Raw genomic sequence first — 140980 nt, forward strand, 5'->3', positions numbered from 1 at the left:
ATAACCTTATACCGGCAACATAATCACGAACATTATGGGATGGTAAGCCTTTAGTGAGCGACGCCGCAAGCATTAACTCGGTATTTATATGCTTGACCCTGATAGTTTGATCCTGAATTCTACCTTTCACAACATAATGTTTAATGTCGATATGGTTGGCATTACCACTCGACTCAGAAAAACTGCGTAAGTGGTTTTAAAATACTATCTACCGCTCTTAATTCGGATATAAAGTTCTTTAGCCATACAGTCTGCTTGGTAGTCTCATAACATGCTATAAACTCAGTTTGCATCATTGATGATGTCGTAAGTGTTTGTTTGGAGCTTTTCCATAAGATACCTCCTTCAGTGAGGGTGAGGATAAAACATATCATGAATTTCCTTAGTATCCACACACCTTGCAAACAAATTCTTAAACATGAGCATGTAGTACTTAGTGCCTTGTGAATATCAAAGGACTTTCTTAACGGATTTTCAGTGCTCCAATCCTAGATTTGACTGATATCTGCCAAGTATCCCGGTTAAGAAAACTAAAAATATGGCGTGTTCATAATGCTTATGACAGCTGAAGTATAAGGAACTGACTTCATATGATCAATTTCATAATGGTTCCTCGAACATCGCATATCAAAATGTCCCAAACTTATTACCCTTAACAGTAGGAGCAGGTGAGGCATAGCACTTATGCATATTGTATTTCTTCAGTACTCTGTTCATATATGCCTTTGGACCTATCTCGGTGAACATCAATACAAAGAATGTAAAAGCTTCATCGAGATCCTTCTTATGACTAAGATGGTGAATTCTCCTCTTCTAAACTTTATTTAAATGTAGTTGTCAATTTCCTTGTGATATGAACCAAAACGAAAAGAATCATTAGTTGAGTTTTATCATAACCAATGCATTCTCTTTGAGCCTTGCTTTGAAAGTTTTGATGTTTCTCTTAGAGTCACGTTTTGTTTTGTAGACCCATTTATAGCCTACTGTTTTGGTTCCGTTGGGAATTTATGCTAAATCCCATTCATCTTTATTTCTTAGAGACTTTAATTCAACATTCATGGCGTAAAGCCATTCAAGCGAATACTCTTTATATGAGTTGGGATATTGTGGGACTGTTGAGACTCATCGTTAGGTACTTCATTATGAATTTCAGACACCCCAATAACTCCCCTTCAATTTTATGCAGAGAAGTCTAAAGGGTGGAAAATCACTTCCTTAATGAGACACTCTATTTTTCCCTTCGAAACTTGACCTAAAAGATAATACCATAGTTTCAAATAAGTCTCATTATTCATATCACAAACATTTAGAGATATCAAGAATTTAAGCTTAATGATACAACTATTGTCTCCAAAATTACATTAATAACAATAATTGTCCAATGAAGAAACTAAAGTAAAATTCCTCCTGATGGAAGGAACATAAAAAAATTATTAATGTAGTTTCTTCTTAAAATTTATAATCCCCTTTGAATTTTTTCTTGCTAGGGCCGCCAACGTTATGCACATAATTATTATTTTTAGCCCTTGGCCTCTACTACTGTTGGACACACATCGCGATCAAGTCGCTCTTGGTCCACTTCTCTTTCTGAGTGTTGTAGTTGATTTTAAAAGAAGAAAACTCAAGAGGAAGATATGTTATAATAAAATAGATAAGAAAACCCTAAGATATCTTCATGTACATGCCCTTGAGCTTGGCATTCATGTCTGTTATCATCATAATATGCTCTCTAAAGCTGCATGACTCATCATACTTAGTGCTTTAAAGTCTTTGAATGAGCGTACTGGCATAAACTTTGGAGGTGCATTTGAATTGCTCCTCTACAGACGCCAAGTACGTTTTAGCAGTATCTGAGTAAGGGATTACCCCCTTATCGCAACTGAGATATAATTCTTCATAACCATCAGAGACAAATGGTTCGACCGCTCCACTTCTCAGCAATATCATCATAAGTTTTCTTAAGTTTATCGTAATTCTCCACACCAACAGTGAGAGCAGTGAGTGCGTTAATCCTTATTGCATAATCAAGGACCAGAACGCCAAGTACAACCGTTAATTTAGCTTTCCAAGCGAGAAAATTGTTTCCCGTGAGATGTTCTATGCTGTCAATTGTGACAGCAACAGAAGAAGCGTTAAGAGTAGAAGGGGAAAGATTGGGCTAGATTAGAACATTATCATGATGTAATATTTGCACGAAATTAATCCTACGTTGGTCTGATTAAAATCATGCAAAACTCACAAAAGTTTAATTCCAGTCCGTATCACCGTTGGACAGAGAACGGATTTTTTTTAAATAAATACATAAATGATACATAATTATAATCAATGTTAGTCATGAAGTAATTATGGACCTATATAAAATTAATCATAAAATTTAGCGCATGATTGCAAACAATGTTGGTCAGTATGCAACCACGGTAAAAAATAACACAAAATTCTCTAAATAAATTTTCCGTTGGTTCCAATTAATTCATAAATTTTAGTGCATAAAATGTCATAATTTTAGGCCATGTTAGTCAATTAAATAAATGCATAACAGAAAAACAATAAGTTCACTGGAAAAATCACTTTAGATTCAATTCTGGGCTATTTATATATCAAGAAATCCAATGCATAAAAGATAAAAGCGTTAGAAATCACTGAACATTCAATTTAAATAAGAAACCCAGTCTTTGGGCCCGAAAGGGGCTGCTCGGCACAACTCCATACCATGCGCGAGCCTGACCTCTAGTGCAGCACAGCAGCACGTATAGGCGCTAACCCGAACTCCTTAACCCGTGAACATGGCCTGAGAACGTGACCCAACTGCTTGCACACTTGCCCACTTATCGTGTCGGCCTGGCCAACAGGCCCGTTCTTCGCGCTGTCTTGTGTGAGATCTCGACCATTAATCCTCATCTGACGACTCCCGAGACGTTTCGCCAGAAAAAAACCATGCGGCGTTAAGGAACCCTAACCCATTTTCACGTCACCCCCTCTGAAAACAATGGTGAAAGAGAGAGAGAGAGAGGCGAGGTGCGGCAACGATGCAATGGAGCGTCGTGAGAAGGTAGCTGGCGGCACCATCGATTTAGAAGGGAGGGAGAAGAACGACGCTGCCGTAGATCCACCTGTCGACGCACGCATGAGGCGAAGCCATGCGTGTCCCTATCGGTGGATCTGCGATGGTGCCCATCGCACGCGGCAAAAAGGAATGCCACCCCCAACTAGGAACTGACGCACATGCATGAGGTGGCGACAACGTTATGGTGGCTCAAGAAGACCCAAAGGATCCGTGTGCAATAAGGGTCTTAGAAGATGAACACATCGGAGAGGAAGGTCTTGAAGCTTCGGTGGCCTCATCAATCGATAGAAAGAGCATATGGTCGCTTTCTTCTCATGCAATAGGGTTCGAGATTTCAACATTTAGGGGTGATTTGGGGCAAGATGTGGTCATCTAGGGTTTTGGGTTTGGGAATTTCCCATTGGGTAGTCTCAAGATTTGGCGTTAGGGTTTGAAAATTAGGGAGGGGGGGGGGGGGGGAGGGATTCGAGTAGAACCTTTTGGTTCTATCAAAATTTGATTGTTTCCTCTCCTTCTTGATCCTACCTGATCTTAATGATCCCCATCCGAGCCCCTAGCCACACAAACACTCATGATGCATAAGAACCATCCAATCCGAGCTTAATTCATAACAAATTGCCTCTGATCTGATACAAAAAGGACCCAAAACATCTTAAATCCACAAATAAAGTTGAATACATGTCTATTCTATCAATGTTAGGCACTGATTCCAAGTTAATTAGGGTTGATCTTGTTTAACCGAACCTAATTCACTCTAGTCTAATTCGAAACAATGCTAATGCATAAACAATTAGTACTTAATCATGCTTAATTGACAACAATAGTTCTAAACCTTAACTAATTTGGGTCTAATTAATGTGAGCCGAGGCTAATTGCCATAAAAATGAAACCAATTGGGCTAATGTCATTTAAATGGCATAAATAAAACCTTAATTGGATTTAAACATAACTGATTCAAGCATAAACACATGATTAGTGGGTCCAATCTGAGCTAGATCGACTTTGATACTAAATATTAGATCCTAAGGTTTATCTAGTTGACATGAAAACCTAGCTCATGTAGTTGAACACTCTACAATGTGAGCGTATGTGCATACCAGAGCCCATTGATGCCATGAGTGATGGATGAGGTGTTGTCGATGTGGATGAGTTGATGCATCCTCTCAGTACAGTGTCGACGTGATGTATATGCTCGTCGATGAAGGCAACTAGATGTAGATGTGTGGCAGTGGTGGCAATCTTCACCCCATCATCAGCACAATTAGGATCGGTTAGGGTTTAGAGTGAGGGAGAGGTTGTTGAAAATTTTGTGAGATTGATCCTTCTGCCGCCAGACCCCCTTATCAATTATATAATGTTGCACGATGAGATCGCAACTAATGTGGTGATTGCACCCTGATCAGAGCGTGTACACGAGGGATGTAGTCTCCCTAGGACTCGATCTCTAGTTGAGCTACGCGAGGAAAACCAAGATAAATTCCAACATTTAGACCTCTCAAAATGCCCAAGATATAATAAACAATGTAATGTGCCATCATTTTTTTTTACATGTCGAAAACAAAAAGGCCGAGCTGGAGAACAAACAAGCCGTCCCCTTGTACGAGCCGTCCGACGAGAAATCGAAGGCTCCACGTGGCCGAGCACTGGAGACCGTTCGTTTTCTGATCGGACGGCTGAGACATGCATTTGGGAAAATTTGGACGGACTCACGGACCCCAACAGAAACAAAATTTGGACGCTGCGGAGCTTTGAAATTTCGAACCAAACCAAGCCAGTGGCACTGTGGCAGAGAGAGAGTGTGTGTGAACGCAGCCAGTGAGAGAGAGGAGAGAGAGTGTGTGAGAACGCAGCCAGTGAGAGAGAGAGCTGTGCCAGTGCCGCGCTGCAGGAAGCGGCACCACTCGCTCTGGGCAGTGGGCACACGTCCTCCCGCCATTAAAACCGCGGCAGGGCCTCGCATTTATCGCGCCATTACTGCCCGCCCCCCTCTCCACGCAGGCCCACCACGACCACCACAGCAACAAGCCAAGATCCGCTCACCGCGCGCGGTGGTCTCACCGTCGGCGGCCGTGGGTCAGCGGCTGAGCCGGTCCGGCGAGAGCAGCGCCTCGGGGTCCCCGCACCGGAGCCGGCTCGACGCGGCGGTCGCGCGGCTCCGCCTCGCCGCGGCGAGGATGGACGGGGGCTCGGAGGCCAGCGACATGAAGAACCCGCTCCCGCCCCCGGGGCCGCGGCGGCGGGAGAAGGGGGACGACTTGGCCGCGGCGGAGCGGTACGAGCGGAAGGAGAAGACGCGGGCGGCGGCCGAGCCTCCCCCGCCACCGAACGGGGACGGCCACCGCTTGCTCCACAAGCTGCGGCTGCGGGAGGCTGCGCCGTCGGCGGCGGACACGCGGTAGCGCCAGGGAGGGGACGCCGTGGACGCGGCCTCGACGGCGAGGCTGCGCTCGAAGCCGAAGGAATAGGAGCGCTTGAGCAGGAAGTCCCGCGGGCTGAGCTGGTCCGGGCTGGCCGGCGCGATCTCCGGCAGGGCGCCGGCGCCGTCGGGAGGGGGCGGCGGGACAGGGTGGAAGAAGAGGAGGTCGTCGAGACTGGGGCGCACGCGTCGGGCGGCGCGGAGCGGGGACGCGACGGGCGGGGGGAGCGCGACGGCAGCACGGCAGAGCGGGCAGGACGCGTGCGCGCGGAGCCAGACGTCGATGCAGTCGGCGTGGAAGGCGTGCCCGCAGAGCGGCAGGGCGCGGAGCTCGTCGCCGTCGGCGAACTCCAGCAGGCACACGGCGCAATCCCGCGCCGCGCCCGAGCCGCGCGCCGCGGCGGCGGCGGCCAGGAACTGCGCCGACGGCAGCGACTTGATGGCCGCGTCGTCGAGGCCGTAGTAGGGCGAGAAGGTGTGGTAGTAGTTGTCGTACGTGGTGAACGACGCGAAGGAGTCGCCTCCGCCGGCGGAGGGGGAGCCTGGGATCATCAGCAGCCGCAGCCGCCGGCGCCGGCGCCACCGCCGCCGGGCCGCCCGGAACACGCGATTCACCAGCCGCGCGTACAGCACCACCATCAGCGCCGCCCCCACCACCGCAAGCATCGCGATGAGCGGTGGGCTCAGGCTCCCGCCTCCTCGCCTCCCATCAGCTACCGCCCTTACCACCGCCGCCGCAGACGGCTCCGGCGCTGGCGCAGGCCCCGGCGACGCGACCGCGCAGGGAGAAGGCGGCGAGCTGATGACGCCAGAAAGCGACGCGACGGACGGAGCAGGGGCCGGCGCCGGAGACGGGGACGGCGGCATGGTGTTCTCGGCGCTGCCTCTGTCTCTCCCCCCTGTCAACTGTCACTGCGGGTCAGTGCGCAGGAGCTGGAGGAGAGCACATGGTGCGGCGGCAATAGCAGCTGCTGCTAGTGAAAGTGAATCCGAGGCAACGGCGCGGCATGATGCCAAATTCATTTTCTCGGAGGGGCTGTTTGGTCAGGGGCGGAGGGATCTGGTTAAATTTTAGTCGTGTTATGATAATTTAGTTGATCAAAAAATTTCTATAGTGTTTATGATTAAATGTTAGGTGGCTGTTCACCAAATATTTTGACCGACCAAATTTTGGTTTGACTTCAAATCAAACGCTATTTTGATAATCAAAATTTGGCATTACTTTGATTAAACCTCTAGCCAAGTTTTAGGTAAAAAACAAACAGTCTCAGAATTCCTTTTCTAATCTGCTCGATTAGATCTCAGAATTCCTTTTCTTCATCACGCTTCCTAATCTGCTCGATTTCAGGCTTCGTGTGAACCTGGGCGAGTTTAGGGTCCGGGGGTTTTGCCATTAAAATTTTAGCCTATTTGATTATAATATCATCCAAGTCAATGATATATGTGATCATATGAGTCTATAACTGTGGATTAGAGTGATAAATAAGTGAAGTTGATTTTTAAAGATAGCAAATCATCAATTGGCCAAGAGGGGAAAAATTGGGGACCAGACTAGTAGTGGGCTTAGACCTGGTAGTGGACGAGAGCTAAAAATAGATTGATTAACGCTATGACGGATAGACCTAATGATGGAAACGTCGGCCGAGATACACACATAGAAGAAATTTGAAAGTAAACCTTTAGAGCATCTCCAACAACACATCCATATTTTACTATTTATATCTTTATATGGATTACTATCTATAAAGATTTTTCATCCATATTACTCTACCACTCCAACATCACATCCATATTTCATCCTCCATATTCTCTCTTTCATTTTTTTAATAGTATTCTATAACTAATAATATATTCGTAACGACTATATTTTTGTAACGACTATTTTTTCAACGGATATTTTTTTAACGGTTATTTTTTCAACGGCTATTTTTTCAATGGCTATATTTCTAACGGATATTTTTCCAACGGCTATATTTCTAACAGCTATTTATTCAATAGATATTTTTCTAACGGCTATTTTTTAACGGCTATATTTCCAACGGCTATCTCCCTCTCTTTGCATTTTATTCAGAAGAAAAGTGGATACTTTACATGCCATTGCAAATTCAGAATCATCAGGAGATGTCACTGGCTCACTACGAAGATGAGCTGTTCAAAATTAGAGACCAACCACAAGCATGGAAACTAAATACCACCCAAATGAGATCCTGGAACTACCAATGCAAACATAACAAATATGATAACCAAGATCAATGCTACAACGGACTCGGCAAACCACTCAATAAAAGCTATGAAGTACAGCGGTCTAAAATCCAGTACACCACCTTGGAATTGAGCCTCCACACCTCCACCTCCTTTTTTTAATCAGCCGCACAACTCTTTCCCCTTCTCTCTGTGAGCTCTCTTTCCCAGTTCTCTCTTCCTCACACAATACGCATCCACCTTTAATCCGCCCGCCGGAGCGGCCGTCAAACGGACGAACAGTGCTCCCTCACTTCCGCTTCTCCGTCGCTCAGGGGTGCAGCGCGGCTGCTACGGAGGAGCGGGTGCCGGCCGACCTGGACGATGCGGGAGCTGTCGCTGCTGGTGCGGGAGGCCGCGGCGGAGCAGCTGGAGGAGCGGCAGGCCGGCTGGGCCTACTCCTGCCCCGTGCTGGCCCTCGACCTTCTCTGAACCTCGTCTTCATCCTCGTTTCCGCCGTCGTGCTCGTGCTCAGCCTCAACGAGAGCCCCTCCATGCCGCTCCGCTTCTGGATCGCCGGGTATGCCCCCCAGTGCATCGTCCACATGGTCTGCGGGGAGATAGACGGGCGTCCGGATGGTGGCGGGAAGCGCGCGGCCGAGCGACGATTGGAGGATGGCGTGCGGGAAGAAACCCGCTAGATCTGGCGTGCGGGAGGGAGAGGATAGCGTGGCCGGCAAAATAGCGTGAGCAATAGCGTGTTTGTTGGAGCATGTTTTTTGCGCTGTGGACGCCATTTTGATGATAGAGGGCGCGATAGCGTCTCTTTTGAAGATGCTCTTAGAAAGTTTGACGGCACCGACTCTGGAACCGCAAACAAAAAAGGATCGCATGGAGTATGTCTAAAAAATAATAATCCACAAAACGCTAAATGATTTTACTTCGAATATTAGAAATTGCTTTATATTGGTCAAATTTGTCGTTGTTGCATGAACTCCGGGATCCATACTATCTACATCGATACTCCTCGGGCTTCCACGATTTTTCACTCTTTTCCCTCCACAAACAAGTTCATTTCATTTCGATGATTGTTGAGTCAAATGAATTGTTCATAAGTTAGGTTCATTTGTGAGAAGAAAAAAAAAAAGAATAGTACTTGCACGTGCATGTGGATTTGCCTTTTTGCTTCCCATTAAAACTCAACGAACTTTTAATTACTAAATATCTCGAGCCGGGACTAGCGAGAGAAAAAAAATCAAAACCATGAATTTTCAAACTAGAGATGGGGACTTTTAATTGACACTGAAAACTTCAAAAAACGTGAACTTTGTGGTTGGTAAAATATAACTTTTAATTGGTACTAAAGAACATTCAAAACATGAACTTTCAATTTTTAGAGAACAAACTTTCAAATCGAGAGTGGTGAAGAACGACGGAGGTTCCCGGAGTCAAAGAACAAGACCTAGTTTTTGTTGTTTTATAATTTCTTTATTTCTCAGAGACCACTATGTAATATGGAGATGTATTGCTTTCAAGTTTAATATAATCCAGCCCTCTTCGAAAAAATTATTTGTGGGACAAAAACACTTGCATGTGCATGTTTCTAGATAAATCTGTGCGTGCACATGGTTCTGAATTTTCTTACTCTGATTTTTTTTTTATAGTACGGATGACACGTGCTCACACCATCACATGTGCACACAATACTTACTTATATATGAGTGTATCTCCTACTAAACACTTATAAGACTACTCCCAATACTAAAGCATAGCACGGTTTCTTATGTTACCACATCACATTGATACAGCAGTAAACACATCTTATCAAGTGCATTGTTTCTATGGTTGGCACATCTAATAAATATGACTCCCTCATAATCTGTCTAGGAGATTATGATAGCATCTATGATGTCGTGGTATAATTATATCTTTCATAAGATACTGCTATCTCTTCTCTCTTCTTTAATTATTTAACACGTTAATAATAAATCATACATGATACCTCATTTATGTACATGATACCCTACACTAAGAATAGCCTAATATTACAGTTGAAAGCATTCACGCGTGTAATTTGTGGAGTAAGTTGTGGTTCAGAATTTTCTTACTCTGCAAGTAAGATCATCTCCAACAGCTACCTTAAATCTTCATCATCAAAATACTATTACAGCATCCCCTATCACTATTACAATATCCCCTATCCCTAACACTGTAGCAGTACTGTATCACTGAATAGAGGATCTGTTGGAGATAGATTTCTAGTGCTACAGTATACGCAAAACACTGTAGCACCAGAATTCTCAAATTTGGAGACTCCGTTGGAGATGACCTAATACATCTAACTTGTGGGTTTGTTTTCCCCACGGGCTATGAAAAAGGCCCAATTATTCCAGACGCCGAGAAAGGGGCCAGCGCGCAGGCAGCAGCGCTCCACCTCCTCGCCTTGGCCGCCGCGCCCTAGATCCTATTCAGAATCAGAACTCGAGTCAGGTCCATGGTTCACGTTACCGACCGGAGGTCGGTTACCGACCTCCGGCGGTAACCGAAAAACCGCGGTAACCGCGATTACCGGTCAAAAATTCAAAAAAATTCAGAGAAAATTCATTCAGCAAATTTTAAATTTTTGCGAAAAAATCATGTTTTTGCCCTCTCGGTAACCGAGCGGTTTGGGTCGGTTACTGAGCGGTTTGGGTCGGTTACCGAGCGATTTTCTCGCATTTTTGATTCGGTCGGTTACCGAGCGGTTTGGCTCGGTAACCGCTCGGTTTTCTCGATTTATCGAATTTCAGCGCAGTTCAACAAAAAACCTAAAAAAGGGTTCAATCTTGTAAAATCAATAACTAATTCATCCGAGCTTCAAATCAAGTGAAACAAATTTTGTTGGCTTCCTTGTAACATGATCTATATGATAAAAGTATTTATACTCATAAAAAAGTTCAAAATTTTCTGTGAGAAATTTTATTTGTTAAACCAAGGTAAATGCATAGTTTACTCTTTGCTAATCCAAAAATCATGAAACTAATTTTTTTAGTCTTCTTAGATGATCCTATATCTTTTAAAAATATATGAACTCATGAATTAGTTATTGTAACATGCATGATTGTGTAAATGTGTTGCGACTAGATTAATTCATAACTGACCCATCACACCTTAAAAATTAGTGAAACCACTTTCATTAGCTTATTTATATTATTATTTACGTAGAAAAAATAATAGTAGACATGAAAAAATTAATTACAGTGATGTTTCTTAACATATTCACTTTATGCTTGTGAACTTTGTAAAAATCATAGAGAATTTAATAAAACTCTAAATAAAGTGAAATCAATTTTAAAGGTTCTCTTAAAATACGTTTTATACAAGAAAAATATGTGTTTGCATGTTACACTTTTGCTTAACGTGAGTTAATAATTGAGCCGCACACTTCAATTTTTTTCATTTTTTTCAAACTTTCTCCCTATAGAATATGATGCAAACGATATTATTTTTGAAATTTTTTTCACAGAAGTTCTTAGAATTGTGTCTAGTTTTTTTTAAGATTTTTTTTGAATTTTTTTAAAGTTTTTTTATTTTTTCGAATTTTTTGAATTCAAATTTCGGTTACCGAGCGGTTTTTGAAATCGGACCGGATCGGAAAGGTCGGTAACCGCGATTTTTGAGCGGTTACCGACGGTTTTTTGAACCCTGGTCAGGTCAAGCCTATTCAGTATCCAGTCCTCCACAACCTGCATATTTTTGCCATTTTGCGACATGGACAATATAATCTGAGAGAAAGCCAGTTTCAGTAGTAGTAGTACTTTGGTAGTTTACTGATTACTGAACACTGAAAATGACTTTAGTTTTCGAATTGACGCAATTCTAGTTGTCAAATATGGACCATTGAGTTGTGTCTTGAACTCTTGATTACGTGGAACAATGGTGAAAACAAACAGTGAATATGGCTGCCCTGTCTCAAGAATCAAGACAGGCAACTGTTTCATGAGAAAATGGTTCAGTGAAAAGTATTTGAGGACAATATGCTTCGACAACGCCTAAAATATCTGACTGGGAAAGCACTTGACATCCTTGGTAGCTAAATTTCTGTTCCATTTTACGATTTGGTGCTGCCATATTCCTGTCACGCCAAGTCGCATATGTGTGCAAATTGCAATGTGCAGGGAATGGGAAGCCTTAGGGGACCAGGGATTTCAATTTTATTTTATAAATTTTTTCGTTTATCGGTGAAAAGACTGAAATTCATGAAATTTCGTCGAAATTTCGGTCATTTTTCGTTCTCTGCTCCGTGGGTTTCATATATCAGTGAAAGAAAGTTTCAGAATAAAGTATTTCGTTCACCACTGAAATTCGCAAAATTTCGCCGAAATTTCGGTGAAATTTTAATCCCTGAGGGGGACATTCTCAGCTTCATCTGCATCAGCCACTGCATATGCGATGCATCCTGTGATCTGACTCAACATGGAATCCGCACCGTTATATGCTGCACTGCACTCGTCAGAGTTTGGAGTCATGCATAACACTATTCTCCTTAATCTTGGTTCCTAACAAAAAGGTCTCTCAGGTTGGCCATTGGCCTCTTACTTTTGGGAAAGAACTGAGAATCAGGATAAAACAGACACATCAGTGCCCCCTAGGTAGCTATAACTCTGCTTTGTAATGTTCTTTATGCGATCTAATATCAGTCTCCCTGCATTATTACATAGCCTTACTCTTTTCCTGACTTTTTGACATACAAACAGATGAGGGCAATATTCCAATCCCAGAATCAATTCCTTGCTTAATCTTGATCGAGGAGCACCGTGAACAGTCTGATTGAAAGTTTATCGCGACATTCGATCCAGGTAAAGATCAGACGCTCGAACTCTTCATCAGAAATGACCAAAGCAAATCTGGCATAACAGCTTCATGTTTTTTAGACTGAAAAGTTCAGAATATCTTTATTTAGTTTCCACGCTTGAATACTGAACTGTTTTTTTCTCTCGAACACATAGGAGAGCTACATATCATTAGATTAAGGTTAGATGCGTGCCACACAAAAAAACTACGACCTCAAACAGAAAACTCAACCTAGCAGCAAACTCAACCCCTTCGTTCCCGCCTTTCCTCAGAAGCGGGCCTGTATGAAAATCTCGATGAAAAGCAGTGTTATCCTTAGGCTGACCACCATCAAAGACGCAGCGGTTGCGATGTTTCCAAATAGATCATGTCACCAGGATAACCAAAGAATTGAGCCCCTTGCGAGCACCCTTATGAGTTCCATGCTGCGTGTTTCGCCACCAATCTTAGAAACCGTATTCAAGGTCATGTGGCGCCAGAGTGTAATACCTAGTCCATGTAAAAGAATTTGTGCGAACTGAACTGTAATATCTAGTCCATGTAAAAGAATGCTACAAAATATATCAACATTAATCCTTGTGTGTTCTGACAACAGCATTATTTACTGGCATCAGAAATCAAAAACACACTTTTTGCACAATCCGTGACACTGACATGAAAAAAGCATAACTTCAGACATACCGAAGAATGTCGCCATTGAATTTCAACATGTCGATAATGTCACAATAATTTTAGACATTTGTTCCCATGCACCATAACCCTATATCCCTCGCTAATTCCTGCCTGCCTGCGCAAGCGATTCTCGCGGCACCCAAATCCCAGATAACAACAGTTTTCTTTTCAGTCTGTTGGGGACATTCCAATACTATTCTCTCATGTAATCTGGAATTTGTGCGCTCTTATCCTCTGCTCTCCCTCCATCATGACGACAAGAACAACAAGGAGATAACTGAAATCGAGAAATGGATGTTTCTGAACTGGTTAAAAGGGAAAGCTGTGTAGGATTAGCAGCTGGGTTAAGACAAGAACCGGAATAATTTGACGTTGGAGGGCAAAGAGGGAGGAACAAATGCCTGCACCAACAAAGAGTGAGATGCCTTGTGCTGTCCCAGTGACAAACCGTCGCTGCAGTTGGAAATTGTGGTTGCAGCCTGCAGCAAGTGAAGTGCGCTTGCACAACTACAAGTTCTAGGCATGTCTCGTCAGGCAGCCTTCTTTTCCTCAGACCAGCCTTGGTGTATGAACTTGTCGAGCAGATAGCATAGCACTGCTCTAATTTTTGCGACAACCACAATTTCTCCAAAATATGGGAAACATTGGGATTCCTCTACAATTCCTATCGATATAATCTGTTCCAAAAAGGATTTTTTTAGACCACAATCTCTTATGGTGCATAATATTTTCTCCCTTTAAACAGAAATATTGACCATCCATGATCATAGTGGGTTTGATACTTCCAATCCAAAAACTGCAAGAATCATAAACATCTAAAATCCAAAGAAAAAGTACTACTCCTAGAATATATTCCATTCCTACGACACCCTTCTTCTCCAAGCCTACAACCAAAGCCTCTCTCTCTCTCTCTCAAGAAGAGTAGAACATACACGGGTAATAGTACCAGCTCGGAGACATTCGATCGGGAGGGTGGCTGCCTCTGCCCGGCGGCGACGAGGTACGGCGAGGTGGTGCACTTCAGCCACCCGCAGCACCGGCTGCGGCTGGAGCACCTGGACACGCCGTTCCGGTGCGACGGCTGCCGCGAGGTGGGCATCGGCGCGCGCTTCCGCTGCCCCGTCCCGGGCTGCGACCACGACCTGCACCGCCAGTGCGCGCTCCCGCTCTCCCCGCCGCCGCCGCCGCTCCGCCACCCGTTCTACCCGAGCTGCACGTTCACCTTCCTCGCGCGTGCCCCCCGGCCCGCCCGGGTCGCGCTACTGCAACGCCTGCGGCCGCGGTGTGGCCGGCTACGTCTACCACTGCCGCTCCTGCGGCTTTGACCTGCACCCCTGCTGCGCCGCGCTCCCTCACGCGCTCGACGCCGGCAGCGGTGTCAAGCTGTACCTGCACCCCGACTCCAAGTCCAAGGCAGCGGGTGCGTGCCACCGCTGCGGACACCGCGGCCGCAGCTGGAGCTACCGGAGCCAGTGCAAGAGCTATAGCCTCCACGTGGCCTGCGTCATGGACATGCTCGTCGAGAGTTGGCACAGCGTCGGCCGCCACAAGGGTGTTGGCGGTGGCGGAGGAGGAAGCAACGTGAATGTGTACGACGGCGGGCTGTTGGTGGCGGGGAGCGGTGGGTACAGGGTGCCTGCGATCAGGGGCGCGGCGAAGAGCAGCCACGCGAGCAGGGGAGGGTCGTACTGGGGGAGGAGGAAAGGCAAGGTGAAGCGCTGCTGCGAGATCGCGAGGTTCGCGGCGCAGGTGGTCATCTCGGCGGTGCTCGGCGACCCCACCGCGCTCATCGCCGGCGTCATAGGCTCGCTCATAGCGCGGTGACATCTGTCGCCGGCGCCGGAGCAGGAGGGAGCCGAAAGCATGAAACGTGTAGGATTACTGTGTACGTGCGCTGCAATGCGTGCATGCACGGCCATGTCGATACTTCGTGTTGAATTACTGAACAGTAAAAATCAGTGATAACATGTTGGTCCAAGCCGTAGAATCATTTTATGGTAAGATATTTTGGTGAATCTCTGCTACTTAAAACACGAATGTCTTCCTGTGTCGTGTCCTTCTCGTCCTCCCGCAGTTTATAAGATTAATATTTAAGTGAATCCTTTTTATCAAACAAGAATATTTTCAGCTTGTCAAATTAATATTATAATAGATCCGGGTTACATTCAACTTTTGGACTTAGGGCGTGTTTGGATTCGGCCCTAGCTCGCCCCGCCAAACCATCGGCTCGTCAAATCTTGGATGAAGGATTCGACCGCTGTGGATTTGACCCCACATAAGTGCAAATTAACACCGGCGCGGGTGAGAAACCACGGGCGCACCAACGCGTGAGTGCCGAACCAAGGAGCAGCCCTCGCGAGCGTTGGCGTGCCAATTTTGGAAGGCGAGCGTCGGCTATGAACCAAACGAGCCCTTAATTCCAGGGTTACAAAATTTCTGTATATATTGCCAATCAAGTTTCAATTTTTATCTACTGATGATGTTCTTTTTTTAAAAAAAAAACTGCTGCTGGTGTTTAGTTTTTTGGAATTATATAGATGATGTGCAGTTTAACAGATGCCAACGTTGTTAATGGTTATATACGGTGGGATGGTCCCCTCACGACCTCTTTTCCTTCCCAACAATTTTCGCTGAGTGTTCTCGTGCTTTTTTATGTATATTATTCTTTGCCTCTATGGCATATTTATACTTCTATATAATTTATCAGTTGTGGTTAATCTAGAAGATCTCCACTATCCATCCGACTTGATCTAACCGTTCACGTGCAAAATTAGATCCCATTTTTATTCATGAAATACCATCCATCACCAATTATTTGCCTTTCATACTAAATGTCTCTTTCCATATACATTAGCTCCTACATAAGCTCGATCGGAAGAGCGTCTATGGTATGACGTTGCTACTCGTGGTGATATGCTCCATTGTGTCTGGTCTCTCCTTCTCGCACACACACACCAGCAATATAGCCTTGCTCTACTTCTTCTACTTCTGGTTCGGATTTGGCATCGGAGGTGACTACCCGTTGAGCACTATCATCATATCCGTGTACTCCAACAAGAAGACTCGTGGCGGGTTCATTGCCGCCATCTTCGCCATGCAAGGCTTCGACATCCTCGCCGGTGACATCATCACGCTCGTCATCTCCACAACGTTTTGTAAGGCATTCTCGGCGCCAGTGTGCCTGGTCAACACCGTGGCGTCCACTGTGCCGTAGGCCGACTACATGTGGTGCATCATCCTCATGCTTGGCGGGGCGTCAGCGATACTAATTGTCGCTGTATAGAATAAAGTTTCCCCTGCCAGGGGTTCGCATAAGGGAGTACTAGCTGACGGTAGATATTTTTTTAAAGATCGTGATCCTATCGTGCGACCAGGCAAGGCTCCTGCGACTAGCCCTCTGGTCGCAGAGGTAAGCCATGCGACCAGCCTCACTAGTCGTAGGGTAAATATTTCATCTTAACCTATCAAGTCACATTAAATACTATCAAACTCAAGTGTTTTCCTTCCCTATGCATCCCCTCCAGCGAATGAAGTCTTGACTGATGTAGATGGGTAGGATGGCATTACAGACAGGCGTGGTGCCGCACGATAGATGGGATGGCGTCGCAGGCGGGCATACGGCGTGGGGCGATGGGACAGGGCAGGCCGATCGATAAGTGTAGGGTCTGCATACCTACCCTAGCTATGGGTAATTGGTTTCGCCAGGGTTAGACTAGTCATATTATTGGCACGGTCTATATGTATATACATCACTCCTGCTATATAAGTGGAGGAGGATCGGGCTTGTAAGAAGAGAGGGACATATTTGTAAACAGTTTCATACTATCCATAAAAGAATATACAAGGCGTAGAGTTGTTATCCCACAGGAGGCCTGAACCTAGATAATCCTAGTATTCTTGAGTTCATACACACACCAAACACGTCGATCACGCACCCATCATCCGGTATACCCCTGAAGTATTTTCAAGGATTAACTCTCAACAATTGGCATGCCAGATAGAAGGACGCGTTTTCGCATTTTGGTAAGTGTTGAAAACTTGATTGGGCTACCCATGGCCGGATCCACGACAACCGCTGAGTCCTACTCCGAGGACCCCAGTCGCCATGAGGTGTTCGTCATGGGGTACGACCCAGATGAGCCCGGTGCGGTCTAAGCATGTGACACTGAATCGAAGTCTGAAGGCTCCAAGACTGTCGGAGGATTAACTCCAGTCGCAGGGATCCCGAGAGACCCCTTTTTAGAGATTCGGCCGGGGGGATGATCCTGAATACGTCCGTCGGAGAAATAAATGGGAATGAATGCAACGACCGGTGGGGGGGTGTTGACCTGGTGCAAGAGGAAGTAAATGCACTGGAATTTAGACAGGTTCGGGCCGCACGGGGGCGTAATACCCTACTCCTGTATGGATGCTATAACTGTCCTGAGGAAGTCCCTCAAGGATGTTGCTAGTTACAAGAATGTTGGTCTATCTAAGAGCTTGAGGCTCCTTGTTCATCGGCTGGGACTGGGCTCAGCCTTCCTCACAGTGTTCTCTTGCGCTGTGTTCTTGTCTATCCGTTACCTCTAACCGTCTTCTTCAGCGTTGCTCTTTTCACTTGGTCTCTGTTTTTCTATTCTTCGTCTCCTCCTCTCCGTTTGTGCCGCCGGCTGCTTTAAGTACCCGCCGGCCGCGACATGCCCCGAACGGAAGGAGGGGGCACGAGTTTCGAGACGCCATAAATGGAAAGGGCATCATCATTTCCTCTGGGCGAAGTGACCGGGGATGGAAAATGCGTCGCACGCCCTGTCATCCGTCACCATAAATGTCCTGGCAATGGGCGCTGTGGAGAGGGCCCACCGGGCAGTCGCAGAGCAACCCGGCGTGCCCACCCTGTCTTGTTCCCCTGCCACAGCAGCGCGGCAGACGGAACGCCTCGGTCCTTACGACGTTATCTCGAGACAAGCCGGATGGCACGGGACGGGACCCGTGCAATTAATAACCCCACGTCTCTCCGCCAAAACATGGCAGGAACTGACGCTGAGCGCGGCGGGAGCAGTTGGAGGCGACAGGCCATGCACGCTCATTAAATGCGGTCTCGGGCCTTTGACTGGTTGACACCTCATCGATGGGCCCATCGGGGGCCTTTCTGGGTCGTCGGGGTACCGAGTGCTCGGGGGTACTGTTCACATCCCCGAGAACTCTCTCCCGAGAATGCATTTTCTTGTCCTCGAGGTGCCGAGTACTCGGGGGTACTGTTCACCTCCCCGAGCACTCTCTCCCGAGAACTCTTGTACGGACCCTCGGGGAACCGAGTGCTCGGGGGCCGCCGCATGCAGCCCCGAGCATTCTCTCCCGAACGCTCTTGTACGGATCCTCAGGGAACCGAGTGCTCGGGGGCTGCCGCACGCAGCCCCGAGCACTCTATCCCGGAACTTAGCTCTCCTGATCGTCGGGGGACTAGGGTGCTCGGGGGTGACCGTACACCTCCCCGAGCACTTTCTTCCCGGTACTTGGATTCCGTGGATCATCGGGGGACTGGGGTACTCGGGGGCCACCGACTGTGGCCCCGAGCACCTTCTCCCGGGACTTGACCTTTTCTCATCCTACAGGAGAGACCTCGCGGGATGGCGCCATGTGGCGGATGGCTGGTCTGGCCTCGGGATTCGAAGACCCCCGGTTCCTGATACACTGACAGAGACTCAATGCGAAGTTTGCAAGGCTGACTATGTAGCAGGGGCAGTGGAAGCCCTCATGCTTCGGGTACTGTCAATGAGCCTCAGGCCTTACGTCCCTGGCACCAAACAGGGAGGTGCTCTGATACAGCCCCAATAATTACAACACCGTCCAGAGGAACTCCTACATACAATATAGTTTGTGGCGGTGCGTCACCTAGGCCGTCACACCATGTGGGCACTGGGGGCTCCCCTCCTCGTGATATACCGTCGCTTCGCGCATGGCAACTTGACTATGAGGCTATGACACTCGCACAAAATTTGCAGACGATATGAATTCTTCTTAGACATCGCTGGTAGCAGTACCGGAGGGTTCGCCAGTAGCCCCATGGCTATGCGACCTTGCCCTCCTGGTTCTGACCGCCCGACGCCAAACCGTGGCGGTAAACGTCACGTCCGTCACAAGGGCTGGTGAAGGTCGTGACCACCAAGACTCGCAGCAAACCCCGCGGCAGCAAAGATCCTGTGCTCCGTCCATGACAAGAAATGCCTAGAGACCCCCGTCGTGTCGAGACAGCCAACTCACCAACCTACGCGACTCTCTTCACCAACACAACTTTTGCGGCGTGATCCAGGGTCAAATGGTTGACCGAGAGCAGGGAGATCTTGCTCTGTGAGCTGAAAAATGGCAAGCAGCCCTGCCACTCACCTTCCCTTCATAGGGAGGCGTTAGATTCCTCCAACTCATCGCCCAGGCCACGAGACCACCGTCGTCTCTCACCCCGAGCATGTGCTGCCGCCCATCAGCGAGCGACCCCCTGTTACGGGATGGGGTGCAACGCCCTATCCTCCCAGCTTTGAGAGGTGCGCTGGTGAATGGGCCACATTTTTTTGGAGAGGAAACGGGCCACGAATTATGCCAGGAGACTAGAAGCCCTGCGGAGTTGCGGCTCACAATTTAAAAGCCCATGTTTGGTTCTTGCGGCAAGAAGTCCAGCTAAAATTTAGAGCATGTTTGTTTCGGTTAGAGGCGGTGAAAAATAACTTTTAAATTGTAAGAATTTGAATTATAAAAGCTGAATTGTATAATCTGCATAAGTAGATGGAAGGTAGATTGCTAGATTGTTACAATTTGGAGGCTGAATTGTATAATTTATCTGTTTGTTTCAGTTTGCAGATTGTGGATTGGGTCTTAGTCATGTTAAAATTGGAGTTATGTTAAATTTAGTCACATTAAGTAGAGTTTGGTTTGAGGTTAAAATTTTGGTCAGAAAAAATCGGGATAGCCATTTTAAACATTGAAATTTTATCTAACTTTACTATAGAAATTTTAACTTTTAACCAAATAAAATCTAAAATTTGTAGACGTGACTAAATTTTGACTTAAGTTTCTTGGAAACAGGAAACAACTCCTTGTTTTTTTTCCCTTTCCTCGTCGTCCACTCCCCATCGAAGCAGAGAGGGTGAGAGGAGGAGGTCGCGGCAGAGGGGAGGAATAAGCCATCGGGAAGACCACGCCTGCCGTCCCGACAACACCAGCCTGGGTTTTGCGCCGCACCACCGGCGTCTGCCATCGCCGGCCACTCAAAGAGAGTTGGCCCAATTTATAAGGGAAACTAGACCCAAAAACCTTATAACTGCATGGTTAATTTCATAGCTGTCGGTGACATGGGAACCAGGGGTCCCCGCGGCCAGGACAGCAGAATGCCACGTGGCGCCTTCCCTCGGGGACTATCTCCCCGAGGCCCGAGAAGACACAGTTCTGAGAGAGGGCACTCGGGGTCATGAATAGTGGTCTCCGAGTACTCGAGTTCCCCGAGGACCCGAGAAGACACAGTTCCGAGAGAAGGCGCTCGGGGCCATAAACAGTGGTCCCCGAGTACCCGAGTTCCCCGAGTACCCAAGAAGACACAGTTTCGGGAGAGTGCGCTCGGGGCCATGAACAGTTGTCCCCGAGTACCCGAGTTCCCCGAGGACCGAGAAGAGACGTATCCGGGAGAGGGCGCTCGGGGCTATGAACAGTGGTCCCCGAGCATCCAGAGTTCCCCGAGGACCTGAGAAGCCCCTTACCGGTGGACCCCACAAGGGCTCAGCGGTGAGGTGCTAATTGGTGAGAGGCCCGATGCTATATTTAAGAGGGAGCATGTCCTGTCACTTCCAACCACTCCCCCCATGCCTGTCGTCAGTCCCTACCACTGTCTGGCAGAAAGGTGTGGGGTCATTTAATGCGACGGGTCCCATCACGCGTCACCCTGCGTGGCTTGGGGATATCGTCGCTGGGCTCAAGGCATATCGCCTGCCGCCCTGTTGTGTCAGGCCTGCTCTGACCGGGCGGGCACACGGGGTTGCTCGGTGGCTGCCCGGTGGGCCCCCCTGCTGCACCCGCTAAAAGGTGGCATAATGGGCGACAGGACTGGCCGAGGGCGTATTTTCAACCCCCCGTAACGTCGAGCTGCAGCCCATGATGGTTGCTTTCCATTTATGGCTCATAGGGACTCGTGCCCTCCTTTCTGGGCACGCCAAGCCTCCCCCGACAGGATAAAAGGGGGGGTGCACCTCGGAGAAGAACGGGCTCAGACAAGTTAGACAAGTTCAACGGGTCACAAGGTACAAGCAACCAGCCGAAGAAAACAAGTTCAAAGAGATCGGCGCTTGAAGACCGAAGCTCTAGACTTAGACAAAAAAAACCTTGTAACGCAAGAGATCTAAAGAAAGGCATTTTCAGAGCATTAATAGCATACACACAGGAGTAGGGTATTACGCTCCGTACGGCCTGAACCTGTCTAAAATCCCTCGAGCTTTTACTCCCACTAGCAATCGATCATCCGTCCCACCTACATCTCATATACTCTCATTAATCCACGTACGAGGTAGATTCAGAATCATCCCTCGGCTGAATCTCAAAGGGGATCCCTCATGATCCCCGCTTGAGGAGTTCATCCTCCGACAATAGCAAACTTGCTAAAACCCCCCACCACAGGCGATGGAACAACTAAAAATAACACAACCCACACACCACTCAAAATACAGCTCAAAGAAGACGGAGTCCAAAGTAGGTTAACGTTGTTGAGCTAGCCACTCCAACGGCAAATAGCTCTGTCTTCCCGCAGAGAACCTCAACCACTACCTTGATGTCATCACGCCTGCGTCCACAGCCACTACTAGCACCACAAGAAAGGAGTCATGCCTCGTGTCATCATTGTCAAGCTCCTTCGAACCCCATTAATGCAGCGGCTCTGACTCCACCACAACACGATCCTCTTAGTGAGTCGGCTGTCCACCGAAACACAAAGCAAAAATTGAAAGAAGTAGCATCCCCGTTGACAAATCCAAAGCCTCTATCGAGGGGTGGTGTTGCGAAAGCCGTCGGTAACATCAGCAATGCTGTAACCAGACCAATGAGCACCATGGTTCAGAGATGGACCTCTAAGGCGATGCCTCCAAGGAGGACGTGACATGCAAAAACGTCACCGTCGCTCATCCGGAAGCCCGGACTGAGTTTTCACTCGAAGAGCCCACATAGGTGGAGGGAGAGAGAGTCGCCATGACAATACCTCCAGAGAGGAGAACAATGCCTTCTCTTTACAGATCCCCTCAAAGTAGGAAGTTGTATTGCAGTATGCTATTTTCGTATGCAAGACTATAATTATTGCTTGCTGATATTCTTCTTATTTTATGTTACAGGTTGTTTGCGAATACCCAAGTAGAGAGTTATATGCACATGGACTTGGTGAGTTCCAGTTTGACCAGTGCTTCTTCTTATTTTCCTTAAGACCTTAGTAAAGAATTACTATGCCGTGTTGGGTTGGAAATATATCAGCATAAATGCAAAAAAAGCCTGTCAGTCCTTTCTTTTATCTTATACAAACATAATACATATGCACTTCTGTTACTGACATATTCATCTGCATCTAGGGTGCGGAGTCTGAACTTGATAGCATCAAGAAATTGTCAAAGGAGTATGCTGAAGCCAAGGAATTGGCCTTTGCAGGTGCGTGTCTGTTGTTTGCTTTGCGTTACGTTTCCTGCTTATGTGTGTAAATTTTGGAACTTTGTTAACAACAACATTGTTTTGGCCCTACTGCTATTCTTTTTAGAAACCAAGTTAAAATATATTTAATTTACTTATGATGAGTAATTGATATTGTCATTTATTTGATTTGATGATCTTCGATTTTGTATGAGCTTTGATGTGATTTGAATTGATTTGTGATTTCATTTGAGCATATTGATTATGGATTAATTAGAATTGAAGTTGGAGATATGTGTTTGCTTGTCTCATAGTGTGCAGGTGATGGATGCAACTTGACGGTCAACGGCGGAATGATCGGGGTCAAGCGGAGTGCTTGGTACCAGACGATCAAGGAGGTCGGATGGAGTCAAAGGTGATCCTAGTTGAATACGTGGAGGTAAAGCAAAGCATTGAAGGCGGATGGAGATAGCATGTTGACAAAGTCAAGCGAAGAGAATGCCGGTGCAAGTGACAAAGCGAAGAGGATGCCGGTGGTCAAGATCTTATGACGGAGTACACGCGTCGACATCAAAACGCTTGCTTAAGGTGTAAGCAAGGAGGTGAGTCACGCTTTGAGAAGTGTGCATGCGGTTTTGCGGTTTGGTCTCAAAACTGTGGGAGGATTGGAGGAGTACGTGGCACCATCGCGAAGCTTGCGTCGAGGCGAAGCTAAGTCGTGAAGGCGTCATAGCCGTCCGATGAATCGAGAAGAAAATTGACCAAAATACACTCAGTAGTAGGTAGACGTGTACTGCAAGATATGGGTATTTTAGTGAAAAGCTAGGAAACTTAGGCGTCAAGTTTCCTAGACCTATAAATAGAGGGGTAGGGCTATGGTAGAGTTTGAAACCGCCATTTGAGCCCCATTGTACCACCCTTTTGAGAGCATTAGAGTTAGGGTTTTAAAGGAGAAAAGGATGAATGCTTAGCCTATGTTATAGGTGAGAGTTTTGAGAGATAAATATTTGTAATCCACTTAAAATAGGGCTGACCTCTTTGAGTAATGAAGATTATATTTTTTTGTATATGCTTGAATTATCCTTCTTCTAGTTTCCCTCTATTGGTTCCCTTACAAGTTTTTTTGGTTTTCGGTTTTGATTTTTGAATTGAATTTTCAGTACCTTATGAGATCATTATTCTTGTTGCTAGAAACATAAAAACTCACATACAAGTGTATGTTCATGGGTCTTGAGTACCCTTGTCTCTAGATCATCAACCTGGAGAGATTCTTTACCCGGTGATCTTTTCTTTGAACTGCAGTTTTTTATCTTTTTAAGGTTATTTTTCTTAATACTAGTGGCTTAAACACTCACATACTTATATATTTAAGCGGGTCTTAAGTCTCCTTGTCACTAGACTATCATTTTGGAGGATGACCTTGAGCGGTGTCTATCTTCTCTAGTTTCTATAAAAGTTATGAGTTTTTGAGCGCAAAAACAAATGGAATAATCTTGAATAGAACATACGGTTTATATTCCATCCGTGAAGTCATGTTGCCATAGAACTAGTCTTTGTCTCTCTGATTTTTTTTTTTCCGTTTGAGCGTTTTGAGTACATTAGGTGAGAAATAGTAAAAAACTATCTATTTTGAAAAAAAAATTATTAAAACATCTATTCATCATACTTTAGTCATCATTCTCGTTCTACACTTTTCACTTTCCCTTTCACCTGGACAGAGGCAAGCCAACCCATCGATGTTGTAGATGCCGAGCACGTCCTTCAGAATGACAAACTGTTGGGTAACAGAGTAGATGAAGTTGTCAAAGAATGGGATGCCCAGAAGGAAGTGTTCTATGAGAGAACAGGATTATCCCGTGGCAATGAGCTCGCGGTGATTGGAAATGATGAATCGGGAGCACTCCATCATGAAGACGACGGCTTTGATCAGATAACACAGCTGCTGCTAGAGTGAAGAACCCTTACATAGCCTGTAATCTCTTACAGTCGTATACCGGCGAACACATAGTATTGCGAGATGAAACCCTTCTTCGGCTTACTAGATTGTCCTAATTGTTTTGGTGGTCGACCCTTTCTGTGAAATTGGTGAGAACCGGTGTCGAGCAGGCTCGAGCTCGAACATGGATAGCGTGGGCGAGGTGCAGTGTCACGATCCTTATGGGAGAAGAGTCAGCAGGGGATCGGAGAGGAAGAAGAGATGGTGAGGTAGTTCGCCAGAGATCGGCAAAGTTCAGACAACGTAGAGGTTTACTGAATACATTTTTCTTACCTCTCACACACGCGTACTCCTCAAATACTCGCTCGCCTGGGCCCAAGTTAGGTGGCCCACTCTGTAGACAGGTAACGGCTATTGGACCTGGGCACCCGCGCACTCTTCCTGTGATGGCTCGGCCCGCCTCTTGGGTCTTCTTCTCCCGAGCGTGGACTGGTGTCGATGGCGACGGTCCCTCCTTCAGTTGGGAGACGTGAATCACCGGATGGATTTTACTGAATTCTGGCAATTTCAGTCTGTACACCACTTGCCCAATGCGTTCCACCACCTGTAATGGACCATAGTATCGAAAGGATAGTTTATGGTTAGCGCGATTAGAAATAGAAGACTGCACATAAGGCTGCAGTGGGAGGAACACCGAATCGCCTGGCTCAAATGATCGTTCTGATCCCTTCTTGTCAACCTGACTTTTCATCCTCTGGCGACCTCTCTCAAGATGTTGCCGCAGCAAATTGACTTTGAGCTGCCTTTCCTTGAGCCACTGAGCTAAATCTGGTGCAGTACCGTGAGTTGGATCTTGCAAACCAAAATGGCGTGGAGGGTGTCCATATAGAGCTTCAAAAGGTGAGCAATGCAAAGAGGAATGCCAAGCTGTGTTGTACCAAAATTCAGCCAATGTCAGCCAAGCAGACCATCGTTTTGGGCAAGTGTGCACAAAGCATCTCATGTATCCTTCGAGACATTGATTAACTTGCTCTGTTTGCCCATCGTTTGTGGATGATACGCTGAACTCATATAAAGCTTGATATCGGCCAATATGCTTGTTAATATCTGGTCTCTATCAGTGATCAATGCCTTAGGCATGCCATGTAGCCTAAAGATGTGATGCATGTACTGTTGAGCAACCTGCAAGGCTGTGAAAGGATGCTTCAAAGGCACAAAATGACCATACTTAGTAAATTTATCCACTACCACCATCACACAAGTGAAACCAGCTGAGCAGGGAAGCCCCTCTATGAAGTCCATTGACACCACTTGCCATGATTGCTCAGGCACAGGTGAAGGCTGCAAGAGCCCAGGATATCTGACATTTTCATGTTTGGCCTGCAAACAGACAGTGCAAGTCTCCACAAATCTTTTAACACGAATTTTCATACCTGGCCAAGCAAAAAGCTTTTTGATTCTGGTGTATGTGACTTGGAAACCTGAGTGCCCTCCAATGGCACTACAATGAAGTTCAGACATTATAGAATTCTGGATAGTTAGGTTGTTGCCAACCCAAATCCTGCCTTTGTATCTCACAAGTCCTTGGGCAAAGGTGAATGGTCCTTCTGAAGATCCCTCCACACAAATTCTGGATATGATGTCTTGAGTGAGTTTATCATGTTGATACCCAGCAGCAATATCCTGTAACCAGGTTGGCACTGCAGCTGACACGTCACAGCTTTCAGTGTAAGTGTTTTCAGGGCACCTAGATAAGTCATCAGAACCTTATTATGATGTCCTTGCTTATAGACCACTTTGAACTGGAGTCCTAGAAGCTTAGCCATTATCTTTCGCTGCCAAGGTGTTGCCAATCTCTGATCATGCAGGTGTATGAGGCTTCTCTGATCAGTACATATAACAAAATCAGCACCCTGTAAATATGGCCTCCAGTGCTCCACTGCCATTAAGAGAGCCAAGACTTCCTTCTCATAAGTAGACAAATTCTGGTTCCTGGGCCCAAGTGCCTTACCCAGAAAAACTAGAGGGTGTCCTTCTTGCATCAAGACCTTTATCAGATGCATCAGTCTCCACTGTGAAAGGTTTTGAGAAGTCCGGCAAGGCTAAAACAGGTGTTGAACTGAGTGCCTGCTTCAATTTCTGAAAAGCTTCTTCCTGAGCTTGAGACCATAAGAAGACGGTGTTTTTCTTTAGCAGCTCAGTTAGTGGCTTACTAATGATCCCAAAATTCCTCATAAACTTCCTATAATATCCAGCCAGCCCTAAAAAAACCCCTCACTTCCTTAACAGATTTTGGAACTGGCCATTTCATTACTGCTTGGACATTCTTATCATTAGTGCTCACTCCCTTGTCACTAATAGTACGACCCAAATATTTCAAGTGATTCCTGGCAAAAGAACATTTAGACCTCTTGAGCTTCAATTTGTTTTCAGACAATATCTGAAAGACCTTGCACAACAGTTGGATATATTCTTCCAAGGATTTGTTGTGCACCAAATATCATCTATAAACACTAGAACCCCTTCCCTGGGAAGTGGAGATAGGATCATGTTCATGATGCTTTGGAAAGTAGCTGGTGCTCCTGTCAGCCCATAAGGCATGACTTTGAACTCATAGTGCCCATGATGAGTTTTAAAGGCAGTTTTATGCTCATCTTTTGGACACATTCTGAATTGATGGTACCCAGCTCTCATATCCAAACTAGAAAACAATTTTGCTCCAGACAATTCATCCAAAAGTTCATCTATGATAGGCAAGGGAAATCTGTTTTTTACAGTAATTGCATTTAGTTTCCTGTAATCTACACAGAACTTCCATGTCTCATCTTTTTTCTGCACCAACAAAACTGAGAGGCAAATGGGCTGCAACTCAATTGGATAGTCCCTTGCTCCAACATATCAGATAATTGCTTCTCTATATCTGTTTTCTGGGCAGGACTGTACCTATATGGTCTAAGGTTGACTGGCCTAGCCCCTGGTACCAAAGGAATGGTGTGGTCATAAGGTCTTTGAGGTGGTAAACCTTGAGGCTCACTAAAAAGGTCCGCAAATTACTCCAAGAGATATACCATTGTCTGAGGCAGCTGTTCCCCTTATGATACAGTTTCTGCACTACGTAGATGTACCATCACTGGTAATAGCCTCCCTGCTCAATTCTCCAGCAGAAATGAGATGGCAAAGCTGATTATTGGCCTGAACCCCTTGTAATGTAACCCATGATCCCTTATACTCAAATGATAATAATCTGTGCCTCCAATGAATGGTCATGGGACTATTCTCTTCTAACCAGTCCATCCCTAAAACTACATCATAGCATCCCTAAATCTGAAGGTCGAAGAAAGAACCTTTAGATTAGTGCAGAAAGATACACCCTGTGCCCACCATTAACAGCCTACCATTTCCTTGTCACAATGCAAAACTCGGCCATCAGCTACTTTGACAGTAAAAGGGATCAGAGAATGACATGCACCTGACAAATGTTGGACAAATTGATCGCTCACAAAACTGTGTGAGCTTCCTGAATCGACGAGCATGACTATTTCTTTCTTCTGAATCATTCCCCGGAGCCTCATAGTCCTGGGTCCTTCAATTCCATCAATGGCTGCTGCAGAGATAGCCATCAGGTTATCTTCGCCTTCAATATCGAATTCCAGCGGGCGATGCAAAGTTACGGGGGCTCTAATCTCCTCCTCCTCCTTAAGACCATCAATAAATTGAGTGATAAAGAATTGTGGCTCCCATGATGCGTGATGTGTTAGCATGTTATGCATCAAAGTGTTAAACCTCTCGGCATACTGCTGCACGCTACCACCTGAAACTCACCCTTACCAAATTTATCTGACAGAGATTGAACAAACTTTCCCCACGGTAAGAATTGAATCTCGGGGTTGGTTTGCAACCACACTGATGGATGCAGCGTGGGCATTAAAGCTTACATCCTGTAAATAATGGATATTGTAGTTTTAGGAAAATGCAATACTTCTGCATTTGGGACTTATCTGCTTGAGCCACTCCCTATATGACAGTTAACCAGAATTGGTGCAGTTCATTACAGGCTTTGCAGTAATATAGTACGTTGAAATAATCCAGAGTAAATATAGCTGAACAATGGCTTAAAAAAATACGACCTGTAAATTTATACGGTATATAGTAAACTAATCGTTACATGAGACAGGAAAAGGGAAAAAATGTAGAAAACAAAACGTTCCATTGCCGGGATTTGAACCCGGGTCGCCTGGGTGAAAGCCAGGTATCCTAACCGGACTAGACGACAATGGATTTGTTGATGCTCTACGTACCTTTTTACAAATTGGTTCGCAAACTTAACAAGAACGCTATCAGATCGAATTTAAGAGTCGATTTTTTTCATAGAGTTCAACTTTCTGAATCAATTGAGACATCATGATACCCTTTATCTTTTCTTTTATTTTTTTTCTTAAGAAAAAAAGAGGGGAGAAAAATAATACTATCTGACACAGACACGAGTGTCAAAATCGACTCGAAGTCGGTATCTGATTCAGCAAAGAAAATTTAAACATAAGAAATACAACTCAAAATGATGTTTAAATCCGACTCAAATCTAGGAGGTCCAATTCTATAAAAAAATTAGATACAAGTGTTAGGTAACACCAAAGAAAAAGAAGCGCCACAGTGTTAAAAGAAGCCAAACGCCACGCTGCACACTCCCTGATACCGTGATACGCTCGCGCGCTTTCTCCAGATTATCCTAGATCCGAAGTTCCAAACTGCACTTGCTGGCCTCTCGTGCCTGCCAGTCACATTATCACACATCAAAGTAGTTTACGGTTCAGGACTTCTCATAAAACATTACCATGATGTTTCCCCAAACAAATCCTGTTTTTCTATCTCATTCCCAAGAAACCTTCACGGCGAATGATTGAGAAAGTAATGCCAGCGTGAAAGTAGTCCACGATTCAAGATTCTTCAATGGAATCCTTGACAAACCTCCATCCCGATCATCTGATTTATGATACGGTCCTCGATATGATGGACAGTACCAGATGGTCGTTCTTCATCCCTGTTCCCTGTGGCCAATTAACCTCCGACCCCGTCAGCTCCATTCTCTCTTATCCATCTCCTTAGAAAAGGGAACAATAGTTATATGTCTCAAAACCGATCAGGATAATACGTTTGAACTTAATAATATTTTGATTATATGTCTCAAAACTGATCAGGATATATGTCTCAAAACTGATCATAATGCTAAGAAAAGTTTGTAACAAATTTTCATTTAAGTAATTGAGATGAAAAATAAACTTTGTTATAAACTAATCTTATAAATATATGATAAAAAAGATGATTAACTTTTAATATAATTATTAAAGATGGATCAACTTTAAGATATATAATTAAATTCCTCATTAGAAAAAGATGGCATCCACATCTTTTGCTGGCTGCCTCTGCATTCCTTTTCATACCAGACTGGTTTTGGGGACTGAACAACCGTTCTGGTTGTTTATGCATCTCCCAAGAAAGATGTTTCTTCCATGACATCGGCATCCGTCCGACTTCCAAACAATTCCACACTCCTACCAGGCTTTAGGCTCGAACGCGCCAAAAGTTCTCGATTCCTCGTAGAATTGGCCGGTTTCTTTTCCGATTCCTCCATTCCAAATTTTCCGATTCCTCGTAGAATTGGCCGGTTTCTCTGTCCAGGGGTAACCTGAAGAAGTTACCGTCCGATTCATCGTAGAATTGGTCTTGTACAATCTTGGGCATCCTGCATCTATGATCCATGTGCAAGGGTGAAATCAAATTAGATCCGGATGAATATAGTTTATTTTGTATTTTATTTTATATTTTTTAAGTCAAAGTCAGGATATTATTAGTGTCGGATAATTATTTATTTATTATGTATTCTATCGAATATTTTTTTAAGTCGAAACAAATAGTTTCATAAGCTTTCAATTAATCGGATAAATGAAAATTTTTATATCATTTGCAATCTCACATAACACATTAAATATTATAGGGGTATAATCAAAGTGAGTATAGAGAAAATAATTGCCGAGATAGAAAAATAAGAACATTTAGTATTATCTGTCTACGGATATGTGATAATATATCATATTTTTAAATAATTATAATAGATTTTCTCATAACATCTAACATTCGAATATTTCGGACGGATACTAGTCATTATATATCATATCTTTTTTTTCTCGGATCTGAAATTGGATACGGATAGTATTAAATAGTGTCAAACACGAATAGCCGTCATCCTATATTTAGGGTATGTTTTGTTTGGCCGAGGTTTTTGACTTTTCGAGCTTTTGTCTTCTGACATTTTGCTATTGGTTTTTATAATAAATTTTTAGTTTTTTAACCATCAAAAATAAAAAAAAAATCCTAATTCCTCGAGAGTTAGCTTTTCAGTTTTATAAAAACTAACTTAAAACTAGATTATTTAGTTCGGCTTCTAATTTTTTGAAACAAAAACTAAAAAACCGAACCAAACGTACCGTTAGTTAGCAAGCCTTTGCATGGGCAGAAAATATCCATCCCCTTTTTACCAATATCCATGCGCAGTGCAGTGGAGTGAAGTGCAGTAAATTGGGCCAGCGTCCTTGCAGCTACTGCAGGCCAGGAAGGACGGCACCAACACCCACGCCTGCGTGTTCTCTTCTCGGTTAACCAACCAGGAAGGACCTCAAGGCATTGGATTCGGAGCAACAATATTCTATTACTCCATTGCGTCTACACTACTCTACTCCACTGCTATTACCTTGTGCCTACCAGAATGTACCCAGAGTGGTAGGCAGGACAGAGCAGCAGCCGAAAGCTGAGTGAACCAGGCAAGCCACAGGACACACAGCCAGTGAGTGAGGGAGCAGAGGCGCTTGATCCGTTTCCCTTCCAGTTTGGGCTAGGGTTGTCTGCCTCGCAGGGTCATGGCTTGGTTCTCTCGTTCCTGGGACGATTCCTGAGGTGAAATCTTGTTTCTAACCCTCTGTTTCCGTGCAATTAGTCTACTACTTGTCATTCGAGTGTTTTGTGTCGTGATGTTTGCGCCTTTGCGGCATGTCGTTGTCGAGAACTCGCATTTGCAGTTGTTATTGTTCGGTTGTTCCCAATCTGTAGAACCACCTGAACAGTAGGTGCCAAAAAGGGGATTTTTTCTTCTTCTTCTTCTTCTTCTTCGGGGATGGGTTCGATTGAGGGGCTACAATTTTGGTCCTGTCCTATTGCATCTTGCAACCATGTGTTGTAAAATCGCTTCCGAGTTGTATGGTCTTGCACAGATTTCTCATCTCGCCTACGATTTCAGGCCAGGAAAGTCCAGAGATCGTGCGAGCAACTCGCCTGAGCAGGTCCCAAGAAACCAGATGTGAAGCCGGCCTCCAGCTCGAAGGAATGGAGGGATCGAGGCGGAGGAGGGGTTCGCCGGGGCCGGCGAAGATCCGCACCGTGCCGATCGCCGTCACGCCGGAGGGGTTCTGGTGCTGCCCGTCGCCGGCGGCGCTGCACAAGAGCCTCAAGAACCCGCACCACCACGGCGGCGGCAACAAGCAGCAGCCACAGCAGCAGTACAAGACCCCATCAGCCCCACCGTCCAAAGCTCCCTCAGTCCAGACCGCGCCATCTGTGACCGACGAACCGGCGCCCGCCGACGAGCAGCAGAACCAGTCGGCGACCGAGGCGGCGCCGGATAGGCAGCAAGAACAGCAGCACAAGATCTGCGTCGGGTTCGGGCGGCCGGAGACCAGCGACCTGACGGTAATGCTGTACGGGAAGGAAGGCATCGCCGTCAGGATGAGCGTGCACAGGGATGTTCTCTGTCAAAGCAGCGTCTTTTTCGCCGAGAGGCTCGCCAGCGGCCACGGCGCACCGGCGCCCTGCGTGGAGATCCACGACTGCGACGACGCGGAGATCTACGTGGAGACCGTCGGGCTGATGTACTGCGACGAGGCGAAGCACAGGTTGCTCAAGCAGAGCGTCTCACGGGTTCTGCGCACCATGAAGGTACAAGAACCGTTCAGAAATGGACATTGCAAGTAGAATTTGCAATGCCTTGTGTTTCTGTTTCATTGTCATGTTGCAAATTGAATAATGAGGGGAAATGCACCTGCCATGTGATGCTTGCTATAAGTTCTGAATATTAATGCTCAGAAACGAGCAGTATGCATGCTACTTGTATAGTCTTAGCATGCTGATAATCTGAAAAGGAGGCAAATTTTGCAGGTTGCCGACGTGCTTGGTTTTCATGCAGGTGTTAAGTCATGCTTGGATTATTTGGAAGCTGTCCCTTGGGTCGGTGTGGAAGAAGATAATGTTGTGTCATCGATACGGCATCTTCAGAGCAAGGATTATGGAGTTAGTCCGTTGCTAAAAAGAGTTACATCTGACAATCTGAACTCACCAAGTGCTACTTTAGCAAATATAATGGAGATGGTACTGACGAGCACTGATGATAGGGGGCGTCGGGAAATGAAAGCCTTAGTTCTGAATCTTCTAAAAGACAGCAGTCATTGCACTGATGGATCATCAGACATCTGTTCTGAAATATTGTACAGTTCGTGCCGAGGTTGCTTAAACAGACTCTGGCAACTATTCGCAGAAGCATCTGAAGATTTTTCTGCTAAAGTCACGCGGCAAATAACTCTAGAGACCGATAATCTCTTATGGTTGGTTGAAATATTGGTTAACCAACGAATCTGCGATGATTTTGTGGCGATGTGGACAAGCCAAAGTGAGCTTGCAGTATTACATGCAAAATTGCCGGCTGCCTCTCGTTACACCGTGAGCTGTATCACGGCGAGGCTTTTTGTTGGCATTGGAAAAGGAGAGATGCTTCCTTCCAAGAACATCCGTCTTCTTCTCCTGCAAGTCTGGCTTCAAGCGCTCATTGATGACTACTCATGGTTACAATGCAGCTGCCGGTCGTTTGACAGGAAGCTTGTTGAGGAAGGGATCGGGCAGACGATCCTGACACTTCCTTTGGAAGATCAGCGGTCTATATTACTGTCATGGCTTGGAAAATTCTTGAAGTTAGGCGATAACTGCCCGAATCTGCAACGGGCATTTGAAGTATGGTGGAGACGGACTTTTGTCAGGCCTTATGTCAATCAGGCAGAGGCAGCTAACGTTTTACCATCAGGTAGAAGTTCATCTTGAATTGATAGGGGAAGATTAAATTTAGCTCATCACAGAATCTTTGGGAGTAATCTTTTTCCTGAGGGAACGTCTTGGTCAATCTGACATGAGACTTGGTAAGAATTTTGGTGGCTCGTTTTTTTCCCGTGTAAAGTTTGGATGCGCAGAAATTTGTATTAGACTATGTTTTTAACTTGTGTGTAAAATCAGATGGTTTTCCCTATTTGTTACAAGAAATTCATCATCAACGGATCCTCTCCATTGTGCCTCTTGTGACAATTCATTTCCAAGGTTTATGAAATGTAACTATTGCTTCCCTTTGTTTTGGCCAAATGAAGGGCACTTGCATAGTTGCATGAACTGTCAGTCAGTCAGCACATGGCGAATGAAAATCACGCATGCGCAAGGCCTGAATAGTACAAACCTGGGATATAATCTGCTCTATAAGCTTTGAATATAAAAGGGTACCGACTTCAAATCATCACCTTATCTGACAGTACTCAACCATTGCCTGTATTAGTCTTTATGCTGAGTTAGACTTTCTATATGATAGGTTCATGGATAACCTATGTTGGCAACATAATAGGCGGGTGAGGTTAGTTGAATAGTAAGGAACCAAATAGGTTACTATTTCTTGTGAAATCAAGTAGATTTTACTTGATCATGTTTAAATCGTGAAAAAAAATTGACTAGCAGTATTATTGTCGTAGATGAAGAACACACTGCCATTATCCATAGAAACTGTTCCTTATGCAACCAGGAAGCTAGAGTTGTAAGCAGTGCACTTAGCGAGATAAATTGATAAACTTCTTGGGAAATCAACTCAGCAAGTCAGCTCTAACTCCTTGGGAAATCACATACTGATATTGAGGAAAAAAAACAATTGTCTATCAAAAGATCACTTTCTCATAAGTTGAAAAATAGGTAGTCCAATGCATATCATTTAGAACCTTTCCCATCTTTTTCTCCCCATGAAACATGTGTCGGCCCAAGAAGTCCTGTCAAATCCCCTGGGACTTCCACTGCAAGATGTTCAACCGCCCAGACATGCCAATCCAGATAAGCCCCTACATAATGTTCTGGTTTCAGTTGAAGAGGATGAAACTGACGATGGCATGCGACCATTTGGGGTTTAAAAAGCATATGGCTTTATGCTTTACGCAACTTTGCCATATCAAACATGAATTGCAGGTTGCATGGTCTAGCATATTGCTTTCTTGATATTGGCTAGTTTTATGAACTGTCTTTGTATTGCTTTTGTCGCAAAGATATTAACGCAACGGGGTCGGTGTGCTCAAATAGAGAACACCAAAATGTAATGTTGCACAACTTCCCGCAAGAAGCCATGGTTGTCATGAAAATGACCCCAAAAAAAAAACAGTTCAAACTTATTAATAGAATTGCACTGGCTATTTTTGGGCCTGTTTTGCACCGCTTCTTCACAGCTTCTAGCGAAAGAAGAAGAAGCTGATTTTGCTCCTAAACGGTCTGCTTCTCAGGAGCTTCTCACAAAAGTGCTTCTGGAAACACCCTTCTCCATAACATACCAGCAGAAGCGTAGGAACCCGCTTATCAGGGAAGCGGTGGTGCAGGATGAAAATATATGTATACCTCTAAAGTTGCCTATAATTATCCGTAATTGCTATTTATATACGGAAGAAAATTTTATAAAATCCGATCTCACAGAAAAAACTACTCTCATGTATATCACGTGTCCCTTTTTTCTTTTTAATTGCACGTAACAATGGTTGGATGAGAAAAGACGAGCGTGATCAGATGCGACTCTTTCCTCGCGTGCAGATGCGACTCCTTCGCCCTCTCGCTCTCGTGTCCCGCGGCGTCATCGCCGCTCATCCATCCGTCCGGCTAGACTCTCGCCCGTCTGGCTCCTGCGACGGTGATTAGAGTCTGGTCCCTCGCACTCGTAATGCATCGGCGACGGACCTGGCGACGCCGCGGATCCGGCGGCGGCTACGGCCGTAAAGGTGGCATCCTCGGCCTCTTCCTGTCCCGGTGGGCCGCCCGCATGGGCTCCGGCGTCGCGACGCTCCTCTCCAGGCCGCTCGCTGGTCAGAGCTCCGTCACCGTCTCGCTGAGGTGCTCGCTCAGTAGCCTCGCGTAGCCCATCTCCTCCTGCACGTCAAGCACCTAGACATCTCCGACCTCGAGTCCGACAGCGGCTCCGGGTTCCCGCCTGCCGTCGAAACCTTCCGCGCCAAGGTCCGCCAGGTCGACTGCTTCGCCCGAGTACAATTACTCCATCGCAAGTACGTTCACCGTCCCTTTTTGGACCTGTCCCCATGTGAGATCTCCCCGGCGCTCGCTTCCGACGCACAAATTGCCATGAACAAAAATCTTCGGGCGTAATTTGTGTTTGGAACGTCTCATCCTATATACTTCAGTGGAATCCAAATGGTATTTGTGTCATGACTGGACACCATGAGTATGCTGTGACAGTGTGACTGGACACCATGAGTATGCTGTGGCTGGACATTTAGATTAGTAGCTCAGGAAAGCTGGGGTAAATGAGAGTTCCTAAGGCATTCACATTCTTGCTTATCTGAAAACCGTATGCGACATGCCAAATCCACAACATAACATGAATTTCTCTTTCTTTCCTTTTTCTGTTGTGCCGTTTTCTACAAACTATCAGGTTATACTCAATATCTTGAAGAAGCTTGACAAGGGTGTATAAAGGCAAATATTAGCTGGGTGAATAAGCTCGTCTAAATGATTTAGAACATGTGAAATCTCTTTTTTTTTGTTTAATTTATTTCAGTATTATTACCTGACCATTTCTCTTGCGTTAGATGCAAGTTCTTAAATTTGCCAAGTTGTTTGTTATGATATGTTGCAGAAGTTAAAAAATTTGAAATTGTGTTTCTTACAGGTTTGTATACCTAACATGAGGAGGGCCAAACAACCCACATGGTTTGCCGTAGAGTCCAGAAAGTAATTGTGGAGGTTGCTTGATTATGCATGTACCTAATCATCTTGTGAGCTCATAATATTGTTAGATTATCCGTGCGCAGTTGTTTTGGAAGCGGAGCTCTTCCCAATCATTGAAGCGACCAGTAGTGTATTACATACATCACAAAAGCATTATTATGCAACTTGACATGTCACATATGTCATGAATAAGCACACGATTATGCAACGATGATGAAATATTCTAATTGCCGTGCATCAGGTCACAAAAAACCGTGTTCTTGCAAAAATAAAATAAAATTCTCATAAATGCTGGCACAGGACGTCCACGTTGAACTCCAAAGCATCGATTAACCTTCGGATCATATTGAAGGATTGAGATGGCGACCGAGAGGGAGTGAATAGTGTTTTTTTTTAATTTTTCTCTAAACAAGTTAAAACTTCGTTTTAATAAAATTAAATACGAAATTAAAACTACTCTAAAGCAAGTAACATGTGCAATGCTATATGAGATAAATACAACTAAGATTAACACAAAGCAATATATGAACTTGCAATAAAATAAAGGAAATATGCGAAATAACTGAAAGACGGAGACACGCTAATGTTGTTTCTTAAGTTCGGATCATTGAGAGAATCATACGTCTTCGTTAAGGGGCTCGGTCACACTTGAGTCAGATCTTTTTGAACTTTTTTCCTTCTGAGGTTACACAAAGTACTCATCGGCTTTCTTATGGTATTTCTTCTCTTACAGAGATGAAATCCGGTTGTTGGAGGATGATCTCCCGTATCCTTTCGGATGGCAAGTCGAAGTCTGCCGGTGGTTGAGCACTGATAAATATTGCAGTTGTGTTTCAAGAAGTGCAGGCGAAGGCTCTGGCGGGCTTTCGGTCGGAGGCCGGAGGTTGACCCGCGACGCTGGGGATCAGGATAGGTGAAGATCCCGGTGAACCTTCGGGTGGAGACCGAAGGGTGACCCACGGTGCAGTGCCAGGACTGGCCGAAGGTGCCTAGTGGGCGTCGAAGCCCGCGTAGTCGCTCAGGGTATAGTTGTAATTATTCAGATGTACTTGATGGTACCTTAATGCCCCAGAATATGCCAGGAATGTGGTAGTTGGGGGTGAAACTGTAAATCCTAGCATGGAGTGGTTGAGTACGGGCTATAAATAGGCTGGTACTATAATTGAGGTGACAGAGGAATTAAGATTATATCACCCTCTAAACACGTGTCACACTCTGAAGCCTTCGGCTTCCCCTCCAATCGAAAGGCCTTACTTGTCTGGGGACTTAGGTTCCAACACCGGTATTCACAAACTTTCTCATAGCACACCACAAAAGTATTGGTGGCTCGTGAGCGACTCATAGCCATCTAGGAGTCATCAATCTACAAGAGAAACAATGAGAACACAAAAGCTTCGAAGATGACGCATAGTGCTAAAAGATCAACTTTTGCTTTCTAGCACTCAATCTTTCTTTTCAAATCTCTCTCAAAGAATGGAACACTTTCTTGAAAGAGGAGAGTTGCTTTTTGCTTTGGAGAAAACTCAGATTCGAAATGGCAGGGTGATTGAAGTGGGTGGGGGAAGGGGTGTATAAATAGAACCCTTAAAAAACTAGCCGTTTGACACATTTTCAGCTCACATTGAAAGTTTCAATCCCCACAATCGGAACATCCGATTAGTTCAAAAACATATTTGAACTTCAAAAGCCAACCCAAATTTGGTAAAAACCACGCATCGAAACATCCGATCCAAGAATTAAATCGAAATTGAAAGGTCCATGTTCACAAAAACCGAATGTTCTGACGAACATCCGATGTTGAATTTTAATTCAAGATTGAGAGCCCTATGATTGAGAAAATCGGACTATCCGACCTACATCGGAACTTCCAATGTAAAATCGAAACATCTGATGTTAAATTAAATTCCAACCCGAGAACCCCATGTTCTGAAATTTCAGACTATCCAACTGCATCGGAACTTCCGATATCTGACTTCATTAAGAATGCTTTGACTCGGTGTTCATGTTGTGAACTTGTGTCGCTCTCTAAATTGAGTGTAGATCTTTTTGAGCACTAAGTTCATGACCAAACAACTTCATTGTACCCTTTTTAATAGTACAGCGGTCCTATACTCAATTTCAAAAACAAAATAGTACTTCAAAGAGCAAATCCGCTAGTCATCTTCTTTCTTCAATTTTTGAAGGTCTCCAACATCGGGTTACTTACATCAATGAGACTTTACCTATTCAAATATTCATTGAATACATTAGTCTCTTAATTGTTTGCCGTCAATCATCAAAACTAACATAGGAGGTCTAGATACACTTTCACATATGTGTCATAAAGATAATAAGTATCTTGATTCAGAGACATAGATAATGAACCACAAATCCTTTTACAAAAGTACACTTGATAGACAATAAGGTTTCCGAGGATATATAACATATCATGACGTCACCGTGATGAACGTTTATAGTACTTCTATTACTCTCTTCGGTTATAAATAGGTCGTTTAAAAAAATATTTGATCAAACTTTTTAAACTTTATCTCACCATAGCTTTTAAATATTTAGTTTAGAAACCTTAAATCGTATGGGTATATTTGTCTTGAAATTATTTTTATAATATCATAAATTTTATAAATATATCTCGGGAGTCAACGGAGAACAGCGGAGCACGATCGGAAGGCGATGACAAGCTCGTTTGACAGGTCGCGACACGTCAAGGAAGACTGGAGCGGCTCGGTGACGGCGGGCTTCAACAGCGGACATTCGACGATGATGGAAGTTCAGTGCGGTGGCCGGAAGTCTATGAACATGGGCATGCACTCGGACAGCGTTAGGGAAGCTTGGAACGGCTCGACGACGATGAGGTGGCTAGGCAAAGCTTCAGCGACGCACGAGAGCTCACGGGTGAGGGGAAAACTGAGTGAACTTGGGGGTTTGGGTGCGGTGCGATGCAAGGAGGCTTGGCCAAGGATGGGACTTGGATTTTATAAAGGAAGGAGGTAGGATTGAGCTGGCTGGTGGAGAATAATGACAGCAACGAGGAAATCAGCCCCGTTTCCTTTTCTCTTGCGCTATTTCATTGCGATTTGATCCCGGTGTGATGGCCTTCTTCATTGCAGCGACCGATACTAGAGGAATCGTGGCCTCCATCCTTTACTCGCGCGCGTATTCATTGGGATTGAATCGGGTAGCTGGTGCGGGAGAAAAGGAAGGGAAGGATTCGGTGGGGAGAGGAAGGCGATGACCAGCGGGACCCATAAGGTAGAGAGAGAATAGAAAGAGAGATCAGAGGGAGGGAGAAACGAACGTGGCATAGACCTGCATGGAGAGTTTAGATATGTTTGAACCAGCGTATAATCGAAGTGTTCTAAACATAGCACCTCCGGTTTAACTCTTTTAGACAAAGCAAGGATGAAAGTGTAAGCACGTACTATTCCTAGGCCTGCCTCAATATGGGGGCTGGGCAAAGAGCAGAGTTAGACAGTATTTTTCATAGCTAGCAAGTAATTTCTGTGCCTCTATTGGTTCTTTCAGTTCTTATGCAATTATTCCTTTTCAACTAGTGATACTATGTTCTTATATATTCCTGGTGATATTCCTATGACATTTGTAAGTTGCATTGTGTATCTATGTTCTTATATGTTCCTTCCACCCTGAAATTCAGCCAATGGAGATCAAGTACATAACATTAGATGATGGGAGGAAACTCTGCTTGGAATGTCTCAATTCTACAATAATGGATACTCCAGAATGCCAACACCTTTACATGGATATTCAGGAATTTTTTGAAGGTTTGAACATGAAAGTAGAACAGCAAGTTCCATTACTTTTAGTTGAGAGGCAGGCTCTGAATGAAGCAATGGAAGCTGAGAAAAATGTAAGTGACATGAAATGGTTATTTGATGTGCACAATACTCACATACTCCCAAACTCACGAGTTCTATTTTGCTTTATTTAAGGGACATCACCTTCCTGAAACCAGAGGTCTGTCTTTCTGAGGAGCAAATTGTCAGAGCGGTGAGTTCTTAAAATACTACCACGTTGCTCTGCTAATTTGACTACTGGCATAGGAAACCTTTAAGGTTTGCATGTACTGAGTGATGTAATTCTTCCAGATCTTAAAAAGACCACTGATTGGGCCAGGAAACAGAATCATCGATATGATTACAGGACCATACAAGCTGTCTCAGCCGTGTGAAGTGACTGCAATCCTCATATTATACGGCTTACCAAGGTACATTGTTTTAGCTTTAGTTTTTTCTCTTTTATTGTTTATTAAAGTCATCCTTCAAGAATGATGCTAGTTCCATTTTCAACCTTTGATGTGTCATGAAATCGTGATGTTCTTATGTTTGGACATAGCTAGATACCTCTTCTTATTAATGTAATTGCTACACAGATTGCAAACTGGTTCCATTCTTGCCCACGAGATGATGCATGCATATCTTCGTCTTAAAGGTACATTTATTTATGCTAATAATTTTTTTGGGCTTCACATGCATCCATCACTCTGCACTTCTTTTTTCAAAAAAGGAAAAAGGAATCATTGTTGCACTTACTGTTGACATCATTTCTTTCTGTAGGATACCGAAATCTTAGTCCTGAGGTTGAAGAAGGCATTTGTCAAGTTCTGTCCCACATGTGGCTAGAGTCAGAAATTATCGCTGGTTCTAGCGGCAACGCCGCATCTAGCTCAGCAGCATCGTCGTCCTCGTCTTCAACTCCTACCTCTTCGAAGAAGGGCGCAAAGACTGAATTCGAGAAGAAGCTTGGGGCATTCATCAAGCACCAGATTGAAACAGATTCTTCTGAGGCATATGGAGATGGCTTCAGAGCTGGCAATCGGGCTGTGGAGCGCTATGGCTTGAGACGCACCCTTGATCATATTAAGAGGACAGGGTCTTTCCCGTATTGAAGTAACTGAAGCAAAGAAGGGGGTCCTTTGTGAGGACGGCTGCATATTCTGGAGATCCTTTTTGGTTTAAATTAGACATACAAACACAGACACCGCAAGAGAGAAATAGACTGTAAATTAAGAGAAAGGAACCAAAGAACATTCACCGGTGTGAAAACTTGTAAAATGTTTTCTTATTCGGGAAATAATGCATTAAGTCTTCAGATACACACCATAGGAGAGAAGTAATACATGCAAATGTTCTGAAGATCTTTTTGGTTTAAATTAGACATATACACACCACAGGAGAGAAATAGGTTATAAATTAAGAGGAGAAAGAACCATTCACCGGCGTGAAAATTTGCAAAATGTTTTCTTACTCGGGAAATGATTCATGCAAGTCTTGAGAAAGTACAACTAAAATGAGGAACTGCTTTACTAAGTTATGTAAATCTCTTTTACGTGGATGCTTTCTAATTATCAGTTGTCCCAAAGTTAAGAAGTATTACGATTTGAGAACTAAGCCTAGTTTGAAATCTCATATTTGCTCCTCGTGTGTTTCATTAAGACGAAATTTTTTTGGTATGTGTTGTGTGAGTGCATGTGTAGTGGTGTGAGTGTATGTCTATGAGTTGTACTATTTTATAAAAAAAATTATGTTTCTCGATCGTCAAATGCACGATACAGACCACATGTGATAAAGCTTCACAATTCACCACTCCACTTGCATTTCTGTTGTTTATCATTTTTAAGAAAACAGAAAAAAAAAACAAGACCATGTAAAGTGACAAAAGCACCCTTAGCCTCAGCGGATGTGGATCCAATGTTTGGCTCACCCAAAAACCAAACACGTGTCCTAGAGTTCAAGCACCTCATACGCCCGTGTGAACGGATCGGCACCGACGAGTTTAATGGAAGAGATTAGGGTTTGAAGTTTTGGGGTCCACTGGTGATTCCGGAAGATGATCGGGCCGGTGGTGGCGGCGACACCGACGTCGCAGGTGGCAAGCAGGTGATGAAAACAAAGCGGTTAGCGCGGGTGATAGGTGTGGATCTGATGGTGAGGGAGCAACTAGAGACGAAGGCGAGCGGAGGAGCAAGCAACTCAACACGATGAGGAAGATAGAGTGCGACGGTTTAGCTGGAGGTAGAAGAAATAATTTGGTGCGTCGGATGAAGATTGGACGGACATGTTGATCGAGTGAAGAAAAGGAAAATTTCATGCGGTTGAAATATAGCATCGCCCAAAACCAAAATGGCAAAATCTCTGACCAGCTCAGCTCAGCCCAAAGCCCACGTCCCACGCCACACTCTCGCCGTCGACCCGGCCTTCCGCCGCAAGGAGATCCTCGCCGGCGGCCGGCCGCGCGTGGCCTGCTCCACCTCCACAGCACCGGCGAGAGGACTGTGCCGTGTAGTACGCCCTACTTCCTCCTCCGATCTCGCCCCAAATTCGTTGTGCCGAGCCTCCTCCTCCTGAGCTATGGGAGTGGGGAGCGGGTCGTGCTTGCTCGCCGTGGCGCTTGCCGCCGCTTCGATCTCCAGCGCTGCCACCTCGCTGTTGCCTGAGCAGGTACATGGCACTGGTGCCCGTGGCCTCTGTAAATTTATTTCTGCGCAATATTCTACAGAATTTACGATGTCTTTTTGATTCGGATTTGCCGGAGCTGGGCTCGTGGCGCGCGTTGATGTGTAGGTCGAGGAACTTGCGGAAGGGTTTGGGAAAGCATTCATTTTCTAGCTGCACAGTTGTTAGGTTCAGTGATGTGGTACAAGCAAAAGTAATGCACATCGAATACTGTGAACCATGCCAGTGCTGAACTTAGTGGATGTATAATCTCCTAGCCATTTTGGGTGTGTTTCGCCATTGATAATGTAGTTTAGTTCTAAACTCGGCGAGGAGTGTGTAGTCATCCCAAGTTAGATTTAGAATTACAACTTGTTTGATGTTGGTGTCATGAGGTAATTAACTCTATCTTGTTTGAAAGTTGAGACTACTTCCAGTTGTGAGTTTCGGTGGTGTGGAAGTCATACATGTAGAATACCGTAGTTGTTTGGAAATTGAGATGTACCCTACAAGTTATTTATGTGTTGGATTAACTCCGTCTTTGAGTTGTTTGATGCTTCTCTGGGTAAGTTTTAATTCTAGTACTGGGCAGGCAGGTAGCAGCCAGGAACCCATCAATTGTATGCCCTGCTCTAGGATGTACATTGGTGATGCATATCTCAACACCTTGACGGGCCAGATTGCTCAGCGTCGTGACTTAGCTGATTCTGGTGACTTGTGCAAAGGACTTGCTGATGATGTTGAGGTGGCTACGCTTTCATAATTGCGCCGGCAACTGGTTGGGGAAGGTTCTCACCGCCGTTTAGTCTATCATGTGAAATTTGGTGCCGGTCAAGATGCTATGGTTAATTTCCTTGATGGTTATGATGCCAATCTGGTGATAATTGAAAAGCTCCCGGATGGGGTTTTTGCTGACCTGTTTGAGCTACAGCATTTTGTTGAGCGGAAAAGTGGGATATAACTCTGAGATAGACTGTAAAACTGCATTATTATTTGCATTTTGCTAAGGTTTTTTTTCTAATCTTGTAGTTTTCCTTAATGTTGCTGTTTTTGGAGACACCAACCTTGAACTACCCTCAGCTCTGTCCAATCAGTCAGCTGTTGAGATTCATTTTGATCTAAGGACAAACACATCAACGAACTGTAACCTTGTAATAGACCTCCCTCTCCATGCTAGATACCCGGTAAAGTTCTATCAACTTGAATTATTTTGGTTCCCGCTGTCTGCAATAGAACATTACTTATTATTTTTCACTTTCCTTGTAATCTGCTTGCTATGCACATGCTTTCATATGGAAAATTCTGTATGCAAATAGAACATTCAGGTTTGCCTTCTCAAGTGAGAAATTCAGTTGCATAAATGTTTGAATTATTCAACAACCTTGTAGTGGTTACAGCTGCATTACTTATGTTGAGCCATATTGGTGCACAATCAATAATGGCAAGTATATGCTTGGCACTCCCTTTGACATGTTTTGTGCAGACATTTACCTATAAAATAGAGATCAGCAATCCGGCAATTTTAACAATTTCTGCTGTAGCAAACTAATCATATGTCACCAATGTCCATAGATTTACGCAACTGTTATGGAGCATACCTTGTGCATGCCACCCTAAAAGGTTTCCAGAAAAAATTAAAAAAACATTCCGGCACTTTACTTCTGATGAACTAGATCCTGAAAAAGTAACTTCAAGTGTTTGGTCAACCGAGAGAGACTGGGCAATGAGAACCAGATGATGTATACCAGTAACTAAGCGGCGAAAATAACTATTCATCGTATCTTTGTGTTTTCTAGGTTCTACTTCTTTAAGTTGAGTTCGAGTTTAAAACTTATGCCTGACTGTACATCCCTATATTGTCTAAATTTCATATATCTTGGGAAGTTTTAAAGTTGGGATGCACAAGATATACAACTGAATTATGTGATCAGGCAACTTAGGTCATGAAAAGAAAGTTCTATTAGCATTTGATTTGCTCTTTCTTGGGAATTGTGTGGCGAAATACTTGTATATGAGATACTAATGCTCAACGTGTAGGAGAGATTGGTGATGGTACAAGTAACGACAAAAGAGAAAAAATGTAGAAAGCGATATTTTCTGGCAATGACCATGCTTCCCACTCTGCCACTTTCATGTTCTGTGATGCTGCAAACATGCCAGAAATGGACGTGGTGTTATGAAATAGATACATAGTTTTCATGTTCATCTTCTTTGCTCCTCATTTCTTTTGGAAGGTGGGTGTGCACAATAGTTTAACTTGTTTTAAGATTCTAATGTAGTCCTATTTTAGATCTTATCATGGCTAACTTATGTGCATATTTAGTATAATCAATTGCCAAGCTTTTGTCAAAACAATATACTTATTTGCTTCTTTTCAGAATATTTCTGAAGAAACTCTTAGTGGACAACTGACTGTGATGTTTATTTGTAGCCTCTTGATGCCAGTGGATATGCAACAGTTGAGTTTGCCAGCCCAGATCTGCTCCTACGCTACAGAAAAAAGGAAATTCATTCTGATTCCTGTTTGTGGGTGCTTAAGAGTCTTGACGCTGCACCTGTGGAGAAAGCTTCATGGCGCATACCCTGTGGAGATGAAGCACACATAGGATTTGTATCTAGTATCACGTTTCTTTCAGCCCTTGTTTGTTCCATGTTCATTGTCCTAGCTGCTCAAATTTTTTGATGTCCTAGCAGCTCCAAATTTTTTTATGCAAATACTGAAATGCAAGGCAGGATAGATCATTCTATCTGTTTCAGAAATGTTCTAAAATTTATTTTTCAACATGCGTCCACACATCAGTGCAAATGGCAATCCAGTTCTCTTGTACATCTTCTTAGAGCACGATTAAAGAGGAATCTTTGCAAGTTCCCTAAAAGTGAAGTTGCCAATTTGCAATCACGTAGAGACCAAGTTTTCTCTTTGCGACATAAAAAGGAGTACCAAAAGAAGACCTTTCCCTTCAAGTCAGCTGCAGTTCATGTTCATCAGGCAATCTGGATCAGAAGCTGCAATATTATACCTTGGAAGAAGCCAAGCAGGTGAAGCATCAAGTGCAAGCTATTGTGTAACAATTCCACTTGCCTTATTGTCTTTGCACGCTTACTGGCTGGCAGATTACTCATGCAGTTGTCCCCTGTTTATAATAATCCATGGTGTTTTTGTTCCATTTCAGTTAAGGCAACATGTCAGGTGAGCAGTTTTGTTCTCTCCTGCCTGACAGTCTGGATCTGCTAGAGATAAACCTGATTTAGTTTGTGTTGATAACATGGTTGCAGAGACCCAGGTTGATTTGTAGAAATATTATTATGACCTATTTTTCTGCATCCTTTGCTTCTTCTGAATAGAAAAATGGGCAATGATACATTATTGATTTTATTTTGGTGAGATTCATTACAAGTTTACAGCAAATTTACTAGCTCTGAATTTGGATACCACTTGGCTTCTGTCATAGCTATAAGCTTCTTTATAACTAGAAAAAAGGGAAATGTGTCATGGACACTAAAAGAGTGTGGCTTTGTGTTCAGGTTAGGTTGTGTTTTATTTTTGTTTAGGACACTGCAAATTTGTGGTTTTGTTTTATTTTTGTTTAGGACACTGCAAATTTGTGGTTTTGTTTGTAGAACACTAGAGGAGATAAAAAGACCGTTATGCCTTTAGCTTCACAATATTCTCTCCACGCATAGATTTTAATTCATCCTAAAATTTTACAGAATGATGCAATGCTATAGTTTCCATCCGTGCGATTATTTTTCCAGATTTTCCACGGAAATTTTGCAGAATGAAGGTAAGAGCATAATGATCTTTTGCCCCTACTAGTATCCTATGAACAAAATCACAAATCTGCAGTGTTCTACAACTAAAATCGAACATAACAGTGTTCTAGAGATAAAAGTCACGCTCTCTCCTTTTCTTTTTTAGTATAGGAGGCTACAGAGACGCCGTTGGTGCCAGCGTAGGGGATCAACCCAGGTCGCCGGTTCGGGAGAGAGCCCAAGAAACCACTACGGCTCAGCTCGCTCTAGTCACGCTCTCTTGCTGTCCTAGAGACAAACTTTTAAAATATATATATATATATATATATATATATATATATATATAGGAAAACTAGTATGTACTCCTGGGTGTATGTACTCCCACCTCTCATATACCACTTTTACATGTGTGTTATACTTCTCATATACCACCTCTCATATATATATATATATATATATAAATTGGGCTTGTGGACGATCTCTCACGGCCACGGAAAAAAGTGGCATTCTTTTTTTTTTTCTCCGAGAAAGTGATAATTGTTTATTTGTTATTCTATTCTACATGTATAGGCTCAGATCGTATATTATTTTTAGCAGCAGTTATTGTTTTTTTTAAATGGTAACTGAATAATTATCTCAAAACAAATGAGTGGTTTTGTACTTGCCTTGTTGTCTCGATTAAGTCTCGCATCACACTAATCTCCACGTCAAGTTCTTCCATTTACTCGCCTAATAGTGAAAGCCGTCGTTGTTTCTCTCCTCGTGGCTGACGGAGACCCGTGGCTGTCCTTGTTGTGTGGTCTGAATCTGATCGGCTCCTTTTTTTTTTCTTTTCCCGGACAATGCCAGGCACGTGTGAGTGGCACGGTTCGACCACGAAAGGCATGAATAGCCGTGGAAGGTTGGCGTGTGCGGAAATTGGAATATTGTTACTCCCTTCTATTAAAAATATTTTTTGACATCGTACGATTTTTTATGCTTAATTTTAACCATTATTTTAAATTAAAATATATTTATAAAATCTAATAAATTTACAATATGAAAGTATTTTTTAACATAATCTGCATATATAATTTTCATGTTACGAACTCAAATATTTTAAAAGTCATTGATGATTAAAGTTTTAAAAGTTGATAAAATATTATCTAAAATATAATGTATTTATAATCCAGTGGGGTATGCCTCTAGAAACATTATATGTATCTGTTAGTTAGGTGGTGCAAATCAGTTGTACAATTGATGCTGACGTGTGAGAGTAGGGTGTACTTAGATAGCTGTTATATCTTAATTAAGATAGTATATTTCTCAATGTTATGACTAGAATGATTCTTCATATAGGAAATAGAAGTACTAGCTTTTGAAGAGGAAAGACGAATAGTTAGTACTTAAGTCAGCTTAGTACATCTCTCCTCTGTGAGTTATGCGGAATTATGAATAGCAGGACATGCATATATTTTGAATGTGCTCTCTCTATTAAGAAATAGTAGCTACCTATAACCATTGGAGATATCCTAACGGTGAATATAAGAGTGGATATAGGCTAGAAGACAAAAGTAATACCACATAGATAAACAAACTATGTATTGTAAAAAAAACCCTAAAGACTCTCGAGGTTTCCCTAAACGTTTTCATTGCAGTAACTAAATTTGTTCAGACAACACTCTTTTAAGACATTGCTAAGACACCAATGTTTATAAAGGGTACCGACTTGCATAACATGGCTAACATCGACTTTATGCCGAATACCCAATAAGGAGGTAAATGTTATTTAAAACAACACACTTCCTAAATTTCAGATGCCTGAATTTTAGGCATCTGCGATCAGCCGATTGTTTGGCAACGACTTTCGAGCTTAAAAGAGATCTTGGGGAGGGAGGTCGGCCCTGTGAAGGAGGCGGGTACAGGGGCGGAGCGGCGAGGTAGTAGAGGACGGCTGGTGGGTTAGTGTGGCGATGGGTGGAGCCGGCGAATCCGACGATGGGAGCGCCGCCAGAGATAGATAAAGGCGGGCCGGAGGTCGAGGAGCGATCAAGAGGTTGAAGATGACCTTTTGACCATTCGATCATGATGGGATGGCTCAGATTTGTTACATGATTTTTTTTTTTAAAAAAACAGGTGATGGAAAAACAGCATCACCCTTGAATAAAAAAGCCTATTCATACATCATTTATAACAGAAGAGATGCTATGAAAAACCCAAGGAGCACCCAAACTTTGTGTCCACTATATAATTTAGTACTAGCTAAGTGCTCATGCATTGCAACGAAAATATAAATATTAGACGTAGTAACATCAAGCCCAAACTCAAGGTATGAAGATGTGAATGCATAATAGGAGTGACACCGAACGAATAAGTCGGGAGCGATGCCGTAGTTTGATTTTAGATGAGATCCGAAAAATGAAGAGATTATTTGATAATTTCTCTCCTAATTTGTTTATTTATTTTTATTAGTAAAACGGGTCCTATATCCGTACCTGTTAAAGAGATGTGAGGCTGAAGGACGATGATGGATGGTAAAAGTGGATAAATTATTTGAATTTTAGAATTATTTTATTAGATGGGAGGATAATAGAGGAAAGAGGTGATGTGAGAACTAACTTGTATTTTATATATTAGAAATAGAAAAAATGCACCATTATCTAATGGTGCGGTGAAATCCGAATGTTAGACAAAATTTGTATGTCGCAAACATGCGCCCTCCCTCCGGCAGGGAGGGGAGGGGAGGGGAGGGAAGTCATGCCAACGACGGACCTCCCGATTCCTTCTCGTGGCCCCAGCGGCAACTCGCCCTCGCCTCGCTGTGAGGTAGTCCACGGGGCCCACCCACCCCGAGGGCGAACACACGCGACATGAGCACACACCACCCCAGCATTTGACGAGAAAGGGGGAGGATCAAAAGGAGCCCAACACGTTTCCATCGTGATTGCATTGTCCTCCCCTCCCCTGCACTGATCCCACAGTGCCCTAACACTGCCACCACCAACCCCACGTGCCGCCACCAGCGAGATCGATCGCGCTCGCTCTCGCCCGGCCCTTCGAATTTGGTTTACCCACTCGCGATCCCACACGCTGGTGATCCGATCGCTCATGGCATGTTGATTCATTCGGTGCTTAGTCCCTCGCATGATCGAACCCGCCGCGACTGTGAGATGGGGTGGTGAGTAGCGTGTGACTGGTTATTGTATCTAGACCACCAGGTAAGTGATAAGTGTTTTGGTGATTAATGACAACCATATCATTGTGAGTAACAAATATGTTTTGAAGGGTATCAAAATTTTTAGTTCACAAAAATGATCGAGTATTCTTGGTTCCTAATTTGATTATATGGACGATCAAAGGACTAAATATGGATTATTCTTATGTTTTGTTTACACACTCTGCGCGTACTAAACATTCAAGTTGGTTAGGAATGACGGACTCTTAATTAAGGGTGCTTTCCTAATCGGGGTGTGCATGCTAAACTACTCTGTGCATTAGTTGCGTCCTTTTTTTAGGATGAGGGTGTATGTCTGCTCTCTGAAATAGATTCTATCCCATGCTTTTGATTGTATTTTTACTTTTAAATTATATACAATTATTGATAGTTCGTTAGATAGTAGAGACACTTCGAAGAATTTAAAAAATCTCTTATAACCGTTTATTTCCTAACATCATAAGTATCATTGTTATCTGAAAATGATGCAATTCAAATAGCACAACACGGCCAACTTATGGTCTAGCTGATGGGTCAAATTGCTCAATACCAACAGATTGCACGTGTTGAGAAACAACATCAGTTTTGTTACATTGCACGTTATGTTCCTAGTCGATATATCTTCAAGGCATTACGAGCGGATGTGTCGTGAATACTACCATTCTTAGGATGTAGAATAATCGTGATAGAGATCTTGCTTTCTAGCTGTAATCGGTCCTAAGCTAGTCACATCATGGCAAAAAGATCAATTTTGTCGCTTTGCATGCTACATTTATGATTAATACATCTTCGAGACATCATTGTATGAATATGTCATTAATAATATATGTCATTAATAATATATGCCATACGTTGCAAAATAGGCGCGACAAAGATTTCCCCCCCACTTTTCTAGCCATAACCGTTCATTAGCTCGTTGCGTAAGGGCAACAACCTCAAAAAAACTCCATACGTTACTCTAATAACCACTATATCTCCTAACACCATGATTAGACGAAAAGAATAAACTCTCCGTCCCCATTTTAAAACAGCTCAGGCTACATGCGATCCAAGCAGCTGTTTTATATACGCTATGATACCGATACAGAAAATTAGATTTCGTTTCGTTCCATTGAATAGCTATTTTCTACCGACTGATCCATCACGTAACAACTACACATAGTCATAAATAACTGCCAAAAAATATATCCACAGTGATGAATGGCTTAAAAAAAAAGATAGATAGTTATCCATAGTTATAAATGACTACTAAAAACGAGATAGATAGTTATGATAGTTATAAATGACTACCAAAATATACCTTTATAAATAGCAACTCTCAAAAAACCAAAGGGCAGGTAAGGAGAGGGAGCTAAACCTAAACCCGATCCGATTATTCAACAGCCAGCCTCCCCCGACTCCATTCCACCACACCTCCCCCCCCCCCGCCCCCCCACCTCTTCCCCGACTCGACTAGGGTGCACGCGCACGCCGCCGCCGCCTCCACCGCCGCGGCCGCCGACGTCGCGAGGGGGGAGGGGGTGGGGAGGGAGGGCCCGCCGCCGCTGTCGCGGGGGGACGCACGACGCGGGGCCTCCCGGGAGGTCAGATCCGGAGCGGCCGTGCCCCGGGGCCGAGCTGAATCGGGGGATTTCCCGACGAGGTGAGCATTGCCGCGCGCGCGGCCTAGCCCCTCCGCGATCTTGTTCGGGGGTGCCGGGCGCTGGGGTTCAGCGCGGGAATGGTTCCTGCGCCCCTGGATTAGATTGGTTTGGGTTGGGCTGCTGCTGCCAATCCGTTCGTTCGTGCTGGCCCCGAGAGGTAGCTGTAGTTTATTTCGCAGGAGAAAATAATCCAGCTTTGATGGGTATGATTTAATGCCGCTGAGGCTTATAGTTCATGCGGTACTAAGATTGTTATTTTTGGATGGTTGTCGTTAGTTCTGCTGGGAATTAGATGCTGTGTGGGTTAGGAGTGGTGTTTCTGGGATCTGGAAATAATTCTCGGTGCCGTGTCATTGGAACCCGCTGTTCTGGATGGTATTTTGCTTTAATGTTGTAGGGGAATATGCATGTGATTGCAGCGTTCTGATTTTCTGTTGTTCCCTGCAATGCCTGGCACGAGGTGTACCACGGCATAAGTTCTACAGATAGACTAGTTAACAATTGTTTGTACTTTCCACAAAACTTGTCTTGGGAACTCACATGTTTAGACTCACTTTTGGGATTTATTTTTTGCAATTCCAGTGTCCACTGAACCTGGGATTTGATTATTTTAGTCTCTCGTTTCTGCAGGAAGGAACAGGGCGAGGTGGTATTGTAGCCGCGTTTTTTTGTGGGCAGAATAATGGCTGGTACTTGGCTTGAGGACAGTACAGGGGATGGTAGGTCCTCATCAACTGAGGAGTTGCAAAGTGATCAACAGAGCCATTCTGGGGACTCCTTAGCAGAGTGGAGGTCAAGTGAGCAAGTTGAGAATGGAACACCGTCCACTTCGCCAGCTTACTCAGACACTGATGAGGATGATTGTGGTATGTTGCGTAGCTCTTCTTGCATTTGTCTGAATTTCCTGTTTCTGCTTTGTAAATGCTTTTAGCATGATCTTTCCCATTCTACCTTCTTGTAATGTTACCATGTTGGCTGGACCAACTAGACCTCGTCATTCTTAATTAAATTGTTCCATTAAGAATGTCAACTAATTTTGTTACAGTACTCTTTACTCTGTGTAGGTCTAATTCGATGCCATCTATCCATGCAATAAGATGGATGACGACTTAGATATTTATATTGCCCTCCTAGAGCTTAGTTGGTCGTTACAGTTGTTTGGGTTAACTCTATTAGTCTTGGGATAGCTAGTCTGGACATTGGGACTAAGTTCAGGCAACTGTGAAATATATACGTTACATTGAAGTGCAGTGCTCCAATGCCTGCCCTCACAACCCTATCCCCCCCCCCCCCCCCTGGCAAAAAAAGGTTGGTGCCATGCCAAAGATATGGATTTGAATCCCAGCTGCCCCATTTCCAGAAATAATGTACGCTACATTTGTTCCTACGGTCTCAAGTGGAGAGGGGTAAAGAAATCAGGAATAGTTCCTTAGAAAAATAATAAAAAGGCAGCCTAGTTATGCTTAGTCGGGGGCTCAAAACCCTATTCCAAAATAGAAATATAAAGTTAATGACAAGCCAGGATTAAATCCATATTAATTTTTTCATTTTGATAACTTAGGAAAAGTTTAGGCTCATAATGCCATACAGCCCATACTTAGCCCACATCTACCGCGTTACCAATTACTTCTCCAGGTTAATGGCTGCTGCTCCTGCCATGGATCATGGCTACGCCACCCCATGGCAAGGCCACTCTAACGAAGACGATAGTACACTTCATACCACCAGCGTGCCGGAAGGCACTATTGCTGGAGCCTTGTACCAATGTATCGTTCATTGATGTGGTGTGGGCAAGAACAGCAGAGCTAGAGATACAGTAATATAGTATGTACTGGATAACTGGAGTCCTCGGTTATGAACAAAGGTCAAAGAAATTAGGGTGTATATGGAGACTGTTCTGATATGTTTGATTATGAGGTTTGCCCCAGATTTAGGTCAGTTGCACAGCTTAGAGTTTATGGATCTATGCCTAGGCACATCTAGCTGAAGTAATTAAGTTGCTTTGAACTATGTCATAAGTCAAAACTTTTTTTAGGGCACCAGAAGTATAATTTCATTATTTAATGCAGTGGTGAAATACTGAAAATATCACCTATTTCATCTATCATACCGACAGCTAGTTCTAATGTGTTGAAGGACATTTGATACTTTAGTTCACTGCTCAAAATGCGGCCACCTAGCTCGCCTAGGCGGCAACTAGCGCTTTTAGAATAGCTGTAGTTATATCATAAATTCTGTAGCTCTGCTATTTGCGTGTGAAAATCACTGGGTTGGGCATGTTATTTATATCCCTCACAAAAAAGGACATGCTATTTGTAAAAATACCATGTAGATGCAAAAGGGGCATGAGTACCACCTTAGCTATTTGAATACCCTACTAGATTGCATGTTTCTAACAAGTTGATTTGGTTTCCTTATATAGTGACATGTGCATTTTAATCCTTAGTCATATGAAGATTTTAGCATCAGTTGATGCTTGACCTGTTAATTCCATTTTCTTGTATAGGGCCAAGGCCTTCTGAACTTTATGGGAAGTTTACATGGAGAATTGATAATTTCTCCCAAATCAATAAGAGAGAGCTAAGGAGTAATTCCTTTGATGTTGGCGGATTTAAGTGGTATGTTCCTCATATGGGCGTTAATTGGACTCATCATCTCGTTTTTTGATAGTTTGTTCCACTACAAACATGTTTCTACTGTGCTGTATCTGGGCTTCTTGCCTGCAAGATGTTATTAGGCTGTTAGTTTTTAGTGATTTGCTTGGCTAGCTGTAAGTATAAAAGATGGCAACACAACCAATTGTTTAATGAAATCTGTTGCGACAGCACAGAGTAGATCCACTATTTGCATGTTTAATTTGAACAGCGTATTCTGAAGGGTGACCATCCATCCCATAGTGATTGAGCAGATTATGCTGACAAAATATAATCTTGAGCACGTATGAGTATATGACCTTGTGAATGGCTGATTGTTGAAAATGGGTTCATCAGGTATCACAGTGACCTTGCATCCTTCAAGAGTTAAACATACTGTTAGCAGGTCAATTAAGCGGTAATGGCTGTTCTGCAAGGCCATGTCCATCTTTTTTTTGCCAACAGACAGTGGTTCTAGCTTGTGTTGCCATGGACATGAAAGGCTATTGTATTACGAAAAATGAAAATCATAAGTACTCATAAGTATTTCTCAGTTTTGATATCCTGTTCTCTTGACATGATCCATATGTAAATGCTTTTGTCTTCACTCAAAACTAATTTCCTTTCTCTTGAGTCTGGAGCGTACTGTATTAAGTGTCATTTTCCTGTTTACAAAATGTTCCTTAATTTCTTCTTACATACTGAATAAGAAAAATGTTGATCTTTTACCTTTCTCACCTGTATTTATGTGCACATAGAATTGAGACTTGAGCACTTACTTATTTAATCTTGTTGCCATTTCTGTCTATTATGTCTTTTGCAATGTGATATATTGAGCCTGATAGTATTTTAGTGAGTTGTTTGTTTCTTCCAGCTGCTTACTAACAAATACTAATGAGTGCCAAATTTGCTTTAGATTTGTCAGCTCATACTTTCCTTCCGCATCATGTTTAGAGAAATCGGTTGGTTTTCAGGTACATCTTAATTTATCCACAAGGATGTGACGTTTGCAATCACCTGTCACTCTTTCTTTGTGTTGCCAATCATGATAAACTACTCCCAGGTAGATGGAATGCTCTATTTGACACACTTCATGATTCAACTATGATGATTTTCAATATGGTTTGATTTTATTTCAGGATGGAGTCACTTTGCACAATTTACAATAGCTGTAATTAATAGAGACCCTAAGAAATCGAAGTATTCTGGTGAGTTTGATGAACTGCTATCTGGTTTGGCTAGTGCCTAGAGCTAAAATATCAAGCTTCTGCTTGGCTTCTGCATTTCGAGTCTAAAGAAAGTAGTATTTCAGATACACTGCACCGATTTTGGAAGAAAGAACATGATTGGGGTTGGAAAAAGTTTATGGAGCTGTCAAAATTACATGATGGCTTTGTTATTGAGGATGTTCTTACAATCAAAGCTCAAGTTCAAGTTATCAGGTATCTATTTTCTGGGTTTTACACCTTCAATTTTTCATCTGTTGCTAAGTGCTAGCATCAAATATTTTCTTGTTGGGGTTATCTGTTTACTTTGCATAACCATGTCTGCTTCTGCATTCTAATATTTGAGGGAGAAGATAGACCGTCCATTTCGTTGCCTTGACGGCCAGTACCGAAGGGAACTAATTAGGGTGTATCTATCAAATGTGGAACAAATTTGCCGTCGCTTTATTGATGAAAGAAGAAGCAAGCTTAGCAGGTTAATTGAGGATAAGCTGAGGTGGTCCAGGTTAGATAACGTCTGAATGGCACAATATTTTTCTTTACCAGGCACTTTTTCAATTTGCGTTGTTTTAATCTGGATCGACATATTTTCTTTTGGCAAGTTGCAGTTTCAGTGCATTCTGGTTAGGAATGGATCCAAGTGTGCGGCGGCACATGACAAGGGAAAAGACTGACACTATATTGAAAGTTCTTGTGAAACACTTTTTCATAGAGAAAGAAGTCACATCAACCTTGGTAATTGACTCACTATATAGCGGACTGAAAGCTCTTGAATACCAGAGCAAGAACAAAAAGGGGGTACCCAAACTAACAGAGACAGATGCTCGAAGCACTCCCATACTGCTTATTGATCAGGACATGTTTGTTTTGGCTGATGATGTGATACTTTTGCTTGAAAGAGCTGCATTGGACACACTGCCACATCAACCATTGCCTGCAAAGGATGATAAAAGTTCACAGAACCGCACAAAGGTATGCATGTTTCTCTTTGACTAGCTAGCACAGCTTGTTTATTATGGGCAGTTCAGTAGATATAACTAATTGCATATATCCTCTCTTTCATGTTTAACACTAAAATTGAAAGCATCTTTCTTCTTGCCATGCATTTTTGTGCTGTGCAAAGACCTGCAGTTTTTGAGATCTTATTCATTTTAAATGCAAAATTACTTTCACAAAATGAAGTTAGCATTCCTATGCAATACTGCTTTGAAATAGGGTCAGAACTTAAAGAGTCCTATGACTTATATCTTAGCGAGCTACAAACTGGAAAAGGAAGAAGAGATACTGTATGCGGCATCTTTGTTTCCCTCTACGATTTAGGTCTTCATGAATTTTATTCTACTGCAATGTATGAAGCCCTAACAAGTACTCTTGTTATAGGATGGCAGCTCAGGTGAGGAGTTCAACAAAGATTCTATTGAGCGTGATGATAGACGGCTTACAGAGCTGGGTTGGAAGACACTGGAGCTTTTTGCCTTGGCTCATATATTCAGGTACGAAAATTCTTCCAGTTCAATGTGCCAATATTTTGCTCCACAAATGCACAACAAGAGTCAGGAACATAAATTGTTGATTCCCAAACCTTGACACGCTACACTTGATATGTATGCCTTATCCCTTGCTTATTTTAACATGGTACTGTGCATATGCAATTCTGCATAAGTGCTATTTCCCATTTGCGGAAAGTCTCTTTTCAGGTTTTGATAAATATGTTTCAAAATTCTTTTGATTGGAAAAACACAAATCTTCTGATGAAAGCTGTAAATTCAGACCCCACTCAATTATGGCCTTGCATCCTCATCTCACTGTAAAGTCTTGAAACAGCCGAATAGAGGTGGCGTACCAAGAGGCGGTGGCTTTGAGGCGCCAAGAGGAGCTCATTCGTGAAGAGGAAGCTGCTGGGCTAGCGGAAATTGAGCTTAAGGCAAAGCGTAGTGCTGCTGAAAAAGAAAAGCGTGCCAGGAAAAAACAGGTTAATTTCTTTTTTCAAGTGCAAGCATGTCATCCCCATCCTATTAATAATACTCTTATTCTGCCTTCTTTTCTGGGGTTTTTGCATTTATTTTGTATGTGAAATTGGAGATTGTGTTGCCCTCAGGTCCTCCTTGCTGTGTTTAGTTCTTTTTTTAACTGTACATGACAATAGGTGGGCATTATTTTGTTGTATCCTATCTGTACTTGTTGAGGACTTCTAATAATGTTGTGTATATCTGTTTTTCCAGGCCAAACAGAAGAAAAACAGTCGAAAAAGTAATAAAGGGAAAAATGGCAAGTCTGACATGACTGATAAGGAAATACTCATGTGCAGCAGTCCATCAGACGATAGAATCCTGGGCGATTTCTCTAGACAAGCGGAAGAAATGTCCTCAAATGCTGACAACCCTGAAGAAGTATCTGATATATCTGACAACAGAGATGATCATTCAGAAGCGCTTCATGTTGATATTGAAGACCGTGAATCCAGTCCTGTTAATTGGGAGACAGATGCTTCAGAAACTCAAGCTACTGTGCCTGACAGTGTTGAGGTGCAAAATGACCAAGCAGGGAAGAGGACCTCTTTTGTGGATGATAGCTCATCTACTTGCTCATCAGACTCAGTTCCTTCAGTTATTTTGAATGGATCATATACAGGAGGTGCCTGGACAAATGTCAGATCCTCATCCAATAGGTATATTTTTCATGAGTATTTCCTCCCTATTTTACTGTCCGTTGGTATTTATGATGTTGTATTGTGCTTCAGGGGAAACAACCGGCGGAATAAGGATACTGATGCACGGGCAGGACTTGGACAAGGTGGAGCTAATTCAGTACATAATGGTATTATGGGATCTGGCAGCAATGCTTCTGGCAACTCAAAGGACATTAGACATGAATCCGAGGTACATGACTCTTGGATGTCTTATATAGTACAGGACCATAGGCCTTTTACTTTATGATGTTCATGTCTTCATTGAGAAATGCACAATAAAACAATTCATTTTAAGATGATTAAGTTGAGCAGTTTTCTCTTCCAGCGTTCTTTTTGGCATCAATCTTTTTGTGTGTGCCACTTGGTTGAATAAGCATCAAAATTAATTCATTTCAGGATGATAAAGTTGTCTTACAGAAGAAGCAACATTTGCAACGGCATGTTGATGTCATGAGCCTCTCCAAGTTAAGAATAGCAGAGTCTTCCTTTTCTTCTGTGAGCCCTGTTAAGAAGCAACCTAACTTGTCCCAGCAACCAAAAGTTTCGCTAGAATGCACCAATAGTTTGAATTACCGTGCGAGCGAAGTTTCAGGTGCTGTGACTGCCACTGCAATAGCAGGTGTCACTTCAACCCTGAAAACTCAGTTAATTTCAAATAAAGGACCTCTGTCCAGTCCTGCTTCCCGGATTGAGAAGTCAGTTCCAGTTGCAAGTAGACCCCTGCAGGTGTTACCCTCCAAATCTGAAGCTCAGAAACAGACTTCCCTTGTTGGCAGTGCAACTACAACCCAGGTCATCACAGTATCAAGGCCCTTGAGTGCCCCACAAGTCCCTGCAGCAAAGCAAAGTGCACCTGTTACTTCAACAGTTCGGAATGTACCACTTCTTTCTCGCTCGATGAGTGCACTTGGACCGTTGGGAAATGAGCCCTCTGTCAATGCTCCTAGCTACATTCCTCGGTCACGGACATATCGCAATGCCATGATGGAGAAAAGTTCTGTTAGTGGGAGTGGTTTCTCACATCAGCCAGGTTCATCAGAGCAAGGAGTTGCACATTCGCAATCGGTGTTTACATCGCAACCTTCCATTCTGCCATCAGAGAACTTGCCTAAGAAAGAGGAAACATCATTGAGACCTGGGTTTACATTCGGAACTGTTAAGCCTGAGTCACTGAACCAGTATCAGTGCAGAGAAGAGAGCTCACAGCAAGCAAGCAACAGCAGCAGCAGCGGTATTGATTGTGTGCCATCGAGTTTGAACATTGGAAGTGAGATTGAGAAGCTCAATTTGCAAAGAAGATCACGAAGCAAGCAACTGTTGTCAGAAATTTCCACCAGATTTACTCCTTATCAACCACAAGGCCTGGTCGGCGATGAGTTTCCACACCTAGACATCATCAACGATTTGCTGGATGAGGAGCAGAGCGACAGGAGAAAGGCACTACAACAACACCAGCAGGGATTTGTTCGGCAATACTCTATGCCCAATGATGCCAGCACACCCAATTATGGTTTGTTTGGTGATCCATACCTGTATGATCAGTCTGAGCAATACTTCGATGAGGAACCTCCAATGTTTTATAGCCCATTGGGCAGTGCTCCACGGGGGCAAAGGGACCGGAGTTATTCCCACTTTGATCTCCCTTCATACTCCAATAGTGGGCAGTTCGATGATATGATGATGAACCAGTGGCCATACAGCCGCACCGAACTCTCCATGCCTAATTTTGGGTCAGACACAAGTGGTTACTCCTATCAGTCGCGGGATTATCCGAGTTCGGCGAATGGAGCAAGCAGATACCCATCCTATCGCCCTGCCAATGGGCATTGAGAGTTTTAATGATTGCATTGGTAATAATGTGTGGTACACCATGCTGTTTGCAACTGAGCTGAGTGTAAGTGTAATAGTTCCCCATAGCAATGATATAAAGAATGGCTCCTCTGCTTCCTTATTCAATAGTTATATCTTTTTTTACTGTCTATAGTTCAATTTTGCCCAATGGTAATAAATCTAAGATCGGTTAAATGGACTGGTTAGCCTGGTCAATCACATTGTGAAATGGTGATGATGCAAGCAATGTTACCAGTGCTTCAGCTGATGCTGCTATGACAGGGAGTACCTGGTAACTTCTTTCTTTGACGAGGTGAACCAGATCATGCACATAAACCATAAAATCCCGCATGCAAATTTATTCTACCGCCTAATCTGAAGATCTGGACATACGGTTGATGAACAACGGAAAAGCTGTAAAAGAAAAGGTGAGTATGGTCACAAATTTTTCTTGTTTTAAATTGAAGACAGCTGTGGAGTAAGCTTTGTGATAAGCCCTACTCACATTAATTCCAACTTGGAAGAAAGCATTTGCACGAAGATATCCAAATCTTGTGTAAAACACGTTAGGTTACAACTGGTGCTGCCTAAGCTTTGTATGTCACAACGCAAAAAAAAAAGGAAAACAAAATACAACTCTGGCATATACATTCTTCGTAAATGGAGAGCAACACCAACAACTCTGCTGACGTTGCTAAACTGCTACAGTGGCCGAGACCCAGGAATAGCAGAGAAGCTCCCATTATCAGACATGAAATAGTGATTGTAATTGATTCTTGTAACCAGGTCCGCGAGATGGGGAAAATGGCCAACGTTGAGCTTGAAAGATAGGATCTGCAGAGATAAAAATCATACTTGTTGACTTGTAGTGAGTCTACAGAAAAATTGCTGCAGAAGACAATCCATTTTCTACTAGTAGCAAGTATAATTAGAAACCTACCCTCAGGAGAAATACAACACACTCATCGAATTGCTTCTCAATCCGATCAACTTCCATCTCGCATCTTGTCCTTACAGCTGGAGCAGTCCCACCAGTACTGAGAGTTTGTTCTACATTGTGAAAGTCGAGCGCCAATCCAAGAATAGTCTTAACTCTACTGGCAATGAGAGCCCACTGAAAAACAGTCAACAAGCATTTTTATTAGATTCAAATTTCGGAATGATGTCTTGATTCATGTAAGGATGACAAGGATGCTCACCAACTTATCAGAGGCCACAAAGCATTGTCGCTGAATAGAAGAGAGATATGCCTCATGAACTTCCATGACTTCATCCAGTGTGGTAGCAGATGCCATGCCGTCACAAAGCTCCGTCCATGCACTATGATATACCTACTCAAAGATTGCCATGAGTACAATACGGACAGTGGTTGAACGGAAGGAACCAAATATATTTCAACTCACTCGGTCCATGACGTATTGATGAAATGCATCGACAAAATGGAGGAGCTTCTGCTCTACTATTAACTGTTGTTTAAAATTATGTGCTGTTCTTCCTCTGCCCTGTGAACAGAAAAGGATTGATTTATGGGAGTTAAGTTGTCATGCTGATAAGCTAGAGCACATTAAGTGTGAACTGTCAACAATATAATAATTCAAACTTTATCAAAAGAGAACTCGCAACAAAGGATACTGTGAGATGATAACCAAAAAAATCATATGGATCAGTACCTTCCACATCCACTTCCGGGTTTCATCCAAAACAAATTTTGCCCGCTTGACCTTCAGTAAGAATCCCATAACCTGGTTCAGCATAATAGCCAAAGCCATTATATATAAAAATATATATATGTTAAGTGGTAACCTTTTCAATACTTACAGTAGAAAGTAAGACATTACCTGATTATACTTCTTCAGTGCCTCCGTATTAACAATTAGATCAAGAGGCCAAGACACCTGCCATCACCATAATACATAAAACCACAGCAAGAGTGCAGATAAACCTTGTCACTGTTTGGTGCATACCTTATATGTAAAATTAAGCATGTCAAGTGCATCAATGCCAAAACCTAGTGCACGACCTTTTTTGGATGTTGATGCACTTTCCTCACCATTGTGTGTGTCATGTTTTGCTAACGAAACAACCAAAGAATCAGGCGCAGTTAGGAGCATTTTGTCAGCTGAATTTCTTATGGATTCCTGCAAGAAAGCATTAAAATAAGTGAGATGAATACTGATGGAGTGATGGAGTATAAATATCAATGAGACAGTAAATTAGAAAGTAAATCACCTGCAACAAGTTATTCAACTCGAAATCATCATCCCAGGATTTCCCTCTATCAAGCTTATCGAAAATTGTTATCAGAAAGTGCTGCAGCATGTCACCTGAAGGCTCAAGTGGATTATTAGAATCATATTTATTTCTATACTCACATCCAACAGTTTGAGGGAAACACCAGTAAACAAAGAAAGTAAGAAACCACTGGATGATGACATACCTGATCCTAGCAGATATATAGCACGTAAAACAAAGAGTTCGTCCATTAATCTCCATTCACCCATTAGCTTGGACAAGATTTGCTTGCCAATATGGTCCACCTAAAAAGGGGAAAGATGCACAAACCCTTTACACATGCGAATTAACAAGAAAATAACACAAATATAACATTTGAGCATACCTGTCTCTTTATGCATCTAGAAAGGCATTCTTGGATGACACCCACTGGTTGAAGAGGATCTTTCAAACTCATATCCCGAATAAACTTCAGAACTCTTGACGAAAGGGTACTATCTTTTTGCATAGGTAAGATCTCCGACAGCGGGACATTTTCCTGAAGGGAAATAGGATCAGAGCTAATTAGAAAACATAAATAACAAACTCTACTTCAGAAGTGAGTCTTACATTTGCACAAGGAAGAAGAGTTGGAAATGCATAGAGGTCCTCCAAGATCCTTCTGTCATCCTCCTGACGGGCATATTCCAAATCATCGAACTGGAAACCAAACTTATAGTCAGTTCCATCTAGTCTGGGGAAAGAGGTTGTGGACTGTGTATCACCACCAGTGCTAGTTCCTGCAAGATGTCCATCAACAAATATAGCTCTCCGCATGTGCTCGTCATTCATTGGGGGGAGATGAAAACTTTCAGAGATATTCAATTCACTCCAAGAGTTTGGATTCCTCTGTAACACCTCTCTGCAAGTAGTGATGGCTGGATTTTCATAGCAAGATAGAGTGAAATGCCTTTCCACTCCATTGGAAGATGCATCTTTTGGGTCACCAAGGACAAATACTGGCTCCTTTGTAACAGTATTTCTGGATAAGGTTTTCTCCATAACAGCATATTTCCTTCCTGAGGTAGCATCTCTTAGGAGCTTTACCCAAGTCTTTTCAGAGTTGTTTTCTGCATATGTCTCCTCTGTTTCTTGCACGTTACTCTTACTTTCCACGAAAGCTTTGTTAGGTGGAACACTATCAGCATGGAATCTTCTTAAGTATTGATAAACATGGTCACCATTTTCTAACAGACCAGAAAGGCATATCAGGAAAATCTCAGACAATGTTAAGAGTCCCATTTCACGAGAATCATTTCCAAACTGACGTGTGGATTCTTCAAGATCATCTTCGCTTCTTGGATGCCCATCTTGGATTCTTAAACTTGAGGTGTCTGGCCAGAGTTTATGTTGACTATTGCAATTGGTATTCTGATCAACATTGAACACATGTGTACCTTTATGAGTTTGAATTCGATGCACATCTTGAACATGCTGAATTAGCTGAAAAGATTTTCCAGCAGATACAATGGCCCTTGCAATGTCCTTCAAGAACACCGGGCATAATATATCCACACAACCTTGATTGCTCGTTTTCAAGCAAGCTCCTGCAGTAGTTGATTCCTTGTTGCTTAGTTCCCTTTTCCTGATAGATTCACTATCAGGTGAAGTTGATGAACTGTCAGGTCGTGAACCTCTTACTCTGAGCATATGGCTCATTTCCCAGAATGCTGGTTGATCAATTGTAACTGCGCTATTCGCATAAAAGAACATCTGGAGAAGAGAAATAGCCAAATCACAAAAGCCAAACCTTTAAAATTCAAGCTACGCGTCAAAGAAAGTAAATGCAATTCATAATCAAGTCCCTACCGGGTTCTGTTAAGCTCGAAAAACCAAGGAAAAGTAAAACTACATGATCTAAATTAAAGGGTCTATAATACCCATGAGAATTAGAATTAAGCCAACAAAAAGATACAGTTCAGACATCAAAGAGTAATAACCTCATATTACGGAGAACTGGGTATGCATATAGCATCTTATACAGGTATTAACTGTAAGAAAAAAGCACTGGGAAATGATTGACTTTCAGGATACACATGGAACAGAGTCACGATCTCTGCCAGCTCCCCAAAGAAAAAAAAAAATCAAATAATGATGTATGCCTTTTAAGAAATCTTCAAGGCTCATAGCATAACCACAAAATTCTCATGATTTAATTTACAGTTAGCTCAGGTTAAGAAAACAAGACATGCTACTTTTGTAGTGTTTGATACAGTAGCATGAATGCCTGTGGACAATATCTCAATAAAAAGAAAAAATAAGTGTTCCTTCAATACCTCCTCATAAGGGTCATCAAGGATGCCATCGTAAAGCCAGGAATCAAGACACTGAAGATAAGGTAACAAGCTTCCAGCAAATATCACTAGCAGCATATGATATGGTTCACCCTGGAGTTTATAGGGATTAAAAATGTCAAGTTAGTGAGCATAAACAAAACACTAAAGTATTTGGACAATCGGCTCTTGTTGCAACCTCGCCATCTTCCACAAGACAGACTTCATTTAACTTCTTAAAAAGATGGTTGAGAATATGAACTGCAACTTCACTAGATGCCATTTGTGCACCAGAATTCCAAAAGCCATCTGGCACAGCCCCATGCACAACTTGAGACAAATGTTCTGCCCCAGAACATAAACTGCAAGAGGTTTTATTTAATCAGTGACTGATGGCTGCAAACTAAAATTTTCAAGTGCTAGATTATTGATACAAATTGTCATTTGTAATATCTTATTTGCCACCACACATTATTCGTAATTGTTGTTCTCTCTACAATCAATTACATACTTCATCACCAAAAATTAACCTAGTTATTAGTTTACCCGAACAGTTTAAACAGAGTTTCTTACCTAAAATATATTTCCAGTGGCAAATAAGGAATTAATTAAAAATATATGGAAACCTGTAGAAACGTACAAATGAAATTAGAGGAAGAAAAGCAGTAAGATATCATAAAGAAGTATGACCTTGACACAGAATCAGTTAATCCCAGTAGAGTTGTCGTCTTGTTGACTGAAATAAATAGCTGTTCTTCCTCCTCTAGAGCTGCTTCACGGAGCCTCTGGTGTTAACATGACAACAGTCATTGGAATTTTGGACTGGATAAGCATCATCTATTTAGATGACACGAAATTCAACCTCAAGAAATCTATGCACACCCTGAATTGCGACCTCACCGTAAGCCAAGAATCAACCGAGCTAGCAAAAGCATCCAATGTCGGAATGCCGTGACCTCGCGTCCTAACCTTCCCAACAAAGAGCTCCACTTGCTTCAAGCATGTCGCCACGAACAGAAATGGACTCAACACGGACCTGAGGCCAGTCAACGACAGGTGTGCCACATATATCCCCGCTTTCTCACGGTACCCAGGTACATCACTGTGCCAATAGAGCAAGGACGTCTCGAAACCCTGGAGCACCTGGAAAACAGCTTTAACCTGCAAATGTGCAACCGCATTACAGCACATGAGCATCAAATCGAAGGGCTATAGCACCAAACCGTACAAAGAACACATGAACCAATGGAATTCCTACCAGCTCATGCTCTTCTGTCCTCAAACCCGGCACTGGCACCGCATGAGGAAGGCCCTTGGAGATGCTGAGCTGAAGCTTATGCACAAAGCTCTGGGCGCCATCCGCCTCCAGCAATTCTGCGGTTCGTTGAGGGAGAACCATGGCGTGTCCACTTGAGGTCGCCGGACAACACTGGACAAATTTTTTTAAATCGGGACAACACTAGACAGTTAGTGCTGCGGATTCTGCAATTTTTCCCCAGAGAACATTTTTAACGCGTTTGCTTGAAAGAAAGACGGGGAGGGTGCAAATTGGGCGGAATCGGCATCGACTGGAGCAAGTTAGGGATTACCTGCATAATCGGCCCGGACGGGGATCTCCACTCCAACCAGTATGAGAAGCAGCAGGAGAGGTCTCTAAGGAAGAGGAGAAGGCACCAAAAAGGTGGTAGAGATCGCTGGATCCCGGTCGGAATGGAGCGTGCGGCGGAGCGAGAAGGTGGTCGGCGACGAGCCCAGTCAGGCTGGGTAGTGCGGGGCGGCGGCGGGCGCTGTCGGCCGCGAGGCGGTGTAGCACGGGGGCCTGGAGCTGTGGCGGGTGGGAGCGCGTCGGGGAGTGGAGGCGGCGAGGGCGGCGGCGGCAGGTGGCGCTGGCCGGAGGAGGAAGAAGAGGGAGTCGGAGGTGGGGAGATTCATGCAGGCAGAAACAATTGAAAAAACTTTTCTTATGAGAAACAAATTGAAAAGCATATTTATTGTACAAATATACATACTCCCTTTGGTTATAAATATATATTATTTTAAAAATTTGATCGAACTTTTAAAACTTTAACTAAAAATAGCTTTTAAAATATTTAATTTGAAAACCTTAAAATCATGTGTAGATTTATTTTGAAAAAAAATATTTTCTTATGAGAAACAAATTGAAAAACATATTTATTGTACAAATACACATAATTTTCAAGGAAATTCAAAAGTGATAATAATGTAATCAAGGTGCATATTTTGCGAATCAATTTAATCCACAAAGTATAACTGCTTCAAGTCTTTTTTTCACTAGTTGAAATTTGTATTTGTAGCCCTAAGATATGAAAGTCTCAATTTATTTTGGGAACCATTTTAAAATAAGAAAAAATATTTTTGTGGGCATTAGCCGCAAACTTATCATCTCCACTATTTTAATGACACATGTCAGCTGCGGCAATGCTATTTGTAATCACGAGAAAAAAGCTGTAAAAATGTGTCTTTTTAGTCGAGCTTCTTTGGTTTTTTTAGTTAGATAAGATATTTGCTTAAAAGATTTGAATTAATTGAGCAGAACCCTTCTAAATGGTTCATTTGAATTAATTTGAGAAACTTGAAAATTTAGTTTCTCAAATTGAAAGATTCATAATCGTTGAACAGAAACCTTCTAAGTGGCAGAGTTAGACTCAACAGAACAACAATATTCTCACGAAAATTAGAGAAGAGCCAAACAAATTCTAATGAGCCTAGATAGTCCATAAACCCTTCATGAACCCCTGGCATTTCCATGTTCCAGCCCCTTTTTTAGATCAATGAAATTAACAAGTGTTTGTGATATTTTCGTGGGCATTAGCCGCAAACTTATCATCTCCACTATTTTAATGACACATGTCAGCTGCGGCAATGCTATTTGTAATCACCAGAAAAAAGCTGTAAAAATGTGTCTTTTTAGTCGAGCTTCTTTGATTTTTTTAGTTAGATTAGATATTTGCTTAAAAGATTTGAATTAATTGAGCAGAACCCTTGTAAATGGTTCATTTGAATTAATTTTAGAAACTTGAAAATTTAGTTTCTCAAATTGAAAGATTCATAATCGTTGAACAGAAACCTTCTAAGTGGCAGCGTTAGACTCAACATAACAACAATATTCTCACGAAAATTAGAGAAGAGCCAAACAAATTCTAATGAGCCTAGATAGTCCAGAAACCCTTCATGAACCCCTGGCATTTCCATGTTCCAGCCCCTTTTTTAAGATCAATGGAATTAACCAGTGTTTATTGATTTTTTTTTAAATCAACCAAAGCTTGGCATTTAAGATGGCAGAACTCGGGCTCGAAAAGTTCTTGAAATCAGGTATCTCTAGTAAAGAATCTGTAGAGCTAGAGTTGATGATACATTGGAGGTGCTCAGATAAACTATCTTTTTTTTGACTAAAGATATATACTTAAATCACTTTATATTAGCATGAAAACTCAATATTTAAGATGGAGCTAGGTTGCAAAGTGCTTTTTAAGAGGAAGATAGAGATTATATTTATCATTTGGAACATTTACATCTAAGAATACAGGAGGGGAGCCAAGCTACACATACTGGCCAATCTCAAGAGTACAAACATACTTAGCGAGATAATAAGCCTCCCTATTATATTCCTTACTTCGGTATGCAAACTGCACATCGTCAAAAGATTCTGACCTCTCATGAATATCTTAAAGAAATATCATATAAGAACAAATAAATTGATGATTTGTCACTAAAAATTGACCATATGATTATGATGCCACATAGGTTAATGAAATATGAGCTCATCTGAGTTAATGACTATGTGTCAGAGTGATAAATAAGCGAATTCACTCTTGACAATGACAAAAAAAATTAATTGACTGTTATAAAAGCACCTAGGCATCTCCCCTTAATGTTCTTGTCGACACAATTGAAGATGCTGCCAACGGGACCTTTGTTGTTTGATGATGATACGGATTTACCCAACACAAATTGGGTTCCAAAACGGCCCAACTCCTCCAATGGCAAATTGGGAAATCACCCAATAATCCCCAGCCAGGAGCCTCGCCTTTGACCAAAATACCCCTCCCCCTCCCGTCTCATCTCCTCCTCCCTCGCCGCCCCCTCTTCCCCCATTGCCCCTCGCCTCCCCCAATTCCCAGGCCTTCCTCTCTTTGCCCCCCGACTCTACCCCTGCGCGGCCTTCAAATCAGCCCCGCGTCAGTCTACCCGCCCTTCCCTTTCGCGCGCAGCTCCCTCGCCGCGCCGGAGCGGGGCAGGAGCCGCGCCGCGCCGTGCGGTTGGATTCGCTTCTTGGATCTCGGCCTGGCCGGCTCGTCCCGGCGTTTCTTGGCGGTTTTTTCTCGGGGCCGATGGCTGCGTGAAGGTTGGATTAGGTTTCCGGTGGGTTGGCGCGCGAAAAAATTGGATCTTGGCGGGGTTCCAAGAGGCCGGATTGCGCCGCCGCTCGGGCTGCCGGGACTGGGAAGGAATCGCCGCTGCGATTTCCGGTGGCTTTTGCGCTACTTGCCTTGTGTGTGTGTGTGTGTGTGTGTGTTTTGCGATTTGAGCTTGTTCTTGGATCTTGTCTGCGGGATTCACTGTTTGCTTATGTGTCTCATCGCTGATTCGGTTCGATTTGATTTGGTTGATGCTTTGTCAGGGAGCACTAGGAGCTCTGTGTTTCTTGATGCGGTGATCGGCGATGGCCAACCACGAGCTGGTCCTCGGGCACGGGCAGAACCCGGAGCTGGCGCTGGGGCAGAACCACCACGACTTCGGGCAGGACCATGGTCTGGGCCTCGGGCACAGCCACGACCTCGGCCTCGGTCACCCGCACGAGCACGACCTCGGCCTCGGCCACCCGCACGACCACGACCTCGTCCTGGGCCAGTCGCACGAGCACGACCATGACCATGACCTCGGCCTCGGGCACCACCACGACGACAGCCACCAGCTGGTCCTCGGGCACGACCGCCACCACGGCCACGCCGGTGAGCTTGCTCTGAGGCAGGGCCATGAGGGGGATTCCAGCGTGCTGGACGGGCAGGGCCACCACCATGACCTTGACCTGTCGGAGAGCCACGAGTTGACACTCGCCGAGACGCACCACCTGGGTGTTGATCAGAACCTTGATCAGCTCTCGCTTGAGCAGGCCCACGAGCTCGCGCTGCAGCCAGCACATGACCTCTCGCAGGCGCCTCTTGCAGTCGCTCCTGTTGTCCAGTCGCGGACGATGGTTGTGAGCCCTGAGTTTCAGCTCACGGTGGGGCAGGAGTTTCCAGATGTCATGAGCTGCCGCAGGGCCATCCGCCACACTGCCATCGCCTGCCACTTTGAGATACAGACGGTGAAGTCTGACAAGACAAGGTTCACTGCTAAGTGTGCTGCTGAGGGCTGCCCGTGGCGCATACATGCTGCAAAGCTCCCTGCTGTACCCACTTTCTCCATCAGAACTATACATGACAACCACAGTTGTGTGGGGATCAACCATCTTGGCCATCAGCAGGCATCTGTTCAGTGGGTTGCAAACACTGTCGAAGAGAGACTACGTGATAACCCACAATGCAAGCCCAAGGAAATTTTGGAAGAAATCCACAAGGCACATGGGATCACACTATCCTACAAGCAAGCTTGGAGAGGGAAGGAGCGGATCATGGCAGCAGTTCGAGGGTCTTTTGAAGAAGGATATCGTCTCCTGCCTGAGTACTGTAGGCAAGTGGAAAGAACAAACCCAGGAAGCATCGCTCGCGTCTATGGGAACCCAGATGACAACTGCTTTCGGCGACTCTTCATATCATTTAATGCATCAATATGTGGTTTTGTGAATGCATGCCGTCCACTCATTGGGCTTGATAGAACCCTTCTGAAAAACAAGTATCTTGGTACCTTGTTTCTTGCCACTGGTTTTGATGGCGATGGTGCTCTCTTTCCTCTGGCATTTGGCGTTGTTGATGAGGAAACTGATGAGAACTGGGTATGGTTTTTGTCCGAGTTGCATGAATTGCTGGAGAAGAACACTGAAAACATGCCAAGGCTCACCATCTTGTCAGATAGACGGAAGGGTATTGTTGATGGAGTCGAGTTTAACTTCCCAACTGCATTCCACGGGTACTGTATGCGCCATGTTAGTGAAACCTTCAAGAAAGAGTTCAACAATTCGGTGCTTGTCAACCTTCTCTGGGAAGCTGCCCATGCGCTGACTGTGATAGAGTTTGAAACCAAGCTGCTGGAGATAGAGGACACATCACCAGAAGCTGTTGTTTGGATAAGGCACCTACCTCCTCGTCTTTGGGCCACTGCTTACTTTGAGGGGACTAGGTATGGTCACCTAACAGCAAACATCACGGAGTCACAAAATTCTTGGATACTGGACGCTTCTGGGCTTCCTATAATTCAGATGATGGAGTGCATCCGGCGCCAGCTAATGACATGGTTCAACGAACGGCGTGAAGCAAGCACGCAGTGGACAACTATCCTGGTGCCCACAGCTGAGCGCCGTGTGCAAGAGGCCATCGAGCGTGCACGGGGCTACCAAGTGGCCCGGGCCAACGAAGCAGAGTTTGAGGTGATCTCGCCTCATGAGGGAACGAACATTGTGGACATCCGCAACAGGTGCTGTCTGTGCCGCGGTTGGCAGCTCTATGGCGCGCCATGCGCTCATGGCGTGGCGGCGCTCCTCTCCTGCAGGCAGAACGTCCACCGTTACACGGAGAGCTGCTTCACCGTGGCGACATACCGCAAGACATACTCGCAGACCATACACCCTATCCCTGACAGAACCCTCTGGAACGAAACGTCAGGTCAAGGCCAGGCTGAAGAGAGCAAGGTGGAGGTAATCATCAACCCGCCGAAGTCACTGAGGCCCCCAGGGAAGCCAAGGAAGAAGAGGGTCCGCGCAGAGGACCGTGGACGAATCAAGCGAGTTGTTCACTGCAGCCGCTGCAACCAAACGGGACATTTCAGAACTACATGTGCTGCTCCTATATGAGCAATGCCATCATACAGGCCGTGTTGGAATTCTGAAAATAGCTCAGAATTCCTGTGAAAAGTTAGAACTTAGTGTCTATTGTGCAAACTTCCTGCTTGCAGATGGGCTCCTTTGGTTATATACTTAGATACTGCTGTTGATCTATGCAATAGTTTATAATGTTAATCCAGTTATATTTCTCCTGCCAAACCAAGGGAAATAGAGTAACTATGTTCCCAAATGTTGGATATAAGCATTGCGATACTCTTATGTTGTATCCATCCCCAAGTATGAGTTGTTGCCTGCTCGGTTGATTGTATCATCAATTTGTTTTGGCACTGATCTTTCATGTAGTTGTGGACCTGTGGTTGCTGTTGTGCTATATTTTCTTCATCAACTTGTATGCACGAGAAAAGATCCGCGGGCTAGATATCATAAAAGTTCAAACAAAGAGAAGCATAACCACACCAGCTTCCAACAAAATTTCTACATACATGGTAAATGTACATTCTGCAGGTTACAACATACGAGTTCCCTCTTCCCTGGAACAGAAAAAAGATCAGCTCATCATTTACATGCAGCTACAGCAACGATCAGTACAAAATCACCAAATCAAAGTTCATCATATGCTTGGCGTCAGCTGAGCCTCAGCTACTTGTGGCTTCTGAAAGTCTAACCCGGGAAACTGGCCAATATCATGCCCTTCAATTTGGTTTAACTTCTCGTGCAAACCAATTGCAAACTCGTCAGGTCGTTCACCGTGACTTGCAAAGTAGTCAGCTATCTGCATTAACAGTTGAATTCATATTTCCTTTATTAGTCAGCTATAATATTAGTTTACTTCTTTGTTAATGACAAAGATGTGCTGTAGAATGTTCTAGAAAATAGCAAAGGATATCTGAATTTACATGGTTTGCGAGAGACATTCCGCTTAATACTGCTGCTTCTATGCTTGAACCTGTCAGCCAGTCACCGCAAATGCCTGCTCGCCCATGGGGATCGAATATACATGGCACTCCTGGAGTGTTCATGGGCAGAGCTGCACCCCTGTGATTTCAACATTAATTTGTCATCGTGTTTTAACATAATGGAGCAGTAGCAGTATAAGAGGTTCAAGGAATGCATTTATTATACCACAATTGCACTCTTGTGTAAATTGGCTGCTGAAGAGATCCTTTCGGTAACCCCAAAGCATGTTCTACCCCTCCAAGCATGTCTTCCTTCACTTTTTCTGCCGTGACCTTTGGGATATTCTCCTGCAATTAATAGTTTAACCCATTAGAGAACTCAACCGATAAAGCTGAAATAGCTTGGAATCTCTTTTTTTCTTTTCAATCTGTAGTCTGTCAAGTAATCTAATATTGGGTGGTGCAACCAAATGATACGATAAGAAAATATTGAACAATTTCAGCAAACAAGCCACCTGTGGGACTTTGTTTCTTCTTCCATAAGCAGCAGTGCTGAAAAATGTCCAGCACTCAGGTGTGCCGGTCTGCATGGGAAAAAGTTTGCGGGTATTGTTGCCCATCCACGAGAGAGAATCAACATCTCTCACAAACGCTCCTTCAAATGCTCCATGAGAATCTTTTTGTGGGATTGGAAGAGGATCTTCAAATGCCGCAAGGAGTGCCCAGACAGAACTGAGTTCTAATCTCTGAACATGGAAGGTGTGAAACTTAGTAAGAAATTGGAAGAAAAGGATATACGTCTCACGAGTTTAAAACCCGTGCAATAGTAAACAACAAAACCTTCATTTGCTTCGTTAGCAATGGTAAGCCAGAGGTTGAGAGCAGACGGCTTGCACATTTCCCTGATCAATGTGTAAAAGAAGGATCAGCTGCGAATATGATGTCGTTTAAAAAGATTAGAAATTTGATGTGCTTCTTGTATAAAAATGAGTTCCGTAAGGGCAAAAGATCATATCACATAAAAATAATAAACATCTGGTCTTGTCTATATTTCGTACTACTTTTCTCCATTGTGCATTCTGCGATCTGCTTATTATTCTTGTTGTAGAATAATATTTGATTCTTATCTCTACTGATTCATAAACAGTTGTTACGTACAAGAAGGAAGCTCCTATAGAGATCTCTCAAAGGAAATCAAACAAAATTTTTGTTTAGGATTGACAACAAAAGATATAAAGTTCCTGTTATTTAACCAGGTGAGTGTATAACTGTGGACATGTGACATAAAAAATTCTATGTAAATCATACCAATGTGATACTTAAGCAATATTTTTTACCATTGTGGCGTGCAACTTTATCTAATAATGTGAGCCATTTAGGTTGTTCAAAACATGTAGAGCTATAAAGAAAGACCAGACTGGAAAAGGCTAAGCTCCAGAAATCTACCACCTAAACTTTAAGAAATGAGCAAAATTAAGTATGTGAAATATGCTTTGCATACATAAAAAGTATTTTTTCCTATTAGAAAGGTATTTGTACTGACCATTATGGGCTATCACAATTGCATCATATTCACCACGAGGCTTGTCATTCTCAAACAAGCGCCATAGGCCATTGAACGGCTCAAGTTTGCTTATCCAACAAGGCCGCACAACTTTAATCAAATCACTCTGCACAACAAGACATGCGACTCAGCTACTGAATGAGAACTCATCAGCCCTCGGGTGGATCAGAGAAAAGAAATGAAATAAGTACATGGATTGCTCTGAGAACAAAATCAGAACAATATTCAGTCTCTAGAGCAGGATGTGATCGATGCAATGTTAGGTGGATCATGGTTCAGGTAACTGAGTAACTATAACCACGAATCACTTCATACTACACTTCCATGGAGCTAGCATAAGGTGGAGTTGATCAGATATACCTCAGGCAGCATTGCATCTGCAAGCGGGCGCATCCCGTCCACGCCGATGTACCTTGGTCTCGACGAAGGTATGGGTCTGAAACGGCCACAGGATTCGAGCTCACTGATCAAGCCTCTCCACTCACGGACCAGCCCTTTGCCGAGCCACTCGTCGGCCAACCTCTGGAACCGCTCGTCGCTTGCGGTGAAGAACTGCGCCGCGTGGTCAAACACCAGCTGCTCGCCGTCGCCGTCCAGGACCCTGGTCGCCATCCTTCCCCCTAAGCCATGCATTCCCTGCATCCGCGGCGAGCCTCGCGCTAGTGGATGGGATGGAGAATGGGAGGGAGAAGAGGGGAGGGGGCGCGAACCGTGTCGAAGACGACGGCGCGGACGCCGCGGGCGGCGAGGGCCGAGGCGCAGGCGAGGCCGGAGGCGCCTCCACCAATGACGGCGACGGAGGGGTCGGCGGGCACGGGGGTGGAGAACACCACTTGCTCCTGGTGGAAGCTCTTCTTGATGGCCGACCGCCGCGAGAACCCGGGCTTTCCGCGCCGCCCCCGCCGAGGGGCCGCCCTCGGCGGACTCGTGCCTCCGCTGCCGGAGGTGGCTACCACCCTGGCGAGGCGGGCCGCCGGGAGCGCGGAGGCAGGCACGACGAGAGGAGACGGCGGCATCACAGGTGTTTGACGAAATGCTGGACCTCGAACCCGACCGTAATCTATTTACAGGGTTGGATTCCCCCCCCCCCACCCCCCTACCTATTTTTTTTTCTTTTTTTTGGAATTGCTAGCCCTCTTCTCCATCTCAGGTAAGCTCCGAGAGGTTAGAATCAAGGTTTTGAGGTTTGGAGGGTGGAGTTTTCATCGAAGACTGATGGGTTTAGCAGGAAGGCCTGGGTGGCAAGCCAACCCGGCGGTGGTGGCGGCCGCGGGGGTAAAGCGGTGAGGCAGCTAGGATGCCAACGGCCGTGAGAGGTAGATGACCGCTAGTTCGGCAGTGCCAGGGTAGGAGCCACCGGAGATGGGAGGAGGAGGGCGGGGTGAGGGCGTCAAATCGTCGGCCTGTCGAAAATGGGTTGACGTGTCAGTGGGCGATGGTTGTGGATCTGGTTGCGGGAGCCTCCAGAGACAAGTGCAAGAGGGTGGGGCAAGGGTGATGGCGCGGTGGATGAGAGTTGGGACTGGAGCTGCAAGGGAAGGTTGAGGGAAGAAGAAGAGGAGGCGGCGTTGGATGTGGGGACCATCGTTATCCACTAGCTGTACAATCCTGGGGCCCAAAACACCCGAGTGCTATATAGTGAAGTGTGAATTGACCACCCAATCCCTACCCCAAAACTAACCAATTTGTATGTTTTGAGAAACACAACGGATTGGTCCATCGGTCTCTCATTTCTAGTAAATATGGAAACTAATGTTATTATACCAAAATCATAAGATAACCTTATAACGTACCGTCTCATTTCGGATGTGTTAATTTCTCAAACCAAACACATTAGAAACACATGGAAATGTTGTTCATAATAATTTATTTATAACTGTGAGCTATGGAAACTCAATAGAAATTGTTTATTTGTAATCAAATTATTGGAGGATACTACAAGCATCATGTGGTAGATTTAGATCTAGTGATCATTATGGAGTTACTCTGAGTAGATACAAAGAACTCAAGAAAATCTCTTTATCAGGTTAAAAAAAGGAACTTAGAGAGTTGAGGCACTTCCTTGCACTTGGCTAGCGCACAAAGGTAGGGTTATTTCTTGGGCCAACAAAGATATGCGAAGGATCTTTTGCAAAGATATGGGATGCTTGACAAGGACTCGAGACAATCTATTTTATCAAGTTTGAAAACAATGAATTTGGACAGTTAAAGCACTTCCTTGACTTGAGACCAACTGAAAGTGCATATAGGTCTCCTAAGTGGGTTTTGGATAATTGATGACAAACGATTAAAGGACTAATGAGTTTAATGAGAATATGAACAGGTATTAGTCCTATTGAAGATGTTAAAAGGCGTTGGCGTCTCTAAAAAAAAAGCAACATGTAGCTACTTAATAGATTTAAATTTGTTTTATCTTTGAATTTGAGTATAGGTGTGCCGTACTATAAAGAGGGATACGTTTAGATTGACTTAAAGATGTCTCAGTGCTCAAAGTATCCATTTAGATCAAAGATGAGAAACACAAATCACCCCATGAACATCGGAAAGTTCTAAGTCTTTGTCTGTACCTGGATGTTCTGGGCTGACTCGGATACTCCGGGTTGCCGGAGTCTCCGAGTTTAGCTCCGGCAGTGGTGTTCGGTTTTGGTTTTTAAGCCAACACGGATGCTCCAGGTTGATCCGGAGGTTCCGGATTCTAGTGTTTCATCCAGACCCTCTGAGTTGAGTTCCGACCAGGGGTTCTCTGTTATGCATTCAAGTGCCAACACTGTAACGGCTAGTTTTTTAGGGAAGGGTATAAATATTCCTTCACCCCCTCCTTTCTTTTGCTGCTGAACTACCTTGAGACAAAAGCATTCATAGCCCTTCAGTAGCCCTCCCCACTCCTCTAGTGCTTTAATTATTGCAAGAATTTAAGAGTTGGGTGTGAGAGCAAAAGATTAAGTGCAAGTGAGCCAAATTCAAATCTTGAGCACTTGAGTTTATCATCAAGCTGTCGATTCACGTTCGTTACTCTTGGAGCTTGGAGCTCCTAGATGGCTAGGCGTCATCCGAAAAGCACCCAAGCTTATGGAGTGGCCCGAAAAGTTTGTGAAGTTCATCCTCGCCTCTGCAAGGGAAGAAGAACACTTGAGTGAGCTCAAGCTCGATCTTCGTGGTCGCTTGACGAGGAATAGGGTTGAAAGAGACCCGACTCTCTGTGAGCACCTTAACGGAGATGTAGAATCGTTGGATCCGAACTTCGGGAAATAAATTCGTGTCTTCTTTGCTTTCTCAAGTTCATACTTGTTCTAGTTGGTATTTTGGGCAATTTGCCCCGATATATGTGTTTGTGAGTTTACGGTTGCAGGTATTTGGTAGAAAAGCCTCTAGGAAACATTTGGAACCTGTGGTAATGTTTAGAACCGACTAGATTTGCTTAGGTGTTCTTAGTTTTCAATGTTTGTTCTAGTCAGACTATTTGGGTTTCTGGGTTGAACTCGGAACTTTCAGAACTCAAAAAGTCCAGATTGAACCCGGAGTATCCGGATTATGTTAATCCACTGCGAAGTTTTATTTTTCAGGAAACGCATATTCACCCCACCTCTAGACGACATCTAGTACATTCACCAACACACAACGATAGAGTTATTTCTTTAGCCGAAATGTGCTCTAGTTTCTAGCTGTGACTATCTTGCACACAAAGTTTGACAATCTAGTTCAATTTCTAACCTAGCATGTCAATTCTACAAATATAAATGTAGAAGAGTAAATTGCTGAAATTAAATGCTTGAATGTAGAGAGGGGCTAGGAAGGCTCATTTTTTCTTAGGTATCGGAGAGTTGGCGCTCCTCACTAGTCCTCGTTGGAGCACTCATGTAAGGGTTTAGCTCCCTCTTGATCCACAATTTCGCGCAAGGGTCAAGCACTCTCTAGTTGGTAGTCCTCCACTTTGGATCGGTGGATTCCAAACCGGTACATCATCACCATGAAGCTCATTAAGACCAAACTGTCTAGGTGATGCCAATCACCAGGGCCGAAGACAAGGGCAGGGAACATGCTCCTATGCTTGATGCAGTTACACAATATGCATGCATGTAATGAGCAGTATATAAAAGCTAACAAACTTAATAGCTCACTAGCATACAAACCTATTTTATCTATTATCTATGTTTTAAGTATTATATGTCTTTTTTAAACATATTTTAGATGTTATATGTCGTCAAGTATAATTTACTACCCATGTTTAATGTGAATGCATGTAATGAAGCATTTTTTTCTTGCCAAATTTACCAAGTTGAAAGCGTTTGCCCTGAATGATTATGATTCTTATTCCATTACTCTATTGTTTATTAATCTGAGCTCTAGTTATTTAAAGTTAAAGAAATTTTTTGGCAACTTCTATGGTAGACCCATATCAAACTAGCAAAGTCAAAATCAAGATGTTGAATCGATAGATATCATCATCCATTACATGAAAGATCATACATTTGCTATTGTGCGCGAATTTGTGTATGAATAAGAAAAAATATATTTTAAGCTGATCATGGAACATGAATTCATCGCAACACCTATATTTTTTTCTTTTAAAGAATTAAAAATAGATTAACCAACATTAAAAAAATCATGCTTTTTATAAGAATCAATTCAATAGTTTCTAGAACCGATTCAAATTTGTCTCTCCTCGGCCCCCTATTGTCCAATCCTAGTTCTGTCCCTGCCAATCGCTAAGAGTAACAAGCCAAAGACCTCACTTGACCTAATATAAGCCAAAGAGATAGATTAATGCACACTAACTACTCTTGTAGCATTGTAGCACTAATGATATTCTTAATCTTCAATTAAGGAACTTGCAAATCACTTGAGTGTTTCTTTTTCCTTTTGACTCTCAAATGAAGTGTATGAACTCACCAACCAGCCAAGAGAGACTTAATGTAGCAGGTGAAGAGGTATTTATAGCCCCATTGAAACCCAGTCGTTATTATTCACGTGCTGCAAAAACTCGGCTCACCGTATGATGCGGTGGGTCACCACATTATGTGGTGAGTAGGAACTTTAACGGCCAGAAAAACTAGCCGTTACTATTATGTACAACTCACTGCATCATGTGGTGACCATCTCCGCAAGTGATATAAGCTGCACCGCAACATGCGGTGACTTGCTTTCCTGTAGATCTTCAAAACTTTGAACCCTCTAGAAATGAAGGACAGTGCACTGTATCATGCGGTGACTTAACTCTGAACCTCCCAAATTACAGCCTCTTTGCAATAGAAGGATGGTGCACCGTACCTTGGGCCATCGACCATCGCATCTTGCGGTGACTTCAATATTTGAATCTTCAAAGAAACTGCCAAATTTCCAACCGCATCATGCGGCGACTGTGAAAAATTCAAGGACATCCAATTCAATCCAATCTTTATCCTGGTTTCTACTTCTTCAACCCCTCCTTAGCTCCAACTAGGTCAATCTACTATCCTCAACCCCTCTTTATAGTATGTCCAAAGGAAAACGAAGAACATATATACTCCTAAGTGTCAACCTCGACTCCTTGTGATACTTAGAGTTAAGCAGTTCTTAATCTTCGTTCATATTCTTTGACAATCACTATGAAAACCAATATTGGAGCCGAGAGTTCCCAGAACCATCACTGTGACCTAACTCTCAATGACCTTCATAAAACAAGTTACTCACAATGATTATGTTATCATTAATCACCAAAACTCGAATTAGTGGTCTAGATGCTTATAGTGGTGTGTACTCTTGTGTAATATTGTTGCACTCTAATAAAGTTGTGCTCTTTTGTAAGTGCTAATTTCCTAGCTAGGCCCACAATTTCTAAGTAGAGTGAGTTATTAAGTTGTGATTCATCAAAGGTTGGCTCTACTTGGAGTTCATGATGTTTTGATATTGTATTAAGTAGTGAATGACCTTCAACAAATTTTGTGGAAACCAACAGAAAGATATTAACACAATCATGAGGGCAATATTAATAGTCTGGCTTGTCAAAGTAATTGTTTCTAATTAAAGAACAAGATTTGGAAGCTAAAAGCACATGTAATGATCCTATAAATTGTTGTTACGTTCTTTTTTTTCTTCTTTAAATTCAGTTCACCAAAGAATATGGCCTTGTTATGATCCAGTCCTCGCTGAAACAATTGCATTGGGTTTTCAGTACATGCAGACGTTAATTACAGTGGTAGATCCAAGATTTTAAGAATGTGTGTATGGAAATTGCATACGAGTTTTGTTCCTAAATACATATGATCCTAGTTCACAACATCCAAAAATAATAATTAGGCTAGAACATGGTCTCTATGCCTATTCTGAAAAATCATCATATATTGTGAAATATGAGGAACTAGCGAGTAGAAAATTTCAGATCCACAACAACAAAATCATAGTAGTTCTTCTACTAAACCATCATCCGAAATTAACTAGTGCTCTTTATGACCGTCTCTAAAACTTATAACTTAGGTTTGTCATTACATCAGCCATATGCCCATATAGCAATGATTTATGTCATTATGCGAATATAAGACCTTGGAAACGAAGGGAAATAAATTTCTAAGGATTTATGTCAAACGTTTGGGAAATTACAACATGACGCTTGGGAGAACATACCTATTGTGTAGTAATCTTTATAAGTGGTTATATATTATACTTGTACTTTCCAACAGGTTTACTTTAGAGGAACTGTTGATGATTGTACAATTACTCATTCATAATATATAGTGAAAGTTAGATATAGACCATAAACTCAAAAGGAGATAATTTTAGATGTTATGAGTCGTATTCTAAAATATTTTAAACTAACAAAAAAATACTCTAAAAGAAAACTCTCTAGAAGTCTGGTGTCGTATTCTAAACTATTTAAAGAAAAATTTTAGAGCAGATGACTGTTCTTCTGTTTGTTGTTAGCACTATTGTGAATTTCTCGTTGTTGTTCCTGCCTTCATGCTTAAAGCACAAATCTCGGACATTCGCGAATTTCATCTTTATGTCCTGGAGAATGGTGAAATTGCTGCATTAGTTCACTTCTTCCAAGTGCCAATCCAGCGTCAATTTATGCATCACTTCAATAAACACAAACACAAAATTTGTAAGACATGTTTTTTCTTAACTTTACTTCTCGACTGGTATGACAAATTAGATAATCCTGACTGATTGAAAATAAGATGGAGTACAGACCTTCGTAACAGGGAATGAAGATAATACCCATTGGTGATATCATGCAGAGCAAAGACATAATTGGACGTGTCAGTTGATTAATAAGCAAGTGTGATGGTACTACTCTAGCTAGCCAAAAAAAAAAAAAGTTCGCAATGAAGTAAAATAAATGTTTCGAAGCAACTAGCCAGAATATTTTGGTTCGTGAGGAAAGAGTAGTTCAGCAACGGGAAAGCTCCCTGTTGGGGCCTGGTATTACACGCGGCCATGAAAAGGTGATAAGCTCTGTTAATCATCAACTTATGTTCAAGGTTCAACTGTTTTGCAGCAGATTCCATTGCGTTAAAGGCTGATTTATCGGAAAGGGCAGGTGGATCCTGGTTGATGATCTTGAATTCTGATAACACCACTCCACGGTTTTTGATATCTCTATTGCAGAATGGTGAACCTTCTCAATGACAGTATTCCTTCTCATCGATATCTATCACATCTGTATGTAGGATATCAAGATTTTGTCAGTTGGAAAATTATCACATTTTCCCCAGAAAAGAATTATCATAAATTCCTCAGAAAAAACATATATTGTCTCAAAGGAAATAGGCTCCTACCAATCTCCAGGTATGATTTACTTGGGATGCTATTCATTGCTCCTGGATGTAGCGGCAGAATGCCTGAAGAAGAAGAATATATTACTGAAAAAATAATAAGGGGCAAGCATCTCTTGCCCACTTCTTCAAATGTTTCATGCTTTCTATTTGAGAAAAATCTTCTTAGATGTTGATTGACCACTAGTTTCATAAATACTTTACAATTTTTAAAAAGAACTCAAATTGTCTAATCAAGCATCTGGCCTATGGTGGTAGAAAACATTTCTTATGATTTTTTAAAGGCTATATCTATATATATATATATATATATATATTTCTTAATGGACGAAAATATTTAAGTTGCAAGTCTCATGGCTATATATGATACATATTCAGCCTTTGATGCATTACATCAGATGCACATTTTTTGGTATGAAAAGAAGACAAAATCAACAAGGATGCATGCATACTGAAAATTGCAGTTGGAAACAATGTGCTACGCAACACATATAAAGTCCAAATGCACTACAAGATACTACAATGTCACAAGCATGAAGGAATGATGCACTACATATGATACTGAAATGAAATCTGATTTATAAAACGCACCAACAGTGCCAACATCATCAATTGAATCTGCTGGCATCTCAGAATCACAGCTACAGCCTTGATGCAGTAGTATCAATTTGCGTCTTTTATTGGTATAATTTATGGGGGCGTGCATATATTTTCAAGAATTTATCAAACCAAGTGCAAACTCCTGAGTTAGTGAAATTTAACTCACCAATTTCCCAACTTTGTACGTTTGTTTCAAACCAAAACTCAAATAGTTTTTCAGTCCATTTATTTGAAATCAAATAGGAATCTGCATTAAGTTTGGTTAATGCTGCACGGTAGACTAGACTGAGACCATATTTATGACATTATATAGGCACAAATAACCTGCACAACAAGTTAGTTTCCTCCTAAACCCATTTCATTACGAGAGTACCAGGACTAGCTATTCATCATACAAACCCGCTAAATACTACTCCAAATAACACAAACCTCAAAGATCCTGATGAAAATAATCAGGTGCCAAGGAAGGTTGGTTATTACTTCTCAAGACCAGGGCCTCAAATGACTTTACAAAATTGAAACAGAACACAAATTGTCTAAAAGAGCATCTAACCTACAATGTGTCATGCCCAATCTTCTCCTCCCCTCCTTAATCTCTCCCTTTCTCTGTCTCTCTCTGTTTGTGGGACCCAGTTGTCAGCTGCTTCCTCTTCCCTGTCGTTTCCTCCTCCTCAGCCACCCGCCCGTCTGTGTTCCTTCGATCCCGCACGAAAGTAATGGAAGGAGGCCACGATTGTTTGGAAACCGACGCTGCATTGAAGAAGGCAATCACACCAGTTCGTTTTCGTGATGGAAAGTGGATGAAATCAAGGAAACCGAGCCAATTTCCGCCCGCCTGTTTCAATTCCGCCGATCGATTCAATTCTCCCTCTCCTCTCTATAAAACCTCAATTGGTCTCTCAGCCGAGCATCTTCGCACTCCACCACGCCTAATTCCACAATTTTCGTCGAGTTTCCTCAAACCGTGAGCCCTAGCACCGTCGTGAACCTTTTTTGGACCCCGCCGTCGTCGCCAAGTCACGCAGAGCCTTCCTGACGACGTCCGAAACTCCACCGGTGCTCTCCATCCGCACATTGACATCCTCGACCGTTCGCCATTGAGCTCTGACCATCGCTCGTAGCTCCGTAGGCCGCCGAAGCTCGCCGTCGAAGCCCCGACGTCGCCAAGCCTTCCCAGTCTTCCCCGACGCCCGACAAGCCGTCAAATGGAGTCACCGCAACCTCTGCTTCCTCTTCCACCTCTCATCGACGTCGTCCGACCACCGTAGCGCCATCTCCGCCGTCTCCGGCCGTCCTCCGTCGCCCCGAGCCGTCGTCGCCGTCGCCATCTCGCCGGAGAAGAGGTAGGCGCCCCTCTCAATCGTTGGATCATCGTTGTGCGACGTAGATTAGAAGTAGCGTACCCCTTCGCGTTGGTTGATCTCAGCCGTCTGATCCGAGATCAACAGCTCCGATTTAATGAATCTCGCGCTGAGTCAGCCTAGCCTAGTCAACGGCCACGTGTGCGTCCGTATCCGACGTTGCTAGTCCAGTCAGCGCTCTCTCTCCGAGTTAGCAGCCTAGTCAGCAGATGACGTCAACGATTGTGCAGTAATTTGATTTTCCCGTTAGAAATTAATTCGTGATAATCCGAATATTCCGAAATAGGTTTTTTTCAATAGAAAAAAATTCCAAAAATACAAAATAGTTTAGGTAAATGTTTATAAATGTTTTAGCTCTGTTTTTAATTCTGTAAATGATTATTTAATGCTTTTCTAGTCTAAAAATTGTTGCAAAAATGTTAGAATAAATTTATAATTTGGAGAATGGTTTAGAAAATATATATTAATTATAATAATGTTTATAAATGAATTCTTTGATAGGATAAATGCTTTAAATTGGTTTTTATGCATATAAAAATTAGTTTATTTAAAAAAAAATGCAAATAAATTTCATAAAATCGGTTTAATCATTTCTATGCTATAAAATGATTTTGCAAAATTATAAATAAATGTTTTAGGTCTTTTAAAAATTAGGTTTAATTCTAGAAAATAGTTTTTGTCGTTTTTAGTCGCTTAGAATTTCATCTGGCCGTAGTTTTCGCTTCGTTGCTTCGATTTGGACGGTTCTTGCGCCCAAATCTTCCTGATTTTGTGCCCTAGCTTGTTCCAGTGTTTGTTTTATGTGTTTGTTTTGTTTAGTGTCTGTTCTTAGTGGTGCTTGTTTGCTCGCTTGTAGAGGTGCTCGCTTGTAGAGGAGTTTGTTCCGAAAGCGTTCGAGAACATCTGGGATCAACACTTCGGAGATTTCGAGCAACTCATTGAAGAAGGCAAGTGTTCTTAAACATTTTACGCCTACTTTTATAAAGTTTTATTTTACAAATTGCATGCTCGTCAACATGATATCCCATTGTTAGAGTTTGCTAGTTTTTTCTCAATCTTCCTTGTAACCGTAGATGGGTTTTCATGTTGGGTAGAATGTGCTTAGTTATGCTTACTCATAGGTAGCATAGTCGAATTATGTTGATATTAATGAACCTTGGTAAAAGTGATTAGCCTAAGATAGTAGGGTCTGGGCAAGTTGGCATGTTAGTTGGCATGTGGATATGTTTCAGGCAGAATTGTGGGCTTTCGGATATTTGGTTATTACCCTATTGATGGGTTGATGGCGGTCTTGCCCAGACCATGTTAAGGACTGGTTCATAGAGCGACCACTCATGAAAACAGTACAATCACAAGTCTGATATGGGACGGGCCTAGCCCAGTAATTCGCCTTTTCTCTCAGCATTGTGAAGATCACTTGGTGGTACAGGGATGGAAGGGTGTATTTCCTAGAACCGTAAGGCGCAAGAGGGGGCTTCTGGGGTGGAGGGTGTACTCCACTTATGTACGGCGGTGAAACCTCAGCAGGTCATCACGTGCTGAGAGAGGCGTTGGAACGAATTTGCAGTGGAATCCTGGCCGCATATCTCAGAAGTGTGTAAGTGTTTGATCGACACAGGCAAAAAGGAGGACACGTCTTGTGGGTAAAGTGTATGACCTCTGCAGAGTGAAAACTGATATATCAGTTGTGCTCACGGTCATGAGCAGCATGGACTCCTCACATGATTAGTCGGGTGGTTCTTCGGGTTGGTCTTGGGTTGAAATTGGTGGATCGGAGTGGTGAGAACTGTGATTCCAATTAGCTTTGTTTAGAGGTGGTTGGAACCTTGGCTGGGGAGCAAGATGGTGGGAACCTTGGATCTTGCCTTAGAGAAATCATTCACATAGAAGTAGTTTGTCTTTATACCTGTTTACAAATAAAATAGCGTTTATGCCAATAAACTTTTGAGTTAAACCTATCTTGACTTTTGACCCCCATATCATGAATTTTCCCACACTTGCTGAGTATTCTATGTACTCACGCTTGCTCTCTCCTCCATAATCTTGTCACGACTCAGAAGCTGAAGACTACGAGGACTTTCCAGAAGATGGAGCTGAGTTCTAGGCAGGCAGCTTTTCGGTCAACTTCCTGTGGAGTTTGGGCTTTGTGCTGAGTTTAATTTCTACTGCTTTGTAATCTTCTTGTAGATCCTTGGGGTTATTGATGTAACAAAGTACGTTGTAATAATAGATATTGTGTCTACTACTCGCTTATGATGTCACTACGTATATGTAACTTGATCCTAGCATATATGTATTTTACATTCAATTTGATCTTAAAATCGGGTGTGACACAATGTTAAAAAAATTATTAAAATATCCGAATGCCTAAGTTTCAAGTCTCATGGCTATCTGAGCCTTTGATGCATTCCATCAGATGCACATTTTTGTTCTGAAGAGAATACATATTCCGACAAGGATGGATGCATACCAAATTGCAGGGGGGAAACAATGTGCTGAGCAACACGTCACATATTTAGTTCAATACACGACAGGATATTACAGTGTCACAGGCGAGAAGGAATGATACATACGATACTGAAAATGAAATCTAATTTATAAAACACACCAACAGAGCCAGCAGCATCAATTGAATCTGCTGGCATCACAGCTAATCACCTATAGACTTGATGCAGTAGTATCAATTTGCTTCTATTCTTGAAATAATTTTTGGGGGCATGTATATATTTTCAAGAATTTATCAAACCAAATGCAAACTCCAAAGTTAATCGTTGAAGTGAAATTACAAAAACTAGCTATTCATCATACCAACCCAAACCTCAAAGGTCCTGAGGAAAATCATCAGGTACCAAGGGAGAACGATTATTACTTCTGGAGATCAGGGCCTCAAATGACCTGTCTTGTATCTACTAGAAGCTAATTTAGAGCACCCAATACACCATGTCGTCGAGGAGCGTGTACAGCTTGGACCCGTGCTTCACCATGCGGAGCCCTCCGTCGGCGTCGGCGCAGCGCTCCACCTCCACGGCCGTGAACACCGCGTGGGTGACCGGGTAGCTGCTGGAGGTGAACGGGTCAGTGGTGAAGAACCTGGCGATGCAGAACCTGGCGGAGCCCAGGTGCACGAGATGCGATGTGAGAGGGACTGTCCACTCCGCCGGCGGAGTGAGGTCCTTCCAGAGGTTGCGCACTGCAGGCGGCCTCCGCGCGGAGGCGGAGGCGAGGTCCACCGCGCAGAACACGCATCTGTCATATTTGAGGCCGAACCAGAAGCCGTGCTCGGGGACGTACTCGGCCAGGCCGCTGAATGGCAGCGTCCAGTCGCCAGCCTTGCTCCACGCGGCCGCAGCGGTGTCGAAGGAGTAGGTGCCAACGCCCTCCTCGGAGATCAAGATGTGGGAGCCGTCGCCGGACATTGCGTATGAATCGACGCCGGGGGTGGAATCCCCCATCGCCGGGTCGGGCTCGTACTTGTAGGGCCGCGGCGGCGGGAGGACGCGGGGGTACCAGTCCTCGTCCCCGTCCCCGTCGCGGTTGTACTCGAGGCACTCGAAGCATTGGTCCTCATTGCCCGGCTCCGGGAGCGTGTCGAGGACGTAGAGGTGATCCCCGCCAACGGTGAGGGAGACGGGTGTGGACTTGGGCCTGGTGAAGTTGCGCAGGGTGTGGACGGCGTGCTGGTCGGGATCATGGAGGACGGCGCGCCCTGTCTGGTCGGTGGCGACCACCTTGTTGTGCTTGCCGCCGAGGAGCATGAAAGTCATCACACCATCATCATGGTACCGGCTCCCGCGGGGCGGGTAAAAGCTCATGGCCGGGGCAGGCAGCGGAGACGGCTTCATCTCCTGATTCTCCTCCATTGGTGGTGGATGATCCGGACGACCACCAATAGACTTCAGTGGGCGGCGGAACAAGTGGGACATGTCGATGCTACGCAGACTGTAGGTGCGGCGGCGGACGTTCATGTCGTCCACCACCAGATGCACCAACCGCCGGAAACTCATCGCCGCCAATTAATCCGGCGAATTATTAACCTCGGTTCCCGCGGCCTGATCTGATCTATGTCGATGTGCTGCTATGCAACCAGTCCGATTATAGCTCTCCTCTGCTCTTCTGACCTATTATTATTCTCATTATTATCATCACAAAAATAGGCTCCAGATAGCACAAAAATTGGCATGTGAAGGAGAAGAAAGAGTACCGGGAGCGTACGGCATGGTGAAGAGATAACTCTCTCCCGGTCTTAGATCTCGTCGATTCCCCAAACAACTAGGATGCCATCCTTCCTTCAAAACCCTAGCCTACTTGATCACAGAGGCGGACCCACCAATAAAGTGACAGCAGGCGGCGAGACTCCCCCGCCCCCTCCTCCGACAATTCTAAGAGATCCCAACCACAGCCGGCGTTAGAGTTTGCAGTTGCACAAAGCTGTGCGGCGGCGTTACTGTTTGCCTATTTGCGGAAGAAAGAAAGCGAAGGGATATAAATAAATAAATAGAAAGGAAAAGTCTATACGTACGAAAAAAATCTTACGGAAAATCTCCTCACGTGACCCCGCTGCCACAACCCAAAACAACCAATCTCTCTCCTAATCACTTAGGTCAAGTTTGTTTTTTATTTTAATTATACATTTCAGCTAAAAAGTAAAAATAAAAATAAACAGTTACAATATAAAAACTAATTCTCATAATCCAAAAGCCAAGTTATACTACAAAATCTTGGTGAAAAACTCCTAAAATTCTGGAGAGTTTTTGTAATAGCCGACTCATGTTTTATATCCCGCACCCATCTATTTTCCGCCATAGCTTCGTGGACTGTCCTCTTGTTTGCTCGTTTGGAAGGAATACAAGCGAAGAGCCGAGGAGCCAAATCCACTATGGCCTGTCCGTGCAACCACCGATCCGTCCAAAACTTTGTATTTGAGCCATTGCCAACTACTGTCACCACTGAGATAGCAAAAAGCGCCTTGACACAGCCATGGACAGAAATCGGAAAAGCCACCCAAGGCTTGTTTGGCTCTGTCTTGTGCATCCAAAACCATCACATTCTCAATGCCCATCCCAATCTCTTCAAATTCGAGATGCCGAGCCCACCAAGCTCCCGAGGTTGACAAACTTTGGACCATGCAATGAGACAATGCCCCCCTTTTGCATTCTTTCTTCCCCTCCATAGAAAACCCCGACGGATCTTGTCTATTGTCTTCAAAGCCTAGGGAGGGAGGTCCAGCGCAATGGCTAGATACATGAGCATAGAGGTTAGAACAAACTGTACTTGCACTGTTATGTCAGCCCGCGTCATGAGATCGGCCTTCCAGCCGAGAAGTTGGTCCGCTATCCTGTCAATGATTGGCTAAACCTGTGCCTTATTCAGCTTCTTGACAAACAGAGGCAACCCGAGATATTTGTATGGGAAGTCCTACAATTCACACGGCAAGTGGTCTCGAATCATGGAGACATCGATATCTGAATATTGAATAGGAATGACATTGCTTTTCTGGATATTGGTCTTGAGCTCCGAGGCTGCACAAAACAAATGCAAAATGGCAAGGATCATCTCCAAATCTGCAGCCAAAGGTCGAAGAAATAGAACCACATTGTCCTCGTAGAGGGACACACGATGATGAATAGGCCGGTTTGAAAGAGGTTGCAGCAATCCTTAGTCGCTCGCTCATTGAATGAGACTGTTAAGCACATCCATAACCAAAATAAATAATATTGGGGATAAAGGGTCCCCTTGTCTCAAACCCCGCACATGCAAAATCTCATCACCAGGTATGCCGTTAAGAAGTATTCTAGTTGACGAAGAATCCAATAAGGCGCTAAGTAAATCCCACCATTTTGGACCAAAGCTGAGCCCTGAGATCACCTCCAATAAGAAAGGCCAAGAGACTGAATCGAATGCTTTGGATATGTCCAATTTGAGAAGGATACGAGGTTGCTTTTGTTGATGTAAGAATCTAGCCATTTGCTGAACCAACATGAAATTATCTTGGATACATCAGCCCTTTATAAACGCGCTTTGATTTGGGGACACCATATCATGGAGTCGCCCAGCCAGTCGGTTAGCCATAACCTTGGTCACAAGTTTAGCAAAACTGTGGACAAGGCTAATAGGCTGGAAATCCTTCACCAAGACCGCATCATCCTTTTTCGGTATAAGAGTTATGAAAGCTGTGTTGAGGAGCTTCAAACTTTTGACTTTACCTCTCTGAATTGCCCTCAAAACTGCCATTATATCATTCTTTATAATATGCCAACACACTTTGTAGAATCTACCTGTGTACCCATCCGGCCCCGGGGCCTTGTCTGATGGGAGTTGCTTGATGGAGTTCCAGACTTCCTCCTCAGTAAAAGGGGCATCAAGGTCTGCAAGGTCGTGAGACCAGATTTGAAGCGCCTCAAGATCAACCGTGGTAGTCCGCTGCTCAGCCAAACCAAGCAACGTAGCAAAGAACTCCAACATGGCTTGTGCCTTTTCATCATGGCCGGTGAGCACCTGATCCCCAGAGATAAGCTTCGGAATAAAATTCTTCCTTTTACAGTGTCAAGCATGTAGATGAAAAAGTGCAGCATTAGCATCACCATCTTTAAGCCAACTTATTCTGGAACACAAACGAGCAATCGTGCGCATAAGCAAAGCAAGCGCAAGACAATGCTTCTTGAGAAAACAGCAGAGCCACAACTCATCAGTTGATAAAAGTTATCTTGTGCAATATCAAGTTGGTGGACAATTTCCTTGCCAATTTGGAGTTGAGAGCTAATGTGACCAACTCTCTTCTGGCTCCACCTTTGCAATGCCCAGGCTAGTGCTTTGAACTTGATGGACAAGGACTCCATTGGGCAGGATCTTGGCTTTGCCGCGTCCCAAGCTTGTGAGACAACATCCAGGAAGCCATCAAACTTCGGCCAAAAGGACTCAAAATGAAACCTTCTCTTGCCGAGGATATTATCACGTATACCAAGCAGCAAAGGACAGTGATCTGAGTCCTCTGTAGCGGCACTCTGCAACAAACATCTCGGGAACAAATGCTCCCAATCCACTGTACAAAAGACCCGATCCAGCTTGACCAACATCGGTGAATCCCTCTCATTGGACCAAGTGTACTTCCGACCAAGTAAGGGGATCTCCTTGAGAGCCAAGCCATCGATTAGCTGTCGAAATCTACCCATCATTTCGCGGTTCAGATTCGTGTTATTCTTGTCTTCTGACCTGTAAATGAGGTTAAAATCTTCTATGACGACCCAAGGGCCCATACATTAAGCACGGACATCTCTTATCTCTTGCATAAAAAGAAGCTTCTCTGGGTCTCCTTGTGGACCATAAACACAAGTCAACCACCAGGTCTGTCTAATATCCGAGCGAAACTGAACCGACAAGCTATAGGAATTCACACGAAGATCACTTGCCTGTCCAATGTTATGTCTCCAAGCTACCAGCACACCTCCACTTGCACCCACCGAGGGGAGGAACACAAAATTGTTGAAATCCAGACCAAGCATGGATAGGACAAGATGCTAAGAGATGTTCACCATCTTCGTTTCTTGGAGACATACAATATCAACCTTAGTCGTGTCCACAAGCAAACGAAATGAATCCTACCGAGCGGTCGAGTTCAACCCCCGAACATTCCACACAAGAATATGAGAAGGATCCATATAAACCCAAAGGAGTCGACCAAGACGCCCACCACATGCTCAGCATGCATTCACGGTTGCACCATCCCCAGAATGAGCATTGGAGGGAGTACACCCGAAGAGAGCAGCAAGCGCCTGAATATGAGCAGCCGATAGGGGTTGACTGAACAACATGGCATAATCATCCAAAGCCTTCTGGGTAAGCTGTTCACCCTCTTCAATGATGCTTAGTGAACGCATGATCGATCTCTTAGGCCGCAGCGAGACGGATGTAGAGGACTCGATTCCTACCCTGGCCAAACGTCTACTATGACAAGGAGCCGTACCAAGTGGAGTTGTTTTCTGTCGTTGCTTAGAAAAGTGCGGCAGGGGAAGCAAGCTGGACGTCTCCTTGGACATCTTGGAAATAAAGTTAACGGAGCCCAAACGAGAGCCCAAACGAGGAGCATCACATGGGGAAGAAGGATCCGAGGGACTGCCAGCCACGGCAGGCGTAGACACAGACTTTGTGTTGGTCCGTCACCGGCGTCGGAAGTAGACCTTCAGGCCATCCACCGGCAGACTCCTAAGAGGGAGGACGTGACCTCTCGCAATCTTGCAGGGAGACGGCTGTGGTCCCCCCACGTCACACGGGAGTACACGCATGTCAGTAGGCCCAAGAGAAGGTGAGGGAGCAAGTAACCCTTGGGTCAGCGACTCATGGAGGGGCGACACCGAGGGTAACGTAGGGGTTGGCACGTCCAGCACACCCGATAAACGATTAGCAGCACCCGTCATATGATCGGCAAGAACCTGGCACGCGTCGCTCAGTCGGGGGCTCGAGGCCACCAAGGATGCCGGCCGTAGGGAACCTATCATCATGCTTGATGTCGACGAGGTACCAACATGGACACAACACACACCGGCGAGCGTCACCACCGCAACATTCCTAATACTCCCTTGCGACGCTATGGATAGGAAACTCGAGGGTGCCGTGGCCGGAGGTTGAAGAGCAACACGATTCCCCTCGGCGCCTGTGGGGAGAAGGTCATGCGCTAGCAAGGACAAGCCACAAGGTTAAGTAAATTATATGCAACCGCAACATAGACATCTCTATGTGAGCATTCTAAAATTAACCAAACTACCATCAGCCATATAACCAACTACCTGCACATGTATGAACTGAAACAATAACAAACATAATTGTAGAACAGAACCATCTCAACCAACTCCCACATATCTAACCACAAACCACAACTCGTGATTCTACGATAGTGCACATGGATAGAAGGCATGCTCATGACCGAGAGCGCGACAGTTTAAATTGTTTTTAGACCCTGCAGGGGATACTCCTTTACCCACACGACACGAGGACCATTCAGCTTGTGCCACCCGCTAAAATGCACACAAAGGGTACTCGTCACAACCTTTCCCAATAAGCTCTAACCATTTGAATCGTGCATTGCTCAGCACGGGGATATATAGAACTACTCCCAGAGCAAACTAGATACCCCTACAAGCCCGCCCGCTCACACCATCGATGTTCAAGCTCAAATGATCACAGCTACAGAGGTATTCGACTCGCCTTACTATTAGATCAGCATATGGTGAGCACGGTAAGTGCTAAAGCCAACGGCGGCCAACGGTCGGTGCTTAACCGATGCAAATCAGTCTACGGTGTTTGGGTTCCCTTCCCAAACTGCCATGAGGACTCCTCCTGAGCAGAAAACACCCCTAACATCGCCCACATCTCATCTCGTACTCATCATTCATCCAACCATCTCGATATTATCATGTAGTTACGAACAACAATTAAGTAGCCCTAGGCTCGCGAACAACAACATCACCATCGCTCAACTTCTACCGAGGACCTATGCATTGCTAAGCATTTCGATCAACCTTTGATATTAGACATCGACAACGACGCCAAGGCTACAAGGATATGGATATTCAACAACACAACGTAGAGATTATGCAATTCAACATAGGTTCTACCTATTTTACTCGACATTGACTCGCTAAACATGCAAACATACATAAGCATAATTTATTAAATTTTGACTTCATTCAATTTAACACAAGGGTTCAATATGCTTAGATGCTTGCCTTGCTGCTCTGTCGGTTGCCTGATGCTACCCGCATAGAACTCACAGAAGTGGGGTGCTTCGGCGTCGCCCTCGCTCGCTTGAACCGTTGGTGCAACGTTCTCTAAAAGAAACACGCATGCAATGCATAAACAATTAAACGAGGGAAGATGTATGAAGAGGATGCATACTTGAACATTAATACACTGTCGAGCTACGAAAACATTTGCAGAAGATCACTAAGGGACTAGGGCTTCGAAGCTTGAAACCCCGGATAAGCAAACCTAAGCGCAACTAGTCTTCAGTGGCTGGCAGTCAGATCGGCATTGAACTAGCGGTCAGACCGATATGTAAGCCACGATCAGACCGATGTGTAAGCCGCGGTCAGACCGCCGGCTTGCAGTAGGTTTTGGCCTCTGGTGGTCTGACCGTAGGTATGGTGACGGTTAGACAGCCCACCAACGGTCAGACCGACCCTAAGGGCGGTCAGACTCTTGTTTTGGGACATTTTGAAATGACCTAGCTGGCGGTCAGACTGCCAGACCTGTTGGTAGGACCTTTGTGAGGTCGCCGACGAGGATTCCGACGAAACCTTCGATGACGAAGGGTACCAAGGTACTCCCAAGACCTAGTGGGATGTTTTACGTGGTTGTTCGGACACCATGCACGTCCCGAACATGTAAAGTCCTAAAAAGTAGATCTACTTCTAGGATTGAAAACGGGTTTCCCAGCAAAAACCGAAATGGTGACCGCCTAGAGCTAGGAAATGATAGAGGAGAGGTATAGTGAGGTTCATCTTGGCGTGGGTGAACTTTGTATTGGACCGGTTCGCCTCGGGAACGCTTTGATCCCCGGATTTGGCTTTCGGAAGGTGAACATGCTCGCGGAGGGAGAAACGGTCGGGGAAGCGAATCCGGTGGGGAGAAGAGGGGGGAAGACTTGGGGAAGTCCTCCGGGAAGCTCGTGGGGGCTCCCACCTCCGATCTCCGACCTTCGATCGCAACGAACGGATCAATCCCTCTCTCTAGGGCTTGATGGTGCGTGTGTGTGTGTGAGAGAGAGAGAGCTAATGAGAGTGAGAGGGAGAGAGAGGCCGGTTGAGGCCTCAAGTGGTGCCTCTGCTGTGTTCTGGCGGCCAGATCGCGCGGGGCTTCGGTCAGACCGCGGGAACACACGTGGCAAGCCCACGTGGCTGGACACCTGGCGGTCATACCGCGGGTATCCCCGGTCAGACCGCTAGGAGGGTTTCTTGCTGAATTGGTTCTCAGTCTCCCCTCTTCGATACTCTTTCACCATCGAGGCACTTAGGGTTTCTCTAAGTGGCTTAAACCACCTCTAAGTGATTTGAAACACGTTTAACTAAACTTTACGGACCAACACGCAATAACACATACGATAATACATGCGACAATGACTATTCACTGCTTAAGTACACAATTTGCGATTTGGACCGTGATAGTGTAGCTGATAAAACCGTAAAATTACCGCAACCCACCGAAATATGACTGCACTGACATATACATTTACAAATCTACCCTTTTCAGCAAATCTGTCATTTAGTTTGCTTCAAAATTAATACGCAAAATATACGAACAATCCAAATAACCGATATATTTATGTCCTGTTCCGAAAATTTCCCTTTAATGCGATACCTCTACCGTTGCTCTCTCTCTCTCTCTCTTGTGTGTGTCCCACGAGGAAAAAACAAAAATTTCTCTCTTTTGGTCTTGTGTAGCTTCGTTGCGTTAACCCAGAGGCACACTGCAGAACAATGCAGTATGCAATCTTATTTGTTGAAGTCACAAGCTGCAAGAACACGTGTGTGTGATTGTGAGCTCAGGTCTTAACAAACCTCTTTCCAAGCAGAAGAAAAGAACCAGATGAACTTTGAGCTGATGCTGAACTGCTGAAGCAGGACTGCAAGAGTACCTGAACGGCTAACACCACCTTGTACCATACGATCGAGTTTCATCAGCAAACATGCCAATCAATGAACAAGTAACAAGCTTAAAGAACATCAAAGCCTTCAACTATGTTGCTGAAAGAGAAGATCTCATCGGCGGCCTTTTTCGACAAAGATTCTCAACAGCGGGTGGTGCTGGTGCCAGCCGCCGGTGATGAGCTACCGCCGGAGGAGGCCGGCGGACGAGCTAGCGAGGCCTTGTTGCATACATGGCTCCAGCCCGGTTCTGACACTCTCACAGTTCGGCCCTGACTACGTAACACAGGGAAGAGTTTCACCTTCTCCACGCCGTCCCCCCGCGGCGTTGCCCAGCACACGTCCCTGAGCTCTCCACCTTCTCCTGCCCCGCCCCGCCCCGCCGCTCGCCTCCAGCTTCTTGCTCGCCGCCTCGCCGGGTCAGTGCCACTGCTGCCTTGGAGGGCCTCGCCGGGTGGTGACTGCTGCTTCGAAGTCGTACCTCATCCGATCCTTGAGCTAGCACCCCTGCGCGCACCCTAGTGAGATTATTTTTCATATCGGTTCTTCACTGATTTTGGCGGGTAAGCAGACAATCTCAAAAGTATGAGCAAGGAGGAACTGATTAGGGAGGCGCAAAGTCTGCTCCAATCCATAACTCAGGTGCAGACTCAGCACCACCTACTGGACAGTTGCTGCTTCTGCCGGGTGAGAAACACAAGGACGAAGACCAACTAGCTAACAGGCGAGCACCAACGGCACCGTTGGCGTGTTGCACGAGCCCAACTCCAACTTCTCTTCCTCGTTGCCGTGCGAGCGTGCCTCCAATCGTGCCTATGGCGAGCGCACCTGGCCTAGCTGCTCCCGGCGTCACCGCTCCATGAGGCACCCGCCGCCTAAGCACCGCTCCACAAGATGCCAGTCGATCTGTTGCCCCAATCTCCTCCCGCGTCGGACGAGTCCTCCGACAACTTTGGGCTCGGGCTCGACATCGGCCCCGGTGTGGTGTGGCGGTGCCCTCGTTGCCTCCTCCGCCAAGTCCAGGGCTCATCGATGGACGTGGGCGACAACGGCGACGGCGGACTCGCTGGTGACCTCCTTACACATCCATGCACCAGTGGACGGCGGTGTCTTGCGCATTGCCGCCGGCGCCGGCGCTGTCTCGTCTCGCACCCAGGTCACGTGGAGCGAAATCCCTCGACGGGCCTCCAGAAAAGTCAGGCTCCGGTGATTGGGCCTCCGCCTGGCCCAGAAAACGGTCCGGTTTGGAGGCATCATGTAGAATCTTAGCCGCATACTCTAGATCCAACGGTTTCGCTGCTCGGACGGTAAATGAGATACCGACCAGGGGACGGTGAACAAAACACCGACCACCGGTGCTGGGCTGGTCGCCGGTGCAGCCTCCCGGTTCTCGTCGCTGCCGTTGCGCTCGGTGCCACCGACGGGCACACCGTCGTGTAAATGAGCTACGTACACACCGACGGGCGAGCTTTCCCGGTTCTCGTCGCGCTTGGCGCCACCGGCGGGCACACCGTCGTGTAAATGAGCTACGTATACACCGGCGGGCGAGCTTTGCCCAGCCGATCGGGGAGGCCTTCTCGATCGCCGTCGTGGCCCAAGACCGAAGCGGTGTTCCCATGCCGTTCCTACCGCCGCGCCGTGCCGCGCGACCGCCTGATTGCCGCCACCGTGCCGGTCCAGACGGGCGCGCGTCGCCTTGCAGCCTTGGCCGATGATCCTGTCTCGCTCGCGGTGGGCCTCATGGTCAGCAGCGGACGGCGGGTACACGTCGCCGGAGCGGGCGGGCTGGCCCCCTGGGCGTGCTCGCGGCTCGTGCCGCCCATCGATCCGTCTCGCAAGCTAGCTCTGGGAGCGGCGACAACGACGCCGCCGGCGTGAGAACGTACCCCAGTGGCGGCCGGCAGGGTTTGGCGCATACCAGAGTGGCGCTTGCATGAGACGACGTCGTGTGCTCGTCTGCAACGACAGCAGCGAAGCAGATGCATGCCGGATCACACGTCCCCCGCATGATTCGAGGCACGCTGCAATGTCTAAACGGCAGCTTCTCGATCGATCGCAGAAGCATCAGCATGCGCATGGCAGAAACGGAGGCGAAAAAACAGCGCCTCTCGTGTCACCACCAGTGATTCATATAAAGGACCAGGCTTGAAATCCACGGTCAATTCCTGTTGGAATGAAACAGAATTCGCTCGTAATCTAACAAACTAAACCAAACTAGTTAATGTTATATTAACGACTATCTCGTTCCTAAGGATAAGATTCCTGGGATTGTTACGATTCCAACTAATCTAAATTTCCACCTACCAAACGCAGCCACAGAGATTCAACGTAGATCTCTGTAAACCCAAGATAATGTTGCACTGTAAAAATCCGAAAAAGCCGCCCCAACTGATTATTGTTTCCTTTATATAACAGAATTCTTAAGAGGACGCTACTAGCATATCATATGGTACATTCAGATTCAGTGCTCCCTACATCTCCGTGAGTATTTTCAGTGAATCGTTCACCTATCAAGCATCTAGGATAAGTAGCACTATATCTGACAATGTTGAGATGATGAAGTGAATCGCTGATCGTTCACCTATCAACTGGTTATCGTTTCCTTTGTATTCTTGTATGATGAAGTCAGCCAGATTGTGTTTCCCCGCTGAAACAGAAGATGCAACTGCTGTACAGCTTATTATTGGCAAGAACACAAGTGTTTGTTTCGGCACATGATGACTTGATTTCACCGTCTCCTCACTCCAGGGATAGTTTAGCCATTGTCAAGGCTAGAACCTTGACCCCATTTGCCATGTCCTCCAGTGATGCATACTCCTCGGGCTTGTGGCTGTAGCCTGCAAGGTGAAGGGTGATTTCAGTAGCCATTCATTTTGCGGCAGTTTGCCGGTTTGCAAGTGGTTGTGTTGTAAAACTGAAATGTTGCTCCTGCGTCACTTGAGCAAACAAAAATGCCACAACAACTGAAATATTGCTCCTACATTACTTCAACCAACACAAACACAACATTTCTAAGACATGTTCTTTCTTAACACCTTTACTTCTCGACTGGTATGGCAAATTAGATTATCTTGATTGATTGAAAATAAGATGGAGTACACACCTTTGTAACAGGGAATGAAGATCATACCCATTGGTGATATCCTGCAGAGCAAAGACGTAGTTGGACGTGTCAGTTGATAAAAATGCTAGTGTGACAGTGCAAGTAAAAGGCATAGCTAACCTAGCTAGACAAAAATGATAGGAAATGAAGTAAAACGAATGTTTCAAAGACAGATAGCGAGAATATTTTAGTTTGAAAGGAAAAAGAATAGTTCGGCAATGGTAAAATTCCCTGTTGGGTCCTGCTAATGCACCTGGCCATGAAGAGTGAATCGTGGTAAGCTCTGCTAATCATCAGCTTATACTCAAGGTTCAACTGTTTTGCAGCAAACTCCATTGCGTTAATGACTGATTTGTCAGACAGGGCAGGTGGATCCTGGTTGATGATCTTGAATTCTGATAGCACTACTCCACGCTTCTTTGATATCTCTGTTGCAGATTGGCAAACCTTCTCAATGACATCATTCCTTCTCTTCTCATCAATATCTCTAACATCTGTATGAAGAATATCATGGCTTTTTTAGTTGGAAAATGATAATATTTTCCTAAGTAAAATCGCATTTTGTTTCAAGGGAAATAGTCCCCTACCTATTTCTAGGTGTGATTTACTTGGGATGCTATTGATTGCTCCTGGATGTAGCTGCAGAATACCTGAAGAAGAAGAATTTATTAGTGAAATTAATACGAGGTAAGCATAACTTGATAAATCTTCTTCAAATGTTTAACTTTTCCTTTTTGAGAGAAATCTTCATAATATGTTGGTTGACCACTAGCTTCACAAATATCCATTAAAAATTGAAACAGAACTCAATTTTTCTAATTGAGAATTTAGCCTACAATGGGATAAAACATTAGAAAATCGTTCTTACAATTTCTTAATTTATTAAAATACCGGAATACCTAAGTTGCATGTCTAATGGCTTAGCTAACGATGATACATATTCAGTATTTGATGCATTCCGTCACATGCACATTCTTTTTTGGGTGTGGAGAGAAGATATAATCCAACAAGGATGAATGCTGACTAAAATACAGCCGGAAACATTCATACAGCGGAAAACAATATGCTGAGAAACACAATTTAGTTCAAATGTACTACAGGATATTATGACGTCACAAACATGGAGGAATGATAGATATTATATTGAAAGTAAAATCTGATTCATAAAACGTACCGACAGTTCCAACAGTATCAATTGATCCTGATTCCAGAACGTGTTTCTCAACTGTTAATGCCAACTCAGCTGCTGCCAGTCCAGCATCATTTCTGTAAAACACCCCTTTTACCATACATATATGTGGAGATCCTTCCACAAGAATGTAATAAAATGAAACGACATGCTAACCTTGCAGGCATGAGCACTGCTCCAGCATGACCCCCATTCCCTTCAAATTCCACCTTAATACTTGCAGGAGCAGCAATAGCAGTAACGATGCCAATGGGGATACCTGTTGTAAGAATAGATATGAGCAAGGACAATTTCAAACCATAAACATATCAATTTACTTGGAACCTACCTTCCTTTTCCAAGATGGGACCCTGTTCAATGTGCAATTCTATAAAAGCAGAGTAGCTGTCTTTCTTCAAAAACACACTATGCAGGTCCTCTGGATGCATCTTGTAGCCAGCAGAGTTTGCAGCAGCTAAAAATGACACATTTTGATTGTCAACTACCTTTATGAGGGTTTGAGCTAGTTCTTCGATCCCTGCTATTAAACGGCTGCATATTTTCAAGGAGTGAAAAGATGAGAACCAACAAATTAGAATCATGCAGTCATTAGCACAAACAGAACTAATATTATTGCTAAGGGTCTACCTTCCCAAGCAGCTAATTCCAAACCTTGTAGGCTCCTCTGATGTAAACATAATAACCTCCAAAGACCTTTTTGGCTGAAAACCAGACCTGTATGACACATGCAGGCCAAACAGGTATAAGTAAAACATTTTCATAGCCCCGAGTTGTGGCCTCAAAATGTGTGACAACATAGACCAAAAAAATTTAAGATTTTCTTCAATGTGAATAATATAACAAAGTCTTTTTTTTTTACGAAATGGCAAAAGCTTTGCCAATTCTATTGATCAGGTAAAGAAGGTACAGAGTTCACAAGGATCCAAAGTAATAAATAATTCGAGTGTTTCATATTTATATAGCCTGGCATTGTCACCTCAAATGGCGTAGAAATGATTCAAGCATAAATTTGTTGAAATCCAGTGCTCATCTTTAAGTTGTCTAATGCTGTCAATGTTCAATAACAAGGTAGTTTGCATACTCTGGATCGCTTTGAACTAAATATTTCAGGTTTACAGCACATTTCTAACGCATGTGGGAATGAGATGAGGTGCAGCTTTTCCTTCTGCCATTTTGTACGTATCAGATGCATGCTTAGCAAGCAATACTTGGTTATGTCCACAACAGAGGTGCATCTTCAGTGGTCTAGCAGACGGAAGCAAGAAAGAACTAATCAATATGCAGCTCAGCAGTTTGATTGAGTTAACAACCCTACAATAGCTGATCAAGCAAAGTACAACAACATAATAATTTCAATCATGTAAGCCCTCAAAACATCCTTGTATCAACTACTATATACTAAAGTGCCTGAATCCCTGAATTACCAGGCCCCTGCTATTGTAGCTACTGTAGCAGTGTGTCCTGTGTACATACATGTACATATACGTATACATATATATGTAATTTTCTTTTTCAGGAAATTCTAGAAAAAATATCGAAATGAATATTAGTTACATTAATAAATCGGCTGAAAAAAACTAAAATGCAAAGAAAAATATCTAAAACTCAAAAAAATATGAAACAATTTTTTTAGGTTAGTATTACTTCCACCTACATGTTAAAACTATGTGCATGCATAAAAGTACTATTGTTTTCTCCCTAATTAATTGAATGTGTTTAACATTAATAATTTCATAAATAAATATTGAAATGTACAAAATTTGTGAACCTAATTTTTTTAATCTTTTTTTATCGTGCTCTACACAGCAAAATAAAAACGGGCGCGCGTAGGCGCGGCAATCAGACTAGTTATACGTATGATGGCAAAAAAGCATGCAAGCCAAAAGGAAAGGGAAAAAAACATCCGTGTTACAGATGGACAACAGTTGAAAAACACGCAAGCCAAAGAATCATCCTTGTTTCAAAAATGGTGAAATATACTTTTAGGCAGTATATGTTACCTTTTCAGCGCACTAATTGCCTCAAGAGCACCCAGAACACCAACAACACCATCATATTTGCCTGAGAATGGAATGGCATCAACATGAGAACCTGTTGCAACTGCTCCTAGTCCAGCCTCAGAACCCTCCCTGTAGAGAAGTACGCAATGTTACAATGGGCACGAGAATTCTAGTACATAGCAAGTTCAAAGAAACCAAGAGACTTTCAAACCGAAGGTACTATTAGAGCCATACAGAGCAGGAAACATCGAAACTCATAGAACAGTTTTTTTGGTATGGAAATGTTTGCCACAGCTAACAACTTATAAAGCCAGAAAGTTTAATCATCAACACAATCCGAGGGCTGTCAAAGACAAACTCACCAGCGGCCAAATATGTTACCAACAGCATCTTCCCGAACAGCAAGGCCAAGCTGATCCATTATCCCTTTGATATACCTATACACCAAAAGTACAAGCCAAGTAGCCAACAATCAGCATAGGTAGCGCTATATGCGCCCATTGTTGCAGGCTCGCAGACAATGGTAGCTATAATACCACATTCGAAATGGGATTGCCACTCTGTTAAATAAGCAACTGTCCGAATTCAGAATTCAAATAAGTCGATCTATCAGTGTTCTGCTCATGAAATCAAGTTCTCTCAAGAGTGGAAGGCGCTGTACGGCCAAAACCGATCACAAGTAAACTCAGATCACTCTGCAGATACTAATGCCTCTCGCCTTTACTCGATAGCTATCGAGACAAGGAGTAATCTGAACTAGTGTCGTGCATTGGGTGTCAGCAGTCACCTTCGAGCCTGCACATCCTTGTCGCTGTACAGGACGCGGGTCACCGACGGCGCCGGCGAGTCGGAGAACGAGGCCAATTCATCAATCTGCAACAAGCACATCTGGTTAACTGCAAAAGCCCGGGCGAGTAGGAGAACGAGCCGGCCATAGGCTGCACGGCACAAGCCCGGCGAAGGGGAAGGGCCAGGGGGTTCCTCCGGTCGGCCGGTACCTGGCGCTGGAGGCCCTCGGGGTCGACGCGGAAGGGGGACGAGTGCCCCTCGCCTTCGTAGGAAGTGGGGAAGCCGGCGAACTCCTCCATCGTCCGCCGCGCCGCCACGTCGTCGTGGCCCGTGGCGGTCGCGGCTGCGGCGGCGAGGAGGAGGTGGAGGAGAAGGCGCGAGCCGCGAGACGGGGGCATGATGGTCGTGTTGGTTGGTTCAGTGGGAGAGGGGGTTGGGAACTCGTGCGATTTACACGGCGGCGGAAGTGGGAGACGACGCGACGGCAGCGGTGGTGGTCACTGTCGTCACTCGACGAGGAAGACGACATGAGTCCGGTGGCTGCTTCGTCACGGGTGGAGGTGCGGCGCGGGCCCGCTCGGATGCTTCCGGATCCTCTGCGGGTGAGGGCCTGTGTGCTCTGTACAGGCGTGAGTGCGTGCGTACACGATATTTTTTTTAAGTACTAGTTGAATGCTTGCGTTGTAATAGTTGTCGAAAATTTACACATGATAATATTGTTTACTCAATTATCTGATCTCAAATAGATAACACTATATTATATATAATGAATCAAGCGGCAAATATGAGTTCAGTTATCAACATAAAGACCATACTCCATTACTTCATACCTCAGTTCGTGCCATTTCGTGAATCTCAAATAATGCCTCGAGCATATTAACACCAATATTCTCTATCACCATCTGAAACTTCTAATAGGCGAAAGCCCATTGAATGCAAACAAGATAGTTACGGAGCTTCATATATATAGTTGGGTACAGAACAAGTACAACGGTTCCCAAATCTTAGTTTTCACGACAAGAACGAACCAATCAAAAGACGCATGTGCATATGTAAGCTATTGTGCACATAGCTTTGTTGTAACATGGTGCCAAGGTTGATGCTACAAAACAGAGTCGCTTAGAAGCTGATTCTGATCTAGGGGTTATTATCTGCACAGTTCTGATAGCATCATGAACAGCAAACTGAAGAAGTCGACTTAGTGCACCAATAACTGGGTGGGATGCCCTCTGAAAAAATATTAAAAGTATTACCATAAAGAACAAATAAGGGACAAGCGAAAAAAAAGGAAGCTAATTCCAATTGAGAGATCTTACAGCAGTTCATAAATTAGACCAGTAATGATATAATAAACAAGGATAAAGTGCACGACCATATTTCGCACGTTGCAGAGCAGCACTTCATCAGTTGGCACTGTAGTTATTCTCTTTTTATCCTTAAAACTACAAACTTATTTAATCTTTGTTCTTATCAAAATAGGAGAAGAATCACATTGCCCTCCTCAACCATTACAGATTATCCTCACCTCCTAGGAGACTAGATATTTAACCCCTAAACATTTCTCAAATCTGAACGAAGCAAGATCTAGCATAGTCGAGAGGGTTCCAAAATACAAATTATAAAATGGAACAGAGGGGGCGTTATTCTACTGAAGATAAACTAATTACCAGAAGCTCACATTATGCAAAATCTAGCATAATCTTCAGGGTCACGATTGGTCTGTATACTGCTAGTCAAACCGCGAACAGGCAATCCTCTAGCAGTATTGCGAGTGCTTTTAGCTTCATCATTAGTAGTGACAGCTTTAGGTTGCACATAAAAGGTAAAAAATTGAGGTGATCCCATAACTTGTATGACCATAGATAGATTTAAAGTGTTGCTAGAGAAAATGCATGGTACAACAAATGAAAATGAAGTATGAAAGTTCGGATGAAAGCAAATAACCAGGATATAAATGCATCATTGTCATCGCCAAAAAAACTTGCAGCTCCTTTGCAGCCTCATCCTTGCACCTTCCATTCCGGAGCAACTCCACAATATATTCCTGAATAAAAGAGGAACAATGATATCATATATGCCTGTGTAATTCTCCTCACTACTGGTTTGGGTTCTACTCACTAATACTGGTTTGGGTTATTATACTTGCGGTCATGGCTGCTAATCCAGATCTTCTCTATCGCATGCACCAGTTTGAGGTCGTGGTGAGCAGGGGCAACGCATCCTGGACAATAAAGTGCAATGGCGAGGTCCTGACAGACAAGGGCGACGGCAAAGGGCAGCAACCCGCCCTGAACGACAAAGGGCGGCAGCGAGGTCGTGGCGGACAGGGGTGGCAACGAGGTCGTGGCAAGACAGGGGTGACGACAGCGGACGGCCCGTGACACAGGGAGGAGTGAGGGCGTGAGAGGGTTACTATCAGTGTTTCTGGTAGATCTCGCGGCACATCGTCGGGGAGGCTGGGGAGGAGGAGCGATGGCCCTGCCTTAGAGGAGGGACGTCGAGGAGGAGCGGCGTAGGTGCCCGAGGCCAGTGGCGGCGCGAACGCAAAGATGTGGAGGTGAGGCGGCGGAAGGGGAGCGGACGGGGATGTGAGAGAGAGGGGGAGGCAGTTTGGGAGATGAGAGAAACAACAGGAGGATGTGGTCCCACATGTCGGCGCAATAGTTCCGTGAAAACGCAGGATGTCCTACCTGATGCGAAAACCACCACGTATTTTTTAAGTAATAGAGAATCTATTAAAAAAAAGAGAATACAACATTACAACTATCTACACATCAACTTGACTTGAACACCAACGATAGCATGCCAAGAACGTACGCACATGATGTGGTACTTTCAACTCGTATCGTACCAACTACATACTTTAGACTATCTCTAACTATATTATCTTCATTTCGTTCCCTTCTCGATTCCCTTCCCTATTTCTATTCCCTTTATTTTCTCTCATCTCTAACAGTTTTTTGAGAGAAATCATAAAAAGAAAGGAGAGATAATCCTTTCGTGACGGGAATCGTGAAGGGAAACCGTTGGAGCGTTGAAGGTAAAAAAATCCTCTCACAACGAAATTTTCATCCCAAAGAGAAACTGTTAACCGTGGTCTTACAAGATTTATTGGTGGATCAAACGTAGCATCAATCTCTTAAAAAATTCCATAGCACATAAAAGCCGTAAAGGGATATGCACCATCATTCTCCATACCTAGACGCGTGCCGGAGCAACATGAGCAAATGCAAAATATGGCATAGCTCAATCCCTAGAGATTATTCTAAGCCTAGCGTACCTTTTATATTTTAAAAAAGAACGAAATCATAGGAGCTTACCTCATGGCCATGATTCGCAACACATCTATCCAATCCACCGTTGCACCATAATTTGAGCAACTGATATAATCGGGCTTGGCTTGGGGAAGGGCACCCCCTAATGCTCACACACCATCGCAACACGTTGTTACGGTGCACATGAGAAGGTGCAACAAAGAATCCTTACCACCCTCGAACCGGGCCTGTGGGGGCCAAATACCGGCCCGTGCAGATGAAAATCCAACAAGGCCCAAGCCTCCTCGGCCCATGGGCCGCCCGCGCAGCCAGCTGGACAGGTAACGTAACGCCGCCGCGGCCAGCTTTAAATCAAACCGAACCGCACGAGCACATCGCAACGCCTCCCGAATCCCCTCAAAACCCTTCCCCCCTCTCCGGCGGCGGCGGCGGCCGGACTTCTTCTCCAGGGAGGACCCCTCCTCCTACTCCTCGGCCAGGTTGGTGCCCCCTCCTCTCCCTTCAACCGCCCTCCCTCTCGCACTCGTGACGCTGTTTCTCGCCCGCGGGGCCGGCCTGGCGGGCTCAGGCGAGGAGTGCAGGGTTCGAGTGCCTGCGCCGTAGTTGTGTGCTTGCGCGTGTATACGGTAGCCAGCTTCGATGGGTGCGCCTGCACCTGGGCGCTTGGCTTGTTTGGATGTGGTGTAGGCTCGCTGCTCTGCTTCGATCTAGGGTTTATAGAGTCCCGTCGCTCGCTGCCATGGCTTTAGGGTTTGCGTGACTCGGAGTTGCGGATCAGCTGTATTTGCGGCGGAAATGGGTTTCGTGGGGTGCAGGGGAAGAGCTCGATTGGGCCAGGAATTGTGTGGCTGGCAGTTCAGCTGCTACTGCCTAAGTTCCTCTGTAACTCCCGTAGAGTTGCAGGAAGTTTTGAGAGCTTGTGCTTATTGAATTGACTTGAGCTTTGTTGGATGTTTCCAGAAAACATGGATGGGCAAGTCGAGAACCCTGCGGTTTCCACTAACCTTGACAATGAAGAACAAGCCAATCCTTACACTGATGTGCAAGAGCAGTTCAAGGAAGAACCGGGGAAACCTTATGACGAGGAATCAAAAGACCCAGGCCATGACGAGTTGGGGAACCCGTATACTGAGGAGCATGCGAACATGAACAATAAAAGTTTGGGGGATCTGAACAAAGAGGAGCAAGCTATCATCCCCTCACAGGAAGAGCCTGCAAATGTCTACAGTGAGGAGGCTGAGTCAAAACAACAGGATGATACAATGGCTGATGACAAGAAATGGCCTGGGTGGCCTGGAGAAAGTGTGTTCCGTATACTGGTTCCTGCCCAGAAGGTGGGCGCTGTCATTGGCCGAAAAGGTGATTTCATTAAAAAAATGTGTGAGGAATCCAAAGCTCGCATAAAGGTTCTCGAGGGCCCACAAGGTGTGCCAGAAAGAACTGTGAGTCTTTCACTCTCTTCTTTACCAGTTTGAGTTTCAATTGTAATTGATTTATCAGTCGTATGTTCAATGAATGTTGTATGTACACACTTGTTGCCTATACCAGTAAATATCTGCTTTATTGGTTACTTTAGAGAACTATACAGATAGTTTGTAGTATATTGGTGAACTTTCGTTTTTTATGGTTGTCGTGAGGAACAAATAATCTAGGAAGCCTTACATTACAGACAGCTAAAGTGCTATTATATTTCTCGACCGCCCATACTTTGCATTCTATTTGCATTCATTTGGGATGCTTTGTGAATGGGGATGCAAGTGCTGACACCAATGAGTACCCACTAATCCACTCTAGTTCATTTGTCCTACAAATCCAAGCAAGAAAATGAACTAGCAATTCGGTGGAAGTGCATTTTTAGTTAGTGGAGTCGGTTTTGGGTCGATCCAAAAAAATTGAACTTGCATCCCTATTTGTGAACATGGTCCTATTTACAGACCTCTCATAGTTTTGTGTGTGTGTTGTCTGGAAGTGCTGGAATTGGCTGTAATTAATGGTACTCTTTATTTACACATGGAAGTATTGCTAAATCTGGTAAACTTACTGGAAACTGCAGACTACTTTTTGGCACAAAGTGCTTGAGTAGGGTCACGCGCTTTCCTTGAGTCCTGAATGGGATGCATTTTTCAGATTCTCTTTAAAGTTCAAACAGTTTAGGTTAGTGACCAGGGGCTTATAGTGCTCCTGATAATTACTGTCCTGTTACCGCTACTAACTCCAGTAACACTTTATACCTTTTGGGATCTGATCATCTAAGTTACTACATTGAAATCACTACATCAGTAATAAAAAGTTAAAAACTGCTTCATGAATAAACAACCACCTGCCTATATAGAATGGCTGTATGCTTGCAACAAGTAGTAAGAATTTCAGTATAGCTTTCAAGTGGATAAGTAAAATCCTAACTCCATTATAAATAGTCTGGAAGCAAATCATGTGTAATTTTTGTTTTTTAAAAAGGATCAAGTAACTATTGCATGGCAAGAAAACTATTCCTAGAAGTACAATCGACTATCAGGGGGGAATACTGACTTTGGCCAATTACCTATCTTTTTTTATAAAAAAAAAATGAGTCTGCAAGTAAATTTTGATATTGTTAGATGTATACATGGATCAAGTAATTATTGCATACATAAATGACCTTTCTTAAAAGAAAAGAACTGATCAATTATCTGATGGGAATATTGATTTTGACGAAGTAGCTGTATATACGAATGTAAGTCAAAATAAAAAATTGGGGCATGGTCCCTGGCTGTAGTTTAACTGTATATCACAAGACCGCTTAAGAAATATAAATGCTAGCTGCCCTAGAAGTTTTATGCACAAGTAAACTCTAAAATTAACTATGAGCAGATTAATCAGCAAAATGCTGTTCAAGTACAGAGCTTAACAGTGTCAATAGCAATAACAAACTAATCTTTGCAGGTTCTCACTGCAGTCTAAGACCTCAAGTTGAGTCCTTTGTGTATTCAAATTTCAAAATAGACGTACAGTCATGGTTACCAAAGTTCAGTGTTGTGCTCCTCTGCTGCAAATATGATTTAAGTCTTTTGAGTATTGGATGAAGATCCCTGTCAAGGAGCTGCATATATTGTCCGGTAATTCCATGACCTATTTGATTTTTTGACCAAAAGGAAATGAGTTAGTAAAATCTGGGAGGACTAAAATCATGTAACGAAGCTTAATCGTAAGTCTTGAGCATTTCGTCAATGATGGTCTGACAGTTTGAGAAAATGATATATGCAAAAGCAAGATATAAAAGTTCATACACTTTAATTGTAAGTACAATTCTGTATATAACAATTTCTGCAATATTTTTGGAATTGGTTTAGCTGAAGCAGTGTTCCCAGTTAGCATTATTGCTTTTTAAATAATGAGCAAACTATGCGTCCAAGTAACTTTAAATACAAATAACTGCATCTCTACTGTTTTTGTTCTTGGGATTTAAGAATCACTTATGATGGAAAATGTTAGGGTATATTTAAATACATATTCGCGTTGGAACTGCTATATAGATCACCTGTATCTCAAATATACTTAAAAGACAACAGTATCGATTCAAGTACAATTATAAGGAAAATAGCAGTGGTTAATGATGCCGAATTAGATTTAAAGCATGTTAATAAGAAAGCAAGGAATGGGGAACTTTCTGGTCATACAAACTCATTGCACATCAAAGCGAGGGTGCAACCTTAATGTAACACATAGTTGGCATTGCAGCCTATTTTAATCTACAGTTCTGTCTTTTGGATATATTAGCTAATTGATAACTTGTTTAGAGCCATGAAACAAATATGTCGATAAAGTTAGTAAAGGTTCCGTTTGAATAGACAGGGCAGCTCAGCAGTGTGAATTGCCGCCAAACTTGCCTTAAGTGACATGTTTGATACGTTATACTTACATAGAAAATTAATAGTATTCCAGAGTCTGTAACCTGCTCTACTGAATATGAGCGGTTCTTATCATGGCCGCATCAGATGCGGGAGATGTGTAAATCTTGATGCCTTTCAGTTGGCTTAGCAACATGCCAACATACATGCTTATCTTTTTAGGTGTGGGGCAGCAGGGTTATTGCTTCAGTGGTTTTGGGGTGTGACAGAGTATATGCAATATTCCAAATAAACACTATGGCCCCATGCAAAAATGTGTAGGTGACCAGAAAATGCGGTTGAAACCCAGCTAAATGTATATGAATGTAACCATTTCATCCATCTACTGCAGGATGGAAATGCATGGTCCATCCCTATAGATAATATTGTTTCATGAGTTCTTGCGCATATCGCATTAATTCTACTAATTAATGTTTTTCCTGCATTGGTCCATCTGTATGTAACATTTTTTTTACCTGCGCTGACATCTCTGACACTCTTTTCCTGTTTAAAGGTAATGATTTCAGCAAAGGATGAACCAGATGCAGCACTACCTCCAGCTGTTGATGGGTTGCTTAGAGTTCATATAAGGATAACCGATGGTTTAGATGGTGAACCCGATCAGCCTCAACGAGGCGCTGTTACTGTAGGGCCTACACGGCTACTGGTGCCAGCTTCCCAAGCTGGCAGCCTGATTGGCAAGCAAGGAGCAACCATTAAATCCATACAGGATGCTTCGAAGTGTGTCCTGCGAATTCTTGGTATGGTTTTACAATCCCCCCTCCCCCTCCTTTCCCTTTCCCCTTGTTATTGTTTTATTATGTCAAGGTTTGAGCGTATCATGTCTTATTGTGCTTATTCAATCCGTAGTTCTTATTCTTTTTAGTTTTTCTGCTATATGCAATATGCAGTTTGTGTCCTTGAACTAATAAAGGTGTATACATTGAAGCTCATGTCTTGCAATATTACACCCTTTTTTTGTATGAATATGGAAACGTGTGCCTTTTCTGGGAGTTACGTCTACTTTCAAATGAAAATTTTCCTACACTTTATTCAGTGACTGATTTGTGCACATACTCCTCTGCTCCTTTTTACTTGTCATTTTAGACATCAGCGCGATCTCCAAGAATAATACAGTTGAAGTTGTTGAAAATACAGTGATTTGAAAGTATTTTCATAACAAATCTATAAATATCATTTTTGTGTGACAAACCTTAATACTTTTGTGTACCCTAGAGGTCAAATTTTTTAAAGTTTGACTGCACGTGTTTTGTGGATATTGAAAATCTTCTTGCACTATTCATCGACTGATTTGTGCACATATAATTTACATCTACTGATAGATGCTGTGTGGAGTATAATTTAGTCACGTGCAAGGGTGTGACACTGCCATTCACCTTTGCTTGATAAGTTGATTATTCTAGCCCTTGTTTACCTTCTGTTTTTCTTGCTTGATCATGGTTGGTCATTTGTACTGATATTTCAGTATGCTCTCCTGACGACTGCATTTAGCTTCAATGAAGTCTTGCATGACATAAATGTAAGCATGGCATGTCAGCCATTTCACTAATTTACCATTTTTCTTTCACAGAGAATGTGCCACCTGTGGCATTGAACGATGACAGAGTTGTTGAGATACAGGGTGAACCTCTTGATGCTCACAAAGCAGTGGGGCTGATTGCAAGTCATTTAAGAAAATTTCTTGTTGACCGCAGTGTGCTCCCGTTGTTTGAAATGCAGGCAAGTTATATTCTTTTATCCAGCTTATTGCTCCTTGCTTGCAGTATGAATTAATAAACATAAACATTAATTACCTTCTTAACAGATGAAAGCGCACAATGTGCCCAGAGAGCAGCCTATGCCACCTCCTCAGCCATGGGGTCCTCCTCCACCCTGGGGTCATCCACCGAACCTTCCTCCTGCTGGCCCAGGTTATGGTGGGAATCCACAGTTCATGCCTCCACGACCACAAGGCAACTATTATCCTCCTCCTGATGTGCCCCCTGTGGAAAAGCAACCACACTACGGAATTTCTTCATATGGACGTGATGCACCTCCGAATGCTGCTCCTCCCTCAGGGAATCAACACCAAACACATGGGTCTTCTCAAGTTAGTTTCTATTCATTTGACCATTCTTAACATGTTTGCATGCCTATCACTATGATAACTTACTTTTTTTCCATGTTGGTTTTATGGGACAGGTGACACACAGCATGCAAGTTCCTCTTTCCTATGCTGATGCTGTGATTGGGGCAGCTGGTGCCAGTATCAGCTACATCCGCAGGCATAGTGGTGCAACTATAAGTATTCAAGAAGGTGTTCCTGGAGAGATGACAGTGGAGATAACAGGAAGCGCCTCACAAGTACAAACTGCTCAACAGCTGATCAAGGTATTTTTCTCTGTCATCTTAAATTCCAAACTGTCGTTACCTGCATTTTGGTTAATCCATGTGATATCACGACGATCCGTTTCCTGTTCTCTGATATCGTCACCACATTTTTGTAATTCACTTATATGAGTCCTACCTCACCAAGTACAAACCGGATCCACCAGAATGTGTAATTTTTGGGTTAGATAGAATGTAGCTGGATGATTGGGGGGATAGTTTGATTTATGCTGTTGGTAAAATGTTGGGTGGACACACAACTCTTCCATCAGTAGGACGCTTCAGATGTACAAAATGATATAGATGTTTGTGCTCATTTTTCTTTGTCTGTGGCACGTTGCAACTTAATCTGTATTCTGTTAACTGAACAGTGGCATCCTTTTTCTTGCAGAATTTCATGGCTGAAGCATCTCCACAGGGCCCCCCACCAGCTCCTGGTCCATCGGCTCAACCAGTCGATGCGGGCTACAACTCTTACCCGCCTTACGGGGGCGCATCGTACGGATCTCCAGGTGGTGCGGGTCCTGGTCCTCGCAACGGAGGAAACTACAATGGAGGAAACTATGGCGGCGCACCCTACCCCCCGAACTACGGATACTAGTTGGAGTGTATACCTTGGCTCAGGCTTTAGAGAAAGGGGATTCTGGTTTTGTTTGTCAGTCTGTTCATCTGTTGAGAACTCGAGATTGTTAGGGTTTCTGAAACTCTTGGTGTTGTAATCTGCTTTCTGACGCCAGTGCCAACAGTTTTCTGATACGCTGTCCCATTGCTCTTTGTTGGCGTGAACTTGACCATTAACCTAATATTGCCATATTCTAAAAAACCAAAGCTAATATTGTCTTCATAATTTGAATGCTATTTCAGCCTAGCTGTGGCATTGGAAATAGACAGTTGAGGTTGCTATTGGTGTGACAGGCACTACTCTCTACCACAGGGACCCATGCTCTACGAGCGTCAAGATTCGAGCACTCACGATTAGGGTTCAAAAATTCATGGAAAACCGCTTGAATATTATGAATATCGGTCAATTTGACTCGCACTGTATTTAAAAATCAACTCATTTTCGAATTTGAATAAAAAAATATAAAAATTCTAAAAATACTAGATATAATTTAAAGACCTTCTATGAAAAAAAAATAAAAATAATATCATTTGCATCATATTTTATGAAGAAAAAGTTTAAAAAGAAGAAAAAAAAGTTTGAAATAGACTGTATGAACAAGATGATTTGGTCCATCATATTAAAGAAAAAATTAACATGCAAACATATATTTTTTAAACGTATCTTAAAAGTATCTTTAAATTTGGTTTCATTTTATTTACAATTTTTTTTAATTTTTCATGATTTTTATAAAGTTCACAAGCATAAAGTGAAGAAATAACATTGTAATTAACTTTTTTATGTCTACCATTATTTTTTCTATATAAAGCATAGTATACTTAAACTAATAAAAGTGGTTTCACTAATTTTAGAGTGTGATGAGTTAGTTATGAATTAATCTAGTTATAACACATTCACACAATCATGTATGTTACAATAAATATTTTATGAGTTCGTGTATTTTTAAAAGACATAGGATCATGTAATAAGGCTAACAAAATTGATCTCATGATTTTTCGATTAGCAAAGAATTAACTATGCATTTAACTAGATTAAGCAAATACATTTTCTCAAAGAAAATATTCAACTTTTTATGAGTATAAATAGATCATGTTACAATAAACTAACAAAATTTGTTTCATTTGATTTGAAGCACAGATGAATTATTCATTAATTTTACAAGGTTGAACCATTTTTTGGGTTTTTGTTGAACTTTACTGCAATTTGGGAAAATCGGTAAAACCGAACGGTTTTTGATAAATCCGTTCGAAATGCGTTCAATGTAGAAAATACGGTCGGTATTCAGTGTAATGTGGTCGGTTCTTGGCCAATTCGGTCGATTTTTTCTCCGATTTACAAATTTGACCGAGTAAATTTTGAGCGGTTTCCGTGATATTCACAAATTTCAAAATTTTGTTAGGGTCCGATTTTTGAATATCAAACAACTAGGTGAACCTTTCCCATGATACGAAGAGAAATAAAGGACGATGACCTCATTGTCGAATCATCTTGAGAGAAGTGAGCAAGAGAGGTCTAAATGTGGTTTCTAATGATCCAAACGTGGTTTTCAATGATGACGAGTTATCCATGTAGGCACAAATACACTCTTGTGCATTCATGTCACTTCGCTGCTGCGATTATTGCATTGCAACTCTAGGCTTTACGCTCAAATCCATCTGCTGCATCGTATCCTTATACCAAATCAATGGCATCTCTTATACCTGTTTATTTCGGATTGTAAAAGCTGGATTATGATTAAAATTAAAAACTGAAACAAACAGTTGTATTATAAAAGTTGGATTATAATCACAATCTAAAAGCTGAAACAAACAGCTGGTTATAAAAGTTAGATTGTTACAATCCGGGTGTTAGATTATAACAATCCAGCAATCCGTCTTCCAGCAGATTATAACAATCCATAATTCAGCTTTTACAATTCAGCTTCTTACAATCCACAATCTATAAGCTGCTTTTCATAATCTCCAGCTGAAACAAATAAGCCATTAGTCATCATCGTTATTATACTACTTAGCACTTTTGGCAAGGTCCTGTGGCGACTGATTCGTTGTGTCATGATGCTACGAGCTTATAGTTACATATACATCTATACTCCTATAAAATATATGGGTTATGATCCATTTTCACGTTCATTCGAGTTGATCAAACGGTCACCGTACAAAGCTACATCTTGTTCATCCTTCCAAAAATACATTTATTTGTTTTTGTTTTTTTTTGTTTTTGAACGCTGGGCCCCCTTTCCCGGAGGCTTTTTTGGAGCCTTTGACAGGGCGTGCATCCCGCACAGCCCCCGTGGCTCGAACGCGGGTGGCTCAGGAGGGGCGCTCCTTGCTCCCTCCGTCACTGCCAGCCGAGCTAAGGCTCGGATGCAAAATATATTTAATTTCTTATTATTTATCTTTTATATCTAGTTATTAAATATTTATCTTCCATACATTCTTAAATATATTTAATCTTCTATTATTTACCTTCTAGATATCTAATATTTAATTTTACATGCATAAAGCACGTGTAGATTTTCTAGTCCTAACCAAATCAGCCACATCACCACATGTGTCTAGTCGTCCTGAGTTTGGCCATGACCAGCTTTATCGCAGCAACATTTCAGTTGTTAGTAGCCTTACCTCAATCTTCAGCCCTAGATAGGATGTCTAATGCAGTTTGTGGGAGCATCAACCCCAGGCCATAAAAGAAAAAATCGACCCATCACGGGAAAAAACTGTAACCGGTGACTTTACTGATTCGGTTCAAGTAAAAGATCAGTTAAGCAAAAAAGAAAAAGAAAAAAAAACGGACGTAAAAGAAATATTCCAGCTGCAGAGTGAGCCCTTAGGCTGGCCCGAACTCACCTCAAAGGCCCAGCATCAAATAAATGAGTGGAAATTCTGAGAAAAGAACCTGGGTCTCACGCTTGAGTGCTGCCCCTACTAGCCATCTAAGATTATTTGTTTCTTTTGTGTAAATGGACAAATATATGCCCTATATAATATTTTTTTAACCATGGTTCAATTGGTTGACCCACGAGTCCAACCATCAAATCACTGAACCAGTAGGCTCACCGATTCGATTACTGATCCAACTTTTTGTTCTATGTCCTAGACTCCTCCATGCAGACACCCCCTCTACCTCAATGGTATAGATGCCACCACCATGCTTGGGGTCTATTTGGTATATATATATATATAGTAGCGCTATTCTATATCTAGAATATAGAATAGCTATTTTGTATCCACCTTGACCTAGCCCACTCGCCCCACCTGCGTTAGCAGGCTGCCCTGCCCCAGCCCGAGCTAGCAGGCTACCCGCCCCGTTGCGCACACATGGTGGCGCCTGCCCACGCGCAGCGCGAGTGCCCCAATGCCTACCAACCAGCACGCGCCATGTGGCGCGCAGTCGCACCTACCCAGTGCCACGTGCTCGCCCGCGTGCGCCTCCCGCTACTCAGTAGATGTCCAGTAGTATCAATAATTATTCAGTAGTGTGTAGTTATTTAGTTGTTGTTCAGTAGTTTTGTCAGTAATTATTGTTCAGTAGTCTCAAGTCAAATTAGTTTTTGTTCAGCATTTATTCAATGATGTCAGTAGTTATCAGTAGTTGTCCAGTAGTTCTAAGTCATAGTACTAGTACTATTGAACAAACTACTGACAACTACTAAAACTACTGATACAAACTATTGAACAATGTTATTATGACTTGGAATTACTAAATATTGAACTAGTGACACCACTGAATAATTTTTCAGTAGTTGTCTAGCTACTGACATAACTACTAACAATTACTGGAGAATTATTCGATGACTACTGGACACTACTAAAGAATTGCTGAATGACAGTTACTGGACAACTACTAAGCATGTGGCACAGGAAGAGTGACACATGGTGAGCGCGGCACGCGTGCGTGGGCGCGTGAGGCGAGTGGCATGGTTGCGAATGTTGCGAATGCAAGAAAGATCCTAATGGCTTCTAGCCTAGCTACGGGTGCAAAGGTCTCTCCAAAGTCTATCCCCTCAACCTGAGTGAAACCTTAAGTCACTAGTCTAATCTTGTTTCTTATTACAGATCCATCCTCTCCCTGTTTGTTTTTAAAAATCCATTTGTTTCCTATGGTGTAAACATTATGGGTGGCTCTACAAGGACCCAAACTTAATTTCTCTTAAAGTTTTCAAGATCTTCATGCATGACATTGACCCAACTCGAATCAAATAAAGCATGCCCAACATCACGAGGCTCAAAACAAGCAATGAATGCAGAATCAGTAAAATGAGTATGAGAAATAGATTTGGACCTCGTTACCTTCTTATTGATGTCACTGATCATCGTCTCTGAAGGGTGTCGCAACTGAATGTGTTGAGGGGACTCACGCTGTGAATGTACCTCCCCCTCAAACACTGCTGGTGCAGACTCAAAAGCAGCTGAAGTGGTAGAGGCTGCAAGACTCTCTGCTAGAGTAGAAGAAGCAGGAGTTAGCTCTAGAGCAGGTGTGGTCGAGGGAAGTAGTGGATTATCCTTGTCATCACCAAGAGCTGGAAGGAGTCGTCACCTACAAAGATGCTTTTGCTCATCTTCGGATCACCTGCACACTCAAGGACAGAACTAGCACATGAGGTTGACTCATCAAAAGTCACATCATAGGATTCCATGAATGTGTTAGTGTCAAGATTGTAAACTCTCTAAGCATGACTATGAAGATAATACCCTAAGAAAATGCTATCGAAAGAACACGACTCGAACTTGTCAAGATTGCAACGCTTTATGATGAAGCACTGACACCCAAAAACTCTCAAATGCGAAACATTCGGCTTCCTTCCAAAGCATAACTAATAAGAAGTCAAATTCAAGATCGAGCGTAAGAAAATCTGATTTGAGATGTAGCACGCTGTACTAATAGCCTCAGCCTAAAACTTTCCAGGAGTCATATGCTCATCGAGCATCGTCCTAACCATCTCAACCAAAGTCATGTTCTTTATCTTAACCACGCCATTCTATTGAGGAACACATGAGGCAGAAAACTGATACTCAATTCTATGCTCAAGACAGAAAGCATCAAAGAGATAGTTCTTGAACTCAGTGCCATTATCATTTTGAATTGCTTTCAATACACTAGGGAGTTCCTTGAATAATTTCAAAGCTAATCTCTGAAAGTGTGAGAACACTTCATCCTTGCTCACAAGAACAGAAGTAGCGAGAGAAATCATCAACAATAACAAGAACATACCACTTTCCACCCACCGAATGAACCCGAGAAGGACCAATAGTGTCCATATGTAGAAGCTCTTCTAGTCGTTTAGTCATCACCATATTGACTGGTGGGTGGGAGGCAGCAACTATCTTGCCATGCCGACAAGGAGCACAAACAAGATCTTCTCAAACTTGAGCTTGGACAATCCTCAGATCAAGCCTAGAGCACTCAAACGAGTAAGTAAATCAAAGCTATGTGCCCTAGTCTTTGATGCCACATCCAAAACTTAGAAGAAGGTTGGGCAATCAAACAACGAGAAGAACCAAGGGACTAAAAAAATTAGCTCCAAAAACTCTCCTGCCAGAAGAATCGAGAACTCGAGAAGTATCGCGTTTGAAACGCACTTTCAAGTCCTCATCTAACAACTGAGATATAGAGAGAAGATTGTATCCCAGATGCTGTACCAAAGTTACATCCTTAAGAGTGAAACTCTCATTCACCCTTATCATACTTTTTTCTTTCACCATTCCTTTCCGATCATCCCCGAATGTGATGTACTCGTGTCGCTTTACGAGGGTGAGGCTGGAGAACAATGATGAATCTCCGGTCATGTGACGCGAACAACCAGAGTCAATGAGCTTCTTGTTCTACAGGCCTCCGCCTGCCACCTAACTATGAGAAGAATAATAGGTGGATGGCTCAATATTGGAGTTAGTCAAAAATCTTTTGAGAATCCAGTACTGGGTCATCCGTGGTAAAAGCATGTGCATGTAAAACAGGTCTAGTATGCTGAGGGCGAGTACCACGATGAGGAAAACATGGTCCGCCAAAGCACGGAGACTCAAAGCTTCTTACACGTGGACTAAAAGCATGAGTCATGACAAAATCCATGTCAGGCAACACCTCTAGGAAGAGACTAAAAAATGCTAGCGACTCATGAGTGGAAGCAAGAAAAAGGCTCATGTACACCAACAGAGAGGCGGTACATGTCCCGGGTGCTCCACTCCCACTCATGCCACTCATCTCTCCTACGACGAAAGCAAAACCTAACCAAGGGACCCTCTCTCTGGTAGTAGGTACAGTGGTAGCGTCTCTCAGGAACTCTTCTGCCGATCACTCGGTGCTCTATTATAGGCTCTCTCATCTTAGGCTGTGGAGCTCTCTTGGGTTGTGGTGCGGGTTTATTCTTTGTGGGTAGATAAATGAGTTTTTTGATTGGTTGTAGTGTGGTATTGATTTTGGACTATTAGCTTCTAGGGTAGTAGGTGTGGTGAACACAGTCTTACTCTCTTCACTGTAAGCCACCCTCTGAAAACGCAATTCAAGAGCCAAACCCGCCTTATCAGCATACATCTTGGTCTTAGCCAAGATCAAATTTATTTTCCCTTTGCCCTCTGAGCACTTCTCCACCAGAGAAAGGAGGTACTTATTTTCAGTCAAAAGCTTTTGAACTTGCCCTCTAACCCAGCTAAGTTTGTCCTGAAAGATGGTGCAGGTGGAACAAATTAGTTGCACATCCTTAGAACTCTCGACACTCTCCAATCTATACTCTAGCTCCTTCAAACACTTGTCTTTCAATTCAACATCTTTTGCGAGGAAAGGGTAATTATTACAAGCACCTAAGAGAGTAGACCTAGACTTCTCCTCAAGGAGCTTCTTCTCGGCACTCTCAAGCCAACTAATGACTTGAGCATGCACATTACGAAGCTCGGCAAGTTCAACCATGACTATCAGGCAACTCTCACACTCCTCAACATCAGATCTAGACCTAAGCAATGCAAGTTCAGTAGAGATAGACTCCTATTTAGGCGTAAGATCTTTCAACTCACGCACAACTTTCTTAAATAACCTATAATAGCCAACAAGAGTATCATTCAAGGTATCAACTTGGATGAAAAATGGGTCATAGGAAGGCAATACCTTGGAAGAATCCAACTCAGGGTCGCTATCGTCGTTGTTGTCGCCCGCCATGAAGCAGATGCCAGTGAAGTTCTTGGCCTTCTTCTTGTTCTTTGCTTGCAGTTCATCCTCCTCCAAGCTCTCCTCCTCGCTGGAAGAGGTGTCGATGTCGCTGAGGGCCGCCACAAACACCCTAGAAGATGTCTTGGCTGCCTTCTTAGCCATCTTGTCACGGTTCTTCTTGAAGAATGGCTTCTTATTCTTTTTCTTGTGCTTGTTGTAATCGTGGTTACCGTCCTCCCTCTTCTTGAGCTTGGGGTAGCCCGCCTTGAAGTGGGTAGTGTCACCATACTCAAAGTAGGCACGAGAACTATGACTTCTCCGGTCTTGGTGATTTTTGTAGAAGCGTATGAATTTCTTCACAATCAGCACAAGGTCCTCATCATTCAGCGTGTCCACCTGCTCCTATGTGACAGAAACCAACGAAGACAAAGAAAATCTACTCGATGAAGTGTTAGAACAAGAAAATCTAGCTACAGACTGATTGTCACCACCAGGTTTGGAAACCAATGCCATATTCTGAGATAGGGGAATTCTGAGACTGATCCGAGCCATCTTGGCTATCTTGGTGGACTTGAGTTTGCTGAAGAGCTCATCACAAGTCAATGTATCATAACTTAGAGACCCTTCAATGCTCGAGATCTTCACTTCCTATATACTATGGTTAAGAGCATAGAGAAGTTTGATCGCTCTCTCGTGGTCAGAATAGGGCAAAACACCAGTTGATCGAATATTGCTAACAATCCCATCAAAGCAAGCAAACATCACATCCAAAGACTCTCTAGGGCCTTGCACAAATATTTGGTATTCTTTGTTGTATGTGTTGTGGCTTCTAGCTTTAATCTGATTAGTGCCTTAATGAAAGACACTCAGAGTATTCCAGATCTCCCGGGCAATACGAATGTGTTGGACCCTGTCAAACTCATTCCGACTCAGGCTAGTAAATAAAATATTTATGGTCTTGTTGTTGGCCTCATATTGCTCGATTTGAACCTGAGTCGTGCGAGCAACACAGATCTCGTGGTTGGAATCAACTACTTCCTATATTGCACTTTCTTGATTTAGAAGATAAGCTTCCATGCGCACCTTCCAGTATGAAAAATCACAGCAATAAAATAGTGGAATCTTTACACTTCTCTCTATGTCGTATACGGATCACAAAGCCGGTTAAGGTCAATAAGTGATCAAACTGGCTCTGATACCAATTGTAAGATCAAGAGTAACGACTAAAGGGAGGGTGAATAAACATCTCAACAAATTTCTTATGAAATTAATGACCTTCTCCTATTCGATCACCCAATGCACCTCTACAAGAGAATCACAACAAATCGCAATACAAATGTGTAGCGGAAAAACTACACCTACCCAGAAAGTCCGGAGACTCCGGGGAATGATAAAAAACCAAACTTGAAGATTCAACAAAAAATGGGTCTCATGATTGGAATCGAACACTAGATTTTACAACAAACCAATTCATGACTCATCCTCGCACAAAGGTTCAATCTTGATAAAAGATCACTCAAGGATCAAGAGATGAACACCGAGTGAAAAAAATTCTAAGAGAAAGATCACTCAAGGATCAAGAGATGAACACCGAGTGAAAAAAATTCTAAGATGATAGTCTAAAGACAAGGAAATTCAAGATCTTATCACATATGTATGTGTATGTGAATTTTATGCCTTTAGCATTAAGAAGAAGAACCTCCCAAGGTGTTAAAATTTCAGCTCAAAAAGAAAAATGAAAATCCACACCGTAGAGGAAAAACTTGCACACAAGGCAAAAGAACCAAGAGAGGAAAACTAGAATGAGGTGAATTCAAGCATATGTAACAAAATAAACTTCATTACTCAAAGAGATCAGCCCTATTTTAGGTGGATTACTAAGATTTTCTTCTTAAAACTCTTATCTATTACATAGGCTAAGCACTGATCATCTTCTCCTCTAAAACACTAGTACAATGTTCTCATATGAGTGGCACAAGGGGCTCAAATGGCTGGTTCATCCTCTTTCAAAGCCCCATCCATCTATTTATAGACCTAAGAAATTTGACCTCAAGTTTTCAGTTTTTTTCCTAAAGTACCCATCTCCTATAGTGCATTTCTACCTATCATCGAGGGTATTTTGGCCTATTTTTTCTCCATTCATCGGACAACCTCGGCGCCTTCATGACTTGGCTTTGTCTCGACGCAAGCTTTACGATGATGCCACATACTCCTCCAGTCCTCCTATGATTTTGAGGCAAAACCGTGAAACCCTAGCATGCTTCTCAAAACGTGACTAGCTGCCACTTGCTTCCACCTGAAGCAAGCACTCTGATGATGACGTGTGTCCTCTCTCCATCTTGTGATCTTGACCGCCGGCAAGTCTCTCCTGCTCTGGATCCCTCGGGCTGTCTTTTCACTTGCACCGGCATCCCCTTCGCTTGACTTTGTCAACACGTCATCTTTATCCTCCATTTCATGCTTTGCTTGACCTTCATGTGTACAATTAGGATCACCATTGACTCCGCTCGACCCTCCTTGATCGTCCGGCACCAAGCACCCGCTTAGCCTCGATCACCCATCGTCGACCGCCAAGTTGCATCCGTCACCTGCACACCTAGAAACAAGCAAACACATTTCTCTACACTCCAAAACATCTCCAAGTTAGCACAAAATTAAAAACTTCAACTCAGAGTATATCCTGCAGAAAATATGAACACCGAATGTTTTGGTGTGTTCTACTCATGAACATCGGATCATCCGATGAGTGTAACACTATCTGTTCCAGGAAAGTTTCTCTCTATAAGAAAAGGTCCGGTGAAAGCTTCCGCTGATCTCATGTCCATCACCTGATAATTCGGCGTATGCCAATCCATCGAACCACCCTTCTGGAACCTCTCTGCAATAAAAGGTTCATTGCATTCTCCGGTGTTCACAAACTCAGCACCAGACTATCCGGCGTACATAATCAAACTTGACGCCAAAAATCTCCTATCTACAAAAAATACACCAACGCCCTCTAAGTCCATCATCGGACCATCCGATGTTTGCTATCATTTCTGCTTCAGCACTGAAAATACTCTGGTACTCACTTCATCGTAACACCAGACTATCCGGTGTGGTCAAAAACCCACACAACGGATGTTCCGGTGAGGCATAATTTTCTGGACGCTGAAACAGTCTGCTCTAATTCAAACTTTGGTTAGTCATAAACAAGATCACACACAAACAAGCTCTTGCCAACCAAAATCATTTCAAATCTAACATTGTCAATGACTCATCACATGCAAACCAAGGCACATTTCAACTTGATTTCTTATCAGATTCTCAAATGGTTCCATGTTTGTTACTATTGCATTCGAAGTTCATCGGACTGAATTTTTACATGACCAAGCTCGATCACCCTTCAGCAAAGGCATGGTCTCAGGTGTTCCCTGAATGAAGCGCAGTGATCTAGAGATTCTCTAGGTCTAAGCAGACTGCACTGGCAGCTGAGTATGGTTGTGCTCGCCTTCATATGTCACAATTAGCATCGTCGGGTCATCTACGCACCGCTCAACATGCTTCCTTGTCGAGCAGCCCCTAACACTGCTGCATTTGTAATAACCCCTGCATTAGATTCAAGTCCTCGGCGCAGTTAGTATCATGCAGAGGCGAAGAGAATATGTGAAACGGGGAACAATCAATGTTAGGGTAATCATTCGTTACGAGGATAGCCAAATGACGTCGGCTGCTAGGGGAAGGATTAGACCATAGATTAGGGAGGCAGAATATTGATAGACTAGATTAATTTCTTTACGTGATTACAATGGATGATGTGCCTTCTTTATATAGGAGTCGATCCTAACAATCTAAACTAACTAATAGATCTTATCTCTAACTAATATAATCTGATCCCTAACAACTAATCTTATCTCTAACCCAACGTTGTAGGCTGAGCGGTGCTACAATACCCACAAGTGCTACAATACCGTGATTACTGTTCACGTGTGTGAACTATATTTTCAGCACATTACAGTCAACACCATGTGCTTGCTTTCATGGTAGGGCTACATATGGGGTGGGAGAATGAGGGCAATCAAGATTAGGATGTAGATAGCCAAGCATAGCATTCAAATGCATGTAGCAATAACAATTTACCTACTTTAGGTTCCCCATGATAGATCCTTGCTTTCTCACAAATGGGCACAAGAAAGAATTGAACCCCAAGATAATCCACTAAACTATTTAATTGTGCTAGCAACTAAGTTATCAACACGCCTTGATTGCAGAAGCACTTGGGAGTAAGGAAACAGTAAAGTGGATGGGAGGATCCGCAAACAATTATTCTACGGAAAAAGGGGCACCATGAGTGCTTAATGAATATATGCCATCTCTCATGGTAAAACATGGGGAATAATGCATCAATCATCGTGACTGAAGAGACTTTTATACACATTTTATTGTTAGTTGATGAATGCCAATATTTCTTGTTTAGTTTACCTTGGGTGAGGGGAACCCTTAATCGGCTTATGCCGTACTTTCGCCACGAGTATTCATCTGGAGGTATATCAACAATTTTGTTGCTAATGGTAGGCACTTTAATCGACCTCTTAATTCGCAATTTCCCACCCAACAAGAGGTAAGTATAAGAATCATTACAAGAATAGAATTTACCTCCTCTTTGAGCAATGCCACTTGCCAGTAGTGGCACACTTGCTCTGCCATCCTCCCCATGCCCATGCACCATCGCTTGGGCTCACGGTGCACATCCGCTAGGTCGCTCGCCACTGGCGCACTGACCAAATGGAGTGGTCGCTTCCTATCCAAGCTAGCCACACTCCCATCTATACTCAAGGACGACATGAATGATCTTGCCGACAACATTGTCCCAGCATCGCCACTGAGAATAGAGCTATCAAACTTCAAGCTGATGCCACTGTTGCTTTGCTTGAACATCTCGGCCTACAACTTCTGCCGCGCATGCTGGTGGTGGAATGGGTACCTATGCGCAACATTCCCAATTGGGAACTGCATCGACCATGGCTGGACCAGCTTCGGAGCTCCAAAGTGGTTAGCATTCACACTCTTACCGCTCGAGCTAGCCAAATCCAGCCCCCCCCCCCCCCGCATCTGTCGCACCATTAACACGGGCGCACAAATGCACATAGCTAGTCGATGGAGATGGAGCAACAACAGCAGAGCTGGGCATCATCTCCAACAGGGTGTTGCCGCTGCTCCCCAAGAAGCCCTTCTGGTTTAAGAACCCCGCAGGCCAGCCTCTCCTAGAGAACCTGCCTCTAGCATGGCCAGGGCTGGGTCTTGCTACTAGGAGAGCAGGGCCAACACCTGATGGCAGCTCTCCACTGCCACCATGTTCGCCACCTCCACCTCCTCCATGGCTGAACTGGAGAAGAAGCATGGGAATCTTTTTCTTGAACTACGAGCTCCTCCTCAACCTCAAATGGACCTTAGCCCCTTGCAACTCTCACAAGCATCAGTATCTGAACAACGGAACTAGAGAAAGAAACAAATCAAATAGATCTCTATGGAATATTATATACAATGAAAATTTATAGAGAATCATAGTGGACAAGAAATTATCCATCAAGAGGGAAAACCACTAAATCTTTGATGCTTGAAAACAACACAGGATTGGATTGCATCAAGAGCTCAAAGAACCAACATGGTGCCACCCAAGGCTCCCCACCATGGATAGGCAAGCCCAAGAACGCGGCGAACCAAGCCATCCCAGGAATTATAGACTCCGAAAGCTCGAGCGGCAAGCTCACCTGTGCTAGGGAGATGAGCAGGTTATGCGTTGGTTAGCGGCTGCATTCTTCATTCCTTGCCGCTGCACACACCTACGCGATGCAGTTTGTGCAGCGGGGATCGGAGAGGGAGGAGGAGAAGCGTAGGAGCAGGGGAGAGAAAGCAAGGGGAAGCGCGGGGCAAAGCTATATGAGGGCTAATTTGCTAGATTCGGAGGGGTGTTTCCAAAAAGTCATCGCCGCTCGCGTGGATGAGGAGGGGGTTATGACTCGTGAGGGAGATTAGGATCGTTGGATGCTGCAAGGGGTGAGATGGACGGCTGTAGGTTGGTGTACGGTGGAGAGTGTCGTTTTCGGTTGGGACTTGGGAGACAACAATGTCAAAGACAGGGGTCAGATAAGTGGGATAGAATAAAAATATCACAAATGCTAGGATAAATCCATGATATGTCACCGAATAACAGCATAATCCCTAATATATCATTCATGGTGAGGATGACATGTGGGACCTGAAACCACATGTCATTGACACAATGATGGTATATAAGGAACATGTCAAGTTATTTAATGGCAAATCGTGGAATCTCCCTAAATGCTAACCTACTGGTGTATGTGGGTTAAGGGGTATCCTATCCGTATGCAATTTAGATTGAAAACACTTTTTATACAAATGGTGATAGTTTTTCAAGAACTAGGGCGACAATGTATCCGGGTTTGGATATACCAAGAGAGCAACCCAAAGAAAGACGAGGTGAGACATAATTTTGCGAATCTTTGAACAAATATTTTGAATAACCGAGAAGTTTTGAGATGAACCATGGGTGCCCATCGCAAACAGCAATGACTTCAAAGAGTTGAAATGAGCATACGTTCTCACACATCCAACATATAGTCAACCTGCTCAAACAAATGTAGTGTTTGGTTGATGTATGAGGTTTGCCGGAATAGTGTGTGATGGGCCTAAGAGCAACTCCAATGTGGGAGAAAATCGATCCACTAGGGGGGAGGGGGGAGAAGCAGCACAATTCGATTTATACACTAGAGGCACCGAACAAAGGCGAAATATTTCTTGGTTCGAACACCAAACTCGGTTTGGACCAAGCGAATAAAGAATTGCTCGGAGAGAGAAAATGTGCATGGAAACAAGGAGTTGACACTCTGGTGGCCTTAGCTCAATGACCTGGTCCGCACGTCCACCTCTCTGTCCCGTCCGCTACCGCATCACTCTTGACCCAACGTGCATGTGCTCTGCCACAGCCGTGTTGCGCCTTTGTGAATCTATGCTTGATGATGAGAGAAATGGTAGAGGGACGTGAAAGGGTCTCGTTTTCATGGTCAACGAGGACCGAGGCTACTGGATCCGGTGGCAATCTTCGACGGTGTTGGAGGTTTGTTCACAAGGGGGAGAGAGAGAAAACGAGATGTGGGGAGCGAGGAAGAAGAGAATGGGAAGATGGAAAATGGATTTTTTTTTCCTCTTTGATGGGGTTCAACAAATCGAACTTGACGTTGTAGCTACGAACCATATGGAACATCGCTTTTAATGGGCCCACAAGTGTGGTTCGATTCGAACAGGCACTAGGGTCGCTCTAATTAAGAATAAGGTATAGTTGATAGTGTGAATCTATGGGTGGATATAGCTTATTGGGCCATTTCCTTATGTGTTACCCAAAAAACTCAAAATACCTGGATATGCCATCGGTATGTCTATAACACGTGGGTCCACCTTAGTCACGTGGCCCACCTTAGTCACTATAGTGGCATATCATGGATTTTGAATTTTTTTGGTGGCATATGAAGAATTATCCCTACCTTATATGTAGTGGGGCATATACCCCGCCCATTTTTAAAATTTCGCTTTAGTCTCTTATGTTTTACAAAGAAAAAATTATGTATTCAATAGTGGTAGTAACAATGAGTTAAACCCTACTTAGTTTTCTAGCTAGGTCTTCCCCGGTGTGAATCAGCAGTAGTAATGATGTGTTAAACCTTGTGAACAATCTAATCTTGCACCGAGTCCAATGAATTTTTTTCTTGGATCATGCTAATGCCTGCACCTGCACCTGCATGCATTTTTCTGCACATGCTCACCCCGCCCCTAATTAAATAGGATCAATTCCCACTTGCGTTAGAAGGAAAACACCCACGTCCTCTAACAAACTAGCCACCACAATGACAAGATGAATAGCCATTGTTGTCAACATTTGCAACAAATTTGACTAAAATCTAGTATGCATTTTGCAAAATATGAGAAGCATGTCTTAAAATTCTTCTCTGATATGCTTTTCCTACAGACTGGATATGCATTTTGTAAGAATTAAGTACACATAATGTTGCATATTGGATCCAAGAAAATGTAGACATAAGCATAAATTTGGTCCAATTTAGATCAAATTTGTTTCAAGCTGAACATTAACTATACCTATAACAAAAAGGATGTTCAATTGCAGCATGGATGATCAATCATAGCATATTTTGTGTAGCATGGATGTCCAATTGAACACAAAACATTCCAGCATGTTTGCCCATAGTAGCACTGCATATTTGCCTATGAGATAAACACATGTTATCATTGTTGTCTCTTTAGATGATACACTTGTCCAGAATTGCTCCCCCCCCCCCCCACCTTCAAATCTTCATTACAGAAAAATGCGCAAGCATTCTAGTAACCATTTCACGACTTGCAAAACAAATTGGAGATAGAAATTAAGTTTTGCATTCTACTGATCTATTTTGCATGTTGCTATACATTTAGCATTTTTTTTTGCTTGCTATTTTTGAATTGTTGCTTGTTTGAAATAATGAAATTTCCTAATAGTGAAAGAAATTAGGAAAGACATCTTCAAAATATATGGAAAATCTGCTTGTTAAAACTCATATATCTACCCATTAGAATTACTAAAATACCTGCAATTATAATTACAATTCATTAGATTTGCCTACATTTATAGAATTAACCTACTTTTACTACTGAAAACATTGAACAAAATATGATATTTCCACTAGATTCTCTCTATACAGGCACTTCAAATTCACCTTATTGAACTCATATTTTGATTACACATAAAAAAAGGTTTCAAAGTAGTTCACCCGATTTGAGAAAAGATGTTGGAGACCTAGCACATTGCATGAAACACAAATTGGACCTGAAAAACATGAGAAACATGTCTTAATTTTTTGCTTCAAACTTGCTTTTAATGAACATAAAAAATTCTTATTTGATATTCTTGAATTGCTTTCAATCGACATAAAAAAATACACACATAAAAAATTATTGCATCCTCTGAAATTCACCATCAGAAAGATGATTGATTGGCCATAACCTAGCGTGAAAGATGACCTCAACACCCCACATGTGGACCCTATCATGAAGTAGCACCGCATCATCCCCATTCAAAAATTGTATGAATATAAAGGGTGTATTTGGTTGCCTGGATGGGTTCTCGTAGAGCTACAGCGTATATCCTGGACAAGTATAAGCAGGCTGAGTAGACGCAATAACTCTGAAAAGAAGAGTGTTTAGTTGTCTACATAGGCGGATGCAATGATCTTACACCTACGGATGCAATGATCATGTGAAGTTGTTTGGTGAAAACTACCTATACAAATTACATTCATTGCTTCAGCTTATCAAGCATTATTTCTTAAATGACCGAAACAATTTAAAAAAGCTTGAAAACACAAAATGCCGAAATCTAAGCTGAAAAATAAAACTGCATAATGAGTACAAAAAAGTTGATTAAAACTTTGAACCAAAATGCCTACCATATAAACATAAAATGGCCTAGTGACTCATAAAATGTCTATTATAAAACTGCTTCAATTTTTATCTAAAATACTTGTCTTATAGACATAAAATGCCTAAACAATGTCCCAATGTCTAAAATCAATACTCTATTAACAGTTAATGAAAATCCAAAAAATAGAATAAGAAACATTGAACCAAAAAATACATTATGTTTCTACTATTTTGATCTTATTAGCATCAAAGGTCCCCATCAGTAGAGTTCAAAAAATGTACGAACAAATAAGAGCTCAGATCCATAAGAACATTGAAGAACGAGTGACCCAAGACATAGCTAGCTACAAAGAACATTGTGAAGACCCTATCATATTCATTCATTCGATGTACACCAATTTGGACAAGACAAAATTGAGGACCTTACTGAATTACAAATTAGTTCATAACACCCCGAAAATACATGGACATGATCATTTAGACTAGTCATCGTCCCTAAAAAACATAATGAAAAACGGAAAATCTACCTCATTGACCATATATAAGATGATTGCGTTGGCTCATCACTATTCGTTTAAAAGGACAACATCAATGTTTAAGGCACTCAGAAATTAACATATGAAAGCATGCAATTTGTAGACACATGATATATGCTGAAAAATTATCAAGTCATAATTTACTGTACTATTGCATAGATTTTAAATGAGATCATAAACAACAACAAAATAAGATTCAATCCTATGATCAAACTGGCCTATGAAGAAATGTCTTGTTTTTTATGATAGAAGTTTTATTGACTTTCATTGTTACATCAAAAGGATACAATCACATAATAGTTCACCCCAACCTCTGAATAGCTAAGATACACACAACCACCTCCGAAGAAATCTCTAAGTATCCCTCTTCTTGAATGTTGAAATCTAGAGCACAGTTGGGACTCTTAGATCAATCAGAGAAAACTACCTAGATTAGTATAATGAAAACACCTCACACCTCAACCCCCTCCCCTTCCCATCTGCATTCATCCTCCCACCAATGGAACAACCCTCATTAACACCATAGGATCTCTATCAAACAAGTGAAGAATTGAAGACAAACATACCATGTTTTGGCTCCATCTCCCATGTGTGTTGCCTCCTTCCTTCAAATGATGGGATTCCCCTCCACCACAAGGAAATCTCTACACCAATGAATGCATACAAAAACGTAGGAACATGGGGAAAAGGGAAGAGTGAAATTGAAGCGGGGAGAGGGGAGAAACAAACTAGGAGTGAGGGCAGAGCTCGAAATGAGGGGAGAAAAAAAAAGGGAAGAGTGAAACTGATATGCGGGCAGCAGACCTGGGCATCACACGCGATGTCCCTTGATGGCAGCGTTGCTTCTGTGTAACATTGTTTTTTTCAAACACACTTATATGCACTACTGGGCTTCATACTCTATTTGTTAGAGCTCTAGATCCCAGTTTCACCTTAGATATATAATTTGTAGGCTAAAGTAAAGTAGATTAAGCATATATTTTTAGTCTAAAATATAAACAAGATAACTTACCTAAACATCCTCAATGTATCTACAACACCCTTTTTGATGGATTCGGCACGTGCAATTTCTTTCCCTGCTTTTTTCGCATGTTCACACTGAGCTTCCTGGGAATCCATCTTCTCTACAGCTAGCTTTCCTAGTTTGCTCCACAAAATTTTGAATCTAGAGCTCTGTAAAAAAAACTTGAACTACAAGTGCCCCACATGTTTTGTTTTGGACGCATGAATTTTGCTCCGAGTCTATGTCACGGCCCAAAAATCCGAATTTAGGCATTAAGCATTCATTAGCATTAGGGCATCTTTTAAATCATGTTTTGAGTATTTTAAAATGTTTCGAAAATGGATGTCTTTAGTTTATGCGCGTTTTCTGTCACGTGTGTGTTCAAGGTTTCCTAATCATCTCCAAAACTCTTTAGGAAAACTCAAATGCCTTGGTGGGAAAGAAGAAAGTAAAGAGGGGAACTTAGGAAAAATTCAGCAAAAAGACTGCCCTCGTGGTCTGACTGCCAGAGGCGAGCAGAGCCCATTTTGCCTCTGTCCCGGGGCAGTCTGACCGCTCGAGCTCACGGTCTGATTGCCGCTGCTTAGAACCGCCACTTAAAGCCATCACCAAAATCTTATCCGCTCAACCACCCACATCTGTTCTTCCCCACCGTAAAAGAGAGAGAGAGGAGGAAAAGAGAGGAGATCCCCCCACCTTGAGCTCACTGGAGGTTGGAGATCGGAGGAGGAGATCGTCCATGAGTCTCCTACGTTGTCCCCAAGCTTCTTCATCGCCGGAGCGAGCCCCAAGCTGAAGGAGAGAGTAGAGCTCCACCTCGACCACCACAACGTCCAGAGATCAACGGAGATGACTTCCCCGAGCTAATCCCCTTTATCCTTTCACCATAGGAGCGTTCATCGCCCTCGAGCCCACACGTCACCCCGGAGCCCGATGTCCAAATCGGAGCTTTCCCGAAGTAGATTGTTCCACTAGGAACTTCCCTTACGCCGAGGTGAGACATTCCCTACCCTTTTTCGTCAGTTCCGAGCTCGAATCGGCCATCATCTCATTTAGGCCCGAAATTAACCCTAGCTTGGACCCTATCTGTGGAATTTTCCAAATCGACCCAGCGAATATTGTCCAAACTACCATAAAAGTACTCTACTAGTCTCATAGGATGCTTATTACGATGCATTCTTCTCTTTTAGTGATCGTCGAGCCGGAGTGTATCGGGTTTTCACAAAAAAGGGCTTGACGTTAATCCCGAATTAAAGAAAAGTAGCAAGACAAGCATCTAAGCATATTGCACCTTTGTTGAATTGAATGGAGTCTAAATTGATAAGTTGTCGCTTACGTATCATTGCATGGTTAGTGAGTCGATGTCGGGTTTATATCGGTAGAACCTATATTGAATTGCATTACCTCTATCTTGAATTGTTGATTATGCATATCCGTGTAGCCATGATAACATTATTGATGTCTAACTTAAAAGTTATTTGAAATGCTTAGCAATTCTTAGATCCTCGGTAGAAGATGAGCAATGGTACGACCGTTGTTCGTGAGTTTAGGGTTTACTTATTATTTACAAACACAATGACAATAATGTGGGTTGTATAAGAGGTGGGGATGAGGTGAGATGTGGGCGGTGTTAGGGGTATCTTCTGCACCGGAGGAGTTCCTCGGTGTAGTTCGAGAGAGGAGCATGGATGCCATAGACCGCTTGCAATGTTTAAGCACTGTCTGTCGGTGCAGTTGACTTTAGCACTTTTCGTACTTACTATATATCATATATGGAAATGATAAGCCGAATACCTTTGTAACTGTGGCATTTTAGCGTGCGAGTCAATGGTGTCGTGGGCATAATAGGTTTGTAAGGGTATTCAATTTGCTCCGGAGTAGTTCTAGATGACTCCCACACCTATCGACGCATGATCAAACGGTTAGGCTTTGTGAGAAAGGTTAATGTCACGTCCTGAAATACGTAATTGTGTGTTTTAATCCTAAAACATGCAATTTCAGCTTCATGTTCCAGTTTGGGTCACTGGAGCACCTCACTTTGAATCAATGAGGTGGGAGAAGGAAACTAAGAGAAATAAGGGAGCTAGAAGCAAGTCTGGACTTTTCCTCTAGGTAAATGGGGCCCACTTGGGTGGAAAATATCTCTCTATAGGTGGGCAACAACACTCTCTCTCCCCCTCAACTTGCCCATACGTACTACTCACCCACTCCACCAGATAAGGCTTTTTGAGGAAGCAAGTTGGAGTTGGCTGTCTCTCACTCTCTCTCTTAGGCTCCCTTTTTCCCCTTTGGATCCCTACCTCTGGGAGCAAGATCAAGGTATGTATGTGGTACTCACGTGACCACCAGCTCAAGGACTACTCGTCCATCCAATTCATTTTCAGTTTCCCCGAAGGAATTCGAGTTGGTTCTGAACTTGTTTGGTGTTCTTTGGGAGAAGCAAGGAAGCAACAGTTTTTCCTCTCTTCTCCAAGCCATTTTCCGTCGTTTCCTCCTTCAACTGGCGGTCTCCAAGCCACTTTCGGATACTGTTCACCCCGAGCACTGTTCGTCCCGAGTACCCGAGCATTTTTCCATCTCGTGCCCCGAGTACTGTTCATCCCGGTACCCTGAGCACTGTAGCAGTGGTCGCAGGACGATTATCAGGTTTTCCTGGAAGCTGATAGCTTGTAAAATTCATAGTTCATTCGTACGAACTCCAAACTTTATGAGACCAGTTGCGTTGGTTTCGTATGAACATGAACTATATGTTAAAAATGTTGAAACTCATTAAATACGTTCTGAGAATTTATTTATTAATTAAATGTATTTCAGCTTAGTTAAAGCACAAATAGTCAATGCCATGTTCGAAAGTTGTGAGACCACTTGGAAAACTCTTGTTTTGGACAGTGCGATCTAGGAAAAATATTGTCATGTATTGTGGAGCATATTTTTCTTATATGGTCGCATTTCATACATGCTCATTACAATGTACGCGTTGCTCTCTATAGTGAACGCCAATCCATCGATCCCGGAGGCTGTGGGCGATCATGAGGTGCCCCACCTTTCTGATCTAGGGCAGCAAGGCAAGCATCTATCATATTGCACCGTGTCAATTCGGAATCTAATATGTTATCTACGTTTATGTATACATTGCATGTGTCGGGTACCGAGTTGGGTAGAACCTATGCCGATGCATTATCCCATTCCGGTCACGTGTCATGTGTTATTCCTTGAAGCCTAGTGGTGTCGTCGCGGTCTAATTATAGTTCGCTAAGCTTAGTGGTACTTAGGCCTTCCGGTAGAAGTCGATGACGGCGTCCACCGTTGTCGCGAGCCTAGGACTTATTACCTGTTCACATTTGTGGTTATGTTGATGATGTGTCGGTTTGGTGAGTGGTGAGTTGAGACGAGGTGTGGGCGGTGTTAGGGGTGTCATCTGCTCACGAGGAGTCCTCAGGCAGTTCGGGGAGGGAACCCGGACACCGTAGACCGCTTGCACCGGTTAAGCACCGATCGTCGGTGTAGTCGGCTTTAGCACTTACCTTACTCACCACATGCTGATATAATGGTAGGCGAGCTGATTACCTTCGCAGACGTGGTCATGTGGGCCTCGTCATAGACGGTGTGAGTCCGGTTTGAGTTCGGGCTTTTAGCGGTATTAGTTTGCTCGGGGAGTAGTTCTAATACCGTCGTGCCGAGCTATGGTTGATCCACATGGTTGGGCCTGGTTGGGAAAGGTTGTCACAGGTACCCCCTTGTGTGCATCTTATCGGGTGGCACAAGCTGTATGGTCCCTGTGTCGTGTGGGTCCAGGAGTATCCCCTGCAGGGTGTATAATCAGTTCGAACTGCCGCGCTCTCGGTCATGAGCATCGCTATCGCTTATCTCCACCGAGCGACCATGTTTTGGTCGTAGAGTTTCGATGTGGGTTGTGGCCTGGTTGGATTGGGGTGGTTTGGTCGGTATGTGGTTGGTGGTTTGGTGGGAATGGTTTGCTTTTATACACTTGTTGTTCATATATCTGTTCTGATCAGTTGGTTGGCAGGGTATGAGTCAGTGGTTGGTTAAGTCAGTTGCTTACACCTAGAGTCTAAGTTGCTTACCGCTTAATGAACTTAAACATGTCTTAATCCTTGCTACAGCTTTAAATGCATGATCCTTGGAGTCGAGAATATATATACTCATACTGTGTAAGACTTGCTAGTACCTTCGTACTAAGGGGTGCTGCCCTTAAGTTGCTTTCAAGTTCGCAGGTTGGCGAGGAAGAGGCAGTGTTCGGCTACTTTGTGCCTGCCGATCAGGGTGGCGGGCAGGAGTAGCACCTTCTACTCCGAACTCCGGCGCTTTTGGTATGGAGCCTAAGGGCATACGGCTCCATACTCTTTTGTTGTATAGGTTTATCTTCCACTGTATAGTTGTTGTTGTTCCTCTTTTGTTGTAAATTGTGGAAGCAGCTGCTTGTTTAAGTATTGTAATACAGCTTAATTACTTGCCCTCTATTAAACTGTGTTGTGATATTTGAGTTGGAAGGCATGTGTTCCGATCCTGGGCACAAAACAGGTGCCGGGACTACCGGAATGTTATTCTGGTTAATCGTCGAGGTTGTGATTATGAATAATGATCCTCCTGATGATTAATTAGAATACTATTTGAACGATTCCTCACAGTTAACATGAGTACCCCTTACGTGGGCCTGTGTGGACACGTGAGCCGAATGGTCCTCGAGTTGTGTAGGTAAAGAAGTTACCCTTACAGGGTGTAAAAACAATTCGAATTGTCACGCTCTCGGTCATGAGCATGCTTCTGTCCATTTGTATCTGTCGTAGAGTCACAAATGTGGGATGTTTGAGATGGATGGTATGTTGGGAATGTATGTTGGTTATGGTGAGATACGATGGTTCTATTTACAGTTATGTTTATTTTGGTTCCAGTTACGTTTATGTTTGAACTGGATGTCCACATGATAGATTGGTATATGTGTTCTAGTGTAGATGCTCACATAGTTGTGTCATATTTTGCTTTCGCATAATAAGTTACTTAACATTGTGACCGTTCTCTTGCTAATATCCAAATGCATAATCCTTAGAGTCGGGTTATTTATATGTATCCATTATGGATTAAGTCTTACTAGTACCTTTGTACTCACACTGCTTTTTTTTTTTAGGTAGCTATTAGGTGCCGGCTACTTTAACCCCTAGTTGGTTGCCTTGTGAGCAGATGGTGCCACCGGTTTTATTTTCTTTAGCTGTTTTTGTTTTTCCGCTGTGATGTGTATATGTTTATGTTAGATGAAACCTTGTCTCTTGTAATTTTTGTCATCTTATCATGATCTTGTTTTTCTTGTGAACCCTAGTTGGATCGTGTTATGATATTCATGTTGGTAAAGGTATATGTGGGTAATAGCTTTCTTGAAATTACCAGATCACACATACCGGGACTACCGGAATTAGATTTACTTTAATAATTAGTGACTACTATTGTTATGGTGAGATATGGGTTAGCACGTGGTTCGTCGAGAGACGGACGCAAGCTAGCTCTCATCTTATAGAATAATCGTCTTAATAATTAATTCAAATTTAATTTGAACGAGTCTTCACAGTCTACTGAAAATGGCTCTTACATGAATCTCGTGAGATTCTCATGTTTCGAATGGGGCTTACAGTTTGCTGCAATAACGCAATAAAATTCATAGGGTTGATGAAATAAAATTCCCATTATCAAAAAATTGAAGAAAAATAAGTAAAACGATACTCCAGACAAGGTTGCAGCTTCTTGAGCTTTTAAGTGAGCTCAGCTCCCTCGAGAAATAAATTCTAGAGGATGTTGATTAACTCCCAAATCATCTATTCATGACTAAGAATGTGTGTCATTTTTTTTAACCACGAGAAACGTGTGTCATCACCAATGAATTATGCACGTAGTAAGGAACCAGACACTACATTCTCTGGCAGAGGGGAAATGCAATTCCATCTTCCCCATACACACGGTCTATATGGGCGTGTTTTGTTTCAGACAAAATTTGGCCTTGCTCATATAATTAGGCCTTCATTTGGTTTGAGAACAATATTTGGTTTAACCCTAAAAGATTTGGCACTGCCAATATAAAAGAGGCCAAGCTTTGGCCCAGGCGGAGACTACCAAAACGGCGGCCCTGATTTGGCTTGGCCGCTGCCCTGTTGCTGGTTGAGGTGGCAACACATGATTAGTTGATTTGAATGCTCACTTGTTGGATATAGCAGCTTCAATCAGTTATAGATCTCAAACCCTAGATTAGATTTGTAATCCATTTGAACTAATATGTTCCTGACAATTAAATCTACAACTCAAGGTCTAGATTGGCTATATTTTGACGCTAAAAAAATACTAATGTGTGGGTTCACATGTCATGCTTACAATTTGACCAAAATTTGGCATGTCTACTATCCAACACCCTCTTCTGACCTTTATTTTGTTATTGCACTAACTTTAGTTTGGTCACGAACCAAACAATAATTTTTTTACCAAATTTTTTTATTGCTCTAATTTTACCCATGGCTAAAATTTGACTTGGCATGTTAGGACCAAGAACCAAACATACCGTTCATCCACATAGATGTGAGTAATTGAGTACATGACTGACTACATGAGGATGAGGATGTAAGGGTAATCAACTAACTAATTAGTAATCATGAGCATGAATTATCACTTAAAGTAGCCACCAATTAATCAAGATATGGAGCAATAGCCATTTCTGAATTCTGATGGTGTTAGCGAAGGGTGTTTGGTTTCCCTGCTTCCCGTCTCTTCTTCCTTCTCCCTCCTTTCTTTCCCCTTCTGATCAAACCACCTCCATGCAGAGTGTGAGCTTGATTTTTGCAGTGAGGAGCTCAATTTGAGGACGTATGGGCTAGATCTGGCCACCGCTATGCTGGATTTGGTGGCGAGAGAAGAAACTGAGAGGAAAGGGCAACGAGGAAGTCAATCTAGCACAGGATTCAACAGCAAGGAACTCGATTCGGGGAGCTTGAAGATCAATTCGGATGCTGAGGACCTTGATTTGGTGATCTGGTGAAGGGCATTGATGCTCTTTGATCTTGGAGACTTAGGCCCCGTTTGGATAGCATATGGCTTTAGAGTTTTTGGTTGCCTGAGAAAACGGTTATGACTATTGAATTTTGGTTGTTGATTTTTACAATAAACTTTTAGCTTCTCAGCACACCAAAAGCCAGAAAAGCTCCACTCAGCTTGCTTCTCAACTTTTAGTTCATTTCAGTTACAGTCGCTTCCTTAGATAGCCAAAAGACAGCCAAAGCCGAGACCAAAAGCCAGTCCTTTGAATAACTTATGCCCTTTTTTTAGAAAAAAACTAGAAAAAACCTATCCAAAGAGGGCCTCAGAGTGGAGCTCAAGGCCAATGAGAGTTGAGAGACGAATAGAGCTTCAGAGCAACACTGCATACCTATATCATTTTTTTTGCAAAAAAGCTGAGGAGGGGGCAGGGGTACGGTCCCGATTGGCTTAGCCCAAGCTTTGTGCCTACACACGTCTATGTATCGTAGAGCGTCGTCCCAAATTGATCCACACGGATGAAACAAAGTACTATATATAACTGCACCCATTGCATCATATGTGCATACAAGAGCTATAGCTATAAGGCACACTGCTGCATGGTCGATCCACACGGATGAAACGATGTACTATATATAACTGCACCTATTGCATCATGTGTGCATGCAAGAGCTATAGCTATAAGGTACACTGCTGCATGTCAAGTGCATGTGTTAGGTGCATGCCTTGAGCCTCATCTCTGGATGTTGTGGCTCAATAGATGGATGCAGAACCTGCACAATTAGCAAACAAACATGAATTAATTTAAGTGAGTAAGAGTACAACTGACAAATACTCAAAGGAGTCACTGACAATTTGTCCTAAAAACACTCATTCCTCGAGCTGAAGCAAACCTGCTCACTGAACCCACACTAATGGCTCTATACTCTAGATATACTCCGGCCTGGATTTCTATAGCAAAATTCTCCCAAACTAGGTCTTAGAAAGCATTGCATCTACTTCTCATGCTAGCCCAAACTCGCCCCAATCTATATGTTATGCTACCTCTTGTGCTCACGTTTTAGCTCATTCTGACCCGAATAGTTATGTCGTGCCGTGGCAACCTGAGCCTAGCCTGAATCATACCACCCATCATTCCTAGTTTCTATGTTCAATTCGACCTGGACAGTTGTGCCATGCTAACCCGACTTGACTCGACCTTATCAAACACTCATGTTGTGCCGTACCATTATGTGCTTTGGGCCATGCTAGGTCATCGTGCCGTAGGCCGCCTAAAAGGTCCGGCCCAAGTTGTAGTTATTGTCCAATTTAGAGTTTTTTCCATTGATTTTGAATTTGAAGACAGATTTGAAATGGAAGAAATCGAAAGGAAATAGAAGAAAAGAAAACACCAGCTCCATTCCCAATCGTCTCATTCTCTCTCCCCCTCAGTCCCAACCCCGTCTAGATCCAGATGGGACCTCCACCGCTGCCCCAGGCCGCTTTCCTGTGATCCCGCCCTCTCCACTGTCCTCAACGGCAGCGTGATCTCCACATTTCCCCGCCGGTTTGCCCCACCATCCGCTGCCGCCGTCCACCTGGAGTGAAGAGCCGCCGCTGCCGCCTGGAGCGGAGCAGCCGCCGGTTCCCCGCTTCATCCGCCTCCGGCGGGAAGGAAGACCCGACTCCCTGGACTGAAGCCGCCGCACCCCTACCATCCAACATACACAGGTACGGATCGGATTGCCCACTTCTTCAGTGGCGGAGGGTGAGGCAAAACCGATGAAGGGGCAAATTTGTCTAATACTAATCAACAAATATACAAGTGCTAGAGTAATTTGTCATGAGTGAATGTAAATCGAGCTTGCTGTTTGATACTGACGTTACTGATTACCTTTTGTTTTTGGTGATTACCGCCTTTTTGCATTCAGTTCATTAGGTTATCTTGCGTACTTAGGAGGGAGATGCCATGTTTAGAGTGATAGATGGGTTCAAATTTGACTCGAACATTTAGTAGTCAGTGAAATACCTTAATTTCATTTAGTTGTCGCTGTTTAGTGGATTTTATATTTTTATTTCATAATGCATGTTTTGCACTTCTGCGAATGAGCAGTTAGCTTCTTCTTCTCACCATAAAGAAGGGAATGACCTCCGTGGTCCATTTGGACAGAGTAAGGGGAGAAAATAGCATATGTGAAAGAAAGAGAGTATTAAAGAAGAGAAAAGATAAGGACTATAAAAAAGGTTTCTTTTCTGTTTTTGTGTTGAGCTTGATATAAAATTTATATGGATATCATGGAAAGGATGTTAGAAAACAGCTTTCTCTGTTACAATATCTGGTTTACAAAAAAAAAAGTTGCATAGAGAACTTGACTGTAGCAACCATGTCACAAAAGTAGAACACAAAATTTTCCTAGTTGTACTATTTCTTTCAGAAGGTGTACGCCAGTTTGTTCTATATTAAAGAAACAAGATTATATTTTTTTTATGGAACAAAGGTTCTTCACAAGATCAACCAAGTTTTTTTTGTTCATTGTATTAGAATGTCTGTATTTTTAATCCATTGAACTGTATGTAACTAAATTTTGTGATTAAGGATTATCACTTGCCCCAAAGGCCATTTCCTTCTGTGGTTAAGGATTATTTCATTTCAACAAAATAAATAAACAATGTGCAGCATTTACTGTTGTCTTCATGTTTAGAATAGCGGTTATGAGGCACTAAATGATATAAACACACCATTTTGTATCAGTACGATAAATTATTTGGTCACAATGACATCACGATGTTTCTACGCACCTGTTTCCATGCTTGCTTTCAAGACTTGCACAAATATTCTGGAATCAGTACTTTGAAATGCACAAGGTGCTAGTTGGGTGGTGGGATAGAGCCTAAGTGGCAGTGTTACCGGGACACAGGTGCGGGTGTTGGTGCCCGACTCAGGTGTGGGTGTCCAATTTGGCAAACACTAGAAACTTGGATTTGGGGATTCATCTAATATATTAAATTTATAAAAGTCAAAATTACGTATTAAATTATAAACTTGCTGGGGAAACCATTTGCTATTGTGTCACATTC

The 140980-nt window shown here is 43.5% G+C and overlaps 13 protein-coding genes, 1 non-coding gene and 4 pseudogenes across 24 annotated transcripts in view; 11 read left to right on the top strand and 7 right to left on the bottom strand.

Moving 5' to 3' along the window:
* Positions 1 to 4555: 4555 nt before the first annotated feature.
* On the bottom strand, positions 4556 to 6443 carry LOC133904352 (RING-H2 finger protein ATL65-like). Its single transcript, XM_062345819.1, has one exon. The coding sequence runs from the start codon at positions 6345 to 6347 to the stop codon at positions 5139 to 5141; it is 1209 nt and encodes a 402-aa protein (XP_062201803.1). The 5' UTR covers positions 6348 to 6443; the 3' UTR covers positions 4556 to 5138.
* Positions 6346 to 8362, top strand: LOC133904608 (E3 ubiquitin-protein ligase At1g63170-like; annotated as a pseudogene).
* Positions 8363 to 13456: 5094 nt separating this feature from the next.
* On the top strand, positions 13457 to 15304 carry LOC133904609 (protein VACUOLELESS GAMETOPHYTES-like; annotated as a pseudogene).
* A 752-nt stretch (positions 15305 to 16056) lies between these two features.
* On the top strand, positions 16057 to 16380 carry LOC133904610 (probable inorganic phosphate transporter 1-12). Its single transcript, XM_062346084.1, has one exon. It carries the CDS (start codon positions 16057 to 16059, stop codon positions 16378 to 16380), a length of 324 nt encoding a protein of 107 aa, XP_062202068.1.
* Positions 16381 to 17219: 839 nt separating this feature from the next.
* Positions 17220 to 24744, top strand: LOC133904611 (uncharacterized). Its single transcript, XM_062346085.1, has 5 exons — positions 17220 to 17310; positions 17505 to 17544; positions 22496 to 22550; positions 22736 to 22811; positions 24509 to 24744. The coding sequence occupies exons 1-5, from the start codon at positions 17220 to 17222 to the stop codon at positions 24742 to 24744; spliced, it is 498 nt and encodes a 165-aa protein (XP_062202069.1).
* Positions 24745 to 28930: 4186 nt separating this feature from the next.
* Positions 28931 to 29004, bottom strand: TRNAE-UUC (transfer RNA glutamic acid (anticodon UUC)). Its single transcript has one exon. It is a non-coding gene; the product is annotated as a tRNA-Glu (tRNA).
* A 2413-nt stretch (positions 29005 to 31417) lies between these two features.
* On the top strand, positions 31418 to 34094 carry LOC133905395 (BTB/POZ domain-containing protein At3g50780-like). Of its 3 annotated transcripts, none has more exons than XM_062347152.1 (3): positions 31418 to 31674; positions 32015 to 32709; positions 32929 to 34094. In XM_062347152.1, exons 2-3 carry the CDS (start codon positions 32101 to 32103, stop codon positions 33859 to 33861), a joined length of 1542 nt encoding a protein of 513 aa, XP_062203136.1. In that variant the 5' UTR covers positions 31418 to 31674; positions 32015 to 32100; the 3' UTR covers positions 33862 to 34094. The 3 variants fall into 3 exon arrangements, with proteins under 3 accessions (XP_062203136.1, XP_062203137.1, XP_062203135.1); XM_062347153.1 differs by lacking the exon at positions 31418 to 31674 and adding an exon at positions 31734 to 31920; XM_062347151.1 differs by lacking the exon at positions 31418 to 31674 and having other exon boundaries at positions 31927 to 32709.
* A 1554-nt stretch (positions 34095 to 35648) lies between these two features.
* LOC133905585 (protein DA1-related 1-like) lies at positions 35649 to 41971 on the top strand. The gene is given in 7 exon segments (XM_062347407.1): positions 35649 to 36069; positions 40442 to 40654; positions 40737 to 40762; positions 40764 to 40794; positions 40893 to 41011; positions 41177 to 41235; positions 41361 to 41971. Coding segments are annotated over 6 exon segments (777 nt in total). The 5' UTR covers positions 35649 to 36069; positions 40442 to 40444; the 3' UTR covers positions 41693 to 41971.
* An 825-nt stretch (positions 41972 to 42796) lies between these two features.
* On the top strand, positions 42797 to 46008 carry LOC133905584 (uncharacterized; annotated as a pseudogene).
* Positions 46009 to 51593: 5585 nt separating this feature from the next.
* LOC133904694 (TNF receptor-associated factor homolog 1a-like) lies at positions 51594 to 60331 on the top strand. Of its 3 annotated transcripts, none has more exons than XM_062346180.1 (13): positions 51594 to 51826; positions 52442 to 52693; positions 54334 to 54445; positions 55435 to 55523; positions 55600 to 55668; positions 55773 to 55902; positions 56033 to 56191; positions 56295 to 56658; positions 57067 to 57179; positions 57511 to 57658; positions 57909 to 58354; positions 58427 to 58565; positions 58772 to 60331. In XM_062346180.1, the coding sequence occupies exons 2-13, from the start codon at positions 52510 to 52512 to the stop codon at positions 60203 to 60205; spliced, it is 3387 nt and encodes a 1128-aa protein (XP_062202164.1). In that variant the 5' UTR covers positions 51594 to 51826; positions 52442 to 52509; the 3' UTR covers positions 60206 to 60331. The 3 variants fall into 3 exon arrangements, with proteins under 3 accessions (XP_062202164.1, XP_062202162.1, XP_062202163.1); XM_062346178.1 differs by having other exon boundaries at positions 52458 to 52693; XM_062346179.1 differs by lacking the exon at positions 51594 to 51826 and adding an exon at positions 51847 to 52030 and having other exon boundaries at positions 52458 to 52693.
* Positions 60332 to 60445: 114 nt separating this feature from the next.
* LOC133904695 (uncharacterized) lies at positions 60446 to 66699 on the bottom strand. Its single transcript, XM_062346181.1, has 18 exons — positions 66339 to 66699; positions 66008 to 66178; positions 65650 to 65910; positions 65440 to 65534; positions 64949 to 65111; positions 64753 to 64863; positions 63047 to 64189; positions 62823 to 62975; positions 62643 to 62742; positions 62435 to 62529; positions 62170 to 62343; positions 62044 to 62100; positions 61876 to 61947; positions 61609 to 61707; positions 61405 to 61536; positions 61146 to 61319; positions 60711 to 61039; positions 60446 to 60619 (listed from the first exon to the last, which is right to left on the bottom strand). The coding sequence occupies exons 1-17, from the start codon at positions 66342 to 66344 to the stop codon at positions 60908 to 60910; spliced, it is 3138 nt and encodes a 1045-aa protein (XP_062202165.1). The 5' UTR covers positions 66345 to 66699; the 3' UTR covers positions 60446 to 60619; positions 60711 to 60907.
* A 2077-nt stretch (positions 66700 to 68776) lies between these two features.
* Positions 68777 to 72051, top strand: LOC133904660 (uncharacterized). 2 transcript variants are annotated; one of them, XM_062346120.1, is made up of 2 exons: positions 68777 to 69262; positions 69392 to 72051. In XM_062346120.1, exon 2 carries the CDS (start codon positions 69434 to 69436, stop codon positions 71717 to 71719), a length of 2286 nt encoding a protein of 761 aa, XP_062202104.1. In that variant the 5' UTR covers positions 68777 to 69262; positions 69392 to 69433; the 3' UTR covers positions 71720 to 72051. The 2 variants fall into 2 exon arrangements, with proteins under 2 accessions (XP_062202104.1, XP_062202103.1); XM_062346119.1 differs by having other exon boundaries at positions 68793 to 69239.
* A 119-nt stretch (positions 72052 to 72170) lies between these two features.
* Positions 72171 to 75230, bottom strand: LOC133904661 (uncharacterized). The gene is made up of 8 exons (XM_062346121.1): positions 74881 to 75230; positions 74531 to 74806; positions 74150 to 74276; positions 73447 to 73508; positions 73122 to 73352; positions 72833 to 72954; positions 72607 to 72745; positions 72171 to 72482 (listed from the first exon to the last, which is right to left on the bottom strand). Exons 1-8 carry the CDS (start codon positions 75184 to 75186, stop codon positions 72321 to 72323), a joined length of 1425 nt encoding a protein of 474 aa, XP_062202105.1. The 5' UTR covers positions 75187 to 75230; the 3' UTR covers positions 72171 to 72320.
* Positions 75231 to 86557: 11327 nt separating this feature from the next.
* Positions 86558 to 87993, bottom strand: LOC133905443 (uncharacterized). The gene has a single exon (XM_062347218.1). It carries the CDS (start codon positions 87884 to 87886, stop codon positions 86804 to 86806), a length of 1083 nt encoding a protein of 360 aa, XP_062203202.1. The 5' UTR covers positions 87887 to 87993; the 3' UTR covers positions 86558 to 86803.
* Positions 87994 to 97887: 9894 nt separating this feature from the next.
* LOC133905227 (ureidoglycolate hydrolase) lies at positions 97888 to 103125 on the bottom strand. Its single transcript, XM_062346961.1, has 12 exons — positions 102809 to 103125; positions 102598 to 102683; positions 102173 to 102247; positions 101811 to 101939; positions 100438 to 100524; positions 100139 to 100341; positions 99967 to 100069; positions 99796 to 99887; positions 99209 to 99271; positions 98875 to 99115; positions 98622 to 98662; positions 97888 to 98355 (listed from the first exon to the last, which is right to left on the bottom strand). The coding sequence occupies exons 1-12, from the start codon at positions 102995 to 102997 to the stop codon at positions 98258 to 98260; spliced, it is 1407 nt and encodes a 468-aa protein (XP_062202945.1). The 5' UTR covers positions 102998 to 103125; the 3' UTR covers positions 97888 to 98257.
* A 3099-nt stretch (positions 103126 to 106224) lies between these two features.
* On the top strand, positions 106225 to 112882 carry LOC133904905 (flowering locus K homology domain-like). The gene is made up of 7 exons (XM_062346550.1): positions 106225 to 106353; positions 106835 to 107316; positions 110255 to 110501; positions 111332 to 111480; positions 111566 to 111850; positions 111943 to 112131; positions 112520 to 112882. The coding sequence occupies exons 2-7, from the start codon at positions 106840 to 106842 to the stop codon at positions 112727 to 112729; spliced, it is 1557 nt and encodes a 518-aa protein (XP_062202534.1). The 5' UTR covers positions 106225 to 106353; positions 106835 to 106839; the 3' UTR covers positions 112730 to 112882.
* Positions 112883 to 123336: 10454 nt separating this feature from the next.
* Positions 123337 to 125245, bottom strand: LOC133905392 (probable WRKY transcription factor 74; annotated as a pseudogene).
* Positions 125246 to 139286: 14041 nt separating this feature from the next.
* LOC133904676 (protein STICHEL-like) overlaps positions 139287 to 140980 on the top strand; it is a 10961-nt gene continuing 9267 nt past the window's right edge. For 2 of the 6 annotated variants that reach the window (XM_062346145.1, XM_062346146.1), the window contains exon 1: positions 139287 to 140980. This exon is cut by the window's right edge and continues 3649 nt beyond it. The gene's annotated coding sequence lies outside the window, so the exon portion shown is untranslated. The other 4 variants (XR_009907492.1, XM_062346144.1, XM_062346148.1 and 1 more) reach the window with 2 other exon arrangements.

Source organism: Phragmites australis, chromosome 22 (genome assembly GCF_958298935.1).
Source record: "Phragmites australis chromosome 22, lpPhrAust1.1, whole genome shotgun sequence".
In the NCBI taxonomy this organism is placed as follows: Eukaryota; Viridiplantae; Streptophyta; class Magnoliopsida; order Poales; family Poaceae; genus Phragmites; species Phragmites australis.

What these genes read in the sequence shown, in the direction of transcription:
- LOC133904352 (XM_062345819.1), bottom strand. Translation starts at nt 6,347, where the DNA reads ATGCCGCCGTCCCCGTCTCCGGCGCCGGCCCCTGCTCCGTCCGTCGCG.
- LOC133904610 (XM_062346084.1), top strand. Translation starts at nt 16,057, where the DNA reads ATGACGTTGCTACTCGTGGTGATATGCTCCATTGTGTCTGGTCTCTCC.
- LOC133904611 (XM_062346085.1), top strand. Translation starts at nt 17,220, where the DNA reads ATGGCCGGATCCACGACAACCGCTGAGTCCTACTCCGAGGACCCCAGT. An exon ending in GTACGACCCAGATGAGCCCG is followed by an intron (nt 17,311 to 17,504) that starts GTGCGGTCTAAG and finishes ACCTGGTGCAAG; the next exon opens with AGGAAGTAAATGCACTGGAA. An exon ending in TTTAGACAGGTTCGGGCCGC is followed by an intron (nt 17,545 to 22,495) that starts ACGGGGGCGTAA and finishes TCTTCTTATTTT; the next exon opens with ATGTTACAGGTTGTTTGCGA.
- LOC133905395 (XM_062347151.1), top strand. Translation starts at nt 31,975, where the DNA reads ATGGTCTTGCACAGATTTCTCATCTCGCCTACGATTTCAGGCCAGGAA. An exon ending in GGGTTCTGCGCACCATGAAG is followed by an intron (nt 32,710 to 32,928) that starts GTACAAGAACCG and finishes CAAATTTTGCAG; the next exon opens with GTTGCCGACGTGCTTGGTTT.
- LOC133904694 (XM_062346180.1), top strand. Translation starts at nt 52,510, where the DNA reads ATGGCTGGTACTTGGCTTGAGGACAGTACAGGGGATGGTAGGTCCTCA. An exon ending in TCATGATAAACTACTCCCAG is followed by an intron (nt 55,524 to 55,599) that starts GTAGATGGAATG and finishes ATTTTATTTCAG; the next exon opens with GATGGAGTCACTTTGCACAA. An exon ending in GTCAGATCCTCATCCAATAG is followed by an intron (nt 58,355 to 58,426) that starts GTATATTTTTCA and finishes ATTGTGCTTCAG; the next exon opens with GGGAAACAACCGGCGGAATA.
- LOC133904695 (XM_062346181.1), bottom strand. An exon ending in CACTGAAGAAGTATAATCAG is followed by an intron (nt 61,948 to 62,043) that starts GTAATGTCTTAC and finishes ATGCTGAACCAG; the next exon opens with GTTATGGGATTCTTACTGAA. An exon ending in GTGTTGTATTTCTCCTGAGG is followed by an intron (nt 61,040 to 61,145) that starts GTAGGTTTCTAA and finishes TTATCTCTGCAG; the next exon opens with ATCCTATCTTTCAAGCTCAA.
- LOC133904660 (XM_062346120.1), top strand. Translation starts at nt 69,434, where the DNA reads ATGGCCAACCACGAGCTGGTCCTCGGGCACGGGCAGAACCCGGAGCTG.
- LOC133904661 (XM_062346121.1), bottom strand. Translation starts at nt 75,186, where the DNA reads ATGCCGCCGTCTCCTCTCGTCGTGCCTGCCTCCGCGCTCCCGGCGGCC. An exon ending in AATTGTGATAGCCCATAATG is followed by an intron (nt 73,509 to 74,149) that starts GTCAGTACAAAT and finishes CACATTGATCAG; the next exon opens with GGAAATGTGCAAGCCGTCTG. An exon ending in GAATGTCTCTCGCAAACCAT is followed by an intron (nt 72,483 to 72,606) that starts GTAAATTCAGAT and finishes CTGTTAATGCAG; the next exon opens with ATAGCTGACTACTTTGCAAG.
- LOC133905443 (XM_062347218.1), bottom strand. Translation starts at nt 87,886, where the DNA reads ATGAGTTTCCGGCGGTTGGTGCATCTGGTGGTGGACGACATGAACGTC.
- LOC133905227 (XM_062346961.1), bottom strand. Translation starts at nt 102,997, where the DNA reads ATGCCCCCGTCTCGCGGCTCGCGCCTTCTCCTCCACCTCCTCCTCGCC. An exon ending in GGTAACATATTTGGCCGCTG is followed by an intron (nt 101,940 to 102,172) that starts GTGAGTTTGTCT and finishes ACTTCTCTACAG; the next exon opens with GGAGGGTTCTGAGGCTGGAC. An exon ending in GCAGTGCTCATGCCTGCAAG is followed by an intron (nt 99,888 to 99,966) that starts GTTAGCATGTCG and finishes GGTGTTTTACAG; the next exon opens with AAATGATGCTGGACTGGCAG.
- LOC133904905 (XM_062346550.1), top strand. Translation starts at nt 106,840, where the DNA reads ATGGATGGGCAAGTCGAGAACCCTGCGGTTTCCACTAACCTTGACAAT. An exon ending in TCCCGTTGTTTGAAATGCAG is followed by an intron (nt 111,481 to 111,565) that starts GCAAGTTATATT and finishes CCTTCTTAACAG; the next exon opens with ATGAAAGCGCACAATGTGCC. An exon ending in CTGCTCAACAGCTGATCAAG is followed by an intron (nt 112,132 to 112,519) that starts GTATTTTTCTCT and finishes TTTTTCTTGCAG; the next exon opens with AATTTCATGGCTGAAGCATC.